The sequence below is a fragment of the Dendropsophus ebraccatus genome, chromosome 5 (assembly GCF_027789765.1).
Source record: "Dendropsophus ebraccatus isolate aDenEbr1 chromosome 5, aDenEbr1.pat, whole genome shotgun sequence".
Taxonomy (NCBI): Eukaryota; Metazoa; Chordata; class Amphibia; order Anura; family Hylidae; genus Dendropsophus; species Dendropsophus ebraccatus.
This window is the reverse complement of record NC_091458.1, coordinates 110,498,787-110,636,567: the sequence shown is the minus strand read 5'-3', so window position 1 is coordinate 110,636,567 and position 137,781 is coordinate 110,498,787. Positions and strand designations below refer to the sequence as shown.

Sequence of the window (137,781 nt, the reverse complement as noted above, 5' to 3'; positions counted from 1 at the left end):
CTCTTTATTGACTTGATGGAAAACAACCTCCCCCTGTGTATATAGTAAAATGTACCCTGGCCACTTCAAAAGGGTGTTATGGCCTTTATTTCAGAAATTAATAGAGATGGGCGAGTATATGTGTTCAAGTATACTATTTGTTTCAGTATCGGGGGGGCTTGAAAGTACTCGATACTTGAATGAGTACTGCATCGTACTCGTGTAAAATAGCAAGTCTCTTCAAATTAGCCAATGGACATGCGGGGAAGGTGCTATGCTGCAGCCATGTTGTCTGCTGGCCTAGAAGTGATTGGCCGGCAGCATCAGATGACCTAGGTGTATATAGGACCCAGGCCACCTCATGGTCGACTCACAGCTGATGGTCGATTGTTGCTGGAACAGGGAGATGGCAGGTGTAGGGCTTAGTTTTAATAATTAGGTAGACGACTAGCTATCCAACACCCAAAAGTCCTTTTCAGGACTATAATCTCACAATGTGACACAAAAAAAGATATTATATACAATATACTAGCAGTATACAATATACTGATAGTGGTACAGTATACTGGTACGGGGTATACAGTAAGTATACACAGGTGTATACTTTGCTACAGTTTGCTTTATTGGAGTACATTTTTTCCACTTTAATAGGCGCATTATTGTCAGTCTGTAAAAGTAGTGTAATACAGGGACCTGGGAGTCTTAGATGCCTCCATGCACGTTCTCCCTGTTGTTCCCTTTCCATTCCCATGGTGTTTCTATCACTTTCTGAGGTTTTCAGGTGGACCAGACACCTTCCCCTCTGCCAAGTAGTGATGAGCGAACATGTTTGTAAATGTTGGTATGTTCATATGAACATGACGCTAATTGTTCGTGTTCGCGAACAATTTTTTCGTTGATTGGAATAGTTATAACTAATTTACGCTTTGCATCTGATAATCTGTACGCATGTGCGTAACTCTAGACCGAAACGTACGCTTCTACTGTATGTTCGTTATTTGATCGTGAATGTTCTTTGAATACAAACTGATCACGTTCGTGTTTGGCATCCGGGCCACTGATGTTCACTGATCACTACTGCAAAGTAGCAGGCACCTGACTTTTATAGGGTTTGTTACTCAAATCAAGTCACTGACTCTGTGCCTTTACACAGAGAGATTTAGCTGACAGATTTTTGAAGCCAAAGGGCGCATTCAGACTATGAAATCCGTGCGGAGAAGTCCCTGCAGATTCCGCCGCATGCATATGCTGTGTATGTGTAATATGCATACCAATGTTTGTTCTGTATTGTGTGAGATAACACACACACACACACACACACACACACACATATTACAATCAAAACTTCTAAAAAAGTCCAAATTTTAGGTGTGTAGGAAATAATATAATAACAATCAGTCTATATATATCTTAGACATGAGCAAACTGACAGGAAGTTGGGCTGAACCGACTGTTAACGTTGCCTGAAAAAGATAGATTGAGCCCTAGGGCTACCTGAAAAACATGAATACAGTTCATCCATCTTTCCTGGCAGGTGGTGGTAGGAGTATAGGTAGTATAGGTGGTGGGTGGTAGGAGTATAGGTAGTATAGGCGGTGGGTGGTAGGAGTATGGGTGGTGGTAGGAGTATAGGTAGTATAGGTGGTCGGTGGTAGGAGTATAGGTTGTATAGGTGGTGGGTGGTAGGAGTATAGGTAGTATAGGTGGTGGGTGGTAGGAGTATAAGTAGTATAGGTGGTGGGTGGTAGGAGTATAGGTAGTATAGGCAGTGAGTGGTAGGAGTATAGTTAGTATATGTGGTGGGTGGTTGTGCTGCAGGTACGGCATCAGCAGCAGCTATTAGATATAAGCCACTTGTCCAGGTAAAGGATATGGTGTGCAGGAGTGTGGGTGCTGGTGTGTCATGGATTTGTGTGAGAAGTCAAATATTCATTGCACAGAACTGGCATCTCACGTCCTGCTTCCAGTGGTTCGCCTCTATGTGAAGAATCACAGCTTAATTATTGACGGGTGTAACTTAAAGAGATCTAACAGCCTAAATATGCATTCATCCATGCTGCCAGTTTCTGATCACACCAGCAGTGCATACATACAGTCAGTGTTTCTGATGTGTCTTCAGCCCACCAGTGGCCTCCTCCGACTGTCAGTCGCTCTGGAGGAGGTGGGCGGCTTAAAGAGCAACTCCGGCTTTTTTTTTAGGTCATTTAGCACACATTACAAAGTTATATAACTTTGTAATGTGTCTAAAAAACATATCTGGCTCCACCCCCCCCCTTTTCGACCTGATTGGCTGAGCTTGCTGGAAGCCATGTGATGCGCTCCAGCCAATGAAAAGGCTGCCAGTGCGCATGCGCAGCGGCAGCCTTTTCTCTCCCATTCACTTCACACAGACCCGGAAGTGAGGGAGTTCTGAAGACCGGAGCCAGAGGGGACAGAGTCGCGGGCGGTGAGGGATTCAAGTGCCGATCGTCCCCGGAGGGATGGTGAGTATGATCTGTGTGTGTGTCTGTGTTTTTTTTTTTCTCGTCCTGCCAGAGTTGTCCTTTAAAGATACAGCAGTGGCCGGAGAGCAGAACCGGAGCTGATGGGGTCCCACACCCGCCTCTCTGACATTGTAGGCCCAGAATAAAGAATGTCTTTTAGGAACACGCCAAATCAAACTACAGTGCTGTAGGTTTGTATGTACATCTGGTGTAATTGGCAACAGGAAACTGGCAGCACAGATATATGCATATTCCAGAACCCAATATATGCAGATCCGTGCTGTCAGTTTCCCTTAAGGGTGCCTTCACACACAACGTATCCACAGCGGATTTCTCGCTACGAATTCACCAATCAGTGCGTTGCTGCACAGCGCACTTATTGGCTGACTGCCAGGAGACACAGGGAGGCCCTGAAGCAAGCAGGAGCCTGGAGCAGGTGATGTGTGCTCTGGGGACATGGGGGTTAACGCCACTGAGTTTTACATACTCGCAGTGGGATGACAATGTCAGCCCATTGAAATGCATATGCAAGTATCCGTGTGGTGCCCCACGGTGAGGCTCAACTGGTCACTTGCTAGGTGGTACAGTGTGATCCCACTAATATGGTGATTGGTATAGCTCAGCCAGATGTTTACTGTCGTGACCCCAGTGCCAGGTGGGCACACAGGTATGGAGTCACACCTGCTTTAATTTTAGAGTGGCGAGCTATACCTTTTCCCCTGTGGTGGGTGACCTGCCGGGTTGTGAGAGGGTCCCTTGGGTGCCTATCATGGTGGTCCGGAGTTGAGTTGTGACCCACCCGGGCTATTGGTACCACCACCTACAGAAAGGGGAGATGACCGAAGGAAGGTGCAATGGCTGTGTAGGTGTTTAAGTAATAATCACTGAGTCCTGTTACCATAAATAAACTCTTATTTACTTTAGGAATACTTGATATAGTGATATACAATAGACTTCTTACTTGACAATAGACTTTAGACTTTAGTGACAGGACTTGTGCTGAGAGCTTGAAATCCAAAGACAATGCCACAAAAACCACTAACAAATTACTAACAAGATTCACTGAGATAGGGTATATAGAAATAAGATCTAAAATGTAACTTTTAATAATCTCAATATAAAATAAATAACCAAAAATGAAAAACAGACATAAACAAAAGTGCAAATACTAGGAAAATGTTTATCTTACCGCTCAACGGTGACTGCTGAGTCGGAATGACTTGGAGTGGCCGTGGACCATTCACATTGCCGTAGCTGTCCTTAATCCTGAATGGATTCCACGTGGGCGTCTGAGATCTCCCGGTAACATAAATAGGAGAAAACACAATGGAGTGCATACACAAATGGAGATAGGACAGCCGGTCCCTGACACTGTCCTATTAAACCCTAATAAATCTGTCCCTCCAGACAGAGCTCCCGCCCTAAAAAGGGCGACTCCGCCACACTCACTCCTAGGGTCCCTAGTTAAACCCTACTTATACACGTGGCTGTGTCCCAATGCATTTTATCTCCCGTAGGGGGAATCATCAGGGGATCAAAAGGATATTTAAATGCCACTTAGCAAACAAAAAAGAGTAAAAGAAGGGTAGAGACTGCGCGTATGGTGCCAGCCGCGCGTATGGCGTCAGGGGACAAGATATACATACTAGCGGCATCTAGTTGCAAAACTTAGGTACTACTTCATTACCACTTTTACTTACAGTACAGGCTTTTGCGAGGAGTGTATACACTAGCAACACCCGTGAAGGGACACCACATCAGCAGCGGAATTCACTGCAAATTTGCAGCGAGAAATCCACTGCGGATACGCTGTGTGTGATGGCACCCTAAAGGATGAGTGATACATCAGAAAATATGTATTTGTCTCTGATCTTGACATTATATGGCTCAAAAAGGAAGAGACCAAATAATGTGTGTGATTTCCGATTCCTAGGTTTCTGCTGCCTGTCTCGGGTGTGCGTATTTTTATTGTGTGGTTGTCACTGTATAGGAATTTTTTTGGTCTTTCATGTTGTGGTTTTTATTCAGTAACAACATGGTAACATTATTAATTCACTATGTGATGGTAGAGGTCATCATGTGTACAGTGTTCATATTTGGACATAGTCAGAAGTCAGAGTGAAGAATCATTTTTACACAAGAGTGACACTTGACTCTGAGTATTGACAACTAACTTTTGATAACTGACTTTTGACTACTGACTTTGACTACTGACTTCTGACTTTGACTAATGACTTCTGACCACTGACATTTATTACTGACTACTGACTGACTTTGACTACTGACTTTGACTACTCACTTCTGACTTTGACTACTGAGTACTGACTACTGACTTTGACTACTGACTTTGATTTCTGACTTTGACTGCTGACTTCTGATTTTGACTACTGACTTTGACTACTGACTTCTGACTTTGACTACTGACTTCAACTACAGACTTCTCACTTTGACTTCTGACTACTGACTTTGACTACTGACTTTCACTACTGATTTCTGAGTTTGACTACTGATTACTGACTACTGACTTTGATTTCTGACTTTGATTTCTGACTTTGATTTCTGACTTCAACTACAGACTACTGACTTTGACTACTGACTTCTGACTACTGACTTTGATTTCTGACTTTGACTACTGACTGCTGACTTTGACTACTGACTCTGATTTCTGACTTTGACTACTAAATACCGACTTTGACTACTTACTGACTACTGACTTTGACTATTGACTTAGATTTCAGACTTTGACTACTGATTACTGACTTTGACTACTGACTTCTGACTACTGACCATTGACACCTGACAACTGACTTTTGACTCTTTACTACTGACTACTTATACCTGACTTCTGATCAAATAATGTGTGATATCTGATCTCTAAAATGTCAGTAGTTAGGTATTACAAGTCCCCATTCAGTTTGAGTTTAACTTTCACTTCAATTGCCAGGCAGCCCCTAGCTTGCATCATTCAGGTAACAAAATGAAGGGATATCTGATCTCTGACTTGTCAGGAGTAAGAAGTCAGACATCCTGTCTCCCTTGTTGATTACATATAGAGCTGAGTTTTAAAACATTGTACAGTGGTACCTTGGTTTAAGAGTAACTTGGTTTAAGAGCGTTTAGGTTTAAGAGATTACAGTTTTTCAAAATTGTGAGAAATAGCTAAATATGTGATATAAGTTACTGTATAGTATAGCATGTTGTGTATAATGTATAGTAAGTTCATAAACCTGAAAAACAGCAGCAGTTTGTAGATACAGGGTGGAGCTGCAGATGCCCATAATGCAGAAGCGTAGTACTACAGGCTAGAATAGAGAAGCAGGACTGCTGTCAGAGGTCTGTGTGGTCACATGACAGTAGTGGGGAAGGGGTGTGTGTTTAGCATGGACCAATCAGGACTGACAGACTGCAGGGAGCATGAAGGAATGAGCAGGACAAATGTGGACACATAAATGCAGTGCTCTCTGTCCAGGGAGAGAGGGGTTAGAGCTATGAAGAGATTGCCTCCACAGTCCTGTCCCCTGATGTAAGCCCCAGCCTGAAGTGGATCTGCTATGATTTGGAAGGTGAGGGAGACTTCCTGGGTGAGAGTACATTGCTGTAGACCCTGCTATTCAGACTATGCACCTCCCCAACTCGCCCTTCCACCCAGTACAGGGAGCTCTTAAACCACAACAATGCTCTTAAACCCATAGCTCTCAACTGTCCCGGATCCCGCGGAAAAGTCCAGTTTCATTGATATAATGTGGGCCACTGTAATGGGGGATTGAATATTATGTTGGGCACTATATTAGGGTGATTGGATACTATGTAGGGCACTATAGAGGGGATTGGATACTATGTGGGGCACTATATGGGGAATTGGATACTATGTGAGGCACTATAGGGGGGATTGGATACTATATAGGGCACTATATGGGGGATTGAATACTATAGAGCACTATTGTGGGATTGGGTACTATGTAGGGCACTATACGGGGGATTGGATACTATATGGGGCACTATTGGGGGGATTGGATACTGTATAGGGCACTATAATTGGGATTAAATACTATATGGGGTACTATTCAGTAAGCAGCATGTGGTGACTGTAGGGGAGTGGCTATGGAGGGTCGCTATGGGGGCTTGTCAATGGGGACCGCAGCACACATGTCCCTCTTTGCTCTTTGCAAAAGTTGGGAGGTATGTGAACCAAGTCACAATTTTGAAAAACTGTGAGCTCTTAAACCAAGTTACTCTTAAACCAAGGTACCACTCTACAATGTTTTAAAACTCAGCTCTGTATGTAATCAACAAGGGAGACAGGATATCATTTCACTTTTGTTACCTGAATGATGCAAGCTAAGGGCTGCCTGGCAATTGAAGTGAAACTCAAATTGAATGGGGACTTGTAATACCTAACTACTGACATTTCAGATATCACACATTATTTTATCAAAAGTCAGGTATAAGTAGTCAGTAGTAAGGAGTCAAAAGTCAGTTTTCAGGTGTCAATGGTCAGTAGTCAGAAGTCAGTAGTCAAAGTCAGAAGTCAGTAAATCAAAGTTAGAAACCAGTAGTCAAAGTCAGTAGTCAAAGTCAATAATCAGTAATCAGTAATCAGTTGTCAAAGTCAGTAATCAGTAGTTAGTAATCAGTACTCAAAGTCATTAGTCAGTAGTGAAAGTTAATACTCAAAATTTGTGTTTTTTGCCAATGTACATCCTGTTCTCCTTGTGGGGATAGGTACAATGTTCAACCACACCAATTTATCATAATTTTTGCATATGTCCACCTGTAGAATATGGTCTTCCACCTTTGTGCATTCTGCTTCCTGTCTGAGGCATTGCTACTGTGTGATGGTATAATGGGGGATAATGCTCCCTGTAGCAGCTACTACAGTAACCAATGTCACCGCTACACAGAGAGCAGAGCCAAATGGTTATGGTTTTATTATCACTGTACTGCAGGCGCTGAACAGCTGATCGATAGGATGTCTTGGGGTCAACACCTCACCAATCAATTATTGATAGCCTATCCTGTGGACTGGCTATCAATTGTTTTATCCTCAACAACCCCTTTAACTATGACTATGTTGTGGTACAATAGTTGAGCACTTGGGGCCTTTTAAATTTTGCTTAGGGCCACACTTAGGGTGGTATTACACGGGCCGATGGGTACCCGACAATACCTGTAAATGAGCAGCGATCTTCTAGATCGTCGCTTGTTTACTGGGCCTATTACACGGCCCGATAATCGTTTAACAAGGGCTGCAAGGACATAATTACCGATGTCCTTGCAGCCCTTGTTTAAACTACATACATTACCTATCCACGCTCCAGGGCTGCTGCTGCGGTCCGCTTCTCCACAGGTCCCGCACACTCTAGCTTCAGAGCTGACAGGCCGCTGTGATTGCCCTGGCCGCCTGTCAGCTGACAGGCTGCTCTGAAGCTAGAGCAAGCGGGACCTGGGGAGAAGACCACAGGAGCAGCCCTGGAACGTGGATAGGTAATGTATATCGTCAGTCGCATTACACGTAGTGGTGCGTGGTCGGCGCCCGACGAAAATAGGTCAGAACCTATATCAACGATCAGCCGATGATTGTTGTCATCGGCTGATCGTTGTATGTATTACATGGAGTGATAATCGACTGAATCGGGCCAATTCGGCCGATTATCGTTCCGTGTAATAGTACCCTTAGTCTAAAACTGGCCCTGCACATTTTTCCATATAGTTTGGTTATATAAACACAGTAACAAACAATGTACAGCACATAACGCTATACAGGCTTCCAGGTACTGATGGTCACCCTCCTGTCATGTCCTTCAAGAACAGAAGGTCAATTTACTGAATTGTGTGTTATTGTTGTACGTTACTATTTTCTATATAAACCTTTTCTGTGGATATGTTTATACAGTTGTTTCAGGATTTGTGGTGCCATGATGCTTATATAGGAATCTTTTGTATAGCATTGATTTGTTAATATTTAACCTAATATTATGTTTTCATAGTGATAAGCAGCTGTATACCCTGAAAATAGTCCCTGTACTTAAGAAAAAGACTTTTTCATTATTGAGGATTACAATATATCCTTGCAGCTGTCTGTCCTTGAAGGAAGGTTATTTAATATGATTGTAAATTCCATCAGCAAGTGACCATTGAATGATAATAAAAAGGACGTTGTTGACAGTTTCTAAGCAGTACATCTCTGGTTGGCATATTTCTTTCAATCTGCAGCTTTGAAAGTTATTTTTGCCCACAGTGAGCACAGTAGTATTTAGAGAGTACACCGAGAGAGGTGGACCAGTTCAGAGAAGTCTTCACCATCACTTCAACACCAGCCTGATGTCTTTTGAAGTATGTGGTGACTATGTGCAGAGAACAGGACATGCAGAACCTCAGCAGCACCTTGTTGTCTTCAGTGTTTTGTGAATTTCAGATAGACAGACATGTTTTTTTATTACACTAATTACTTTTAAAGCTATAGACTTTTATAGGATTTTTGGAAAATATGCAGATATATTTATATGACTTTTATTATAAATACTTGGTTGCCATAGCAATGTTTGATGAAGTCACTAGTATTCCAATCACCATTAGAAACTCATGTTTAATGCCATAAAAAAGGGAAGAGCCAAAACCCTCCAAACCAGAAGGCCACACAAGGCTCAAAAATAAATGGTCCACCATCATCAAACCTGGGCAAGAGCTCCAGCATCTGCTTAGGCTGCCATCCAGGCATCCCCTAAAGCTCAGATTAGTAGGTTTGGTTCCACAGAAGAGGGGCAGAGATACTAAAAAAAAAACAAATGGAAAAAAAATAAAGTGCCATGCAGCCTAAGGGTATGTCCACACTACGGAAATCACACAGACAACTTGCCGTGGATTCCACCCCTCCCCCCCTCCGTGCTTGACGTTTCCTTGGTCCCATAGACTCTATTGTACGTTCAGGTGGATTCCGCCGCCCAACCGAATAATGGACAAGTTCATTCTTTGGGCGGAGGGCCCCATAGAATAGAGTCAGACAGGAGGAGAGTGAAGTGGGAGAGCACGTGGACGAGTGGCGGAATCCACAGCAAGCTATCCATGTTATTTCTTACTGCAGGCATACCCTAATATCTATCTGCTGTACAAAAATTCTTCATATTGAAGCTTAGCCGCAAGACCAGGCTAACATAGAGAAGATGGTGTTCTAATAGTGTGAAAAAAAAAACTATATGTGCAAGAGTACCTTACTCATCATGTAGGTTTCCATCCCCAAATTAATTTTAGATGCCTGTTAGATCATTACTTTGAACCTTGGGATTTTACACCACCCAACCTCAGGTCACAATAGCTAGCCTCCATCCACCCAGGTATTTAGCAGCTTGGGAGGAACTCATTTAACTAATTCCTAGTGCAAATTTAGAAAGTTTTCAAATGCTCTAGATTTATTAGATTGTATCAGGCTGTGTGATAAGACTTGCCCAGTGTAAGTTTAAACCAACTATTATGTGGCTTACTTTAAATCAGAATGAGTACCAAAATCTAGGCTCAGTTACGCCATGTCTTTGAAAGAGGAGCCCTCCCCTTTAGCTGAAGTCACACTATCTTAATAATAAATATGTTGTAAGTCATGTAAGGCAGTTTTTTGTGTGTAAATTGTGCCAGAATTCCGTTGAATAGTAAATCTGGGCCACTGGATGAGATTCATAAAAATGTCTATTAGGCCGGGTTCACACTACGTAAAAAACACGGCCGTATTTCATAACAAAGGTCGTGCTTGAGCAAACAACGGGCGTTATTTGTAAAATAACGGCCGTTGTTTGCGCAAATACAGCCGTTGTTATGAAATATGGCCGTGTTTTTTTTACGTAGTGTGAACATAGCCTTAGACAGTATAAACTTAAGGCCCAGTATAAACACTGGCTTGTTCCTGACAATTAGCCCGTGTTAAAGGGCCAGTGATGAGCCGACAAATGGGAAACTGCTTGATAGTCGGCTGATTGGATCTTTTGTGCAGCCAATAGAATCATTGTTATCAGCTCCATGTTCTGTGCAAGCAATAATGATGAGTTCGTTGGCCTCAAAAACTATGAAGCTGTCACTTGTTCCTTGATAAATCAAGCTGTCTAAAGGCTCTGTACACAAGTGTATATCACAGGGACCAGTGCTTCTTATTTGGAGCCTGTCAACCCATGTAAAATGGGTCCTAAGTGGCTAGATCGGCGCTCGCTTACTGAGCCTATTACACGGCTTGGTAATCACGCGGCTATGGCTCTGTCCTGTCTCAGTTGACTTTGTCAACAATGTAAACTTTTTTTCTAGTACTCAAGCTGAAAGCAGTGTCCTCGGGGTTAGAAGGATTCTAACAAGGCAACTCTCATGCTGCCACTTGTGCACCTTGTGTACAAAGAAACTGTATATTTGTTGTACATACATAATTAATTAATATAAACTGTTATCCTGTTTATGTTTTTGACTCTGTGGATTCCTTATCCTGCACACCACACCACAAGGACACAGGGACTACTACTTTAACAGGCATGTGTTTTGACCCAGGGTTGGCATATTCCACTCCAGTATCGCAACACCAACCCTTACAAGTAATGACTAGCACCCCTGGGTTACCACACCTGTCCATTGCTAATAGCCCCAGGTGACCAATGATAAGAATATAAACACTGAGTACGTTCAAGAACAAGGCTAGGCAATGATACAGGCTGTGGCTCTCAGTAGAGAAATGTATTTCCTGATTAGATATCAGACAGTGGGATTAAAAGAAAAAGGCATGGCATCATTTTGTGCCACATTATCATAAAGTTATGTTAAAGTGATGAATATGATATAAAAGGATTATCCTGAAAAGCAACCTCCAGCCTAGGCGTCCATAAATAGCCTGCATCAGGGTAGAATTTATCAGCATTTCACCACAGACGTCAATATGTCAAGAAGTGTTCACGCTATTAACACCTTTCCAAGCTAAAGTAGTTCAAGTGGTGGTAGGCTGATGCCTCATATCACAAGTGACATTTCTGGGTATGGCCACTTAAACAATAACCTTGCACTTTGTAATATTATGGCATTACTATGGGGGCAAAAGCACAAATGGCTGAAATTTTCCACCACAAATTTCTTAATATATCTACAACAAATCTGTCACATGCAATTTTGGATTGGATTAGGTTGCACTGGAGAGGTAAAGCATGCTGCATTTTAGAAAATGTCATTTAGGGTACCCCTCACACAACCACAAATCCTGATCAAAATCTACACTTGCTGAAAGCAGGTGTAGATTTAGTATGCCGGGCGCAGATTCGGGCGCCTGGCCGGCCGGATTCATTAAAAGGCGTGCGCCTGTAGTGAATCCTGCTGGGGAAAGGGGGTGGGGCGTAACATAAGACTTCATAAATCCCCCCGTGGTGTATATTTGACTATGCTTTCTGATTTGTGGCTTATCTGTGCCCAAACGGTTTAGAAGCGGACTGTGTACCTTGCTTTACCCCTGACAGGCCCTCTACCTAGTGAGAGTGGGGAATGTCAGCCAGTTGGGGGCTGCTGTTTAGGGCACATAATCCAAGTAGGCAGGAACAGTGGGCTCAGTTCAGTTCAGCACTAACTGTTCCCTTACTGATGTCACAGTCTCCATATTATCATAGATGGGATTGTGATAGAAGACACTTTTATGTAAATAGCACAGGATCCATCGTTCACATCATTCACTCCTCCTCCTTGCACAGTGACCTCTGCACAGGCTGTGAAGCATGTCTAGAAAACTCTTCTAGAAGTTCATAGGAGTCAGTTCCATACTACATAGTAGTCATTCCACACTAATGGTTCCTAAGGTTAGGGTACTGTGGCTGCTGTAATGCAGCTCTCTGAATGCCGTTAACAGCTTTGTTTAGTAAAATAAACAATTACAGTGGTACAGTGAGTAACTTGGTTTAAGAGCATTTTGGTTTAAGAGCTCACAGTTTTTCAAAATTGTGACTTGTTTAAGAGCATTGCTTTGGTTTAAGAGCTCCCTGTACTGGGTTAGAGCGCGAGTGGAGGAGGGGCATGGTCTGCATAGTGGGGTCTACAGTACTGTACTCTGACCCAGGAAGTCTTACCTCACCTTCCAAATCATGGTAGATCCACTTCAGGCTGGGGGCTTACATCAGGGGACAGGACTGTGGAGGTAATTTCTCCATAGCTGTAACCTTTCTCTTCCCGGACAGAGAGTGCTGCTATACAGTGCCCACATCTGCCCTGCTCATTCTTTCATGCTCCCTGCAGTCTCTGTCCGCCCTTGTGTTTCCCATCCTCTCCAATACTGTACAGTAATTTATAATATCACATATTCAGCTGTTTCTTAATGTTTGTTTCATCTGTTTTACATGTTATTCAGAATAATAAATCATTATTTTTGGGGTGTGGAACCAATTGTCTGCATATCAGTGATTTCTTATGGGAAAATTTGCTTTGGTTTAAGAGTGGATTTGGATTACAAGCATGGCCCCGGAACGAATTATGCTCGTAATCCAAGGCACCACTGTATTAGATAAATAGGGAGTGGTAACAGTATTAGGCATAGGATACACAACGACTTTGGCCATGGCAAGAATCCTGTGTTCACGATGTGGTCAACTTTTAGTGTAATGTACTACTTATACTAATAGCAGCTCTGTGATTGAGGTTTATCTTGTGTTGTAATTAAAAATTGCAATGTATTTGCCCCCATCCTTAGGTAGTATGTCACATTACAATTTGTCTCTATGCCCTTCACTGGAACTGGTCTGCAATACCACACACAAACTAAGACAGGAGTGATGCTGTTTCTGGAAGAAAGCAGTCATGTTTTTTTAATAGGGTAAAAACCCCTTTAGGCATTTTAATATCCTGAGTAATTTCTCTTACAAGGAACAGTTTGGGGCATATGTTGGCATACTGGCATAAAGTTATGCCAACATATATGACAGCATACTCCCAGCAACCTATTGAGTTTAATGGACTAAATGTAAACTACTATTGACTACATCTAGTTTGTATCCCAAATGTATACTCTTTTTGTGTGATAATTTAAAACAGCAGACCAAAACTAGTCACTGAGCTAATAAACTATGTGGATCTCCAATTAAATACACTGCAGTATACATCAGTATAACTTTTAGGCATAGGCGATTATAATGAAGGCAATCTAGGCTACCCCGTCCAGTGAGATTGCCCTCAATATAATAACGCCACATCTCACCTCTGCATCACCAGGGGCAGACGTGCCACAGCGTCCTCTGGTCTAGCTGATGACACTTCCTGGACGCCAGCAGTGGCGGATGAGCGAGGAGCAGAGGCCAGGAGAGAAGATGACACCAACGTCACTCGGGGAGGAGAGAGACACTGCTGGAGAGCGATGTGACAGGTGAGTTTACTTTTATTATTATATTTTTCACATGGAGGCTGCCAATTCTACATGGAGGGGATGCTACAGGGGGGGGGGGAGCTCTTCTATATAGGAGGAAGATACAGAGAAGGGGCTATTCTATACAAGAGGAAGCTATCTACAGAGAGGGGGCTATTTTATATAGGAGGAAGCTATCTACAGAGAGGGGGCTATTTTATATAGGAGGAAGCTATCTACAAAGAGGGGGCTATTCTATATAGGAGGAAGCTACAGAGAGGGGGCTAGTCTATATAGCAGATGCTACAGAGAGGGGGCTATTCTACCCTACACAGAGTGGGCTATCCTGTATAGGAGGAAGCTATAGGGACGGGGCTATTCTACCCTACACAGAGGGGGCTATTCTATATAGGGGATGCTAAACAGAGGGGCCTTTTCTATATAGGGGATGCCACGTAGAGGGGGTTACTACACAAAGAGGGCTATTCTACATAGGGGGATGTTTTACAAAGGGTGCTAGTCTATATGATACACGGGAATGCTACACAGAGCCTAATTATCATTTATAGGTCATATAACCTGAAGGATTTATATACCATGTCCTCAGACTATGTGAACTATAGATGCTGTATGGGTCTTTTCTGTAGTAATTTATATCGTTAATGGCCACACAAAATCTCTGTGCAACATTTATAGTTCACATAGCCTGAGGACATGTTATATAGCCCCCTCAGTCAGGATATTTGTTTAGCGGTCAGGGCAAGTTGGGGCATAGTTAGAGAGGTGACGGCAGGGCTAGAGGGTTTGTGGTTATCAGGGGGCCCACAATTTCTAAACAGCCCGGGGCCCATGGTACCCTTAATCCGCCCCTGCTTTTAGGACTTAAATGTATAGTCTGAATTTGATATGAATGAGGACTTAAGAGAAGAGATTTAAAGAGAATCTGTAACTAGGTTTATGCTGCTTTAAATGAGGGCAGCATAAACTAGTGATAATAATGCCGAACAGATCAGTGCATTACTAGTATAATTCCGTTCAGTTGTTCTCCTAATATGCAGGAGAATAGGATTCTTGCCACACCCCTCCCCCCGCCCTCCAGCTGCTGAGTGACAGGTGACTGCCTATACACAGCATGGACAGATAACTGCCAATCAGCAGCTGGTGGGTAGTTATTATCCATGTTATTCAGGAGGAGATCTCTGAATCAGCTGCACAGAACAACGTAAGTGATACATCATTCTGCCCAGCTTCTTTGTCACTATAAAGAAGATGCACCCAACTCACTACTTCCATTCACTTGCAGAATGAGGCTATGTTCACACACTAATTGTCATTAAATGATGGTCATCCGTGAAAAAGCTATAATTTTGACTGTGTGTGAACATAGCCTATAGCAGTAAGGACACTGTATAACATTGGCAATTATATAATACATTTTATTTGACTAGGATGTGGCACTGGTATTTGGGCACCACTCTACATGCACTGTATGGTATGGTTATTTTAGTATTTGTGTACCGTATGGATGGCACTAAGTAGAGGTATCACACAGGCACTATGTAACATACAGATGGTCTGTAACTGTACATATGTGTGATATAAAATAGGTACTCACTAATACAATTAAAAGATTTAGTAGCAACCAAAGGTTCACAGGGTGACCACCAAGATGTATCTAGAACCGCCATGCCAGGCAGTAAGAACGCCAACAATTTCTCTCTAATGTTAAGAATATTAAGTGCTTGTTGTCTTCCTATTGCCTTTTACTGTTTGTGCTTTTATGTCATTTCTGGGTCCTGGCTTGATTTGTGCTACAAATGAAGAGTTTACATTAAGTTTTCATTCATAAATACATATGAAACAGGGAATACAGAATATGTATCAGCTAGGGTATATGATATTTTATCTCATGTCTGTAAATGTAACAAATGTAACACGTTTTAACTTCATATTCTAACGCACAGTATTGTTGACAACTCAGCAATAGCAGACTATGATCTATAGATGTCAGCTGGATCACAATGCACCCAAAATAAAAATGTTGACGTCATCTAGGCTAAGACAACAATGCAGTTTCGCAATAAAATATTTAGTGATAATTTTTACAGCATGGCTGAACTTCCAAAGAATTTTTTTTATTTGCAAGTTTATTATATTTCTTACATATCACTTACACGTTACTTAACAGTTCAGTCCCCTGCCCAGATCTGAAATCATTCATACATCTTCAAATGATATCTTAACCTACAAACAACAACCAAACTGTGCATGGATGTTTGTTTTTATGTTCTGTTTCATTCCCTTTAAAGAGATGTGTTGGATTTTCACACTGTATTCCTGGTGGCCTTGTGCATCTGAATTATGTGGTTTAGATTTAGCCAAAATATGCCCACAATGCATATTAGTCATATTACAACTAGGACTTGCCATCACTTAGGGGGTTCAACTGCTAAGACCCCCACCAATCTGCAGAGGAAGGGGCCAGAATGCTGGGATAAGCTTCACTTCTTGCAAACCATTTAGTCAAGAGTAGTATTGAGCAGAGGAACATCCAAAGGAGCTACTATCTTTTGCTTACAGAACAACCCATTGCCCATTGTCAAACCACTATTTTTGATAATGACATATTATGGACACATTTGCAAATCTCGTGATCTCAGTTTTGGAGCTTCCAGCATCATAATGAGTCATGATGCCGGGAGTTCCACATTTTGGTCTGTAGCACATGTTCCGTGCATGGACCATGATCACAGAATATGTGAATGTACTCAAGATTATAGAAACAAGCCAAAAAAGTTTTTATGATAATGTTCTTTACACCAATTAAATACAATTGGAACTTATTGGGCCTAGTGATCAGCAGCATGTCTGAAAGTGGAAGAATGAAGCAAACACTGAAAAGAACACTGACTGTGAGGCTGCTTTGCTTTCTCTGGCACTGGAAACCAAGATGGCCTTAAACAAGTACCAGAAAAACCTAGTGCTTGGGCGTCACTGGACAACAATACCATGCAGACCTCATAGTCCATATTTGGTGAGATTTAAAGAATGAGGTTCTAGCACTCAAACCCAAGAATAGTAGGGAAATAAAATCAGCAAATTAAGATCTCTCAGAAATGTTGCTAGACGCTGGTGTCTAGCTATGCATCCCATTTGCAGCAGATTATAACAGTACTAAGCATTAAATACTAAAGACACTTGCCATGAAGGGGTGAAAAATTGTAAGAATGCACTAGTCAGTAAAAGAGGCATTTTGTGTGGAATTTGGAGAAACCAATTGTTATATTAGTTGTTTCCGGGTTTTTTTGTACATTGTTTATGTTTGATGTTTTTTTATTAAAAAGTCTAAAATTTGTAAATTTTGCGAATAAACCTACTTTGCACTGGGTGGGGGGTTAATGAACTATAGGGGGTTAGATCGCAACTATATGGTGTCCTTCCCATGTTTACGCTATGTTCACACAGTGCATTTTTTAAGGCAAGAACGGCTGTTAAAACAACAGATGCTCTTGACTTAAAATATGCCTATGGGGAACAACGGTTGTTGAACAATGGCCGTTGATCAAATATGGCCGTGGAAATAATTGACATATCAATTATTTTGGGCCGCTAGAGTGTGAACAACAGCTGTTGTTCACACTCTGTTCACACATGCAATGCAATATAAATAAAATAAAAGGATGTTCCTGCGGCCGATATGGCAGTTTTGGCCGCAGGAACATGTCAACACCGTTGTTGATACATAGTGTGAACATAGCGTAAGGCTATGTTCACACAATGTCAAAAATCGTGAAAAGATGGCCGATTTTGATATTTAAGAAAAGTCAGTTTTTGCCACGATTTAACAGACTGCAATGGCAATGCATTTAAGTCATTGGGAAGACAGATGTCCAATGCACACAATGCATTGAATAACGGACGTTTTTACCGCCGACGTCAAAATAATGAACATGATCATTATTTTTAAACGTCTTTTGCAAACAGCGGATGTTTTTTTATTTGTAGTTCACACAGTTTTTATTTTGTCACAGTTCTTTCTCCGTTTTATTTATTAAATTCAATGCACTTTTCAATTAAGCCACATCCAAAGGGCAATAAGTAACCAAACTAGAATAATGTACAAACACCAGTCATTGCACAAAAGGCGACGCCAGGCTGCTAAATGACGTCCATTATTTTAGACTCAAAATAATGGACGTCATTTTAAACAGAGCTGAAAAAACGTTGTGTGAAAATAGCCTAACAGTGTGTTGAATTTCTGCAAGTAGTGTATGTTTGTAGCTTCTTCAACTGTATGCAGCTAAAATTCTTCTTATCAGTGAGTCGCATCCTTTCCTTAGTCTTGCACTTGGTTGACTTTGATGCCTTAAAAGGATGCTACATCTGAGGTGTTGCAGCCGTTATCTTTAGAAAGAAGATACAGTATTATTAGCTCAATGGGTAGGAACATTTCCTATTCCTAACCAATGCCATTGTCTGGCTAATCCAAGCAATCAAAGCTCTAGCGGAGTCATCTTCTCACTTCTTACATTCTCTGGGGAACAGACCCATTACACAGTAGGTAAGTGTTCTCAGATGTTCTTTTACTATAATTTTCATATTAGTATATAAGGGGAGACTCACTATAAGCAACATGAAACAGACATATGTAGACAATAAATGCAATACCTAGCCAGTGCCAAATGTATATTGTGTTTTGGACAATTTTACACCTACTTCAACAGTTCTGTGTGGATAAGAGTGTTTCTAAAATGCACGGGCATAGAAGGTACTGGGGTATCTGGGGTAAATAATCTACGTTCTAAAATGTTTACATACATGTTTGTGCTGATATACTCTTACTTTTTAAGTACTAGGTCAGTTCTAAACTAGCTTTAGTCCATGTCTTAGGTCTGCACTCTCCGCTGTAATTTGTCTGCTCAAAAAGAAAAACAGTGGATCCTGTGACAAATAATTAGGATATTATTACATCTTCCAATTTAAAGATGCAAACAGATATTAGGAAATTAATAGTAGTACAATTTATTATTTCTAACTTAACTGCAGAGGTAGTTGGAGTTCCCCATTTACTGGACATAGAAACAAGAAGTCGAAACAAATTCTCTACAATGTAAGATATATATATACACACACACACACACACTTGGTATGCTTTGCCCTATGAGCTATGCAATGTGTCAAATATTTTCCACATATTTGCATAGTAAATTATAACTACACTGCAATAAGTGTTGTGCTCTGAAAGGCCATGTACATTGTCTAGGGTGCTGGGACGGATGCGGCATCAGGTACATGTTCATTGTTTATCATTTTGTAAAATTGTCTAATTGTTTTAATTAAATGTTATAATGGGCAATTGGTTGTTCATTAATGTAATCTGAGAGATTTCTATAAAGCCATATTATTTCTGTTGCATAGGTAACAAAATTGACTTCACAGGTTTAACCATTACCAACAGGGGCGTAGCTAGGATTCATGGGGCCCCATAGCAAAAAAACTGTATGGGGCCCCCCTCCCATATATATATACTCGGTGATGTGGCAAAAAAAAAATTCTCTTGTGGCCAGAGGCAGAATCCTGCGTGCAGCCACAATAGTGACTGGCAGAGGAGAAAGCCAATGTCTGCTTGTTCTGTCCATCCACTGTATTTAACTATAACAGCATATTAGGAGCCTCATGGTTATATACATAGGTGCAGGAGCAGACTACCTTTTGCTTAACCCTTTATTTACTGTAAGTGACCCAGTGTTCTCTTACATGCTGTAACACAAACAAAGGGTTAATGCAGAAGACAATTAGCTCTCTCCTGCTACTCTTGCACTGATAACCCCTGAGCTCTGCAGGAGCTCAGAGGTCAGAGGTTATCAGAGAGCTAATTGTCTTGAGCTTATATTAACCCTTTTTTGTGTTGCAGCATGTAAGAGAACACTGGGTCACTTACACACTGCAGTACATAAGGGGTTAGGCAAAAGGACACAGGAGGCTCTTATCTTCCCTGGGCCTCCTCCCTCCATGGGCCCCATAGCAACCGCCTTCCCTGCCTCTATGGTAGCTACGCCACTGATTACCAATATTATATGTATCTCATGCCTGCACTAGGTAAATTTGATATTTTCAGTAGTTTATTGCAATGTATTAAACTAACGAATAAAACTTGATGTATATATAAGGTATATGTGATGTATTCTCACACTTGTATATTGATAGGTTTCCCCCACAGTCTCCATACAGCTTCAGTGTCTCCGAAAGATCCTTTCACTGCCACATTAATGGCAAGTTCATCATCAGATCCTTCCTCATGCTGTGAGATACATTATTGGTTGCTAGAATCAGGGGAGCACAAATGCATAGAGAAGCACTGACCACTTCTTTTTCCAAAAATGATGATTATTAGAGATGAGCACAATGCTTGATTCCGATTGTTCAGCATTAGAGATGAGCGAACCTGGAGCATGCTCGAGTCCATCCGAACCCGATCGTTCGGCATTTGATTAGCGGTGGCTGCTGAAGTTGGATAAAGCCCTAAGGCTATGTGGAAATTATGGATATAGTCATTGGCTGTATCCATGTTTTCCACATAGCCTTAGAGCTTTATCCAACTTCAGCAGCCCCAGCTAATCAAATGCCGAACGATTGGGTTTGGATGGACTCGAGCATGTTCGAGGTTCGCTCATCTCTATTCAGCATTTAAATACTGGTGGCCAAATAGGTTAAGTGCAGCAACATGTTTTTCCAGACTCCCTAGGGCTATGTTCACACAACGTAATTTTTCAGTAAAGAACGGACGCTGATTGCAATGGAATCAGTGTGCGTTGTTTACTGCAAGGGGCGGCATTGCATTGGGTTCATATCACACAGTGTTATGCATTGGCAGCATTGCATTAGGTTCATATCACACAGTGTTATGTTAACACCCTTTCTTTAGAACGGACGTTAAAATAATGTACCTGCCTATTATTTCCGGACGCTGTTTAGTGAACAGCGCCTGGAAATAATAGCTGTTTGCACAATGTAATGTGCGGCTAATGTAATTCAAATACCACCAGTATTCAAATGCTGAACGATTGGACTCAAACATGCTGGAGTATACTGTTAAATACAGTATACTCACAAAAGTTCCACATAAAAGTGCTTTGAAGCACATATAGCCAAAAAAAGCATGTGGCACACACTCCCTACCTCCCTGTCTGACCCTGTAGGTTGCTTTCTGGAAGAGTAACCTAGGGTCAGGCAAGAAGTAGATGGTGCGCTGCAAAAAAATTGTCATGAAAATAGGCAATATGGTCTCTACATTGTGAACATTTTGCTACAAACATAACCTTTATTTGTGCTTAAATCTGCTGTAAAGGAGTTATCTGGTTTTGGGAACAATAAGCTAATAAATGTAGATCTACCGCTCAGCACCCTCTTCTATTAGCCAGAGTGGAGAGCAGCTGAAAACAGTAGGGGAGATTTATCAAACTGGTGTAAAGTGAAACTGGCTCAGTTGCCCCTAGCAACCAATCAGATTCCACCTTTCATTTTCTAAAGAATTCTGTGAGGAATGAAAGGTGGAATCTGATTGGTTGTTAGGGACAACTGACCCAGTTTCACTTTACACCAGTTTGATAAATCTCCCCTGTTGTCTCTTCCTTTGGAGAACCCAGGGAATCTATGTATTACATAGATAGCTCATTGGTTTCAATATGAACTGTGTATTTCTTCTCTAGTGGCTCTGAAAATGAAATGCTTGCTGTTGTAACAAAAGGAGGTTGTTGAACATGAACACCCCCTTTAATTTTATGATTTAACAGCAAATAACTCCAGCCAACATATATAATATTCCTCTGGCTTTGTTATACAATCCCAGGATTATTTCTATATCGTTGTGTGTTCCTGAGCTCAGTCCTGCTCTCACACAAGCTATATTCCTAATAGTCGGACCTGTAACCTTATACGTATAAGTAAAATATAACTCCACCTAAAATGTCTCTCTCACTCTCAGCCTTGACAGGGCTTTCAGCAAGAAAAGGGGGGTGGGTAATGTGTATCGTTCTGTTACTTTATTATACTAAACCACGCTAGATTTCTTTAACCAGTATTAAATAAAGCACAATCCCTGCTGCTCCTGATAGACTGCCCGGTCGCAGTGACATTAGCCGGGAATAACGTGTTTCTGAGAGTGCTATCCAGATGTTTGTTCAGGAATTACCTCTGGCTTCATTGTACCTAACAGCAATGGGGCTCATGTATCAATAGCGTCTTTGTACTGCACATTCTTTATCATTGTGGGGCCGGCAGAACCTTCTCTGTCTGCGACATACTATAACTGATGTCAGATGGGGAAGATGGTCGGACAGGTCTAGTCATTTGTGACTCCGCGTGTGTCAATAATTGTGAGAGATGAGCAGATTTGTCATCCAATATAAGTAAAATAGACTGATTCAAGTTCATTTATAATTTCATGAACAACCCCCATTGTGTTTTACTGATATATTTAGAACAATAATCATCATATACAGCTAGGGGAAAATTTTATCAAGGGCTTTGTGCATTTTTTTTGGTGTATAATTGGATTTTTTACCCATTTTTGGTCTAAGTTCTATTCATGAACCAGTATTCAATGGGCGAATATTTTTTAGATGCCTGTTCTGAGTATTCATCCAAAAGTTCGCATAATCCGGGATTAACGCCCAATTTATCATTTGCGACTTTTTAAAAAGTCACACAAACAGGTGCCGGCTTGCATCTGGTCAGTACCAGGTGAATATGCTTGCCCAATTTTAGCAATTTTGCTACTTTTTGTGCAACTTTTTACTCAAATCCATTCACTATGGCAGTGCGACATTTTAATGAATCAGTCACAAGATATTAAAACAAAATACACACCAATCTCCATTAGTCACACACATTAGACTCCATAGTAAATGTCCCCCTTAGTGTTTAACCTTTTATTACTATTGTTTAATATAATGGTGCATTTACACGTAACGATTATCGTGCCAATTTGCATGATAACGATCAAATTCCAACGATAATCGTGCGTGTAAGCGCAGCGAACGATCAAACGGTGAACGAGAAATCGTTCATTTTGATCTTACAACATGTTCTCAAATCGTCGTTCGTAAAAAAAACGCAGATTGTTCCGTGTAAACAGTTGTTCGCCGATTTAACCAATGTGTGAGATAGGCTTAAGCAAAACGATTGCAAAACGATTTTTCCGTACGATGTATCGTTCCGTCTAAACGCCGATCGTTATAAAAAAAACGCTGTTACTCCAACATCGTTAATCGTACGATCGGACCAATTATCGTTTCGTGTAAACGCAGCATAAAAGCGCTTGATTCCAGATTTAAAAAATAATAATAATAATAATAAATTTTTTCTATGGTCGAAGTAAAACAAACGTTATGCTTTTTGATTGCAGAGACCTTTGCGGCTAATGTGTTCACCGTATTCCTCTTATTATTATAGACATATGACTGACAGGTACTTGGGTCTGGCTGCTGACCTGGCGGCTAATGTTGGATCCTGGATGAATGATCTGTGCTGAGTTTGATGGGATATTTCGGAGTGAACTATTTGATGAAGTAGGTTAGAAGGGGAAGGAGTCTGTTTGATTGGAGGAAACATTCCAACAAAGACATTTATCTGTAAAATAAAAAAAAGCCACAACCTCTGGAAAAGAGAAAGTGTTGGATGCCAGCTGCAGACTAAAAGAGTGTGAGAGTGGGATGCGTTCGTCTCCTTATATGGTAAAATGATATGAAGGGGTTTTGCCGTGCTGTAAAGGGAGACTGTTTCCACACAATCTGGATGTAGTGCTGGGAGTCTGCAGTGTCACTGCTCCAGCTGTGCAGCTGCCTAGGAGCACTGCTCTCTGCCACTGGATGTGTGACTTCCTCTCCGCCTCTACCCCTGGGAGGAAGAAAGAGCACTCACTAGCTGCTGCTCTGTAAGTACATGCTGCTCTCTCTTTTGTTACAAATAGGCTGGGGGGTTAACATGCTGGCTGGAGGAGGAAATACTGTGCTAGGACTGTGAAAGTGGAAAGACTGGCATGAGAGGTGCAGGAAGCATCCATGTGTGTGCAGCCTTATCAATGAGCCTGCTGGAGCCAGCTGAAATCCTGTACACTATAACTGAACTGGTTTCTATCAGATACATTTATGATTTTTCCAGTTGGGCGTTGAAGTGTTTATTAAGGTTTTTTAATCTATTTTAACAGTCTGCGGTGTGATAGCATTGACAATGGATACACATATTACAGTAGATGATAGTCTTTATAGAAGAATAAAAGGATACACATATTACAGTAGATGATAGTCTTTATAGAAGAAACAATGGGTACACATATTACAGTAGGTGATAGTCTTTATAGAAGAATAAAAGGATACACATATTACAGTAGGTGATAGTCTTTATAGAAGAATAAAAGGATACACATATTACAGTAGGTGATAGTCTTGATAGAAGAATAAAAGGATACACATATTACAGTAGGTGATAGTCTTGATAGAAGAATAAAAGGATACACATATTACAGTAGGTGATAGTCTTTATAGAAGAAACAATGGGTACACATATTACAGTAGGTGATAGTCTTTATAGAAGAATAAAAGGATACACATATTACAGTAGGTGATAGTCTTTATAGAAGAAACAATGGGTACACATATGGCAATAGGTGATAGACTTTATAGAAGAAACAATGGTTACACGTGACAGTAGATGATAGCCTCTACTCCATGGCTGCAACGGTAACATATTTATTGTTTTGCAGAAATCACTAATGCAGCATCACTGAAACCTTAAAATAAACATTTTCAAAGAGAACTGTATAATATGATAAAAAGTACAAACATGTGACCAGTCATGTACACATTCACATTAATATCAATTGGTATAGTCATCATGTGATATCTCTGTTTTGATAGATACATTTTTGCAGGAAAAAAATGTATAACTCTCTACGTGTGATATAAATTGCAAATCAGCTAATAATAAATTGTTAGTGGATATTCTTGAATAAATAAAATGTATATTACAGTATAAAAAGTAGTGCATAGCACTGCCTTTGTGAGCTAAAACACCTTTACAAGACAACCACATTATGTTTGTATCTTGTGGATATCTCTTTGTTGTTCACTGTTTTAACACACAGCTCCTCTTCGCTTTAGAGTGTGTCATGCACAGGGTTATACCATTCACTCATGCTGTGTGCATCACCTGCTCCTACAGAGTCTTTATCCTTACCTATTACACGGAAGCCAATCTTCATATCTGTGTCTGTATTTTGGTATGCAGCAAAATTCTGATTAAACATGTAATTTTGTAATTACCATTTAACACACATTTTACATTCAAATAATGTTCTCAGCCTATGGTGCTAGTGAGTTGTGTGCTATATGTGTTATATGTAAATCTGCTTCATAGAACCTTAATAACTGGCCACACCGCAACCAGATACGTAGTCTATATAGAATGATTTATACAATGTGCAGACAATTGTGTAGAGCAATCAGTTAAATCAGAAAGCAATCAGACATTAATGGGATCCATCATAGAAAATTTACAGATCAGTGCAGAGCAGGGCCATACAGGTGTACAGGGGTTATCCAGTAAATACCCTTTATGCTAAAATGTGGCCTAAATTAATATGATCTGTAATTATTTGTCTTGATCCTTAGGTTACTTACAATGATTTCAAATTTCTTTAAAGAGTCACTTTTATGAAAAATAACTTTTAATCTGCCATCAGGCAGCTTCAAAAGCTTCTGATCACAGCAGGTCTCACTGTTGAGACCTGATGTATTCCACAGATATAGCCTCTGAGAGAGCGCAACACCACAATCCACTTCCTGGCCGTATCTGTGTAATGGCCAATTCCAACAATGTAAGTTTACAAGGCTACATTGCTGGAATTAGTGGCCAGAAGAGGAATGAATCACATTGCTGCTGTGTTTTCTCCCGGCTATATCTCACGATCAGAGATCTGTTGCGATCATTAAGGGTGGTATTACACGGGCCGATGGGGGCCCGATAATACCTGTAAACGAGCGCCAATCTGCTAGATCAGGCTATTACACGGCCCAATAATCGTTTAACAAGGGCTGCAGGGACATTGTTACCGATGTCCTTGCAGCCCTTGCTTAAGCCATATACTTTACCTATCCAGGCTCCAGGGCTGCTCCTGCAGTCTGCTTCTCCCCAGGTCTCTCCGAAGCTAGAGCCCGTGGGACCCGGGAGAAGCAGAGCACAGGAGCAGCCCTGGAGCCTGGATAGGTAATGTATATTGTCAGTCGCCAGCCGCGCACTGCTATTACACATAGCGGTGTGCGGTCAGCGCCCGACAAATATAGGTTCTAACCTATATCAGCGATCAGCCTATGATCGTCGCCATCGGCTACGGAGCTATAATCAGCCGAATCAGGCTGATTTGGCCGAATATCGTTCGGTTAATAGTACCCTAACTTTTGACATGTCAAAAGTTATTTTTCATGACAGTGACTATTTAACCTAGTCTGGCCACATTTAGGCAGAAAATGTAGTCCCTGAACAACTCCTTTAACAGTCGCAGAGTTGTCCTTATGATCAGACATAGTACTATAGGGAGATGATGGTAAATATTTCCCCTTGGTGGTGTGAGATGGTGGTGGTGAAGTTGCATGGCCAGAACATACTACAGGCATTGATAATTCACAATTTTGACAATGCTCCAAATTAAACAAATAAAATGATTGATGCATGGACTCACTGTGGTTAGTACTGTTGGGAAAGTACTATAGTTAACAATGCTGGAAGTATTATGACTGAAACTTAATGGGAGCATTGTGGTTACTATTGATCGGGCTCTGACATGGCACTGATGGGGACACTGTGACTGTTATTGTTGGTAAATATTGGGGATGGTATCAGTTGAGGTAATATGGCTGGTATTCATATGGGCAATATGTCAGGTGCTATAGCTGAGGCCAACAGGTGCACTGTGGCTTGAACGTACATTAGGCATCATGGCTAAACTCATGTAGATGTTATTGCAATGCCTTAAAGTGTCACTGTTGTAACTTTCAAAATCTAAATCAACTGTATATGTGAAATAAAGCGAGTTTGCAATATTTTTTGTTGTTGTTATCATGCTGTAAAACAAAGTTGAACTTACCAAAAATCCAGGTCCAGCCTCCAGATCTCCAGTGGTAGCTTTGTAAAAATACAATAGCTGGGGTTTTTTTGCCCCCCCCCCCCCCCAAAAAAAAAACAAACAAACCAAAAGTTAAATAGTGTCATTAAAACATCAACCCTTCTCACAGCAAAAACATTGTAAGGCTACATTAAAGAGGAATTCCCATTTCCAGATGTACCCCCTATCACTATGATGATGGTGAAACAAGCTGGCCAGTTAGTGAGTCTGTAAACTACAGTAGTTATAGGTTATGGATCTGCATCTTCTCTCTAGGGACATGTGAAGCCTGGACAGTCATTGCAGTTGTGTGTTTCCTACTGGATGCATTGCTCATAATAAGCTCTGTTGAAGCTAAATTAGTAAGAATTTATATATAACTACATTATCTCTATAATAATATAATACTATATATAGTAATGTAATCTCTATAATTATAATCATAATACAGGCTAATGATAACCTTACATGATTATTTTTAACTCAATGACTACAGAAGCTGCTTATAAAATGTTGTATTTTATGTAATTATTTGAAATTCATGAATAATATCTTGTGTCAGACAATGTTCCCATAACAGAGCTTGGGGGGCCCGGAGGTGTATGGCCATCTACTGTCTAGAAATGCTTCAATTAGAAGAAAAATAAGAATTATGAAAGTTTACTTTCCGCCAGAAGGAACAGAACTGTTTGGAAGTATAATGTAGATTTCTTCCTTCTGGAGAAGTGCTAATTTGCATAATTGTTTCTCATGTAATATTGCCTGAAAATCAGTCATTACAACACTGGATCTCTTCAATACTCTCTTCATACCTCTCCAACTACACAGTGTCTCCCATTTGCACGCCACCTCCTCACCCTGCCCCCTCACTGTTGCCCCCCAAGGCTCTGTCCTAGGGCTTCTACTCTTCTCCATCTATACATTTGGCTTGGGACAGACCATAGACTACCATTTATCAAATGTGTCTCCTTTTCTTGATATGCTGCTCTTTTCCTCTTGTTGACAGCTCATTGCCTACTGTAGGTTACTGACCACTGCTCTGCTCTAAAAGCAGTGGTCTGTTATAGCTATATTTCTCTCTATATATAAATGTTATAGCTATATACAAACCAGCTAGACAACTGTTAGAGCAGAGTGATGGTCTGTAACCTAGACAACAAGCTGTCAACAATGGAAGGGAAAGGGTTTCATTTTACCAGAGCTTGTTAAGATTTTCAACTTGAGCTGTGATTGGTCGCTGTGGAAAAAAGCAGATAGTGGAGGGTTTAGGCAGCTTCATACATCTTAGCTAGTATGCTAAAAAGGATTTCTTAGGTTACTTACAATGATTACATATTATTTGGTTAATCTTGAAAACACCTTTAAAGGGGTTATCCAGCACTACAAAGACATAGCCACTTTTCCCCCTCTCTTGTCTCCAGATTGGGTCAGATTTCAAACTCAGTTGCATTGAAGTAAAAGGAGCTGAACTGAAAACCACACCTGACCTGGAGACAAGAGAGGGGGGAAAGTGGCCATGTTTTTGTAGTGCTGGATAACCCCTTTAAGTAACTCCTGGATAACCCCTTTAAGTAGAAAGCATGCCTTCCTCTTATCACTGCTGAACAGTCAACAAAACAGTCGACTGTGTTTTATAGCACAAATACTTCTAGTTACATTGCTACATGATGCTTAGACTGCTAGTTTTTTTATATGATCTATTTAATACAAAGTTCTTACCAATCTGCCATTTTTGCAATGTAGAATTAGGTGATAGACAACTTTGCGTGAATAGGTTGTATGCACTGATCTGAGAAATGACAAAGCTTGCATTGTATAGCCATACCTTAGGCTGGGGAATGCAGTCCAGTCATGTGATAGTCCATAAAATGGCAGCCCCTGTATAGTAAGTTCCACAGCGTATGTCACTGAATAAAGCTAAATCATGTATTCAGCTTGCCAACATCCTTCTCTCATATTCTTTAATTAAGTACATTCAGTTTGACAGAAATCCACATTCAGCAAGTTTTTTTTCATTGCCTGTGTACTATTTCTAAAGCAAACAGCACAGTTACTCAGTTATGTCACAGGATTTGCTGTTATTATTACCTCTAGAGACACATTCCTCAGTCTCGTCCTTTAAGTGGTTACAGTTGTTTTGGTCTGCAGGACATACTTTTTCTTCCTTAAACTTTTAAGAATATTCCTTCCCTTTCACAGCATGCAGTGTTTACTCAGCCATGATTTTGTAGTACTATATTTCCAATGTCTTCAGTAGGTATTCCTAAAGTATTTACTGTACCTGAAATAGTAATTGCTATGTGGGCCCGTATAATATACTTATTAAAAAGTATATTATTATTACAATGTTCCCTGTTGTATCCGTGAAGACCTTGTGACAACAGTATTTACTAAAAACAACTGTGAGCCCAATGAATCTCTGACTCTATAGCAAAACAGAGTTCAGAGCAGTTTGAGAACTGAGGTACACTGTATTTTTAAATGTGTCTACTAAAAAATGCCTTTTTTAGGGTAGCTTCACACGTACCGCATCGCAGCTGATTTTCTGCTGCGGATCTGCAGCGGATCCGCAGCAGATTTGACTAAATGAATGAACACAGCATTAAATCCGCACCATCAAATCAGCTGCAGATCTGCTGCAGATCTGCAGAAGATTTGATGGTGCAGATTTGAAGCTGTGTTCATTTATTTAGTCAAATCAGCTGCGATACGGTATGTGTGAAGCTACCCTTAGGGTGCGTTCACACCTACAGGATCCGCAGCATATCTGCAGCAGATTTGATGGTGCAGATTTTATGCTGTGCTCAGTTAATTAAATGAAATCTGCAGCGGATCTGCTGCGTATCCGCAGCAGAAAATCAGCTGCGGATCCGGTAAGTGTGAAAGTACCCCCATGGTGCGTTCACACCTACAGGATCTGCAGCTGATTTTCTGCAGCAGATTTCATTTAAATAACTGAACACTGCTGCAGATCCTGTAGGTGTGAACACACCCTAACGGTACAAATCCACTTGCCGGATCCGCAGCAAGTTTCTCACTTTGAATACGCAGCAAGACTCGCTGCCAATCCCGGCCCTGTTTACTCAATAGCAGACAAACTCGCAGCAGGGATGTACACCCCTGCTGCGAGTTTGTGCGCAGCCCGCCCCGTTAACCCCCCCGGCCGCTGGAGACTATACATCACTGGGTCCCCACTCCTGCTTGCTATGGGGCTCCCAGTGTCTTCGTCCCGCTCAGCCAATTAGTGTGCTGTGGCAGGGCAGTGCACTGATTGGCTGAGCGGGATGTGCCGGGAACCATCGAAGCAAGCAGGAGCGGGGACCCGGTGATGTATAGTCTCCAGCGGCCGAGGGGTTAACGGGGCGGGCTGCAGACAAACTCGCAGCAGGGATGTACATCCCTGCTGCGAGTTTGTCTGCCATTGAGTAAACAGGGTCGGGATCTGCAGCGAGTTTCGCTGCGTATTCGAAGTGAGAAACTCGCTGCGGATCCGGCAAGTGGGTTTGTACCCTAAAGGGGATTTTATATTGTTGATGGTTGGTAAGCTCATAAAATACCCAGCATGAAGTAAGAGATCTCCCCTCTGTTTAAAGGAGAAGTCTCATGGAAGTACAAAAACTGCAGGCAGGCTGGTGGGGGCAGGAAAACAGTAAATAACTATAGCAGTAAATAACTCACCTGTCCTCAGGCCTCTGATGTGCCGCTCCTGGGTCCCGTTCACATCAGCCGGCTCTCCTCTTCAGCTGGAAACCCGGTATATCACGTACCCAGCCTCTCCAGCTGAAATGTCACATCCCCGGATGAGTGATTGCCCGCTCAGCCAAACAGTTTATTATCTTCCTGCCCCCACTATCCTGCCTGCAGTTTTTGTACTTCCATGGGACTTCTGTAAAGTGACGAATCACTGATAAACCAGGAAAGACTCATTCTCCCGCCTATGCCGGGATCACATGGTTCTATATATCATCATTTGTCAGCAGTACATCTCTCATTGTAAACAGAAAATGTGCCACCACAAATTATGTGAAGTGCCACACAAACCACTCAGCAATTGTTCATGGTGTCTTTACTCACAATAATTCGATTGGTAAAGGTTCCTTGTAATGAGCGCTGATTGACGCAATTGGGTCTAATATCTGGTTGTCCTCGCCTCAGAGGAAATAACATTTCAAGAACATTTTCCATAGAGAGTGCTTAGGAAATTTGCCCAGCATGTGCATAAGCGCTCTTTATGTCTGAGGGAACAATGTATGGAGGCTTGCTGCTGCCTACAGTATAGAATCATATGCTCAAGAGACTAGAAGGACAGCTCCACTTGCATCGGATTTGCTGCCATAAGAAGCAGATCCAACCCAAGAAAGAGAAAAAAAACAGCATGTACACACATAATCAGCTACATTACTTAGCTAGTTAGTTAAGTAAGGAGGCATACAGCCTAATAACATCTGCTACTGAGAGAGCCTATCAGCCCATACACCATAAGGCTGGGTTCACACTACGTATATTTCAGTCAGTATTGTGGTCCTCATATTGCAACCAAAACCAGGAGTGGATAAAAAACACAGAAAGGATCTGGTCACACAATGATGAAATTGAGTGGATGGCCGCCATTTAATGGCAAATATTTGCTGTTATTTTAAAACAACGGCTGTTATATTGAAATAATGGCAGTTATTTACTGTTATATGGCGGCCATCCACTCAATTTCAACATTGTGTGAACAGATCCTTTCTGTGTTTTTAATCCACTCCTGGTTTTGGTTGCAACTCAATGAGGACCACAATACTGACTGAAATATACGTAGTGTGAACCCAGCCTATAGCTGTTGTAACTATTCATAAGACTGTGCCTCTGTGTATTCAGAAGCTGTAACTACAAAGCACGTGCACCAAAAGGTCTCATGCTTTTAACCTTAAGTCCCTATTACACCAACAGATCTGACAACAGATTATCTGCCAAAGATTTGAAGCCAAACCCAGGAGTGGATTGAAAAAAAGGAGAAATCCAGTCTTTCCTTTATGACCTGTTCTCTGATTATAGTCTGTTCCTGGGTTTGGCTTCAAATCTTCGGCAGATAACCTGTTGTCAGATCTGTTGGTGTAATAGGGCCTTTAGACTCCCTGTTTCCTGTGCTTTATTCACCACCTGGAACATCCACATACACCTTCAGATGGGAACGGTATAGCCAGGTAAGCCTTATTTTACAGGGATTTTAGTCATGGTAAAGGACGGTGACATTACTAGTAGCGAGCCCTACCTACCGCCTGATTTCACTACTTTTAGCTAATTGATAATTTACTGTCCTCCCTTTTGAGGCTCCTGTCTGGAGCTACAGTTGTCAACAAGCAGCTGCTGTGGCTCTGGGGACCCAGGTCTGTCCATATAGTACAGGACAGAATATATACCGAGATTATAGTAGTCAGATCCTCTGGGAAGCACCCCTCGACAGTGAGGAACGCCGCCTCAAGGTGGCTGCTGTTTTTTCTGGGACTGCAACTAATAAAACTAATAATGATATGTGCAAAACCATCTGGACATTTGAAAAACTAAAGATGAAACAAATAAAACTATGGTGGCACATTACTACTATGAAACAATTCATAGAATGGAAGATGATTCCCCATGGCTTACGCCTAAAAAGACCTCCTAACCCCCAAGAGGGGGATGAATATGCTGCCGAATGGAACAATGCCCTTTCCACCTGCTCGTTCACATTAATGGGCATAGTAGTGGCAAAAAGTGAAAAGAAACTGGCTGAACTGGATACCCAGATCACAGAAGTTGAAGGTTCCCTGCTACAGTTTCGGGACAATGCTGACTATACTGAAATATGGAGGCTACAAACCAAGTCCTGACAGAGTTGGAGAATATTATAGTTGAGTCCAAAAAGTCCAAATTCAATCGGGACTCTAAAGACTACTCCATGGACATGGTATATACATGGTGGGAAGCCCGTCGCAGACAAAGAGCTTCTGCTTCCACCTCAAAGAACCCTCCACAAGATACACACCATCGCAAGACAGTGTCTTTTGACACAACTGACCTGGATACATCGGACACTCAAACCGACTTCTCTGAGCAAGAAGATTTTAATCCTCAGAATAAAAATAGGAGCCCTTCCTCCTCTAGGGGTTCACGTCGTAGAGGCCGTGGAAAGCGCAACAACTATGGCGAACCCCAAAGCTCCCATACAGCTTCCAGCCCTGACATTCCAAAAAATGAGCAAGGTCCCACCGGGCAGGGAGGAAGCACAAGTCGAGGAGCTCGAGGCGGTGCTCGGAGGAAGCGCTAATACCGCACAATCTGGATATGTACAACTTATCAGCTTGCGTTCTTAGTGCTGATAAACTTAAGGTACTGTTATTGGGCCTGAATTTTGTGCCTAACAAATCGTTTGACCTTTATGACACCTTGCAGGATGTAAATAAATTTGTTTGTTTGATCACAATTAAGAGACATTTTCTGTGCGCATCGTCTGATGATATTCTTGATGATAATGCGATAACTGTTCCGACCTTCTCTTTCTCCCTAATGTGATGATCTTAACAAGGGTGGCAGAGGGGTTACCCCCCTTAACATGCTCTTTAAGGATCAGATGACAGTACAAACTCTTTTGGATCTGCAATGCACAAACACTTACCTGTCTGACCCGATAGAATCCACTAAGACATGTCTCACCATCCCTAACCCTAGTTTTTACCCTCTAGAATCCAGAATACCTGCTATGGATACATTCCAGCAATTGGTAGAGGAAGCTCTTACTAACTTGGTTAATACACCACCCAGGAAGGGGTTAAAAGATAACATGTCAGTAGGGGAAAGAAAAGCTCTCAAAGAACTTAAAGATAACCCCCACATAATAATAAGGAAATCTGACAAAGGGGGATCTGTAGTAGTCCTACACAGAGATCTGTATATAAGAGAAGTTCTAAAAATGCTTGAGGACACTTCAATATATATTTCCCTCACATCTGATCCCACGGGTAGGGTTAGAGATAAGTTGATTGATGTCTTGGACACAGGAGTGGAGCTGGGAATACTTGATGACAAACAAAGACAATACTTTTGCAATGATTTTCCTGTTACCCCAGTTTTCCACGCCCTGCCCAAGATCCACAAAAATTGTTTTCCACCCCCATTACACCCTATAGTCGCAGGCATTGGTTCCTAATTGGAGTGTCTATGTGTATGGCTCAATGATCTGTTGCAACCACTGGCCACTCGTACTATAGGTTACGTGTGGGACAGTAAAAATTTATTGGCCAATTTAGAGAAATTACTACCTATCTGGAACTCGTCCTGGTTATCTTGTGACGTCACTGAACTATATCCGAGTATACCCCATGATCTAGCTTTAAAGGCCTTATCCTATCATTTGGATAAGTACAGTAACTACGGTACTAAACTACGAAAATACATATTGTTAGTTACTGATTTCCTTTTATCCAATAACTTTTTTTCAGTTTATGGATAATTTTTATTTGCAGATTCTCGGATGCCCGATAGGTGCGAGCTTCTCTCCATCGTTTGCCAACATATACATGGCATATTGGGAGAAGGTCATCATGTACAGTGTCCACAACCCGTATAGGGGGGCCATTAGATGGTATGCTAGCTACATAAATGACCTCCTCCTGATATGGGGGGGGGGTGCACCAGAGAGGAGGCCATAAATTTTGTTCACTATCTTAATGGCAATACTCTCAATCTAAAGTTCACTTTTTAGTTTGAATTGCAGTCTATCCCCTTTCTGGATGTAATGTTACACCTCAACAATGGGTTAATCACTACGAGTCTATATAGAATAATATATAGATAATTTTTCCTATAACACATGTGCTAAACAACTGGGGGATCGTCTTAGAGCCAGAGGGTACAGGAATCATATCATTAACAGAGCCAGGTCTATTACAGAACGACAGAATAGATCTTATCATCTGCTAGATAGACATAGTTCTAGCACACCAGCTACACATGATAAAACACCTAAACCCCTCACCTTTAGTACTAAATACAGCCCCCAGTTTAATGATATTAAGAAAATGATTTTAAAATATCTTCCGCTTCTGTACCAGGACCGTAGATGTGAAGAAATCCTTATGCCCGGGGTGCGGTGTGTAACTAGAAGGGGCCAGACTGTTGTCAATCTTCTTTCCCCAAGTGACATTGGCACCAATGGTTCCACACATTGTAATAAAATCTGGTTATCGGTAGAAGGCTTTTTCAAGTGCAGCGCTCCTCGCCGCACAATGTGTACTCTGGCTTACAAGCAACAGACAGTTCTCTCCTGCAACACAGGTAAAAGCTACAAAATACGTTCGTTTATAAATTGTAATTCAACACACACAGTATATGTAGCATATTGCCTCAGTTGTAACGTACAGTACATAGGCTCTACGAGTAGAAAACTTAAGGTACGCATTGGAGAGCATTTAGGAGATATTAGGGCACAATCCAGACATAGACTTACAAGACCAGTGTCTGGACTATCCAAACATTTTATTGAATGACACACTAGGGATGTTAGTAGCCTCAGAGTTAGTGCAATAGAAAAGGTATTTAAAGGGGTAGTGCGGCGCTAAGAAATTATTCACAAAATAACACACATTACAAAGTTATACAACTTTGTAATGTATGTTATGTATGTGCTCAGCCAATCGCGGCTGAGCAGCTGATGACACGGCACACGTCATCAGCTGCTCAGCCGCGATTGGCTGAGCACAGTTATGCTCAGCCAATCGTGGCTGAGCAGCCAATGACTCGGCAAAGGGGGGCCGGCATCAGGGGCGGCTGCCGCGATTTGGCCGGCCTTCCGAAGATTACGTCGTTGACAGAAGATCGGGGACGGGGACGACGCGCGTCAGGTATGTATGGTACACTACCCTTCTGGGTCCACGTGCGGGGGTGGGGGAACACGGGGAAGGGGGGGATTCACATACATAACATACATTACAAAGTTGTATAACTTTGTAATGTGTGTTATTTTGTGAATAATTTCTTAGCGCCGCACTACCCCTTTAAACCGAAACGTGGAGGTAATTGGACGCAACATTTACGCAAAAGAGAGGCATTCTGGATCCTTAATCTGAATACTAGATTTCCTAAGGGATTAAACTATAGAAGTGACCTCATGTATATTTACTAATGTATGTTTTTTTCTCATCCATGCCAGGTTTTCTGTTTGGAAACAATACATGTGATTTACCTGGCTGGAGCGTCCTCCTCCCACTTTTTGAGGGATGTGTTCCACACAGGGCGTCACATCTTGTCTGTTTTAAAAGTCTGTTACATTTATCTTATTTTGCCATGATTAAGGAGTCTATCTCCGCAACGCGTCAGCGTTTGTTTTTATCCTGTATGTTTATTTTTGTTTGATTTTGGATGCACAATAAAGATTACTACGTTTTAAAGGACCTGTGGACTTCACCTTTCCATTGGATCCTCTGGGAAGGGCTTACATTAATACACCATATAGAGAAACATCTGTATCACAGGCACAGTGGCCAAAAAGGTAAGGGTTCTAGCTATAAACTACACCAACAATAATAAAGAGCTGAACCACTCGATAAATACACAATTGAAAGGTTTAACTATTTAAAAAAAACATAAAAATTTAAATGTCCAAATGTCATGAATAATGGTCTGCATCTGCTAACACACAAAGAGGGGCTAGAGGAGGAAAAAGCAATGCTCAAGTATCAGTATTCTTTAAAGTGCAATAGTGGAGCAGCAAAAAAACATAAGTAAACATATCCATTCTCAAATGCAGGAAAAAGCATATGTGGGCCTCCCTACTGCGGAAACTAGCTACAGTAGAGACCCAGCTCCTGGTAGTACTACCTACATGGGGCCTACCTACTGCGGAAACTAGCTACAGTAGAGACCCAGCTCCTGGTAGTACTACCTACATGGGGCCTACCTACTGCGGAAACTAGCTACAGTAGAGACCCAGCTCCTGGTAGTACTACCTACATGGGGCCTAGCTACTGCGGAAACTAGCTACAGTAGAGACCCAGCTCCTGGTAGTACTACCTACATGGGGCCTACCTACTGCGGAAACTAGCTACAGTAGAGACCCAGCTCCTGGTAGTACTACCTACATGGGGCCTAGCTACTGCGGAAACTAGCTACAGTAGAGACCCAGCTCCTGGTAGTACTACCTACATGGGGCCTACCTACTGCGGAAACTAGCTACAGTAGAGACCCAGCTACTGGTAGTTCTACCTACATGGGGCCTACCTACTGCGTTTCCAGCGGTGAGTCCCGCATCGTGGCGCTCTGGTGCCCGGTTCCCGGCCGCTTCCGGGTGTCTGACGCGGGCCAGAGACGTAACGTCTCAGGTCCGCTCAGCCAGTCAGTGAAGGAGGCGGGATCCCGGAGCGCCGCTGGAACGGGGGAGGTGAGTGGATGTCATTTCTTTCAGCCACCTCCTCCCTGGCCAGATCTAAAAATAGCCCCCACGCTGGATAACCCCTTTAATAGGAATAGATCTTGACTAAAGAAGACTTCAGCCTTCAAATTAGTGTATGGCTACCAATCTTTCTCTGGCTAGGTTCACAAACAGTAAAATAAAAGCTAAAAAATTACCATTGTAATTTTGAGTGAAAATAAAACTGACATATTTCGCAAAACCAGGTTGTAAGTAATGAGCTTTTTTTGTCTTTGTAATACATTACGGCTATTATTCTATACCGTGTGTGCACTACTGGCCAATTTCCCATTGACTTCACTGAAAATACGGCCATATTTTAGCCTAAAAATTATAGCCATATTTTACCTTTCATTTAACTGTGTGTGTGAACATAACCTCTAACTGATTACCTAGTACTTAAAGGAACTCATGGGTATTTTATTGATTACAGGAGTTGTATATGATTAGAAAAGAATCCTCTGTGTTTTTTCTTTCCAGAAACATCATCACTCTTGCACATAAGTCTGGTCTAGCAGTTTAGTCTTTTTTAAAGGGCCCTTTTTTATTCTCACTTAACCCATTGTAGTCCTGCTTTCTCCATGTACTTGAAGATCTGTTTTCATTTTACTTTCCAACATTTCCCTGAGTAACCACCTATGTATATCCAGACGGCAGTAGAGAGAGCGTATTGAACATTCAAATCATTTTCAAAGCGTTTTTGAGTAATGGCAAACACTTCTGCTAATACGTTAAACATTATAAAGCTTTCATGACATTCTGTTATGAGTTTTACATTAAACATTTATATCATCATGCCGTATCTGTTAAGCTCTGCTGTGCGAACTTTCCATAGATATATTTATAGATAATGGAAACTAACTATTAACATGTCGTTTCGTGTAAAATACTCATGTACGGCGTGATGCTAGCAGATATTTTTCAGTAAATAAATGAGTTAAATGGTAAAGTCTAATGTTATAACTGAAACCAAGTAAGCGATGATACATTCACATTCACAAGTGTAATGTTTGTAAAGATGGGCCCTGTAACCTTTATCACATATAACATAGCTTCTGAGACATAACACCTTTATATGGAGATGACATTACAGCCTGACTAGCAATATCCTTTGGCGATTACAGTATGGGATTTTATGTATCATACATGAGCAATGACTTGTGATGACAGAACACATTAATAATCACAGTGTGCATTATGCAAATGTCCTCTGCACTGAGATTTTTCTGAATTAGTAAGAAATGCTGGAGTGGATTAAATGCCATACTAAAATAGGAGGACAACAGTGGACATGGACGTTTTTGTTAGCATAAGGGCCCGTTAACAGAGCGGAAAACTGGCAGAAATTCCGAGCGGAATCCCTACCACGGACTCCACTCAGAATTCCGCCTGCATCACTGTCTCAATGTTATTTATAAGGCTCCGTGGCTCTCCGCTCAAAGAATTAAAATGTCAATAGGAGAGTGGAGAGCCGCGGAGAACGGAGGTGCCCTATACATGACAGTGAGGTAGGCGGGATTCTGTGCCGAGTTTGCGTGGAATTTCCACCTGTTTTCTGCAGTGTGAATGGGCCCTAACTATTTAAGCAGGGGTGTAGCTAAAGGAGTTGCTGAGGGTGTGGTTGCTCATGGGCCCAGGAGCCTGAAGGGGCCCATAAAGTATTTTCCCATACAAAGAAGCTATAAAGTCAAGGGTCCCAGTGATGGATTTAGCCAGAAGAACTCCATGTGCAGCGTTTTATTTCCTGACTCTGTGTTTTCTGACCTGGACGGCCGCATAACGTAAGCCAATGCAGCCGACTAGGTCGGAAAATGACACAGAGGCGGGAGCGAAACTTCTCCCGGCTTGTTCTCCTGATTAAGCACTGTCTGAACACTTAGACACTGATCGATCAAAGCTTTTGACAAGTCTCTCTGACAAGTCAGAATTTTTCTTTTTCATGACAGTGCCCATTTAAGAAGCAAAGATGGACAAAGGGACTTGTAGGTCCTGTATCTTTAAATGAGAGACACTTGGGAGGTATGCTCTTCATTGTCAACTGGGTAGTCTCCACTGCACAGTTTTTAACAGTGCTCAGGATTACTCTCCATTTACAACAAAGAAGTGGTGACCTCACCATTAACAATCTATTGACTGATTGCATAAAAAGTCAAGTGGGGGTAAAACCACAGCGCTCTTTCTATTAGGGCCTGAGCAGTGGGGACTGCCCAGTTGACAATTTCCACTCAAATTAGCAAATCAGGCACAGGAACTAATCCCACGGATAGCTAGTGAATGGGGAGGCCTTAAAAAGAAAAGGTACAGTGGATCAGTAGATTCTGCCAGCTGGATTTTTTCTGAGGATATCACAGGTACACTTTAATAAATAAATGTACATTGGTCCATTAAATTAAGGCCCCTGCTTCATATTTTTGGCGGTAGCAGCACAACATGCGGGGTGATCTATCCCACTGTTATCCCAGGCATGGGGATTTCAGGTCATTTTTATATCTCTTGGATATCAGGATTCTATTGTTTATTTCAGGGGTGGGGAACCTTCAGCCCTCCGGCTGTTGCAAAACTACAATTCCCATCATGCCTGGACAGCCAAAGCTAAAGCTGGAGGGCCGAAGGTTCCCCATCCCTGGTTTATTGCTTTGCTATATAACTATATTTTGATATTGATACTCAATCCTGTACCCGGGTTCCTTGGGGAGTGAATTATACTCCATAACAGTGTGGGGCTACATCCTCCACCTTGAGAATGCTGCAGAAAAATAATGTTTCTAATGTTTTTTAATGTTTAGACATAAGAATAAAGCTTTTTTTTTTTAAAAATAAACATCAGTGTGCACATGTCCATATGTGCTCAAGCCTTTTCTCTCCTATAATATATTACTTATTGTAGAACATTTGTAGCACCCCTCTTCTTATTTTATATGTACATAGTGGTGCCCACCCTTTCATTTGCTTTTTCTTAACAAGAGCTTTATCTACAGTACATCATAATTAAACGGTACCATTGGTTGCTAAGCATTACTTATCATGCTATAGTCTTTGTATGGTTCATAATCTTAGTATGCATAGGCTCATTCTGTTAAAGAATATTATAAATATGAGTAGCTTACAGAATAGTATATGTATTAATTGAACACAGTAAACAGAAGACAAAGTGTTGGCTGATCATTGCATCTTAAAGGGGTTGTCCGGCGATAAAAAATTATTCACAGAATAACACACATTACAAAGTTATACAACTTTGTAATGTATGTTATGTCTGTGAATGGCCCCCTTCCCTGTGTTTCCCCCCACCCACGCTAGACCCGGAAGTGTGGTGCATTATACTCACCGCATCTCGTGTCGTCCACGGTCTCCGATCGTCAGCAGTGACGTCTTCTTCGGGAGGCCAGCGGATCTTCCCGAGTGCCGGCCGCCCTCTGCAGCGTCATCCGAAGCTCAGCCGCGATTGGCTGAGCATAACTGTGCTCAGCCAATCGCGGCTGAGCGGCTGATGACGCGGCCACGTCATCAGCTGCTCAGCCGCGATTGGCTGAGCACAGTTATGCTCAGCCAATCGCGGCTGAGCTTCGGATGACGCTGCAGAGGGCGGCCAGCACTCGGGAAGATCCGCTGGCCTCCCGAAGAAGACGTCACTGCTGACGATCGGAGACCGTGGTCGGCACGTGACAGGTATGTATAGCGCACCACACTTCCGGGTACACGGGTGGGGGTGGTGGGACACGGGGAAGGGGGCCATTCACAGACATAACATACATTACAAAGTTGTATAACTTTGTAATGTGTGTTATTCTGTAAATAATTTTTTATCGCCGGACAACCCCTTCAACACCCTGAGAGTGTGGTATCTGATGTATTCAGTAGAGGATTATAATAGGTCCGTTTCGGGCAGTAGCCCGGTGCCCCGAGCTCCTGGGGGGCCCATGGCCCCCCAAACAGACTTATACTTTCAGTGGAGTATTATCTCCAGACTACAGTTCAGCCCTGATTTGCATACAAATCGCTGCTTTTTACCGCAATGTTGCAAATAGGGGCAAAACTGCAGCCAGGAGACCATGCAGTAACATTAGAGAACATACTGAAGGACCTTATCATGTGTCAATGATGTCACCACAGGTCCTTTACAGACTGCATTATGGAGGAAAAAGACTAAAGCTAGTGCCGCCACAGTTACAGTGGGTTGGGGGGGCCCAAGCTTGGTGAACAGCCTGGGGTCCATGGTAAAGTTAATCCGCCCCTGGCATGTATCAAACTATTTATATATCATATATATATATCATATATTATATATCATATAAACAAAGGCCATCCAGAGGGCTAACTTGTAGCTTCTGGGCCCCAATGGAAAATTTGTAACAGCGCCCCCATCTGACATATGCGATTTATAATACTGGTATCCTTTTATGTGTAAGAGGCACTAAGGCCCGGATGTGACTACCACCTCTCCACCTTTATAATTATGAATCCATCAATGAGTAGTAATGTCCTATTTGGCGGAAATCTCAGCCTCTGAACCATTCTTGAAGCAAGCTGATGATCTTTGTATTCCTGCCATGAGAATTTTTTCCACTCTTCCAGGCAGAACACTTTTAGTTTAGCAATATTTTTGGCCATCTTGCATATACAGATTCCAGGTTGAGTTGAAAGTATGTTTTGGATCATTGTCTTGCTGTAACATCCAACTGCTTCAGTTTCCTCACCGACTGTGGGAAATTGGCCTAAGGGACTTGTTTGTAGTTAGTAGAATCTATTCTTCCCTCTATCTGCACAATATTCAAGTGCCACTCGCTGCTGCACATCCCGAAACACTTAAGAGTTGGCAAGTTGTAATTGTGTCTCTTTTTCTTTAATTTAAATACATCTGAGTGACTGAACCCAAAGACATGAAACTAAAATCCATGCTACCTCTAACTTATCTAAAGTGAACAGATTTTAAGACTTCTTTCTGAAGACTCATTTTAGCCAAATGTCTGCACCATTTCATGGATGGTGGTTTTACCTGAACACCGCCAAGTTGTTATATCTTCCATTTTCCAGATTTTGTCTAGATTAGTTACGTCTAATTTTCATTTCAGTTCCATTTTGAAAATTGCAAGCACAACTAAGGGCCCTATTACACGGGACGATTATCAGGCACAAAATCATGATATTATTCAAATTTAAACAATAATCATTCTATTTGTATGCACGATCGTTTGTGTCTTTGATCTCATCTTTTCAGCTCACCAGAAATTTATAGCTAGTTGTTTGCTAATCGATTGCTAAATGTACATCGTTCGTTCTTTTGCTGAAATCAAAAAGGTGTAAACGGTCGTAGTAATGATCATAGTAACAATCATAACTAAGGACTATTGTTCTGTGTGTTATGTTGAATGATTTAGCGATTGTTAATTGTTTATCTTTAAAAATCGTTTTGTCTAATAGGACTCTGGTTCATAGCCGTCTATGTAGCCTTCTTCTGTTTTGATAGAATCTGTCATTTTCGGCTATCTTATGAAAACACAATTTAACTCAAAGGGAAGCTAAAGATCATTACAGGTATAAGCACATTACCTATTGTTTCTCTTCCACTACACTCACTTTCATCAAATAGCTCATATTTTCAGACAGGAGAAAGAAGGATGTAGGCAGGCTTTCAGATATGTTGGTATGGGGCACTGTGACCTAGATACGAAGCCTACACAGTCAGTAGAAATGATGTGACAGATCATGAAATATGTAATGAAACTTTAGACAAAAGTATGTGCGGACCAGGTGGTTTAATGCACTTACAAACCGATTCACAATGCCAAGAGATACAATCACGGCCACCATTATCAGATATACAGCATTCCCAGTAGTCTGTATTCAATGCAAATCAGTTTTTTTTTACAATACAGTAGATTTGTTCTTTCTTTTTTGGCTTTGCAGTTTGTTCAGCATTAAAGGGATATTCCCCCCAAAATTATTTTTGCATTAATATGTTGTGCACCCATAGCTTTCCATCTTTCCAATATCAATTTATTATGGATTCTGCACAGTTTTGCTGTTTTCTTCGTGCATTCACCCCCACTAAACGCATAGAATCATCAAATCTCAGTCCACTTTGACACCGCTCCCTGCTCACCCTCCATGTCGGGATCACGTACCCTGTGCCCCCCCCCCACCCCGTGTTCCCCTGTGCTCACCCGCAGTCCCCCCCCGCTGTGGCTGACCCGCGCCCCCCTTGCTCATCCTTTGCACCCCCTCAGCCGAGGCACCCACCTGGCTCACCTGCAGAACAAACACCCTCCAGCCCCGTGGCTCACCTGCGGCCCCCCTCACCCACGGCAACCCCCCCAGTGCCCTCCCACGGCAACCCCTCAGTGCCCTCCCGCGGCAATCCCCTGTGCCCTCCCGCGGCAAACCCCCCATGCTCACCCACAGCAACACCCCCCGGTGCTCGCCCGCAGCAACAAACCCCCTCCCCATGCTGACAAGTGACATCCCCCTGTGCTCAACTGTGGCAATCTCCCCCCCTCCCGTGGTTACCTGTGGCAATCCGCCCCCCCCTCCCCCGGTGCTCAACCGCGGAAATCCGTCCCCCTGCTTACCCGCGGCAATCAACTCTGCTATGTCACTACCTCAACTCAATTCAACTCTACTATGCCATTGCCTCAAATCTGCTATGTCGCTGCATCATACTCTGCTATGTCGCTGCCTCAACTCTGCTATGTCGCTGCCTCAACTCTATTATGTTGCTGCCTCAACTCTGCTATGTCACTACCTTAACTCTATATCAGCTCTGCTACATCATGGACCAATGAGGCATAAGCATTGCATGATGGGAGATGTAGTTTTCTGCCCAGCGCCATGTTGGATATAGATTGGCTTTTTTAAAAAACTTGTAACTATGGAATGGCAGCAGCTAGAGAGATGGGAGATGGCTCAAAATACTCAGGGGGACTTGGTGAGTAAGATTAGCTAGGTTTTTTGGGAGCAATTTTTTTTTTAGTAGCTCTTGGGGGGAATACCCAACTTTAAAGGGGTTATCCAGGATTAGAAAAAAGCACAGCTACTTTTTTGTAAAAACAGCACCACCCCTGCTGTGTGTCGTATTGCAATTAAGCTTCATTCTCTTCAATGAAAATCAGTTGCAAAATCTTACCCAAACTGAGGACAAGAGTGCTGCTGTTTCTGGAAGAAAGCAGCCATGTTTTTTAAGGCTGGATAATCACTTTAATATTTATGGGGCATTAAATGCTTTGGTAATAGAATAAACCAGTAAGGCTGGGTTCACACTGCGTTTTTGCAATCCGTTTTAAAAATCCGGATTAAAAAAACTAATGTATTTGTGTGCATCCGTCTTGATCCGTTTTTCCATTGACTTCCATTGTAAAAAAAACGGATCAAAACGGATCCATTTTTTTTTACGGACACAAAAGTAGTGTCAGATAAGTTTTTGTGTCCGTAAAAAAAAACAGATCCGTTTTTTTTTTACAATGGAAGTCAGTGGAAAAACGGATCAAAACGGATGCACACAAATGCATCCGTTTTTTTCATCCGTTTTTTGCAAAAAGCGGATGAAAAAAAATAATTGCAAAAACGCAGTGTGAACCCAGCCTAAGGCACAATGAGCAAATAATTGACATGATCATTACTTTGACATCCGTGCAGACAACGTTGTTATTTTATACATTGTGTGCATTCGACGTCCCTCATCCCATTGACTTCAAAAAGTGGAAAACTTGTAAGGAATTAGATATTTTTTATTTATTCCCGCCATTATATATTAGGCAATTGTTGATAAGGTACTTACACATGCCTTAGTGTGGCTCTAAGGTGCCGCATCACTTTAACTGCCATTATTGAGGTAACTGACCCTTGCATAATGTGAAATATATAATCAAAGAAGATAGGTCATACTAAGGATATATGCACACGGAGTAAGTCTCGCTGAAAACTCCATTTGGAATCTGCCACTCATCCCCAGGCGCTCTCGCTTCCCTTTCCGCCGGCTCCATTATAAGCTCGGGCGGATTCCGTTGTCTGCCCAAAGAATTGTCACATCAATTCCGTGTGCATATACCCTTATAGTCAAGTGTTAAAATAAATGAATCAGAAACACCAAGCCCCATCTATCCAGCAATGAAAGTTTTAGTCTACATCTGTATGTGTCTGTTCTAAATATTTATTAAGTCTATGGCTTACACTCACATACGGTTGTTTATATTTCATTAATATGTGTGTATAATGACAAAATCTAGACTGGACATTTGGATACTTGGTGTTAATTTCTAAAATAATAAATAGATTCCTTGTAAATGTAATGGTTATAAGTGTAATGTTATTAGTGCTAGGAAGAGCGTTTGATTTCACTATATCCCCCAAATACCTGAATGCAAACAGAAGGTAACGAATTGTGGTCAATTCACCTAGCAATTTTATGAACTAAGGAATTGGATCTCTTCTTCCTGTAACAGCATGTCTTAGGTATTTTCTTTTCAGATTACACTTTCATCTCCTCTCTGGGAAAAAATGTGAAATATTCCAAATCGTTGATGGTCTTAACAAAAAAAGAGAGAGGTGCAGTGTAATCATGTGGAACAATTGGCTCAGTGTTACATGCGAGAGAATTAGTTTGATTAAATATACAAGCAAGCACAAAAAATATACAAGTTCAAGATGTAAGTCATTTATTTGCCCTTGAGGCCAGCGCAGCCGAGAGGCGAGATGGCATCATCTGGACGTAGCTGCGAAAATACTGAAAGGGGGAAAAAATTTAAAGATTAATCGTTTGATTCAGGAATTCAGTTCTGGTGACAGGAAGGTCTTGTTTAGACCAATTCCAGATGCAAAGACAGAGTAAAAGCAAACTGAATATAGCATGACCATACATATGGGACTAAAGTCTTAAATTAGAAACTAGGGATCTGTGTCTCTGTCACCCCCCAAAGAAATACCATAGTTGTTTTTATGTATTTGTGTATAGCAGGTTCAGTGGCACTATGTTGCTGGCTGCTTTTCTGAGTTTTTCAAGTTTCTTTTTTTTACTATGATGTTTTTTTTTCTAAGACTTGACATGGGGTACAGGGTGCTACAATCCTTTTGGTCAGTTATTGGTTCCTGTGTAAACCTCTCTCTACCTTTCCCTTCTCTCCATGATGCTGCCACTTGTGCATCTGTGCTTCTCTCATTGATATATACCATTTTGGGTAATATTTACCAAACATGGTGTAAAGTGAAACTGGCTCAGTTGCCCCTAGCAACCAATCAGATCCCACCTTTAATTTTTCAAAGAGTCTGTGAGGAATGAAAGGTGGAATCTGACTGGTTGCTAGGGGCGACTGAGCCAGTTTCACTTTACACCAAGTTTGATAAATCCCCCCCTTTGTGTTTATTGGTGTGGATAAGAGCTTTATACACTGAACAATAGGTTATTTTTTTTAGAGCATATTGGGGAACATTAATAAAAATCATCTGTGTAAACTAAATGTTGTCATACAATGTCAAATCTTAAAGGGGATGTCCAGTTAGCAGAAGATGACTTAAGCCTCCTGTTTCACAGCGCTGAAGGTGTTACCCCACCCCCTACCAAGACATGGAGGGGTCCTATTACACAAATCAATTATCGTCCGTATTTGGCCGATTATTGGCCATTACAGCCAATAATCGGTTTGTGTAATTAAAAGCAATGATCAACTGACATGCACGATGTCAGCTGATCGTTGACTTTCTTTGTCTTTCAACATATTGAAAGACAAATGACCTTGATAGACTGCCGCTATCTCCTATGGGCTCCATGGACCATCTAAAGATCGTCCAGGGAGGCCCCTGCAGCTCCCATGCACTTACCCACGGGGAACGAGAAGCAAGCGAGTGCTGACCTGACAGGTCGGCACTCACTTGCTCCCGCTGATCACCCCGTGTAGTAGGGGCTTTAGTCGCAACATCACAGACACTGTGCAGCTATTGTACTTAGGACCCACCCTCCATGTCTTGCTAGGGAGAAGGGAGACTTCCAAGATATGGAATGACAGGTAGAAAGCGCCAGGGAGCAGAAGGTCGCTTTCTCCACCATTAGATATGGGGGAAAAAATGTCTATAAGGCTTAAAAATGTAGTGGAAGGCATGTAAACCAATTGTGAAGTGAAGGTCTGACTCCTGGCCCTCCGCCAAATATAAGCAAAAGTTACAGGTTCAGATATCACCCAGGGCTTGTTTCCTGTGGACCGGCAGCTTTATAATTCTAGGGAAAAGGTGTATATATGAGCTTTTGTACCAAATGAAACAAAATTTTTAATTAGGACTAGTAATGTTAAAGGGAATCTGTCAGCCAACAATTCACTTTCCAAACTAAAGAAGACACATTACATCCAGAACATAGAACATGCTTTTATTCTATAGTACAAAGAGTCATAGAGGCTTTCCCGAGCTCCAGAAGTACAGCAAGTTGTAACACCCCCTTACTCCCCCACATACCTAAACCTGCTGGGAACCCAGCAGCTTCCAGGTGTCAAGCAGGGAGGGGGAGAGAGGAGACATTCTAGCTTGCTGCACATCAGGAGATTGGAAAAGCCTCTTTAATTCCTTGTACCAGAAAATAAAAGCATTTCTCTACATTCTGGAAGCACAGACAGATATAAGAAATGTACTATTGGTCTCCTTGACCTAACAGCATCTAACAGTGTCAGCAGTTTGGAACATGAATAACAGCTGGCAGCTTCACTTTAAGTAATGTCTACATAATAATGTAACAATGTAATGTAAATTAAGATGTAGCTCCATTATAGTCCTCAGCAGATCTGGCTTCTAGTACCATCTCTGATGACTCTCAGATATATACCTCGTTCCCCAAATATATACCTCTCAACTCATACAAAACACCAGTGTCTGTTCTTTATCTCAAACATCATGTCCACTATACTGTATATCTTAAAATGAATCTTTTTAAGGGCCCTATTACATGGGACAATTATCATGCAAAAAATTGTTATATTGTTTGAATTTAAATGATAATCTTTCCATGTGTATGCAGGCAATGATCAAAAAATTGTTTAGGTGTCAAAAAACGCATCTTTTAAGCTAACCATAATCGTTTGCTACTCTTTTGCTGATATTTTGGTGTATGTACACATTGTTTGTTCGTTATTATGATAGATATGATTTGTAGAGTAGTGCATACAAACTATCGTCAATATGGTCATAATTGCGATCGTAATTATAGTGCTTCAAAAAGCACTATATTGTAATCCGTATTCTTCTTCTTCCGCTTCTTCTTCCAGCTATTTTTCTGTGATTACTACAGTCCAAACCGCTTTGCACACAGACTCTGTTTTGAAGACCCCAAATTTCCCACAGGAAATAATGGCCCATAGGAAATAATGGTCACACAGTAAAGCATTAACAGCCAATCACAGCACATATGCAAATAGCTGAAATACAGCAGCCAATAGGAATTTTAAGGTCTTGTCAGTCAATGCCGGACAACATCCACGCAGTCACATGTCCACTATAGGCCAATAGAAAATGTAGAAGATGGAAGGTCCTTAACAATTTTTTCTCACTGACATGAATAAGATTGTCATGGTAACTGAGCAATGTTCTTTACCCTTATAAGTTGCAGAAGTCAGTCAGTGATGAAGCAGAGCTTAATCAGTGAAGTAGCAGAGGTCAATCAGTGAAGTAGCAGAGCTGATACCCACATGACACAGCAGAGCTGAGTCGATGTTGTAGCAGAGCTGATAGCTGCGTGACACAGCAGAGCTAAGTCGGTGTTGTAGCAGAGCTGATACCCCCATGACAGAGCATAGGTAAGTCAGTGAAGTAACAGAGGTGAGTCAGTGAAGTAGCAGAGGTGAGTCAGTGATGTAGCAGAGCTGAGTCAAATTAGCTTTTAAAGTCATGGTACCAAAGTCCCTTTTAAAGGGGCGGTACAAAACTTACTCTTAAAGGGCCAGGGCCACATTCACTACTAACAGAGCTGAGTCAAATTAGCTCTTAAAGGGATGTTAACAAAGTCGCTCTTAAAGGGAAGGTACTAAAGTAGCTTTTAAAAAGACACTACCAAAGTCACTCTTAAAGGGACGGTACATAAGTCACTCTTAAAGGGACAGTACTAAAGTCACTTTTAAAGGGACAGTATTAAAGATGTTCTTAATGTGCCGGGGGCCAAAGTCACTCTTAAAGGGACAGCACTAAAGTTGCTCTTCAAAGGGTGGTACCTAAGTCGCTTTTGAAGAGACAGTACATAAGCTGGTCTTAAAGGGACAATATATAGGTCATTTTTAAAGGGTTGGCACCAAATTTGCTCCTTAAGAGACTGTACCAAAGTTGCTCTTAAATAGACAGTACCAAAGTCACTCTTAAAGGAAGGGCAATCAAGGGTTAAAGTTTTTCTTAAAGGGAAGTCACTGTTAAAGGGGCCCTCTTTTCAAGCACTATGTATTTCCCTGGAAATGCAAATCTAGTTAACAACTATTGTCCTTTGTGTTATGGTGAATGATTTCAGATTGTTTCCAAAAGCTCTTGTCTACAATAATTTATCGTTAATCGCCAAAAATCGCTTAGTCTAATGGTAACCTAAAGATGAACTTCTTGCATATACCTTTGTCTTCGAACTGACCTAAATCTGAGTCTTTGGGTGTGGTACTACCATATCTTCTAGACAGCATGCGTCCATGGAGCCCATCTTTAGTGAGTGTGTGACAGTGGGAAGAAACACTGCCGAGCCGTGCACTCCTCCCTGCTGTTTCTAATATATCTGACTACAACTAAAAGTTATTTAACTAAATGCCACCAGACGTTCTGATTTGTTTGCATTACTTTGCATTACACTAACTATGAAGCCTTTGCTGTAGTTCCGTGCCCTGGACCAAGGAGAAGCTTTAATAGTATTATTTTCTGTCTTACAGGATAGGAGTAAACACTCTTGAGAATGACTGAGAGATTTGATTGCCATTACTGCAAGGAATCTCTGTTTGGAAAAAAGTATCTTCTGAGAGAAGAAAACCCATATTGTGTGAAATGTTATGAGAATCTGTACTCCAACACCTGTGAGGAATGCAAGAAGCCCATTGGTTGTGATGGCAAGGTAAGGATGAATTTCTAGTGAAATAATATTTCCTATTACAAACCCTCATTAACATACCATAACCATCTGAGAGATGCAGGTCCCAACTCGGTGACCCTTAGGCTGTGTTCACATCTCGTTTTCGGCTGCACGTCAGCATCCTTTTTTCACTAATTCTCGACGTGGGTCCGAAAACAAGATGTTAACATAGCTATACATGTACATCTTGCAGAGCATATACAGTATGTGCAGCTCAAACCATTCTGCTGTTACTATTTCTGTAAACCTAGATTCATACCATGTTTCTGCATCATGTTAAAAGTTCTTTTATCATTATTTTATAAAAAATATACAAAACAAGTCAATTCAGTTCAGTTTTTCATCTGTGTAATAAACCTCCGCTACACCCCTTCGGTCATTTTTCCCCTTTCTGTGGGTGGTGGTGCCAATAGTCCGGGTGGGTTGGTTGCCACTCAGGACTACCGTGTCAGGAGCCCAAGGGACCCATTACAGCCCGGCAGGTCACCGACTATTTTGGGGAGTACAGCCAGCCTCCACAACAAGCAGGTAGTACCATCACACCTGTGCGTTGGACTAGCACTGGCATCTCAACACTACCACCTTTGGCTGAGCTGTACCACTACAACGACCAACCACCATAGAAGTGGCATCACTAGCAAGATCATAACACGTCACCGGTCAAGTAGTAGTGCTTCAGCACAATGGGATTAAAGGGAATCTGTCAGGTTCGTAACAGGTACAGAGCTGCAGAAAAAGGCAGATAGGTGATAGGAAGATAAAGCAAGTGATTGCTTTGTCTATGTTGATGGCCATTTGGAAAGTTATAAAATTGAATTTTTTTCTTGGAAGCGCCTCTGCTATTTGCCTGTAGCAGTTTCCTTGGAAGCTAAAGTGCCACAGAAGTGATATTGAGCCACAGCATGCAAGCCTCTTCCCTACTACACCTTCCCTGCCTTGACTGAGTTACGTACAGGGCTCAGTCTCCAGCCCTGTACATTAATTATTTTATACACAAGGTTTGAATAGACAGGTTTGGGTTATGTTCACACGCAGTACAAACAGCCATCCCGCCATCTACTGTTGATCTAGATTTATAACGACAGGTACACTTTACCACAGAAAAGAAAATGAGCATACTTTTTCAAATAATGATACTTATTTATTCATAATTACATAAAAACATGATTCCAATTAAAAAATGTTTAAAAAAACTAGCATAAAAACAAAAGTATTCAATAGACAATCAAAAAAGTATTGTAAGATTGTTTGCATACCAAAATTCTGGGTGTTTTTACTTAACAACAAGGTGCTATATAGTATGGGGTTCAAAGCATTTCTCTTAAAGCGACTCTGTACCCACAATCTGCCCCCTCCAAACAGACCTCATCAAGGTACTCTCTTAAAGGGGTATTCTCCCCAAAATTATTTTTGCATTAATGTGTTGCCCACCCGTAGCTTTCCATCTTTCCAATATAAAGTTATAATGAATTCTGCACAGTTTTGCTGTTATCTAGGCGCACTCACCCCAGCGAACGCATAGAATCATTAAATCTCAGTCCAACCCAACACGCTCCCTGCTCCTGGCCCCGACTCTCTGAGACGGCATCATATGTCCTCCTTCTCTTCAATGGGCTGGGTTAGCGCTTCTAACCCAGTCCACTGAAGTAAGGGAGGACAGTGAGATGCTGACAGCTGCAGCTGATCTCTGTCTGCCTCTCTGACAGCAGCCCCCCCCACTGTGTAACCCCATTTACCCAACCCCCCTGATCTCACCCCACTATGTGCCCCCCCTCGCCCTGGAGCTCACCAGCACTATGTATCCCCCCCGCCCGGAGCGTACCTACAGTCTGTGCCCCACCCCCCAGCTTTCCCACGGGCCCGCGGCACCCCTTCCAGTGCAGCCCCCCCCCCCGGTCTCCCAGTGGCCGCCCGCAGCGCTCCAGGCGGCATACCCACAGTCTGTGTCCCGTCCCCCCCCCGCAGCTCACCCGGGGGCCGCGAGTCCTTTCAGTGCAGCCTTCCCCAGGTCTCCCGGTGGCCGCCTGTTCCCACGGGTCCCCCACAGCTCACCCGGCATCCGCCCCTGGCGCTCCTTTTAGTGCAGTCCCCCCAGCTCACCCGGTGGCTGCCCGTGCCCACGGTTTGTGCCATCCCCCTGCAGCTCACCCGGGGGCCACTCGCGCCGCTCCTCTCAGTGCAGCCCCCCCCCGTCTCCCAGTGGCTGCCCGTACCGTGCCCACAGTCTCCCCCCCCCCCGCAACTCACCCGACGGCCGCACCATCTATCTCCCCCTACACTCTTTGCACAACCCTTTCTGTGATAGCCCCCCCCCCAGCTGACCCAGTGGCCGCCCGCAGCCCACGACGCTCCTGTGCATGCGGCCCCCCAGTCCCACCCCCCCTGCGAACTCACCTGCAGCCGCCTCACCCCTGGACGCCCACAGTGCTCCTCTGCTGCATCATGCCCATCACCATCTCTGCTCTGCTACATCGCCATTTCCACTCTGCTACATCACCATCATCACTCTGCTACATCGCCATCTCCACTCTGCTACATCGCCATCGCCATCTCAGCTCTGCTACATCATCATCATCAGGCATAAGCATTGCATGATGGGAAATGTAGTTTCCTATCTTGGATATAGACCATCTTTTAGAAAAACGTATAACTTGGGAACGGCAGCAGCTAGAAAGATGGGAGACGGCTCAAAATACTCATGGGGACTTGGTGAGTAAGACCAGCTAGGTTTGGGGGCATTTAATTTTTTTAGCTCTTTGAGGGAATACCCCTTTAGGTAGTATTTTTCACTCACAAATAAGCAGTCCAAACTATAATTGTATGTAAACATCAGACCAGTCCTCATCCCCCTCAGCACTTACCCATTTGTATAGGTCATCACACACAGACAGTCCCAACGCATGTTTCGTTGCTTCGTTAAGGAACCATTATAGTTCTTTGATAAGGTCTGGTCTGATGTTTACATGCAATTGTCGTCTAAACTGTTTACATATGAGTGGGGACTAGTTCAGAGAAATGCTTTAAATCCTAGAGAAATCCTAGAGAAATACTGATAAACATAGGGAGGGGTTTTAAACCATTGGCTGTCAGAGTGATTTATTTAGAGACACATACCTCTTTATACACTGGGGGCATCTTGGGGCTGTTCTAATGGCATATTGAAATTGATGCCAGCTATGGGCAGGTTTAGCTTTGTGCTATAATTTCTATCTGCTTTCAGTGTAGAATCAGAACTTTTCCTCTTCTGTATTAACTAGATAGATAACTGTGCTCCTATCTTTTAAACCTGTTTGTTTAAATTGCATGGCAAGAAAGAACATTGTGCTCTCTTTTCTTTGACATGACCCAGTCAAGCAATGTCAGAGAGCCAGAATTAATCCTCAGAACTGTATCTGGTTTTTTTTCCCCTCCAAAATCATGGTTATAGAGAAAATAAAGCTTTTTGTAACCTATTTTGGGAATATTCTCGATTATTTTATTTTATCTGATATCACCCGTTTGAAAAAGCAAGAAAACAGTGAAGGTTTCACATTTCTCCCTCTCCCAGTGAAAGCAAGCAATAAATTATTCTCTGGAGCTGTGTCCCATTTTCTTCTGCAAGGCACATCAGGAATTTCACAAGTTGGAAGGAAGTCAGAACTTTACAGTCCGAAAAATCTTAAGGAATTAATCAGCGTGAACTTTTAAACTTAAATTTATGACTTGTTATTTAAAACGATTAAATATCATTTCCCAAAAACTCTTTAAGGGGAAAAATAAGTCCTTGTTGGCAGACGAAATTTCTAATGAGTCTATACAGAGAAAATATAGTTATACTAAAAAGAAAAATACTACTAGAGAGTTGGTGAGTTCCTCCTTCATCTTGTTATTCGATCCCAGAGGGCTTATGTGTATCTTTAAAGAGCATTAAAGTCTTTTTCCTTTGATTTGTACTCTATGCTTTACAGACTACCTCATAGTAACATGCTATATGTACAGTATGTATTTTATATTTGTATGCAGTATATTTTTATAGTTACTTTCTCAATGGTTCTATAGAACAGCTACCTCTATTAAAGTGGTGTAAAATCTAGGAGGACCTGTTCGCATCCATGCCAGGCGTATGAGCTGACCTTGGTGTAGGAGTTCCTTTCCCTTTAGTACTAATTTTTAAAAAGGTGGGAGTTCAGATACCAAGACCCATAAAGCAGGAACAGACATTACTCCAAGTGAATTCAGAGTTTCTAATACACACCAGTGCAATGTTTCAGCATAAATGAACCCTTTCTCAAGCAGTGATGAGGACTCTAACAATTGCTAAAATAAAAGAGAAGAAGCACTTGGCTGTACAAACTGTGTCCCTTTATCTCTACACTCCTGTAAAGTGCTATGGGGATTTACACTACAAGTCTATGAGACATTTTGCATGTCCAATTTACCTGTGATCATGCTTCTCTGTATCATCATCATCCAATGTCAGGGTACATTCACTTTTGTGGGATCCACAAAGAGACTTCAAGTGGATTCTGTCCGGCGGCCTCCACTTGAAGTCCCGCCCGTTCCATAGACTCAATGATATTTGACAACGGATTATGCCGTCAGCCCAAAGTATTGACATGTCAATTCTCCGAGCAGACTGCGGAATCCGCTGGCAAATGCCATTGAGTCTATGGAATAGGTGGGACTCCAAGCGGAGGCTGCCCGGCGAAATCAGAGTGAAGTCTCTACGCAGACTTCGCAATGTGAACATACCCTCAAAATGTAGATTTTAGGTAATGACATAGCTGAGATTCAAGTGTAATAAATAACTAGTTTCAGACACATATTTAAAGGGTACCTCTCATTTCACTTAGGTTTCCAGCTCCAAGAGCTGAATCCATCCTCAACTTTGTTCTCTGCTGATAAAGGGATTTGTATATAAATTACTGGAAGGCCTATAGACTTTCATAATAAGTACAATACAATATGGGTGCTCTGACAACTCCTTATACCACTTGCTTTAGCAGCGGAAAGCGTAGTTGCCAGGATTCACTGCTTGGAGCTGCGTGAAATGAGAGCTACTCTAACCTTATAAACTGATTAACTTTCAATTGTAAATTGTAACTAGCTCCTTGACCCAAGTGCAAAATCTAGGACATGCACCTTACCTACCATGTGCCAATTTTAATACTGATGTCTTCTTAGGTGGCAAAGGAGCCTTTGGGCACCCTTTAAGTGCCATGGTTAAGGTGTAACTACTACCTCTGCACCCCCTATAGCTACTTTTTCCATAATGATGTGGTGATGTATCCCAGTATTGTTACCTTGCTGGATTTAATTCATATCACATTTCATGGCTTCATTGCTGGGATAAGTCAAGATACCTTCAAAAAAGGATTTTAGTGTATACTGTGGTGTACCATGACCCTAGGCTGCTGTAACTTTTTGAAGGTAAACGGATGTATACTATGCAATGAAGCCCAAAATGCGATATGAATGGGACCTTAATAGAAAATGGACTAAATGTTATTATCTTTCTGTCCAGCGACTAACAACGACATGTGGTATTAATAAGACAGTTGGAATAAATCCATCACATTACATGTAATCATTGCAAGTTATTGTTTGTAAAACCAGTGAGTAGATTACAAACTCTTGCATATTTTGTGGTAAAATGATCTGGTAAAAATTAGTGAAAAATGCAGTCAGTCTTGGAATGTATATACGATGCACGATCTTAAGATTTGTACAATGAGCAGCACATTCCGAAGGTAAATAGAAGAAAGGGTTGCTATTTGGACAGGAATCTCTTTTCAAAAGCTATGGCCTATAACCTTCCCCCATGGAGCCGTGTCCTGTATATACAACAGTTTGTCCTGGGGATTCTTAGAAACACAAATCATTATGACCAGAGTGGCTCTAGTTAAGAATGTGAAAAACTTTATCACTGCCTTACTGACATCACATGATATAGATGACGTGTTTAGAGATATATTAAAGGGGAATTCTGGGAAAAAAACGTAATGTTAGAAATTTAAAGAAAATGTCCATTGACAGCAGTAAAGAACATGTCTCCTCTGCTGCCACCACTGGCTGTCTGGGGGGCTTCAGGGCTGCAAAAGGCTGCATATTAGGATGAGAATAGGCTTTTAACTCGGGAAGCTGTCTGTGTCAAAAGTGCTGCAGCCATAGTAGCAAAGTAAGAGCCCTATTACACGGGACGATTATCGTGCCAAAATACGTTATATTGTTCGAATTTAAACGATAATCGTTCTGTGTAATTGCAGGCAACGTTCGAAAAATCGTTCGTATGTCGTTGATCGTTGATTTAGATCTGAACCTAAAATTACCGTTAATCAATCACTGATCGTTCGCTAATCGTTCGCTGTAATTCCACGTTCGTTCGCTCAAGTTCCGCATTTTTTCACTTGTCGTTCAGTGTAATAGCACATTGCCCATTGTTTTCCTGAGATCAGAAGGAATAAACGATCGCAATAACAATTGCAATAACGATCGTATCTAACAACCATCGTTCTGTGTAATATGGTGAACGATTTCAGGTTAACGATAAACACTCACGTTTGCGATCGTTCATTTTCATCTTTTATCTTGTTCTTAAATCATCGTTCGCAAAAAAATCGCCGATCGTTCCGTGTAAAAGTCCCGCCGCCTGCAGCCCGGCCCCCCGCTTGCAGCCCGGCCCCCCGCTCATCCACAGCCCCTGCGGCGGCTCGATCGCCACCCCCACCGCCCCGATCGCCCCCCCCGCCGCCCCGATCGCCACCCCTTCCGCCGCTCCGATCGCCCCGCCGCCCCGGCCACGAGCATACATCGCCTGCTCCGCGTAGCAGGTCTTCGAAATCCCCGGCTCCCCTCTTCAGTGCATTGATTGGCTGAAGAAGTGAGCCGGGAATTTCAAACGGCTCCTCTTCATCCAATCAGTGCTCCTCTTCAGCACTGATTGGCTAAAGAGGAGCCGTTTGAAATTCCCAGCTCCCCTCTTCAGCCAATCAATGCACAGCAGCACTGATTGGCTGAAGAGAAGCCGTTTGAAATTCCTGGCTCCCCTCTTCAGCCAATCAATGCACGGCAGCACTGATTGGCTGAAGAGGAGCCGTTTGAAATTCCCGGCTCACCTCTTCAGCCAATCAATGCACAGAAGAGGGGAGCCGGGGATTTTGAAGAGCTGCTACGCAGAGCAGGTAACGTATGCTCGTGGGCGGGGCGGCGGGGCGATCAGAGCGGTGGTGGCGATCGGAGCGGCAGCGGGGGGATCGGAGCAGCAGCGGCGATCTGAGCGGCGGCGGCGATCGGGGCGGCGCAGGGGGCTGCGGTTAACCGTGGGGCCGGGCTGCGGATGAGCGGGGGCACGGGCTGCGGGCGGGCCGGGCTGCGGGCGTGCGATCGCAAAACGATTTTTCCGTGCGATATATCATACCGTCTAAACGCTGATCGTTATGAAAAAAAAAATTGTTACTCCGACATCGTTAATCGTACGATAGGGACAATTATCGTTTCGTGTAAACGTAGCATAAAGCAGATTTATCAGGCATAACTGTCCCTTACTGCTTGAAAAAGATTCATTGTGGGACTGAAACTTTGCCTGCTGTGCCTTATGGGGGAAATACATTTGCATAATATTTTTTCACTTTATTGGAGTGCTGCAGTTATTTGTTGTAAATATTTGGCTACACCAGAAGACCCAGGTGTGACTGCTTTCTGATCTATCCATCTCCTATCTATCTATCTATCTATCTATCTATCTATCTATCTATCTATCTATCTATCTATCTCTCTCTCTTACTGGAATCACTGCAACATTCCAGAGTAGTGTGAAACCAATTTTGAATGGTAATCATTTCATTAAAAACCTTAGTAGTTACAGGTCAGGAAAAAACTATTTCAATAGGTAGACACAATGATTTATCATCCCCACGCTCAGTGTACATGTGCAAGGCAAATATTTTAGGCTCCTTGTTTACAGCATCATCCTCATCTCTATACAAATCCCCATGTTTATGACTTCACACAGTAACAGTGCCCCCTATGTGTCCCCATATAGTTAGTTAAGCCCAATTTGTGCCTCCAAATAGTAGTCAGGCCCCTTTGTGCCCCATATAGAAGTTAGGCCCACCTTTGTGCTCCCCTAAAGTATTTTGGCTCCGTATGTGCCCCCAAATAAGATTGGCCTCCCCTCCTATGTAGTATAGCCCATCTGTGCCTCTGTACAGTATAGTTCCCCCTCTGTGCAACCCCTATATAGCATAGGCTCTCTCTGTGTCTCCATAAAGTATAGGCCCTCTTTGTGCCCCTGTATAATACAGGTCCCTTCATTGCAGCCCCCATATAGTATAGGCCTACTCTGTGCAGCACCCATATACTATATAGGGCCCCTTTTGTGCCCCTGTATAATATAGGTCCCTATATTTCAGTCCCCATATAGTATAGATGTCCTCTGTGCAGCACCCATATATTTTAGGCTTCCTTTGTGCCCCTGTATAGTATAGGCCGCCCAGAGCTCTGGTTCTGAGCAATTGCTCTGAGAGTTTCGGGTGCAACAAGCCTTATACACAGAGGCTGCCTGCACTGGAATTTGTGTGTGGAAAAAAAGTAGAATTTGTTTATGTACTGTATTTAACTTTTCCTTGAGTTCCCTTGATCCCCTATTAGGACCACCTACCTAGATCTAAATTAAAATAGATTAATTATAATACACCATTTACACCTGCCTCCCCTTTAAGAAGGATCCACCAACAACCAGCATTGCGTAATGAATAGACAAAAGTATTATCCAAGTAAAAAATTCTATAGGGTGGGTAAGTGTGCCGCCTATCGACTCGAGAAACATTAAATTACGATACGTAAACAATTTCTACTTTCCACTTCGTCTCTAGGGCAGCACAAAGGGGGTGGGGGGGTCGGGGGTAGTCTGATAACTGGACTGCAGACAACATTCCAATGCCTTTAGACTGGGTTTTTAGCCTGTCTGTAGAGCTTATAATGCTTATAAAAGGTAGAGAATGATGTCTTGTGAAGGAGGTGGGCGATCAGCAGAGGCACCTGCAGAGGATTGAGGACTGAAAAAAAACAGTGTTGGTTGTAGGTAGATCCTTCTGTAAGGGGAGACAGGTGTAGCCCAGCCTCCCTTGGGCGTATTCTTATTAATCTATTATAATTTAGATCTATGTGGGACCGGTCCTAGTAGGGGATCAAGGGGATCTGAAAACCCATCTGTGCAAAGAGGAAAGAATGCTATGTTGTGAAACCACCCTCACACTGTTCCACTGTAAGGCTATGTTCCCAAACAGTATTTTTGGTCAGTTTTTGCAACCAAAACCAGGAGTGGATTAAAAACACAGAATGGCTCTGCTCACACAATGTTGAAATTGAGTGGATGGCCACCATTTAATGGCAAATAATTGCCGTTATTTTAAAACAAAGGCCTTTATTTGCCAGCCATTTAATTTCAACAGTGTATGAACATAGCCTTTCTGTGTTTCCAATCCACTCCTTGTTTTGGATGCAAAATACTGAGCAAAAATACTGTGTGGGAACATAGCCTAAAACTGGTAATGGTGAGGAAAACCATGAAGAATTCTTCCTTACAACTTTACTGCTGTCTACCGTCTAGCTCTCACATTTTCTATCCCACAAAGTTGCTGGATGAAAGTAAGCCCAAAACTGAATTAATGGTTTTAGTTGGAGAGTCTCTTTAGCTAAATTCCTTGTTGAGCCATTTTAGCTTCAAGCATAAAACCCGCAAACAATGAAGCATTCAGCCAACGTGGTCATTATGCAATTTGTGTGAGGTCCATAGTAAAATTTACAGCTGTATGCATTTTGTACTATTTTGACATTTTTGGCAGCAGGATTACAAGTCTAATCCTATTAGTTGTTGTTTGTTCGTATTCATATGGTAGCCATATAAACTATGACTTGGGTTAGATTATGAGTGGTAAAAGTGGATGTAAAAAATTCAGGTCAAAACAACTTTCAGCAGAAGTAGTCTTACATTCTGCTTTATTTATTTGAGTTGAAGGATAAATATTATTCTGGACAGCGATTTCAATAAAAACAGAAGTTGAATCCTGTGCGTATGAGCATATTTTTCTTGAAATGTTCTTGGCTAAGCATATCCCTCCTCAGGATCTAATAAATTGCAGGACAATATGTCTTCACCTAAAATAAAAGAATCTGTTAAGAATATGTAGTTGACCATTGTTCTGTAATGGACAAATCAAGGCATAAAAGAAAAGATGTGTAAATAATATTTACAAAGGAGACTAGACAGCTATACAGTATAAAAGCTCAACGTAATATCGTATTAATAGGGTAGGATCAAGTGATGTGAAATATTTAGATGTAGATGCAGTTGTAATTAATTTTTCAGAGCAATTACATTTTCTATATAGTCGATATGTACAAAGCAACCTGTACAAGTGCTGTATTCTTTCCAGTCTGACACAGTGCTCTCTGCTGCCACCTCTGTCCACGACAGGAACTGCCCAGAGCAATAGCAAATCCCCATAAAAAAACTCTCCTTAGTAGAAAGGATAAATAACAAATTTTGTAAATTCTACTAAGGATTTTCATATAGTTATTTTATCTCCCCCCCCCCCCCCCCCCCCCCCCCCCCCCCCTTGTGCAACACTGTTTTCTCTGTATGAAAATATTGTGTGATGTGACATGTTATATTCCTTTTACTATGTCATCACTTTTCTCCTTATGTTACAATCTCCATGTAATTTTTCTTGATAAATGTACACCATTCTTAATGTACCTAATTAATGCTTGTACAGTTATAACTTATACAGTTATACAGCTATATACAGCTATATACAGTTATAATTTTTATGAAATGGGCCAAGTAGGGATTGTTTTTAAGTTCACAACCAATTTAATATCCCACACATCACCTCATGACTGGATAAACAGGTTCATATGATCCATGTGTACTGTACACTTTATGCTTGACTCAATAGCAGTTGCTTGACAGCTATCAGCTAAGTTTGTACTTTTCCTTTAATATATTATAAAAAAAATTGCCTGGTCTCTAGCTTTCCTGGAAATTTTAATCCAAATATCCTCTGAGAAATTGCTCTGGTAATGCAACCTTCTGGAACGTACGACTTTTACATATCACATTTTATTCATGCTAAATATCTACTGGAATTAGCAAATATTTTTTACTGAGCTGTTAGTGATTACTCCAAATTGAGAAATATCCTGTGTGAAGTCACAGTATTATTTATGGAGAGAATTATCGTTCCTGATAGCCTTCCAAGTTTTCTACAGAATCTGCACTATGTAATGTGACAGATTTATTTTTATCATGTGACCTGGCAGAAAAGATATTTGCTAATTCATTTGATGATTTGACAAATAAACTTTACCAACTTTTTTAAGTGCATGAAAGATATAATGTAGGAATTCAGGGCAGGTTAAAATGATAGGAGACGATTGGGGAAGATTTGTCAAACCTTGTGTAAAGAAACAGTAGTTGCCTACAGATCTATAGAGTCTAAAGAGGGATAATGTCCCTTTTGGTGTTCCATACTGTAATAACACCCGTAATAATGTAAAATAAAAATAGTGCCTTATTCAGACTCCACAGTGTAATAGCATTGGTTTTTTGCATCCTTACCCAATAGTAATGGCTTTCTTTATGTCCCCACACAGTAGTTAGTACCTCCTTAGTTAGCCCCCCTTTTTTTCTCTACACAGCAGTTCTTTAGTCTCCACACAGCTGTTCTTTAGTCTTCTTTAGTTCCCCACACTTGAATTCAACCCTCCTGGTGCTTCCATACAGCAGCTAGGTTACCTTTGAGTCTTCACACCCTCTCTACCCTGACACACACGTTAGGGACTTCTTAGTGTTCCTAGTAATTGGCTCCCTCCATTAATAATGCTGCCTTCGCACCAACAGGAAAAAAGAAAACAAATCTCGCCTTTTCCCATTCCCACACTGAGGGACCGGGTCTTCCTTCGGCTGTACACGGCCAGGGATACAGACATCCATGACGATAAATGATCCCTTGTAGGCTGCAGGTTTCATTTAGCCCGTGGCTTGCAAGAGTAAGCGATCAGACAGGTAACCAACAGCTCTCTGCTCTGTCATAGCTTAAACTGAATCTGCATCCTGAGCATGTATCTGCAGCTGAAAGCAGGGCTGGACGGGGTAGGCCCCCCCATCTTTTCAAGGAGTGGTTTTAAGTCACAATGTCTACAATGTCTACAATGGACACGTGAAGAGCAGAATTTAACCATAGAGCAATAAAGCAAAGTTACCTTGTGTGATGGATCACATTTTCTTTAATATCATGTGGACAGTCAGGTGCATGTGCTTCACTCACTAAATTTCAGATGGAATTCCAATAATTTGGTCTCTGTTCATCACCACAATGTATAGAAACGTAGGAAAAAAGACCACCTGCCCCATCCAGTCCATCCTTATATTTTTTTCCTTTATTATGATCTTAGGATACATATATGTTTATCCAATGCATAATTTCAATCAGTTACTGTTCCAAGCATCTACTTTTGGTAAAAGAGTAAAGTAATATTGTTGTAGCCCAAGTGACAGAATTTCCATAATTTGGTCAAAATATTGCAATAATCATTTATACATTATAGCCAGTTTTGCACACTCCATCAAATCCATCAGAAAGACTGCAGAAACTTCAGGAGTGTCTAAATTAACAATTTTGGTGTCATCCTTTTCTCCTTCCTGACATTGAAAATGTGTGCTCAACCAATCACTAGCTAAAGTGGAGTCTAAAGGGGTCATTTTTCAAGCAAAAAAGTATGCAAAATTGTTCCCTCTAGAATGAAGAAAACTCATACTAGTTAAATCCAACCACTACTTTGTTCTGTTATGACACTCTTCTATTTGGAGGGGAAACGTATGATTTTTTTTTTTTTCATTCTTGGGGATTGTTTGTTTGTTTGCACATTTGCTGAATACAAATATGAGTTTGTATGTTTTCCTTGTATGCATAGGTTTCCTCTGGGTACCTTGCTTTCCTCCCACACATTTTAAAAAAACTTACAAATAGATGAATCTGTGGTTTAGATTGTTAGCCCTAATGGGGCAGGGACAGATATGAGCTGTGTAAAGCACTGTGGAATAAGTTGGCGCTATATAAAGAAGGGAATTATTTTTTAAAAAATAGCGATACATTGCTATGTAATTATAATCAGTGAATGGCAGAAAATAGCTAAACATTTCCCTGTCGAACCCTCCCTACCTAGTTATTAATATGACAATTTCAATTGTGGTCAGTGCAAAATTAAATGAAATGCACAAATGTGCGTCCCTCCAAAGAAAGACGCCCTCTATTAACTTAGAATAATCTAATAGGTGTTCGAATTGGTAATAGTGGCAAATTTCTCTTTCAGGATCTTTCATACAAGGATCGTCACTGGCATGAGGCCTGCTTTCACTGCTTCCAGTGCAAGCGCTCATTGGTGGACAAGCCATTTGCTGCAAAGGATGAACATCTTATCTGTACTGAATGTTACTCAAATGAATATTCCTCCAAGTGCAATGAATGCAAGAAAACAATAATGCCAGGTTAGTGCCAGTTGGGAAGCAAGGAGCAGAAAAATAAAGGAAATTTGTTTTGTATCTTTAAAAGAGAAGTCCCATGAAATAAAAAAAAATGCAGGATAGCAGGGGGGTGCGGGAACATAATAAACAAAGTATCCTTGCCTGTCCCCATGCCTCTGTTGCGCCACTCACTGACATTCTCTGTTGGCGTCTGAGTATGTCATGGATTGCCCTGTCAGCCAGTCTGTGACTGGGTCAGTGTGCAGCCTCAGTCACTCATTGGCTGGACTGGTAATCAAACAACAGGAGGTCAGTGTCTGTCAGCGAGACCCAGGAGCGGCGATACGGGGCATGGCAATGGGTAAGTATACTTTGTTTATTATTTTCCTGCACCCCCACCCCTCCACCTTCCTGTCATTTTTGATGTTTCATGGGACTTCTTCTTTAAATCATTTTCCAACTAAACTTGGAAAAAAAGTGCTTCAAAAATTCATTTATGTCCAACATATATGGTATCTAGACCAGGGGTGTCAAACTCACTGCCATCCAGCGGCTGCAGAACTATATTTCCCATCATGCCTAAAACCAGAGTTTTATCTGTCCAGGTATAATGGAAATTGTAGTTTTACAACAGCTGGAGGACCACAGTTTGACATCTGTGATCTAGACAATTAAATTATTTGAATAATACCACCTTGTCTTTCAACATTATGGGGGGGGGGGGTGATTTATTATTATGCGCCCCTGGTGTACACCAAGAAAAATAGCCAGATTAGCCCTTTTTCCATGGCAAATGCCAGCCATATCCCCTAATTGTCTGAGGGGCGAGGGGGGGGTCAAGGTGGGGAGGAGGCAGAGGCCTAAGGGCAGCTCTTCTACTCTTGTATAAGACAGGAAATAATTCATACAGTCTTCAAGCACTATCAGAACAGAATTATATTCTGGCAGTGACAATCTGTTACAAACTCCTTTTATTGTCATGCAGGAACACGCAAGATGGAATATAAGGGAAACAGTTGGCACGAGACGTGCTTCATCTGTGCACGATGCCAGCAGCCAATTGGAACAAAGAGTTTCATTCCCAAAGAGAACCAAAACTTTTGTGTGCCATGTTATGAAAAGCAATTTGCAATGCACTGCATCCAATGTAAAAAAGTAGGTGATAAATACAGTAGCACAGTGAGTTCTGAGTTTACACATCTGCTTATTAGCCGTAAGGTAGAAACACACATACCGGATCCACAGTGGATTTCATGCTGCGAATTCGCAGCTAAATCCGCTGCGGATCCCTTGCCTGTGATTTTCAATGAGAATACATATTTGCAGCGAGATGTCAAGTGACAGCCTCCTTAATCCCCCCCGATGGCTGGAGCATACATTACCTGCTCCACGCTCCAGCTTGCTTCGGGGGCTCCCGGCGTCTGAACATCCCGCTCAGCTAATCAGTGGCTGTGGCTGGGCAGCGCACTGATTGGCTGAGCGGGAAGTCCAGCCGGGAACCCCCGAAGCAAGACGGAGCGTGGAGCTGGTAATGTATGCTCCAGCCATCTGGGGATGTCACTTACATACTCTCAGTGTGATTAACCTCTTCAGTACTATGTATTTATGGTGCTGTTGAGCAATTTTATCAATTTAACAATTGAGTACAATGCATGTGAAAATTTTACATGGATCTAGGGACAGATTGCAGATTTTAAAACCATAATACACAAGTATCTATGAATCGTTTTTTTGGTTTTACTAGGGGCAAAATGTACACAAAATGCATAAAGTCTGTTATATCACAGACTTTTATTAGCAAAAAATCTACACAAACATGTTACATCTGCAAGAAGTTTTAGGACATCCCATGCTAAATTCTGAACCCCATCCAGTTATAACAGCTTCCACTGTTCAGGAAAGACTTTCTACACGGTTTACCGTGTGTATGCAGGAATGTTGGCCCAATTATCCAGAGGAGTATCTGAGAGGTCAGACACTGATGTTGGATGGGAAGGCATTGCTCACTATCTGTTTGGTGGTGTTGAGGTCATCACTCTGTGCAGGCAAGTCAGGTTTCAAGTGATGTTCTCCCTTGGTGCCCCAACACAGTTGTTTTATATAATAGGTCCCCGATTAGGTATCTGGGAAGACAAGTAAGCCCCATGGTACTGTAGAAAGGTACATTACCCCTCCCCCTCATACCAATATCCCCTTATTTTTTTTTTTCAATTGTAATTTTTATTAATTTTCCAAAAAAGAAAGACATAAAATTGTACAAACTGGGTAAGGTACATATGAAGGCAGCAGAACATTGTTATAATGCATAACACAAATGTCAAAGATGCAACTTAACCCCTAAACCGGAGTAGACAGGAGATCCAGAGTAACAAATCGCAATAAAAACAGCTACCAGATCCCGGTCAGGGTTTGGAAAAAACAAAGTCTGTTTGGGTAGGGTCCATAGACCATACTGGGCTAGTAACGAAACAACACAGAACAAAACACAGACTTAGGACGAGAAGGGGGCAGGAAATGTAGGGGGGGGGGGGAGGGAAAAGGGGGAGACAAGGACAGGGAAAGACGAGGACGGGGACAGACGACAAAGGATAGGAATCTAGGATGTACCAGAGGCAGGTGCCGACGGGGAGGAATACAAGTCCCATGGAGCCCAAATAGAGTCAAAGGCCTCTAACCTGTTATTTAGGGATGCCGTAAGGCGCTCAAGAGAGCGTAACTCCCTAACTCTAGCTTTGAAATGCGGTATGGAAGGTGGGGTCGATTGCCTCCAGCATTTGGCAATTAGGGACTTGGCTGCAGTTAGGAGGACCAATAGCAATTTGGCTTGTTTTTTCCGGATAGTTTTAGGGAAAAGGTTGAGGAGGCAAAGGCCGGGGTCCCTAGGGACTCTAACACTGAGGATAGCGGAGGATATCTCACACACCTCCCGCCAGAAGGGTCGGACAAGCTCGCATTCCCAGAATATATGGAACTGGGAGCCCAATATCCCCTTATTAGGTAGGTAGACCCCTCATATAACATAGGTAGGCCCCCCAAATTATATAGCTAGTAGCTAGACCATATATATAGTAGCTAGACCAGCCTATTTTAACTAGAAACTGCATATTAGATAGGTAGGCAAGCTATATTAGGTAAGTAGGTAGATAGTAGTAGATATTTAGGCAAACCTCTTCACATAAGATAGGTAGATAACCTCCAATATTACTTAATTTAGATAGGCTATCCCATATTTAGTAGCCAGGCCCTCCTATATACATAGATGGACCCCTATATTAGGTAAGTAGGCAGGTCCCCCAATATTAGGTAGGTACCCCCCCCCCATATTAGTTAAGAAAGTAGGTAGCCCCCCCTTATAATCTAGGTAACTAGGCTGGCTCCCCATTTAGCTAGGTAGGTAGACAGGTTGCCCCATCCCCGTATTAGCTATGCAGATAGACCAACAAATATCAATGGAAGTAGGTAGGCCCCATATTAGCTGAGTATGTAGGGCTTAATATTAGCTAGGCAGGTATGTTCATTTACCATCTTAGCCAGGTAAGTAGGCAGGTTGCCCCAACTCCCATATTAGCTAGGTAGACTCCCCCTCTCATATTATCTAGAAAGGTCTGTTAGCCCCCTTATTTTAGTTAGGTAGGTTCTTTATAGAATAGGAGACTTAATGTCTTATATTTACAGCAGGTGATATTATTAGGATGAATATACAGTAACACTTGTTAAACAAAGCTAATGTCTGACTCTGTGTTCTGTTCTATTTAAGGCTATTACCACAGGAGGTGTTACCTATCGGGATCAGCCATGGCATAAGGAGTGCTTTATTTGTACTGGCTGCAAAAAACCATTGTCTGGGCAAAGATTTACATCCCGGGACGAGTTTGCCTATTGCTTAAACTGCTTCTGCAACTTGTATGCCAAGAAATGTGCTGGATGCACCAGTCCAATAAGTGGTATATATGCTGTTTGTTGTTAGTTTGACCTGACGTAGTATATCACATCTGATTTGACATTATAACTTTTCAGCTTATATGTTAGGTATGCTATAAATGTGGGATTGGTAGGGGCTGACTGTTGATTGTGAACATTGACAATACTTTTCAGCCACCTCTGCACTGAGATCTATAATAACGCCAAAATGTACTTTAAATATATTAGATTAAATAGGTTATCAGATATAGAGTCACTCAATGACCTAATACTTTTGGGTAAGACTGCACTGGGCAGGCCTGTTAAAACTGAACAATGTAGTGCACAAAAATTATGACAATACAACATTGGCTGCATGAACAGATTTAGGTGGTACTATAATAGATTTAGGGTCTTTGTTACAAGTTTATGCTATCCTCACTTAATGGCAAATTCTCTTTAAGTAAAACATACCACATTACTGCTACTGTCAAAATAAATCTAAAATTGCTCTGCTAAAATATGTCTGGATGTACCAGTGTCCTCTTGTGCAACAACAGCTGTACCGCATATGTTGTTCAAGAAGAAGCATTTCTAAGAATTGATGAAAACCTCTCCTTACACTATTCAAGTAAACCTATTTATAGTTTGAGTAATTTATAGGAGGATGGAGGAGGGAAAAGGGTTGTATACTTTGGCTCAGCATCACTTTTGTGGCACTTCAGTTTCCAGGGAAATGCCCATTGGCAAAGACAAAGGAATCATTTTTATTTCCTTATCACCTATCTGCCTGTGTCTGCAGCTCTGTACCTGGTGCAGGCCTGACAGGCGGGTGCCTGGAAAAGCTGGATTCAATCCTGGGAAACTATGAGAAGTTTCCCAGGACTGTATCCAGCTAAGTGGCACAGAGTTCAAAGGCAGCCAGCTAACAAGCGACTGTTGACTTAAATGTAATGTCATCCTTAGTAGCCATCAATCTACAGCCATACTATCCACATTTCTAATAAATAATGGTATTCAAAAGATTTCTGGTCCTCTATACGAATGATAATATATTCCTTTAGTTACATAGATTATTCATTTTTCTAATAATTGTTTATTTGTGATTTCTTTAATTTCCCAGGGCTTGGAGGAACAAAATACATTTCCTTCGAGGAGCGACAATGGCACAGCGATTGCTTTAACTGTAAGAAGTGTGCGATTTCCTTGGTGGGTCGTGGCTTTCTTACAGAAAGAGATGACATCCTGTGTCCTGAATGTGGAAAGGATATATAAAGGAAACGTGGATGAAGATAGATAAAAAAAAAAGCATAAGACAATATAACATGTACGATTCAATAAATATGTGCAGATTGTGTGTTCCCTATCAAACCAAAACAGGCAGTTTTGACCTTAATATCTCTGAGCAGATTGTATATGATAGGTGATGCTGATGACAAATGCTAGCGCTTTATAGAACTTGTTAGCATCATATTTTAAAAGTATATTTTATTACAAATGGTATGAAGCTAAAGGTAAACTATTTCTTTTTAGTTAATCCCGTCTCTTTCATCCATTGTGATGTTTATAAACAACTAATGATATCTTTTGGAGCTATAATTTTCACCTCTACATACAGCTATGGCACAATAGGACTAACTTCATTGTGTGACAAAAAAACTGCTACTTTAATGGCATTTACGTACATATATTAATAAAAAAGCACAGCTCCCTCTATAGGGTTTTTTCTAAAACAAAGCTCCATTACACCTGCCATATATACATTTTACCATCAATTTATCTAAGGGTACGTTCGCAGGTTCGCTTGAAGTTCCGCTGGTGCCAAGGACTCAATAGTATCTGCCGGCGGATTCCACTGGCCACCCAAAGAATTGACATGTTCATTCTTTGGGTGAACAGCGGAATCCGCCAGCAGATACCATTGAGTCTATGGGATCGGCGGAACTTCAAATGGAGGCCGCCTGGCGGAATCCGCTTAAGGTCTCTGAGCGAATTCCGCAGTGTGAACGTACCTTTAAATACTAGAATCATCTGACAAACCACATTACAGGTCAATGGGGCTTGTCAGGTTTTATTATCCACCCGAAAACAGGTTCACCATAGCTGTTATGGCTCTTAAGCCACAAAATGTGAACAGATGCTTACACACAATAGCCTTTACATTTTAGATTGTCATACACATTTTAGGTTGTCATACACATTAGATGGTCTTCCAGTACTAGAACAAAAGGTTGGTTCTGTTTATCCTGTCAGCCAAGGTAGGAAATGGCCATGGAGAGTATAAATATTTGTTACCAGAATTTTCATTTAGAGGGTTTGTCTCTCTCTTATTTCAACCATTTTAGAAAACAAAGCATTATATGACAGCGATTTGGATCTCAGACAGGCCGGGTCAGCTTTTTGTGTGTGGTTCTCTGATCTGGCTCATATAGGGGGATCTCAAGTGGAGGTGGCCCTTTTTGATCTCAATATGCCCTACCTGGTTACGTCAAAAGTGGAAACAATCCTTTTAACACTGTTTTTCCACTTACCTGATGTTACCTTTAAATAAGACCATTCCACACGGAAGAGAAATAGAGATGAGCGAACCGGGTTCAGGTTTGAGTTGATCCGAACCCGAACGATCGGTATTTGATTAGCAGGGGCTGCTGAACTTGGATAAAGCTCTAGGGTTGTCTGGAAAACATGGATACAGCCAATGACTATATCCATGTTTTCCACATTGCCTTAGGGCTTTATCCAACTTCAGCAGCCACAGCTAATCAAATGCCGAACGATCGGGTTCGGATGGACTCGAGCATGCTTCAGGTTCGCTCATCTCTAGAGAGAATCCCTCTATAAGCTTCAGTTGAGATTCGGTTAGCATTGCAATGTAATTGTATTATATGGGGCTTCATGCAATTAAAGAGCTGCTACCCTGTATGGTATGTTTAGCTGCCTGGTTATGGGAACCTGGACCTTGGTGCAACCCCTCAAAAATGTAATTTCCCACCCCCCTATATTTTCAGTGTGGACAGGTTGTATAAAGGGTATATGTAAATGTAAAATATAAATGTAAAATCTATTATGAGGCAGCATCTAATGGCTGTTTTCTTGATGACAATTTCACACAAAGGCAAAGAGAATATTTGTCGGACGTCACCCATTTACTTGCTTACTGTGAGCACTACAATAAAACCACTACAAGCGAAGTGAAAAACAACAATAACAACTTTCAAGGGATGGTATATATTAGCCAGCAAGTAAACAATCAGTCCTTGAAGTTGATATGATGCAACTTACAAGACTTCAAGGATCTGTTGCTAGAATCTTGGTGCCAGACACGACACAACACCTTCAAAAGTCTTGTGAAGTCTATACCTCAATTGGTCATTGCGTTTTTTAGTTGCAGATAAAGATTTGTATATGTCTGGTTTTATTAATATACCAATAGCAGGGAGGATGCGTTGGTGGCTGCGGTAAATGCTGTATGCAGTAACTCTAAAAATGCCATATGGTTAGTCACTAATGGTTAGTATACTGTCTATAGCTGAAATGCCTCTGTAAGCCAGCATCACATGCCGTTACATGACCATAATGCTGATGTTTATCTCCTTCTTGCGTAACATCCTATACACATGTTTTTCTCCCCTCTCCCCCTGAGGTTGATATCACATGCCTCTGTATCACGTGCCTCTGTTTTTCCTTGGATCAACCCTGCTTTTCTTAGGAGGGGGGCATGTTTAATGCTAGACAGCAGATTGTGCCACGTCAGTATAGGCCCTACTACATGGAGAGATTATCTAGCAAATCAGGTTATCTCCCTGTGTAATAGAGCCAGTGATAAGAAGACAAGCGAGCAAATGCTAACTCGTCTTTTAAGATGTCAAATATTCCACCCTTGGCCACACATCTGTCTGTGTAATAAGAGATGCACGGTCAATGGCTGATTAAAGGAAAGGGCTGCACGATTATTGAGCCTCTGTATACAAGAGCCTATCTAGCAGATTAGGTCATCTGGCAGGTCAGGCCATCGAATACGACCTTGCAGGGGTACAGCACACGCAAAGTTCTAAATGCTGTACATGGCTCTCTCTGGTGGCTCCATAGAGAATTAATTGAGCCATAGGTCACATGCCGTTCCCACGGTTGTATTAATAACAAACGAGCCACGAGCTGATACGGAGATACAGGATAGGGTATACGTAAGAGATTGTGGGGGGACAAGTTACTTTTTTTTGGAATACGGGCCCTATTCCACAGGACGATTATCGTTTGAAAAATCGCTAGATCATTCGTAATTGAACAATAATAGTTTTGTGTAATAGCAGACAACAATGAAGCAACCAACGAGAAATCGTTGGTCGTTTATTGTTGATCAATGGCCAATCGGTCACGCATTGTTTAATTTAATAAGACGCTGTTCGGCCGTTCGCAGTAGCGATGACAGAACGACCGCAAGAACGATCATAAGTAAAGATCATCGTTCCATGTAATTGGGTTAAAGATTTCAGGTTGTTCGCCGTAGCAGTCGTTTGAGATACTTTATTGTTAATCGTTGAGAAATTGCTTAGCGGAATAGAACCGTAACCCTTTAATGGTCTTTTAGGACACCCTCCCTGTCGATAATAACCCATGCAAAAGGGCCATTAATCAGCTGACAAATGAGAAAATTTCATTCGCAATCTCTTGTGCTGGTGTTAAAATTATCAGTGGTTGCCCGCACATCTTCCTGTGTAAACAGACATGCACAGATGATATAGCGATTGTTTGTGTGGCCTGGCGACATGACTGATCGAGCCTTGTAAAGGCTCTGCAAATGAGTGCTGATCTCACTGATTGGTGCTGGTTTGTGGCAGACATCGGACTATGTGAAAGTGCTGAAAGTAGCAGGGCATTGGAACAGTCTCCCTGTCTTTTGTTCCCTATAAAGACAGGGAGCTATTACAGCTCTATCTTACTATTGGTAATAGAGGAAGGGGAAAGCTGGCAGCTATAAACAGAGGCAATAGCTATAACAGAAACCATAGGAACTGAGGTCATTTACATTCAGAATTCCACTTGCACAGGCCCTGTCCCAAAATATCTGTGCAGGACGTAAAGCCTGTCTATGTAGGTTTTATACACAAATGGTTTTAGTATAAAAATTTTGGGCACTTTTCATGAAAGCATCACCATAGCCTTGCTGCCCATGAATGAACAAGGTTTATAGGGACATTCCAAGTATGATATCCACTGTCTATGCATGGCATTTAGACATAATATTATTGTGTGCAATGATCAGTACTATACAACTAGCATGCCCATTAAATGGGTTATCCAGTGCTACAAAAGCATGGCTACTTTCTTTCAAAGACAACACGCCTCTTGTCTCCAGGTCAGGTGCGGTTTGCAAGTAAGCTCCATTCACTTTAATGGAACTGAGCAGCAAAACACCGGCCAAACTGGAGACAACAGTGGGGCTGTTTCTGGAAGAAAGTAGCCATGTTTTTGTAGCGCTGGAAAACCCCTTTAACTCTAAGGCAATGAGCATAGGAAGCTCATTGCCAGACAGTTTAATCTACAAGACCTATTTTCAAGTTGCATATGAGATAAAACTAACATAGGGGTGATCTACATAGCAAAAGTATCACCGGATTCAGAGTGATATCTGTTCTGCCACGTTCTTGGTTAAGGCTAAAATCATGCTGGTAGGTCCACTTTAAGGATGTTAATGTATAAGAACACTCTATGGAAACAAGGAAAACTTGGAGTATTCTAAAGAAATTTTATTGCTAACATTCTACACATAAGGGAATTTCTTATTTAGAAAAAGTGTTTTTTTTTCTAGTGAAATATAGATGTCAATAAAGCTATATGTTGTTATATTGTAGTTGTAGCAGAAAAAGAGTTTATATAGACATATTTGAAACAGAAGTTATTAGAATTATTTAGATCAGTGCTGCATTTCACAACAAGGAGGGTTTTGTTGCATGATTTAATGCGTGAACTGCAACAACAATAAAAATGACACAATGTCAGTATTATATCTATTGGAAGTAAATTGCACTACAGTATATATTTCTGTAAAAAAATAAAAAAACATACTTTAAAGAAAATGGTGTATTTTCTTTGTTTTATATCTAGAGCAATACATGTGCATGGTACAAGGCTTAACGATCACCATAGAGGGAACATCTGCATCATGTACATCACCCCTCAGACGCTACATGAGGTATAAAACTGGATAATCTAAGTGTCAACCAACTTTTCGATGGTGGAAATGAGCGAACTTGCCTGCAGACCGGGGACTATCTGGAAATAATGGATAAAGCCATGGACTAGGTTCACACTATGTAAAAATGATGGCCATCTTTCATAATAAGGGCCGTCATTGCGCAAATAACTTATTTTTTAAATAACAGACGTTATTTGTGCAATGATGACCATCGCTAAGAAAGACTGCCATCAATTTTATGTAGGGTGAACCTTGCCATAGGCTGTTTTCAGACACAATGTAAAGGTGTCCACAAACATCTAAAACAGATAAATATTGCATAACTGAGACAACAATTTTTTTGGTGAAAATGCCAGAATTCTGCCGCTTTTGCAAAAGGTGTGAACCTAGCCTCAAGGTGCCATACAACATTGCAGCTAATTAAGAAAAAAAGACATTTAAAAGAGAAGTCCAATGAAAGTAAAAACGGAAAGACAGGGTGGTGCAGGAAACAAAGTATACTGACCAGTCCTCGGGCCTTCGTAGTGTCACTCCCGGGTTTCATTGACAGCCACCAGCCGTCATTTTCGTCTGGAATCCGGGTACATCATGTACCTGGCTTTTCCAGCTGCAATGTCGTGACCCGGCTGAACGATAAGCCACTTAGCCAGTCAGTAAAGGACTGGGGTGTCCCAGTCACTGATTGGCTAAACGGGAAATCACTCAGCTGGGTACGCAATGTTGCAAGCTGGAAGGGCTGAAGGAGGCCAAGGGCTGTCAGCTGGACACAGTACAGGGTACGAGGATAGATAAGTATACTTTATTATGTTCCTGCACTCCCTGCCTTTCTTTCTTTTTCTTTATTTCATGGGACTTCTCATTTAACGATAAACAATCTCAAACGACCGCTATGACGAACGATCTTAATCGCTCACCCTATTACACAGGATCATGATCGTTACTTGCAGTTGTTCTTGCACTCGTCCTTTTTTGGCTGAAGATGTTCAAATGATTTGTGAAGATTAACGATAAAAATAGGTCCTGATTTTATCAAACGTTGGTCGTTTAATCGCTGCCTGCTATTACACGTAACGATTATTGTTCAAATCTGAACGATCTAACGATTTTTTGCACAATATTCATCCCATCTAATAAGACCCTAAGGGAATGTTAGGCTTACAATATCTAGTGAAGTGCCCACAAATTACTTGATCAAATAGGCCCTTGTTGGTTAAGAGTTTCCTCTCAATGATCTAGACCAGGGGTGGGGAACCTTTTCCATGTCGAGGGCCGGTCGGGCATTAATAAAATCATTCGAGGGCCGCATACCATGCGCGGCAGTTAGTAGCGGGGGTTTGCAGCACCCGGGGCAAGGCAAAGTATTGTTCCCCTAGTTCCCCTGCTATTGTAGTTAACCCCCCCAGTGATGCCTCTGGTAGGCCTAGTTAACCCCTATCAGTCATGTCCCAGGTGGCCTAGTTAACCCCCATCAGGCATGTCCCTGGTGGCCTAGTTAACCCCCATCAGGCATGTCCCTGGTGGCCTAGTAAACCCCCATCAGGCATGTCCCTGGTGGCCTAGTAAACCCCCATCAGGCATATCCCTGGTGGCCTAGTAAACCCCCATCAGGCATATCCCTGGTGGCCTAGTTATCCCCCCCATCAGGCATGTCCCTGGTGGCCTAGTTAACCCCCATCAGGCATGTCCCTGGTGGCCTAGTTAACCCCCATCAGGCATGTCCCTGGTGGCCTAGTTAACCCCCATCAGGCATGTCCCTGGTGGCCTAGTTAACCCCCATCAGGCATATCCCTGGTGGCCTAGTTAACCCCCATCAGGCATGTCCCTGGTGGCCTAGTTAACCCCCATCAGGCATATCCCTGGTGGCCTAGTTAACCCTCCATCAGGCATATCCCTGGTGGCCTAGTTAACCTCCATCAGGCATGTCCCTGGTGGCCTAGTTAACCTCCATCAGGCATGTCCCTGGTGGCCTAGTTAACCCCCAAATAAAAAAAATAAACATCCCACTCACCTTACCTCCGTTCCCACGCTGCCCATGTCCTCTTCTGTCCCAGGTCCTCTGTGCCGGTCTTTCTCCTGCAGGCGGCGCGCGATGAAATGAATCGCGCGCGGCCCGCAGGAGACTGAAGACACGCGCCGCTCTGCTGGGGAAGAAGCCGGCACAGACAGCATCCTCCTGTGTCCGGCAGCTGTCACAGACACCGGAGGATGCTGTGTATGCCGGCTCCTTCCTCCTCCAGAGTGGCTCGCATCACAGGGGAGCTGCGGGCCGCATCGGGAGGTCTCAGGGGCCGGATGCGGCCCGCGGGCCGGAGGTTCCCCACCCCTGATCTAGACCCTGAGAAAATATCCACGTTTTCTGTATGGACCTGTATCAGGATCTCTTTTTCTTGTAATAGACCCTTTCAAGCACTCGTCTTAGAAATGAATTCACCCTGATGGGATTGCACAAAGCTTGGACTTTCGTTTAAATTTAAATGATAATTGTTCCGTGTAATTGCAGGCAACGGTCGAAAAATTGTTCGTATGTCCTTGATTGTTGATTTAGGGCCCTATTCCACCGGACGATTATCGTTCAGATTATCGTTAAATCGTTCAAATCTAAACGATAATCGTTCGGTTGAAATGCAGTTAACGATTAACGACCGAACGAGAAATCGCTGATCGCTTTATAAGACCTGGACCTATTTCTATCGTTGCTCGTTCGCAAAACGTTCGCATTGAATAAGACATCGTTTGGTCGATTGCAATAGATACGAACGCAATAGCGAATAAATAGCGAAGAAAAACGATCGCAATTATGATCATAAGTAACGGTTATCGTTCCATGGAAATGAGTGAACATTTTAAGGTCTTTCGCAATAGCGGTCGTTTGAGATCGTTAATCGGTAACGATTATGCAAACGATAATCGTCCGGTGGAATAGGGCCCTTAGATCTGAACCTAAAATTATCGTTAATCGTTCGCTGTAATTCCACATTCCTTAGCTCAAGTTCCGCATTTTTTCACTAATTGTTCAGTGTAATAGAACATTGTTCATTGTTTTTCTGGGTTCAGAAGGAATAAACGATTATAGTAACGATCGCAATAGGATCATAGTAACAAATGTAACTAACAATTATCGTTCTGTGTAGTATGGTGAACGATTTCAGGTTAGCGATAAACAATCTAGTTTGCGATCGTTAAAAATCGCTCAGTGTGATAGGACCCTTAGAGGAAACATGTCCCTCCCACTATCATATGGGCAGATAAGGCTGTTGCTAGAATTGAAAGGTGAAGTACATTTCTGAAAGCATCAGAAACAAAGTCTACAGCTCCTGACCATCAGTAAATGACCGTGAAGCCGCCCACTCCTCTCCCCATTCATCGTCTTCGAGACCTGGACAGCTCCATAGACTTGCACTGGAAGTCCATCCAGGTCACATAACACAGAGCTGGAAGAGAACGCATTGTGCATCGACATCTCCCGGCTCATTCTCATGGTTACGACCTGAACACTCAGACTTGACTGATTAAAACTTTTTTAATATGTCTCTCTGACATAGCAAAAGTTTATTTTTACTGAAGTCGGTTGAATTTAAAGGCAGGCACATGTGGGCTTCCCAACTCTCTATCTACATAAGAGAAGGGTCAGGTGTAATGGATTTACACTGCCCAACCATTTTTTCTCAAAGCGGTGAGTTGGTGCCAGAGTTCCGACTGCGGCCTACCCCTCTCCATAGAGAGTACCTGAACATTTGGTTGGCATGGGACATATCCATGGCAACCCGATCTCCAGGTGGCAGCTGCATTTGCACACCGACTAGGAGGAAGAAGCTTTGTAACAGGTTCTCTTAAACCAGATTATCCACAGACTGGTCTATCTAAAAGTTACTCAAAGTGGTTGTCCAAGTCTACCTCTCCTTCGTCATCTAGAGCTGAAAGCACTCCCTCCTTGTCAGTAGAAGATGTAACCCTTAAGGTGCTTGGCCCAATGTCAGATGGAACAGAAATAACCATCTGTTGCTTATTTAGAGACAATAAATGTAATTTCTATTTATATCTAATTCTTCACAAATAAAGGAGATTCCTCTTCCAAGACCTTATTTGTACATGGACTATAATGGACCTTAGAATAATAACCACTCAGCTTCTTCCTACACGACACACTCTTTACTTTGATATTTAGCCTTAGTAGGCATTCACACATCTGTAAAATTCTGTCCATGGATGGACAACATTCTGTGGACCAGACCTTGGAGCCCCCGGCATCATGCTTTATTATCATGCCGGGAGTTCTGAAACTGTTTAAATGTTCGTTGTACTATACTGACACAGTGAGTACAGTGGCACTAACATTTACACAGTTTCGGAGTTCCCAGCATCATAACGGCATTGAAATATCTGTACTTATGTATTTACATTTTGTAGCACATTTATGGTACATTTTAGAATGTCCCTGATAACCTCTTAAGTCATATAAAAAGTTGTTTCATTCCAAAGAAGATTTAAAGGTGAAGTCCGGTATTTTATCCAGGAAGTGAAGCCTTGATGCAGTGGTAAGTGCAGGGAAAAAAGCACTTTATGTGCATTTTCCATAATAAGTGTATATTGGTGATTTCTAGAAGTTTTGGGAGGGCAATACAATACTTTAACATTTTCACCGGACTTCTCAGTATACACAGCCTATAAAATTCTACTGTTCTAGATTTTGTATCAAATTTCTTTTCCCATTGCTCCCTCTGGTGGAAGGAAGTGTATGGGACATCCTAAAATTAAAGAAGAAGATGAGGTTATCATTATAATGCATGATACCAGAACAATTTTTTTTAAATAGCTCCACATGGAACCAATCCCCACAATCCATTATGCTTCTCTAACACGGTGGTCTGAGGTTGCCATGTGCATTTAATCTTTGCAGAACCAAGTGCAATTGTCAGGGAATCTTGAGCGCTGGTGGCTGCTTTTTAGACCAGGAATGGGCAACCTTCAGCCCTCCAGCTGTTGCAAAACTACAATTCCCATCATGCTTTGGCTGTCCAGGCAAGATAGGAATTGTAGTTTTGCAACAGCTGGAGGGCTGAAGGTTCCCCATTCCTGTTTTAGACACTAGTGTTTGAGATTGGAAAGAAGGTAGTTCCAGCAGCTAGTGTTTGAGATTCCTCAATAACTTACTACATCATCATAAGGGCAGCCATCATGCTTCACCTGTTTTTAACAGCATTTAGCAAATTGCTTTACAGCAAGTATAATGGACATAGATACAATGAACATATCCAGATCCTATTCTATGTATGGGGTGAGTTTGTAAGCAAGCTCTTTGACCTCTATGACCCATGCTGAGGTCATTCTTAGGCCTTATTCCTAAGGAACATGGACACGGAAGGCCTGTAACTGTATATGCGCAGCACAGCTGCACAGCTCTGTCATTACAGCAGAGCGTATATTCCTACAGTTCCCCCACTTCCAGCAACGTCAGAGATTCTGCCCATGCTAACTCAGTTATTGGCCTGCCACGTCCGTGTTCCGTGTGAAACATGTAACGTAGGTATAAGGCCTAAAGGGAATGCGAGGCTGAGCTGCTATTGTCTCCTCTATATCCTCGCTGAAAATTAGCAGATCGCTTTGTCTAAACAGTCTTTCAATAATTCACCCTATGTGTAAGATGGGCTTAAACGATCTTAAAACAATCGTAATAACAAATTTTTCAAATGATTTATCGTTCCATCTAAACACCGATCGTTATTAAAAACACGTTGTTACTTCTAAATCGTTCAACTGCACAAATTAATCGCTTAGTGTAAAGGGAACATTAGTCCACTAGGAGATCTGTGAAATCACTGCCACACCTTAGTGCAGTGTATTCTACAAGGGATCAAATGATTGCTTGAAATTCTGTGGAGTGCTGCACATTTTGATCAGAATCGACTAAACACATATGTGCAGAAAAACTCTTGAACTAGCTATGTTCCGACGATCAAAGCCAATGGAGGCCACACACGTGTACATCATCATCTTATTTTGTTGACATATTCATGCCTTGGATGACACAAACATGATGTAAATGAGCCCCAAGATCACCCTCAACACTACTATAGTCACAATCCCTTCAATTTCTATTCAGTATACATTGCCAAAATGTCTCATTACGCTCAATACATAAAGAGGTTATCCAGGCTTACAAAAACATGTTCGCTTTCTTCCAGAAACACCACCACTCTTGTCCTCAGTTTGGCTGTGGTTTTAGTTCCTTTGAAGTTAATAGAGCTGAATTGTAATAGCACACACAAGTACTGTAGCTGTGCTTTGTCTGTTTAAGCCAAAAAATTGTGCAGGATTTATCAAGGCACCTGTCCCTGATAATAATTTTGGCGCAACAACCGTAAAATAATGCAGCCCATAAAAAGTGACTGATGGTGGAATCAGATTCCAACAAATTGAGTTTGCAGACTCTAAAAAGGGGTTGCAGGGCTTTCATCTAAACTCCAGTATTTTTGACAAGTAAAATAAGAATAGCCTTACAGACTGTTCCATTGTTGCTGAAAGGAAAAGGGAAAAAAAGAACAAAAAAAACAAGCCCTGACCTAATAGAAAAAAAGTCAGTATTAATACAGCCTTACTTGTGTCTTTACTATACTTTTGTTGTCCAACATATAGATAGTTGAGGTATGATACAAGGTCACCCTTTGTGTAGGAGAGCTGAATGATGCTATGAATCACCACAGACATCACCTTTGTTAGTAGATTTTCTGTCTATTGTTTCACTATACTTACTGACACTGGAAAAACAGGAACAAAAACACTTTTTAGTTCTACAAACAGACTTTTTATGATGGGATTAGAAAAAAAACATTCAAACCCTGTTTCTACAGCACCAGTTTTCCAATACATTTTTAATAATTTCTTTAAAAAATGTGCTCCCCACAGAAGCTCCACTTTTGCCATTAAATCCCTTCATGTGGTCAAACTCCAGAAAGGTGTCCTCACATGGGCGTCATGAGGAATACAAATGCCACTGCAATCCAAACAGTTTAATATTATAAAAATAATAGTTATGTCTATTATGTTAGGTCTAAGAAAACACTACTAGCACTTGTAGGACAGTGTTAGGCTTCCTCCTAAACCATCAGCGTGATAGTCCTCAGCACTAACTTAGTAATTGAATGGATGAACATGAGATCTGTATGGAGGTGAGGGATTTTTGTTCTTGCAGAACTTTCTAGGATAAGAAACAATGAACAGATTCATGCACCAATAATACGTCCTTAACTGGTTTAGAAAAAAAAAGTGTTGGCAATGTCTGTATATCTTTCCATCTAAATTCCAATAGCAACCATTAGGTTGTAACATCCTAAAATCAGTCGGATACGCTTCTTCATATAAACTTATGGCCACGTAACATGCTGGATCTTCTTCTTTGCTTCTGTAGGCTTCCCATCATTCTGAAAGAGAGCAGGTACAATTCTTAGTGTGCATACCATTTGATCTCAGGAATTTATAGCTAAATATGCTTGATAATCAGACCCCTTAGATCAGTGATGGCTAACCTTGACACTCCAGCTGTTTCCAAACTACAACTCCCATCATGCTTGGGCAGCAAAAGCCATATCTTTGCTTGTTCAGGCATTATGGGAATTGTAGTTTTGCAGTAGCTGGAGTGTGAAGGTTAGCCATCACTGCCTAATGTGCATGGCACATTGCTAAATGGCTGTATCACATAACTGGCTACTATGGGCACCATTACAATGAAACACCGTAATAAAGTCTATGGGGGAGATTTATCAAACTGGTGTAAAATAAGTGTCTTAGTTGCCCCTAGCAACCAATCAGATTCCACTTTTCACTCCTCACAGATTCTTTGAAAAATGAAAGGTGGAATCTGATTGGTTGCTAGGGGCAACTAAGACAATTCTACTTTAAACCAGTTTGATAAATGTGCCTCTATGAGTTTTTGTTTAAGGGTATTCTCATCGACAACATTTACAGAACATCCACAGGATAATTCCATAAATATCAGACAGATCTGGGTCCTACCTCCACCCTGTCCAGCCTACTAGTGGCAATTGTATGTGGTTGGAAAGCCGAAAAAAATGTCTGTGGTTGCGGATCTGCGATCACGGACAATTTCACAGGACGTGTGAATAAAGCCTAAGAAGTTCTTTCCTAAAAAAAATGCAAATGTTTCCATTCCTGATTTTGGCTAAAACCACTGATCAAAATACTAATCAAAACAGTATGTTTGAATCCAGCCATATCATGTTATTAGCCTCACCAACTAACATCTACAGCTCTGTAATGCTTGTGTCAGCACCCTAATGATCAGTGATTGGTGACCTATGCTACGGACAGGCCAAGGACGCCCAGGAAAACCCCATTTAACTATACTGATTCAACAACCAGGAGAAACAAAGAGATGTTGTCTTATAGCCAGATGCTGGTGTGTCCAGTTTCATTTGCCAAGCTATCTGATGTATAGGGTGGCTACTAGACTCCTGCATGACACCTACCGTCACATCTGGGTCCTCCTTTGGTGCAGCTCTTTTTATCTTAACAACACTTCCACTGACTGGTGACTGTGTTTTTACTTTATCTGTTGCTGTATTGGACCCAGGTCCAGACGTTGAATGTTCATGATTGCCAGTAGGGACCTTGGTTTCTCTGCTTGCTGTTATGCTATTATGGTGGGGCACTGGGCTGGTGGGTACTGTTCCTGATCCTACTGGTGTGCTGCTTTTTTCTGTGCATGACAGATGAAGCCGCTGAGCAGCATCTCCATTTTCTGTCTTCTTGACCTTTATACTTGTGCTGGTGGAGGTCCCGTCAAAAACTATAAGAGGACGTTTTCTGATATTTTCAACACTGTAAAAGTAGGTAAATAGTGATTATACTGAGTCAATAATCTGGTATACCTACATCAACCTCATTTAAACTAGGCTGCACTACACTGATATGTTAACAAGTCTGCATGGAAACTAAAAAGTTACCCAGGACACATATGTGAAGAAGAATACATAAAAGCTTGAGCCTAGGCCTAATGGAGCGACACTGATGCATGCAGCCATAAGTATAAGAAGGTGGTGAAGATATTACAATAGTAGGGCTGCTCACCACTGCTTCAAGCTGACCCACCCGCAATGTACTGTAAATAGTAGCAGCACATTATTAACAAATCACAACGACATTTTTTTTTACTTTGCACCCAATATAGGGGATGCCTTCAGAGTTTAAGCTGCAGGGCTGTCTCTTTCACTTGAATAGAGAAACACTGAAGAGTACGAGCCAATGTAAATGTTAACGTGTACCCGTTGGCACGTCCGCAGACCTGATCTGCAATGAATTCCAACCTGTGGCTGGAAGTTTAGGTATTCATGACCACAAAAAACTGAGACCTTAATGCGTGTGAACACCAATCGATCATCTGATCTTCAGTGGTGCTGGAACCAATCAACTAAATATTAATAGCCTATGTTGAAAATAGGATATTTACTTTAAGGTTGGGTAAACAAGTAGTTATTTTGCAGGTATGGAACCAAAAAAAAAATAAAATAATTCTGTGTTTTGGACCCAATACTAGTTTGGCTAAAACTAGCCAAAATACTGTGTGATAACCCAGCCTCTGGGTGATCTTACACATCTTGACATCACATCTTGAGTTGCCCTGTACTAAATTTGCAAATGCTATCTGTGCTCACTAGTGCTGCACGTAAGAGCACCCTGAAAGGCAAGAAGCATGTGAAGTGAATAGCAGTAATAATCTTGTCACAAGACCCCTGCCAAGGAATGGGGTATACTGAGCAGTCAGTACCTAAAGATTATGAGCTGTTAAAGACCTCTGGAACTTTCAACTGAAATCTGTGCAGGATGATACTGCCTTCAAGGGGTTATCCAGGATTGGAAAAACATAGCTGCAATTGAAATGAGCTTCAATATCACACACACACAAAAAAAAAAAAAAAAAAAAAAAAAAAAAAAGAGATGTCTGCTGCTGTTTACGGAAGAAAGGAGGACTGTTTTTCTAATCCTGGATAACCCCTTTCATTAGTCCTCATGTATCATCATTGCTCAATTGCTGGACAGCTTTTTACTTGTATACAGCTCATTAGGGATATATTCTGTTCTCTAATGTGGAGTAGCATGTAAATTGTCCATGGCCCAGTCTGCCATAGGTGCTCTTCTCTCTCTCTCTCTCTCTGTACATACACAGACTATGTTATCTCTCCTCATGTGTTTGTATATTCCTCCATAATGTGATCTGTCTTCCTTGAAAACTTTGATGGTTTTTCACCTCTCCACATCTGATCTGCTGTATAACCCCCCCCCCCCCTTTTTTTTAATCCATGTCCATAGCCTTTAATATTTCAAGTTTGGGAACACAATGCTGTTATCTGACTGGCACCAAGACTTCATTTGCACTGGTCTTTATATAGTACATTTCGCCTACAACAATTGGAGTACCAGAACTCTTACCTCTTCTTGTGTGGTTCTTCAAGTTTCTTTACTCCCCTCTTACTTTCCATCAGTTTACCCCATCGACTCTTGGGTAACTGTCTTTGGGGAAGAGGCATTGCATGCTGGACAAAGATCTCTGTTAATTTCTCTTTGTCATTAACAGCATCATTGACCACAATGTTTTTCTGAAACAAAATAGAAGACATCAGCTAAAGAGTTATTTAAAAAAATTCTAAAGAACATAACAGTGAAGCCCCAGCTACTTACACGTATGTACTGTATACAATAAATGTGCTGTTTCCAGCCAGAAATAACAGGAAGCTGCTGCTGACACATACGATTTGCGTTAATATATTTTTATTTTATCAAATTTTTTTTGATGTCAGTGAGATCTAAGTCTAAGAACTTGTCTACGCCTGTTCTGAAGCCCTCTACTGTTTTTGCTGTGACCAGATCCTGGGGTAGACTGTTCCACAGATCACTGTTCTCATGGTAAAAAAGGCTTGTCGCCTTCGGAGATCGAACCTTCTTATCTCCAGGCGGAGGCAGTGCCCCCTTGTCTTTTGAGGGGGTTTTACCTGGGACATCTTTTCCCCATATTTCTTGCAGTTTGCAATTAACACTGATTTATATTTTGTTGTAATCATATTTTGTTGTAATCATGCTGTATAACAAAGCTATACTTACCAGATATCCAGGTCCAGTCTCCAGAGGGCAGCTTGTGCTGGTTTACAAAAGAAAAAGTCTAAACACAGTGGGGGGGGGGGGGGGGGATTTAAGAAGACCGGCGTACTTGTATATTAGGCTCCACCCCCTTTCCCACGGCAGGATAAACTAAGAGGTGCACGCCTCTTAGTGAATCCGGCCGGCTGGCCAGGTGCCCGAATCTGCGCCCCACGTACGAAATGTACACCTGCTGAAATTTTGATCATGATTTACGCCTGTGAGCAGGCGTAAATCATGATAAATGAGGTGCAGGAGGCGAGCAGTGCGTACGGGAGGCGTACGCCAGGGAGAAGGGGCGAATCTGCACCTTCTCCCTTGCGTACGCTTCATAAATCCCCCCCCCCCCCCAGTAAGTCCCGTGTTTCCCAGGTCATTTGAGCGCTCACAGAGAAGGCAGTCATGTAATTGATGGACACATTGAGCCGTGTCTCTCTGTACTGGCCAGGACTTCATGTGTTCAATCTCTTTGTTTTTCAACCTGCACAAGACTAAAAAGCTACCTTTAGGAGACTGGACCTAGATATAAGTAAGAATAACTTTGTTTTACAGCATGATAACTAAACAAAAAAATGGAATGTAAAGCTTTATATCACATCTACTGTTGATTTAGATTTTGAAACTTATAACAACAGTGACACTTTAAATAAATTAATCATATCTCCCCTTATAAGTCTCTTCCCCTTATTAGTTTAGTTCCCCGCCTTACTACCTTTTTTTTTTATAGCTCTAGGACATCCTTTCTATAAAGCAGGTTCCAAAACTGAACAGCATACTCCAGATGACAGCACTTGAGGACCCTAAGTGCCCACCATACATATACACCTCACTAGTAGTAGGGTTATCCCTGTGTGCTGTGCAGCCCACAATACATGTATACACGTCTCTAGTAGTGGGGGCTGCTCTCACAATGTATCCTGTGTTCTGTGCAGCCCACCATACATATATTCACTCCATTAGTAGTAGGGGCTCCCTGTGTATCCTGTGTGCTGTGCAGCCCACCACACATATAACATATATACACCTCACTAGTAGTAGTGTTATCCCTGTGTGCTGTGCAGCCCACCATACACGTGACATTGTGCAGCCCACCATACACGTGACATTGTGCAGCCCACCATACACGTGACATTGTGCAGCCCACCATACACGTGACATTGTGCAGCCCACCATACACGTGACATTGTGCAGCCCACCATACACGTGACATTGTGCAGCCCACCATACACGTGACATTGTGCAGCCCACCATACACGCGACATTGTGCAGCCCACCATACACGCGACATTGTGCAGCCCACCATACACGTCACATTGTGCAGCCCACCATACACGTCACATTGTGCAGCCCACCATACACGTCACATTGTGCAGCCCACCATACACGTCACATTGTGCAGCCCACCATACACGTCACATTGTGCAGCCCACCATACACGTCACATTGTGCAGCCCACCATACACGTCACATTGTGCAGCCCACCATACACGTAACATTGTGCAGCCCACCATACACGTAACATTGTGCAGCCCACCATACACGTAACATTGTGCAGCCCACCATACACATCACATTGTGCAGCCCACCATACACATCACATTGTGCAGCCCACCATACACGTAACATTGTGCAGCCCACCATACATGTAACATTGTGCAGCCCACCATACACGTAACATTGTGCAGCCCACCATACACATGACATTGTGCAGCCCACCATACACGTGACATTGTGCAGCCCACCATACACATCCCATTGTGCAGCCCACCATACACATCCCATTGTGCAGCCCACCATACACATCACATTGTGCAGCCCACCATACATGTAACATTGTGCAGCCCACCATACACGTAACATTGTGCAGCCCACCATACACATGACATTGTGCAGCCCACCATACACGTGACATTGTGCAGCCCACCATACACATCCCATTGTGCAGCCCACCATACACATCCCATTGTGCAGCCCACCATACACATCACATTGTGCAGCCCACCATACACATCACCCGCCCCAGGCCTCACCTGCCCCAGAGACAGCAGCAGGAAGTCCCTGGAGAGCAGCTCCGGGTGCAGGAGGAGATCACAGTCCTGCCCCAGTGGCCCTGCTCTAGCACCAGCAGCAGCCATCATTCACCCTTCCCACAGACCCTTGCGGCTCCCCGGAAGTGATATCAAGGGAGACCCGACAGCTCTGCCAGCCGTAGCTAGGCGATATGGGCGCACTATGTGTCCCAGCAGAGCGCCATGTCCCTATAGCCATAGTACGAGGCGGTATACACGATCAGACGTCAGTATAACGCCGTGCGATACCACACACAACCATCGCTAAGTGTCACTGTAACCCAATGCCCACAGTAAAGGTGGACGCCGTGGTTCTGCGTAGGTTATCGCGTGAGCGCTTCCAATGGTAGGATAGGTCACGTGTCACTGAAGTGACGCCCCCCTTTCTGTAACACGTGACATTGACAGAGAGGAGGCCCGGGGCAGCCAGAGCACAGCCAGGTACTCACCTCCCCGCACATTCCCGTCCCCCAGCGCCCGGTGTCCCCCCATACACGGGGGTGATGTGTGGAGCGGCGGCCCTGACACCTATAGCTGTAACCCATTGCTCCTTCCTTGTGTCACACGCATAGATCTGTGACAGTGTGAATCACCATAGAGAATGGAGGACTACTGGCATAGAGAAGACCCCTGTATATACTCCTATGCAGCACAGTGTATGACAGCAGGGACGGTCATGGGATCTGCTACATATGGTGACACCGATCACCTGTAGTAACACCCTATAGGCTGCACCTGTTCCTGGAGGATGTGGTGCAATGGGAGGATGGGCTCTCCTGGGGTGGTGGGCAGCAGGGGCACAGTACTGGGTGGTCCTCCCCTGTAAGAGGGTGACTACTATTACTACAGCTCCTGCACAGTCACCCAGCTTTTCCGGGCTCCCCAGGGGTGGTGGGCAGCAGGGGCACAGTACTGGGTGGTCCTCCCCTGTCAGTGGGTGACTACTATTACTACAGCTCCTGCACTGTCACCCAGCTTTTCCGGGCTCCCCAGGGGTGGTGGGCAGCAGGGGCACAGTACTAGGTGGTCCTCCCCTGTCAGTGGGTGACTACTATTACTACAGCTCCTGCACAGTCACCCAGCTTTTCCTGGCTCCCCAGGGGTGGTGGGCAGCAGGGGCACAGTACTGGGTGGTCCTCCCCTGTCAGTGGGTGACTACTATTACTACAGCTCCTGCACTGTCACCCAGCTTTTCCTGGCTCCCCAGGGGTGGTGGGCAGCAGGGGCACTGTTCTGGGTGGTCCTCCCCTGTCAGTGGGTGACTACTATTAGTACTACAGCTCCTGCACTGTCACCCAGCTTTTCCTGGCTCCCCAGGGGTGGTGGGCAGCAGGGACACAGTACTAGGTGGTCCTCCCCTGTCAGTGGGTGACTACTATTAGTACTACAGCTCCTGCACAGTCACCCAGCTTTTCCGGGCTCCCCAGGGGTGGTGGGCAGCAGGGGCACTGTACTAGGTGGTCCTCCCCTGTAAGAGGGTGACTACTATAACTACAGCTCCTGCACTGTCACCCAGCTTTTCCTGGCTCCCCAGGGGTGGTGGACAGCAGGGACACAGTACTAGGTGGTCCTCCCCTGTCAGTGGGTGACTACTATTGGTACTACAGCTCCTGCACAGTCACCCAGCTTTTCCGGGCTCCCCAGGGGTGTTGGGCAGCAGGGACACAGTACTAGGTGGTCCTCCCCTGTAAGAGGGTGACTACTATTACTACAGCTCCTGCACAGTCACCCAGCTTTTCCAGGCTCCCCAGGGGTGGTGGGCAGCAGGGGCACAATACTGGTTGGTCCTCCCCTGTAAGAGGGTGACTACTATTAGTACCCTTACAGTTCCTGCACTGTCACCCAGCTTTTCCGGGATTAGATAAAACTAGGAAGTTACCTAATTGTAATTGCTGAGTAAGCGTAGCTTGTATTCCACCGGTGAGATGCTGTGACTATGAAGTTGTACATTGGGGGTAGGAATGAGTACATGCCTCATTGTCTCAGTGACGCTGTTCTGTGGTCTTAGGCTGCTGGGTTCTCATACATGAATTGATCATTATTTTTAACCAAACCGAAGAGTGGAACTAAAAAATAGCAAATCTGTAATGGGAAGAGTTGCATCTTTTCTGTATTTTTAACCAACTTCTGCTTTTGGCAAAAAATACTGTGTATTAACCCAGCCTACCCAGAATGGGACAATCCCTGTCCGTATTACAGTATGTGGACGTTAGATAATGTATGTGTGTGTGTGGGGGTGTTGTATGAGTATGTTGGATTTTAGAATTACTTTTTGTTACCACTGGAGATCAGCTTATTGCCCTCGACCATTGAAAAAACATGTGTACATAGTGGAACTGATCTAAAGCAATGGCAAAAGGCTTTCCTGATAAATGGTTGTATGTATAGAGTGTGGTAGAGTGCTTGTTATCCCTATAGATACATACAGTCTTGCAGCAGTCTGTTCGGCAGGGATTGCAATGCCTTGCTGGGTTCCTACGGTTTAGAAGTGATTCTTATCACCGGATTCCGTCTCTATCTATAGCAATTATTCTACAAAGGTTTTATGTTTTGGCTTTTGTCCTGAATAGTCAGATATGTCCCGAATGATGCTGACTGCAGTGTTCTGCACAGGGAAGGATGCTAAACAGGAAGACGGCTAGGAACAGGAAAAACTCCCCAGGATGATAGCTCCTCTCAGATCGCTCTGAAACCTTCACACACATGATTCTGTTATTAGTACCTCTTACTCTGAACAGGCTTATGTGCTGGCCTTAAAGGGATATTGGTAGGATATGTTATTAGATCAGAGGCAGCCAAATCATTTTTGGGGGGATTGGCTGACCCTGTATATGGTCAGTATGGTGGCCACCCAAATGTCCCCCCATGTAGACACTTGGGGTGGGAGGTGAGGATGTATCGTTATGCGCCCTGGCCTACTCCACGAAAAAAGGGCGGATTTGTCCCTTTTCCGTGGTGTACACCTGCGGTATCCCCCGTTTGTCTGATGGGGGAGGCGCAATAAGGCGAGGAGGAGGCGTGGCCTCCTCCCGCACCTGATTTATGAAGGTTTATGCCTGAAAACAGGTGTAAACCAGGCAAAAATCTACACTAGCTTCTGAGCGGTAAACTTTAACATGATGCCTGTGCTTGGCCGGCCGGCTGTACTAAGAGGCGAGCACCTCTTAGTAAATCTTACTGGGGGAAAGTGTATACGAGTGTATACGAGCATACGAGTGATGTCCCTTTAGGAATTCAGTTGCTTGATCCTTTTGTTCTCTGTGACATAAGCCACCACCTAAAGGAGTGGGCATGGTCTACTAATTATAGTTTTTTTTTTACTAATACTAAAGCCAGAAGTTGGCACACTTTTGACACAAATTTATGTTACAAAACTATAGAGGGTCAACAACTAATAATAAAAAAATGTGTATATATATATATATATATATATATATATATATATATATATATATATTTGGGGATTATGCAGGGGGCCCAATATAACAGCTTCTGTCTTTTGACCATTTTCCTAGATTACATGTCCTATTTCATGCGGGAATATTGGTCATTGTGAAGCAGATGAAGGGCTCTGAATACATTTCTGTAGAAGAAGAGTCCTGTGTTAATATTCTCTCATTAACTCTTTTCTAACAATAACTTTGTAGGACGCCCTGGGGCTCCCTCTCTATTCTGCCATGAGTGTGCAGGCATTTCGATTGGTGTGCGCTTCAGAGAAGGAACACCTTCCCCCAGGGATACAGATTGAATGCTTGGAGTGTTGCGGACATGACCTGTACATTGGCACAAGTGACAGCTGCATTCACCATTTCCTGCTGGTAGAAGAAAACAACACTGAAGGGTCTGGCCTGCCCTTGGTTCAGCCTTCTGATCACCTTAACACTAGCTTCACCACCACCCGACAGCAACAGAGGCAACTGGGTTTGAAAAAGCCAATATGTGAACTGAGAGCAGCCTCTGCCCTGGCACGATTACTGGTTCTGTGCGATAACACCATTACTCTGCTGTGCAGTGACTCTCTGGAGCCAGTTGCAGGAACTAAGATCCGGGGGGTGCTCAGCTTCACACTCAATGAGAATCCGGTGAGTGGGGATCCCTTCAGTGTGGAGGTTTGTCTGATATCTTCTAAGAGACGCACTGTACAGATCTTCAGCGTGAGTCAAGAGCGGGCCCAGCTAGTACGGGAGGTCAGCACACCAGAGCAGCCATGTGCGCTAGCAGCAGACGGACATTTCCTGTGCCTGGCCCTCAGCAGCCGCTATGTTACCCTGAACTATAATACCGGACATTGCCAGGATCTATTCCCATATCCTAGTGAGCAGAAGAGGCCAATCATAAAAAGGATCAGCAGACAAGAGTTTCTTCTGGCTGGACCTGGAGGTTTAGGTAATGAGAAAATCAGAATACTTTTCTTTTTGCCATTTGTTACAATAATTGGAAGGAAGGAGGAAGATTTTATATAGTATAATGCAGAGATCTACAATTTATAGCTTACATGAACGGCACCGGTCTTTTCCCATGCACTGGCCCAGCATGTAGCACTTCGGGCTGGCCCGCCAGCCCCCACTGTGACAAAACCCCCTCTCATCTGTGATACAGCTCCATTAGTATCAATGGAGCCACGTCACAGAGGGGTGGGCAGATGGTCACACTGTTGGGACTGTGGGCTCACCCCCAGTGCTGCATGCCCGGCCGGTGCTAGGGAATAGACCAGCACCGTGCACAGGAATCGGGTGGCAGTTCAAAAAAAAAAATGACTGTGGCAGGACTGTTCATGTAAAAAAAAAAATAGTCGTACATTCTCTTTAACAAGCGGTGTGGTGGCAATCTGACCGCTGGGATCCCTACCACTCCCGAAAACAGGACATAACTGTCCCTGGAATGAATGGCGTGCACCTTGCTCTGTGAGGCCACTGAATTCAATCTGATTTTTATTGAGTCTAAGTAGACGTGCATGGTGCGAAGGGGACCTATGCTACAGAACCTGGTACAGTTGTGCTGGCAATGGTTCTACTGCAAGTTTGTGTTCTTTTTACATAACTTTATATGTTCATTTATAGGGATGTTTGCCACAGTAGCTGGAATCTCTCAGCGTGCACCAGTCCATTGGTCAGAGAATGTTATCGGGGCTGCAGTGTCTTTTCCCTATGTATTAGCTTTGGATGAAGAATTTATTACGGTGCACAGCATGCTGGATCAGCAGCAGAAGCAAAGCCTGCCGTTCAAGGAAGGTATCATTCTGCAGGATTTTGAAGGTAATGCTTATAAAAGGGTGTGTTCTATGTAACATTACATTGTCTCCTATCCAAAAAAAAACACATTCCCAATCAAAATTTACCTTGTCAGGTCTAAAATGCAATTGTGCATTTTCAGGGATGATTCCTGGTGATGGTATGTGTATATTTATGTGTACAATAAATTGGAGTATCCAATAATGTGGCATAATGGCAGCATTGTCCTCCATGCCACCAATTTCTGTTCTGCTCGTTCAGACTTTGTCACAGTTACATTATGTAGATACAAGTCACCAATTACCTCATTTGCAGACACAACTAGTAATAGGACGTGTAGACATCATAGGGAAGGTGATTGGGATCCGAGTAACGTCTCTGGTACCAGTGGAAGTGTTGTCATGATAGAGAAGCTTCAGGCAGCCAGTACTATGTTCTTGCATGCTTCTTTTTGGCACTCTACCTTGTATCACTGCAGCGGACATCAACCTTCAGCTTAGTGGGACCCTCCCCAGCTGTCATTTCTGTATAGTAGGTGGCAGGAAGGCATCTCTTAATTTGACCTATAGATAATTTATGTCTGTTACTGAAAGAGGAAGCGTCTTCTTCCCGTGTCTTATTACAGTGTCACTCTGTCAGTAGTATGTTCTTGCTACCTTTCTTTTGTATTGAAATTTGAAATGATCTGTTGCGGAGAATGGAACCATTATCTGCCAAAGAGCCACACAGATGCCAGAATGTTTTTTAAATGTTTAGTGGAAGATTTTAAGTACAATATGAAAAAAAAGGTTTTCTACATATCACACAAACATGTCAAACATTTAAATTTCACCCCCCATAGATCACTAACTGCACCCGAGAGAAGTGCACAGCTGTGCAATTCACTTACTGGCTCTCCAGGCAGTCAAACTTGTTTCAGGAGACAGGGTCCATAGACTTAAAGGGGTTATCCAGCGCTACAAAAACTTTTCACCCTACTGTTGTCTCCGGTTCAGGTGCAGTTTGCAGTTAAGCTCCATTTACTTTAATGGAACTGAGTTTCAAAACCCCACCCAAACTGGAGACAACAGTAGGGGGAAAGTGGCCATGTTTTTGTAGCGCTGGATAACCCCTTTAAGCCCCTATTACACGGGGCGATGCAGAGATCAGGTCAGCGCTTGCTTGCTTGCTTCTTGTTCCCCGCTCGCTGCCGATGCTATTACATGCGTCAGCAGCGAGCGGGTAACAGCCGGGGGGGCTGCTAGATCATCCGGGCAGCCCAGAAAAGATAGAGGAGGGCTGCTGCCGCCACTACTGTTCTGCGGGGTGACGGCAACATATCGCTGCTATCCTGATCGTTGACATTTCAACATGTTGAAGGAAAACGATCGCTGTCTTCAAATATAATAAATAAAAGTGGCCGATAATCGCTTTGCGTAATAGGGCCTTTACAATGGAACCCATCTTCTTTAATGAGGCTGAGCAGCGGAAGCCAGGAAGCAAAGTGCACAGCAAGACTATTCTCCTGGCTACATCTAGCAGTCGTTGGAGGTGTCAGCATTGATAAATTCAGACTTTTGACATGTCTGTGCAGCATGTCAAAACTTTTTCTAAATGACAGTAGTGCCTTTAAAAAAAATCTGTCCTGTAGCCCAAAGAATACTAGGACTCATCAGAATCCACAAGGTCTTTCATATCAATTGAGAGAATATTCTCCCTTCCATTCCAGTGAATTGTCTAATGTCACACTAGATGTAGAACAGTAGGAATCATTGGCAATATTGGCATTATGTAATAGCTCGGTTACACTTATTCTTATTTATTACAACACTCCTCCATGAACCTGTCTTCACTAGTATAGCCATTGATCAATGTGCAGTACTTTCATTATTGAGTGTATTTTTTCCTGGCTTTCACAGGTAGGGTAATAGTAGCAACCAGTAATGGGGTGTATGTCTTAATCCCCTCGCCTTTGGAGAAGCAGATACAGGATCTATTATCAAACCAGAGAGTAGAAGAAGCTCTTGTACTTGCCAAGGGTGCACGACATAATATTCCAAAGGAGAAATTTCAGGTATGCAAAATGTAGTTGTAATGGTTTTATTGTAAAAGAAGAAAAAGATACCACTACTAACAATATTTTAGACTTTTTACCATTAAAGTGGATCTGTGGCCAGGCCCTTATTTGTATACCACTTGTGTATTGCATTATTCAGTAAGCAGATGGTAGAGAAGTACATTCTCCTGAGCTATGTGTAGTTTATGTATTATTGCCCTTATGCTCTTTAATGGATGACTACCATGGCTGACGTCATACAGTGAAACCAGTTTCACAACACTGGAGGTTTACAGCCATCTGTCGCTGGTTCCTCAGTAGAGAAGTCCACACAGTAGGGGGATGTCAGTCCAGCTTTTACTTTAATTTTTTATTTTTTTACTTTTAATTTTATTTTTTGTTTTTAAAAGTCAGGCTCCCCAATCTAAATTCTGTTATCTGTAGGTTACCCTTCTTGGTGAACTAGGTTTACCAGTTCCTGTGGGAGAACCAATTTGAACATCTGTTGTGAAGTCTAACATGTAGTCCAGATTTTGGGTAACTTCACACGTATTGGATTTGCAGTGGATTTCACGCTGTGAGTTTGCAGCGAAATTTGCTGCAAATCATGCTACTGTGATCTTCAATGGTGTTACATACCCGCAGCAGAATTTTCATTCTGCTGTGAGTATGTAACTCTGCCCTCTTTAATTTCCCACCACCTGCAGCATACGATACCTGCTCTACGCCGCGGCTGCATCTAAGGCTCCCAGCTCCCGTCGGTCCCACTCAGCCAATCATTGACTGCGGCGGGGCCGTGCACTGATTGGTTGAGCGGGACCATCTGGAGCAAGAGCTCCAAATGCAGGGGCCGGCGTTACATATTGCTGGAAAATGAAGATTCCGCTGTGGGTATGTAACCCCATTGAAGATCACAGTACCAGGTTTCGCAGCGGATTTTATTGCAGACTCGCAGCATGAAATCCGCTGCGAATCCGGTACGTGTGAAGCTACCCTTAAAGGGAAACTCCTACCCAAGACTGCCCATCCTTTTTGTAGCCCGTCTTTGGGCCAGTTCTATTTTTAATGAATTGGTTGTTGATTTGTTTAGTATTATAAACTGCTCCAATTCCACTGAGAAGTCTCTGTCCGAGACAGAAACTGTCCAGAGCAGGAGAGATTTTCTATGGGAATTTGCTGCTGCCCTGGACAGTTCCTGTCTGGGACAGAGGTGGCAGAAGAGAGCATTGTGTCAGACTGAAAAGAAAACATTTCCTGCAGGACATGCATCAGCTGATAAGTATGGGAAGACTTGAGATTTTAAAATAGAAGTAAATTATAAATCTATGTAACTTCCTGCAACCAGTTGATCTAAAAGAAAAAGGTTTTCACTGTACAAACCCTTTAATAGTATTGTTATACCTGTGTGCTGTTCACCCAGCATCCCAAAACATGTTCTATGTTTGGATTTATTATTATTGAGATGCCTGCAAATAAGTATAACATAAAAGCTGAATGTACCTCTGTATATTGTATTGTTACAAAAGGGTTCTTGGTTGTCTTGGTTTACAGTAAACTGTGTCTGTTTTCCCTCAGGTTATGTATAGAAGAATCCTGCAACAGGCTGGGTTTATACAGTTTGCTCAGCTTCAGTTTTTAGAAGCAAAAGAATTATTTAGGTAAAAATGACATGTATTAATATGTCTCTATAGACAAAGCCCGCAAAACTGCAAATAAAAAGTATACGAGAAATTCAATGAAAATGATACTCTGATAAGTCACATAGAACATCACATTGATACTCCAAAAAACAAGACACAGCACCGGCACAGCAGAGGTTACTTTCTAAGGCGACCCATTCTTTGCCAGCATGCAAAGGATAACTATTTTCAGGTAGATGAAATCGGTAAAGGTATATATGGGGGTGCTCAGCTAATGAAACAAAGTCTTAAACTTCACCACATCTTGAAATAGAAAAATATAGCGGCACTCACCACTTTTGTAGTAATTCTAAAGTTCCTTTATTTGTAAAAACAAAACATCGTTATAGCAGATGAGACGTCAGTGAAAAAACAATGTGTGTTGCAGGTTACAGCGGTTTCCCACTCTCCCATCGCTTCTACACTGGCGTCTCACCTGCGGCAACAATGTTTTGTTTTTACAAATAAAGGAACTTTATTAAAGGAATTATACAAAAGTGGTGAGAACATCACATTGATGTCTGTGATCTCAGCCAGCTGGTGACTAAACAAAATGGCCATATAGAGCACCTCATCCCATAGTTTCCAGTATCTACTGGCTAACCCCAATAACAAATATGGGGTAAATAGGTGGTACCAGTGTGCTCCTGTTAATAATGCCCATCACAGAGTTCATATACTGCATGTCAAGTAAGAAAATTTGCATGGGGCCTTCTAAATGTCAAAAATATTACCTTAGTCTTGAGGTTACCTTTCTACTCTATAGTTATTTATTTAGACTACATTGCGACCCAAATAATACCTCTATGCTGGGGTTGGTAAAAATAAGCATGATGTCTTTATTATGTCTGGCATAGTAGTAGTAAAATGCTTGCTTGCAGTGGAATTAAAATCCGCTGTGAGAATGCAGGGATATAGACTCTAATGGTAACGGATTTGCTGCGATATGCACTGCGTGAAATCTGCTGCAAACTCCTTACATGTGAATCCATGCTAAATAAAGTTTTCATGTTTTTTAGCGTTTTTTCTTCTAGTTTTCCATTCTACAATCTTAATCATAAAATAATCCTAAAAACCTTTCAGTTTGCTGTCCACTAAGCCTAATACTTCCTCTTCTGTAGAAATCACTTTCCCCCACTGTCCTCCATATCATCACAGGCAGGATTATGGTGAAAAGTGACAGCAGTATATAGATGTCAGGTCTTACACAATAGGTGATGCTCACAGCTCCCTTCCATTCCCACCTTGCACAGGTCACAAAGCTTACCTAGAAATCTCTTTTATACATGTAAATAGGGTCTGCTCCAGTCTGTCCTTGCCTGTGTCTATGGGGCTTGTTGTAAATCATATCTCAGCTCAGGCAAGATGGCTTTCCCTTTAGTAATGTACCAAAGACTAAAAAATTACAAACACAAGTAGGAAAAGATAGGAAAAAAAACCCTAGGTGATACATTAAACCTTTGACTGACACAACCTTCCCAGTCCTTTTTGTCGTCATTTAGAAATTAGTAATTTGTGTTGTCTTATTTGTCATACTCATGTATTATATTTGTTCTTATTGCAGAACTAGTCACCTCGATATCCGGGAACTCATCTCTCTTTACCCCCTTCTCCTTCCATCTTCCTCGGCATTTATCCGTACCCACCCTCCCCTGCATGAATACGCCGATCTCAATCAGCTAACACGAGGCGACCAGGAAAAAGTGGCAAAATGCAAACGTTTTCTCATGTCCTATTTAAGTGAAATCCGCAGCACAGAAGTGGCAAATGGCTACCAGGAAGATGTAGATACTGCCCTGCTAAAACTTTATGCTGAAGCAGATCACGAGAGCCTGCTGGATCTGTTGGTCTCAGATAATTCCTGTGAAGTGTCAGACAGTGCAGCCTGGTTGGAGAAGCACAAAAAGTAAGTAGTATAGTGACCATAGGGAGTCCATAATTTAGGAGCACTGTTTTATTGCACTGCACCAATTTTAATAAAGGCCCTGCTAGTATATCATGTAAAAGAGGTTATCCAGAGAATAAACACGATAATGTCTGATTTGTAAAGGGCAAGGAACCATAATGTCGTGATTTTGGGCATTCCTGCATTTAGACCCCTACTTACTAGATACTTACTAGCCTGACTGGCATGGCGGAACCCGTGAACAAACTGGAGACCCCTATTCCCATTACTACCTGAAAGACTCTTAGTGTAGGGACATGCTACACTCTCACTGGCTGAGACATGTGGACTGTTTTGCCCAACCATTCATGAGCAGGCAGTCTGCCATCCATAGTGTAAAAGTGACCTGTACTGATCGGGTTCTAGGAAACCCAGACCTGTGTATGGATAGCTGCTGTACATTAGGTATCTGCTTCCGTAATAAAATTAAGCAAATTTTCCTAGAATCTGAGAATTCTTTAAAGCAACTCTGTACCCACAATCTGCCCTCCCCAAACCACTTGTACCTTCGGATAGCTGCTTTTAATCCAAGATCTGTCCTGGGGTCCGTTTGGCAGGTGATGCAGTTATTGTCCTAAAAAACAACTTTTAAACTTGCAGCCCTGTGCCAAATTGCTGTGGCCTAGAGCAGTGCTTCTCAAACTTTTTGTTCTCGGGCCTCACCCGGTGATCCATGTTGATGCTGGGGCCTCACCAACAAACATACAACTATCAAGCGTCAGATACCACCATGTAGTGCACATAATATCCCAGAGCAGCGTCAAAACAACACCAAGTGCAGAAATAAATGTGGTTTCACCTTTAGTAAACCACCAGCACAGTGCAGAAAATACATACTGCCCCACCTGCAGTGACCCATCACCACATACTGCTCCACCTGTATAACAGCCCCACAGTGCAGCATTTCTTTCTCCATACCCTAGCTGGCAGCTTACACACATGCACGCTAGCATGATTCTACTCTTAACCTCCTCTTCCTGTGGTAGCTCCCACTACCCTCCTTACCCCATTTCTGTACATTTGGCATTCCTGTCACTGTCAGAATGATGTGCAGTGTTCCTGGCACTGTCAAAGTAGTAGGCATTCCCATAATAGCTCCCATATAGTAGTTAATACCTTCAATAGTGCCTTAAAAATATAAAATTCCCCCACTAGAACTCCACAAACGCCCCCTGTGCGTAAGATCCCCTGCTTTTCCCCATATAGTAATAATACCCCGACTGGGACACTCATACAATAATGATGCCCACTGCTTTGCCCCCATATAGTAATAATACCCCGACTGGGACACTCATACAATAATAATGCCCACTGCTATGCCCCCATATAGTAATAATACCCCGACTGGGACACTCATACAATAATAATGCCCGCTGCTATGCCCCCATATAGTAATAATGCCACCTGGCTGTGCCCCCACTTATAGTAATAATGCCGCCTGCTGTGCCCCCATATAATAATAATGTCCAGTGCTGTGCCCCCATTGAGTAATAATGCACCTGCTGTATCCACCAGTTAAAGGGGTATTCCCCACCAAGAGCTGACATGATGGTGATATAGCAGAGCTGAGATGATGATGTAGCCGAGCTGAGCTGGTACTCATGATGTAGCCGAGCTGAGCTGGTACTCATGATGTAGCCGAGCTGAGCTGGTGCTCATGATTTAGCAGAGCTGAGCTGGTGGCATGATGTAGCAGAGCTGAGCTGGTGGCATGATGTAGCAGAGCTGAGCTGGTGGCATTATGATGTTGTAGCAGAGCTGAGCTGGTGGCATGATGATGTTGTAGCAGAGCTGAGCTGGTGGCATGATAATGTAGCAGAGCTGAGCTGGTGGAATAATGTAGCAGAGCTGAGCTGGTGGAGCACTGCCGGCATCCAGGGGTCTGTGTGGCTGTGAAGGGGCTTAGGGCAGCCGCAGGTGCCGCAGGGGATGTGGGACTTCGGGGCTGCACTCAGGAACGCCGTGAGCTGGTGGCTTGATGTAGCAGAGCTGAGCTGGTGGCATGATGTAGCAGAGCTGAGCTGGTGGCATGATGTAGCAGAGCTGAGCTGGTGGCATGATGTAGCTGAGCTGAGCTGGTGGTCATGATGTCGCAGAGCTGAGCTGGTGGCATGATGTAGCTGAGCTGGTGGCATGATGTAGCAGAGCTGAGCTGGTGGAATTATGTAGCAGAGCTGAGCTGGTGGCATGATGTAGCAGAGCTGAGCTGGTGGCATTATGTAGCAGTGCTGAGCTGGTGGCATTATGTAGCAGAGCTGAGCTGGTGGCATTATGTAGCAGAGCTGAGCTGGTGGCATTATGTAGCAGAGCTGAGCTGGTGGAATAATGTAGCAGAGCTGAGCTGGTGGAATAATGTAGCAGAGCTGAGCTGGTGGAATAATGTAGCAGAGCTGAGCTGGTGGAACAATGTAGCAGAGCTGAGCTGGTGGAATAATGTAGCAGAGCTGAGCTGGTGGAATAATGTAGCAGAGCTGAGCTGGTGGAACAATGTAGCAGAGCTGAGCTGGTGGAATAATGTAGCAGAGCTGAGCTGGTGGAATAATGTAGCAGAGCTGAGCTGGTGGCATGATGATGTAGCTGAGCTGGTGGCATGAAAATGTAGCAGACCTGAGCTGGTGGCATGATAATGTAGCAGAGCTGAGCTGGTGGCATGATGATGTAGCAGAGCTGAGCTGGTGGCATGATGATGTAGCAGAGCTGAGCTGGTGGCATGATAATGTAGCTGAGCTGAGCTGGTGGCATGATAATGTAGCTGAGCTGAGCTGGTGGCATGATGATGTAGCAGAGCTGAGCTGGTGGCATGATAATGTAGCAGAGCTGAGCTGGTGGCATGATAATGTAGCAGAGCTGAGCTGGTGGCATGATAATGTAGCAGAGCTGAGCTGGTGGCATGATAATGTAGCAGAGCTGAGCTGGTGGCATGATGATGTAGCTGAGCTGGTGGCATGATGATGTAGCTGAGCTGGTGGCATGATGATGTAGCTGAGCTGGTGGCATGATAATGTAGCAGAGCTGAGCCGGTGGCATGATAATGTAGCAGAGCTGAGCTGGTGGCATGATAATGTAGCAGAGCTGAGCTGGTGGCATGATAATGTAGCAGAGCTGAGCTGGTGGCATGATAATGTAGCTGAGCTGGTGGCATGATAATGTAGCTGAGCTGGTGGCATGATAATGTAGCAGAGCTGAGCTGGTGGCATGATAATGTAGCAGAGCTGAGCTGGTGGCATGATAATGTAGCTGAGCTGGTGGCATGATGATGTAGCAGAGTTGAGCTGGTGGCATTATGATGTAGCAGAGCTGAGCTGGTGGCATGATAATGTAGCAGAGCTGAGCTGGTGGCATGATAATGTAGCAGAGCTGAGCTGGTGGCATGATAATGTAGCTGAGCTGGTGGCATGATAATGTAGCAGAGCTGAGCTGGTGGCATGATAATGTAGCAGAGCTGAGCTGGTGGCATGATAATGTAGCTGAGCTGGTGGCATGATGATGTAGCAGAGTTGAGCTGGTGGCATTATGATGTAGCAGAGCTGAGCTGGTGGCATGATAATGTAGCAGAGCTGAGCTGGTGGCATGATAATGTAGCAGAGCTGAGCTGGTGGCATGATAATGTAGCAGAGCTGAGCTGGTGGCATGATAATGTAGCAGAGCTGAGCTGGTGGCATGATAATGTAGCAAAGCTGAGCTGGTGGCATGATAATGTAGCAGAGCTGAGCTGGTGGCATGATAATGTAGCAGAGCTGAGCTGGTGGAGCACTGCCGGCATCCAGGGGTCTGTGTGGCTGTGAAGGGGTTTAGGGCAGCTGCAGGTGCCGCAGGGGAGGTGGGACGACACCGGGTGAGATGGGGGAAGGGGGGCCGGGAGATTGTGCGGGGGTGGGGGCCGATGTCCGGGCGCTCTACTAAGGGGGGATGGGGGGGCTTGTGGCCACCGGGATATTGCGGGCGGGTGATTGCGGGGCCTGCACTCACCTGGTTACCTCCGGTCCGGTTCTACTGAGGGGGTGGATGGGGGGGCTATATGTCCCCCTCTCCCCCTGTTTTCCACATGTAATGTCCCCCGGCCCCCTGTTTACTACAAGACTTTGAGATGGAGCGTTCCCTCGCGCGGCCGCTCAGCTGACAGGGAGGCCCTTCCTCCAGCCGCCCGCTCAGCCTCCCTCGTGGCGCAGCCATTTATTTATTTTTTTTAATCTGGTGCACTAAGGCTCCGTACGGCCTCAGCGCACCGCTGTTCAATAATTGACCAGCCCACCTGTCCATCACCGCCTGCGCCGCGCTCTCGAGCTGCGAGAGAGGCTGAGCGCGCGGCTGGAGAAAGAAAGCGGGGCCTCCCTGTCAGCCTCGCAGCCTCGCATAGGGAACGCTGGTCACTAATTCTGGAGTCCCTGCTGTGTGCCGATGTCGGGCACAGACAGGGACCCTGTGTCTCACCAGACTGCGAGCTGCGCCTCACCAGTGAGGCGCGCCTCACAGTTTGAGAAGCACTGGCCTAGAGTACCCGTGCCCTAACCTTGCACCACCCCTCCGTTCCTCCTCCCCACCCTCTTCATCATTAGGAATGCCACTGGCAGAATTTTTCCTATTTCTCTGCAGTGAACACTGCACAGGTGCCTTAACGATCCAGCCCATGTGCTGAATAGGAGAATACCTGCCTGGAGCATTCCTTATGATGAAGAGGGTGGGGAGGAGGGACCGAGAAGGTGTGCAAGCCTAATGCATAGTCACTCTAGGCCACGGCCATTGGGCACAGGGCTGCAAGTTTAAAAAATTCTTTTTTAGGACAATAACTGCATCACCTGCCGAACGGACCCCAGGACAGATCTTGGATTAAAAGCAGCTATCCAATGGTACAAGCGGTTTGGGGGGGTCAGATTGTGGGTACAGTTGCTTTGGAGCTCCTGGCATCATAGTGAATGTGTGATGCCAGGAGCTCTGAGGTCCGGTCTGAAGAATACTGTCCCCGCATGGACAGTATTTTGCAGACATTTGAATGGCCCCTAACACATGTCACAGTGACCTTGGTTATAGTTAAATAGCTATGGACACCTTTTCATGGAATTATGTGTTAGTTCATTTAGCAGGTAGGAAACAAAAGAACAACATTCTATGTAGTCCTCAATAAGTCTACAGTTGCTATACCAGTGCTACGTCCCCCTCTTTTCCCAACCAGCCATCACAGCATTGTCTGCAACTCCTTCGTCACAGCACTCATGTGCCATGTTTTCCCATAACTTTCTCTATGAAAAAGCCATAAACACAGATCATGTGTCCCCTGCCACCCAATCTCAAAATTGTAAAGATCATTAAACTGTAAAAAAAAAAAAAAGAAAAGAAAAATGATGAGAGCGCACATTTCTCCCAGTCACATACATTAGTATTGGACATCCTGTATGCAAAGTAGTCCCTATGACGTCCTATGTGACATCAACATCAGGTGTTCATGCTTATGCCATTCATATCATGCAGAACACATTTTACTTGAGGTTACTTTGAAATGGTTAAAGTCAGGAAGCTTTTGGTTTATCAAGACATCTTAATAGGTGGTGTACTAGACCTTTGAGGGTTGACTTGTGGACCAAAATTATAAAGTGTTTTCCACACTATGGCATCTTTAACTTTACCAGACATTAAAGTGTGTAGGAGCTTGTATAGGAGCACAGTGTTTATTACAATAGAAATTTACCAGTGGTTACACTCATGGTTGTCCTGCCAGACATCTAATGTGTAGCTATGCTGTCGGGGGGCTTAGCCTGCTGCCCCACTATAAGGCCACATTAGCTGTTACAATCCTATGTGAGCTGCAGTTCACACCAGCATGCAATTTGGATGTGAAACAGCAGCTAGGTGTATTCTTGCCCCAGAAGAGTAACCAACGTTTCTTAAAGTTAGTAAGGGGCTGAATATGTGTGCATTAACAATTTAGATGACAGTATGCTTTGAAATCTTCTAGTGGGAAAAAAAAACTTAGTAAAACTAATCCTACCTTTACCTCTAACAGAATATGTCCATGTTTTTGTTTGCTCCAGATATTTTGCACTTGGTTTATTGTATCACTACAACAAGCAAGATGCTGCTGCTGTCCAGGTAATAGAATCTACCAGCCACTTAATAACTGCTGTTTAGGATTTTGTATTTTGCATTTAAATTGACATTTAAACCTATCGCTAACCAAATCGTACTGTAAAAAGATTATTTACAGTAAATATGTTATTAGAAGTTAAAAAGTTCCTTACCTTTAAAAAAATCTCCACACTACCAATAGGATAAAATCCCCTTTTAGCACATTCCCACCATAGAAACTTATAAGATCGTAGTTTCAATTTTTAATATTTTTTTTTTCTATCATGCAAGTTTATACATTAGGTGTTCAGGGAAAAGGGCAAAAAATTATTTCAGGCTGGGGTGGGGGAACATACTCACCTGCTCCTGGACCCCTGCCTTCTTAGCTTCCGTCCGGTTACATCACAACCCGGCTGACTGATGCCACATTCAGCCAGTCGGTGACTGGGGTGGGACACCGCTGCAGTTGGTGACTGGGTTGACACACCGCTGCAGTCAGTGATTGGCTGAGCTGGCTAATTCCCACACACTGGGTCGAGAGAAGATGACACTCTGCGGGGTATGGGAGCCCGGTCATGGGGGATGGGGACAGGTAAGCTAAGTGTCTTTTTTATTTTCCTCCCACACCCTGCCCATAATGATTTTAGTACCTAACCATTGATTTGGATAGCAGTTTTGGGAATTTTAAAGGAAGTGAGAGTATGTAAACTATCCAAGGTTCCATAGTGATAAAGAGCAACCAAATTTTCTGACCATACTGAATATTGAATATATCCATCATCTCCCTGTGACTTTGTATGATTGGAAAGGGCTTCTGGAAGAGTTTTTGATAAAGAAATATCTTCTTACAGATTTGGGTAAGAATAGTGAATGGTGAGCTTGAAGACAACACTCGTCCGGACCTGTTTGATTATATTGTGGACTTCCTGACTTTCTCCAAAGACCAGCATCTGGTGTGGCAATATGCAGACTGGGTTTTGCAGAAAAGTGAGCAGGTTTGTGGTTCTTGGCTTGGGTTAAGGCAGTACACTTTATATGCATGGTCAAGATGTGATATATATGTTTCTAGACTTTTTCACCCTTGTTTTCCATTGTTATTTAATTTTGCCACAAACAGCAGTTAACTTGCAGCTATGAAGGTCGGCAAAACTTGGAGAACATAAGCTGTCACTAAAGTTTATATTGTAAAATCATGACCCAAAAGGAACTATAAAATCCATTATACTATAGTAGTAACATATCTTTTTCCTCTTGGTTTACCTTGTCTCTGCATATATATAAAAAAAAAATCTGACAGGTTTTAATAAAAGGGTTTTTCAGGAAAAATGTACTGATGAGCTACCCACAGCATAGGTGAGGTGCTGACAACCGGTACCTGCAGCAATCCCTAAAGAGTGAATGGGGCCACAAGCAATTGTCTCTAGTCACTGTGTAGCGGAGGTGACCTGTAACTGCAGCTCGGCTCCAGTTTAAGAGAAAAGCAGCAGAGCTGCAGTAACCAAGTCTGGCCACTACACTAAACAGAAACAATTGCTTCTTAATTTTTCCTTTTTTTTTTCTTTTTTTAAGCATGTTTTATTTGTGGCAAAAGTATATATTTTGAACATACAGAATATTCCTTAGTACAAGTAAGATAGCAATAGCTATATCGCACACAGGCAAACAAGAAGCATGCTCTTGTTAAAGTAAAGGATTTCTAACAATGACATTTTAAAAATAAATAAAGGAGGTCATACTACATTGTATCATATAGTATTATTAAATGAAAGGAAACTAGTAAATAGTAGGGAACTAGGAAAATAGTAGAAGACCAGAGCCCAACAGTGCAATAATTACGTAGAAAACAAACAAACAATTTTTCTTATCAATCAATTTTCTATGGCAAAAATGTGTCCATTTACATGCATTTCATTTTCTTAAAAGATGGAATTCCAAACATGCAGATATCCTTGGCTTTTCCTTTGTTAACTTATCCCCATTTTACCTCTGACTCCACTTTACATTTTTTTTTTTTTATAAAAATTTTTTTTTTATTTTTCTTTTGCTTCCATAAAAAATAGAACAACAATATACATTTCAGTAACATCATGTATATAAATATTAGACTTCAACCCCCCCCCCCCCACCACCCATTCCCACCCCCTGCCATGGAGTGAGAAGGAAAAAAAAAAAAATTTATTAAGTGATTAGCCATCATGAGTATACATCACATATGCCCTACTCACATTATTCTCTCACTAATAAAAGGGCTCAAACCGTTTAATACACCTCTCCCACATCTCTTTACTAAGGGGAACAGCACAAATCCAGTTACGAGAAATAACCAACCGGGCGAGGAATAGTAATCTCAAGATCTTTCTACGTACCTTTTTACCTGTTTTCAATCCTGTATCATCCCCTAATATAGCCAAAGCAGGACTATAGGGGATATCTATCTTTACTATTTTCTTAATCTCTTCATATACCTCCCTCCAGAACTTCTGGATTTCCCTACACGACCATATCATGTGAATAAAATCTGCCTCCGGAAACTCACATCTAGGACAATTACTATCCGACCATTTCTTTATTTTCTTTAATAATACTGGTGTAAAATAAATCCTATGTATTATGTTAAATTGTACCAGTCTGTGATTACCGGATTTAGATACTAAATTGACCCCAGAGAATATTCTGAGCCATTGATTATCTGTTAGCTTCCCAACCTCTTCCTCCCATTTCCCCTTGCTTCTTATTTCTATCCTCTCTCTACCCTTCAGTTGACCATATATATACGCTATCACCTTTTTCTCAATATTTTGTCTCATAATGCGATCAACTAAAAAATCACAATCAAAGAGCCCGTTCTTCAATATATTTAGCTTTTTTAACGCCGTCCCTAAACGGAAATAATCAAACCACAAACTCTCAGGCAGATCACATTCACCTTTTATAACCTCCCATTCTTTTACCTTTCCTCTATAGAAGACCTCCCCCATTTTCCTAATACCTCTGTTATCCAAACTTCTTATCACTCCCAACTTCCTCAGTTCCTCAAACCTAGTATTCCCCCAAATTGGAGTGAACTCAAACACAGACTTCAATCCCAGCACCTTTTTCATGGTCTCCCATGTTTTCCCTAGGGCTTGAATCATAGGCCAATCCTTTTTTCCCCCTACTTTCCAATATCCCCCCTCTAGATACTCAAACACCATATCCGACCTCTGTCCCATCTCTTCCCCAACTATCTTATAAAAATTAGTTTGTGTTCTATTTACCAACCAATACAACTGTGAAGCTAAAAAATATAACTTTAGATCTGGGAAAGCAAGACCCCCCATATTTTTGGGTTGACATAATACCTCTAATTTTAATCGGGCCCTCTTTCTACCCCATATCAAAGAATTGATCATAATTCTAATCCTTCTAAGGTGCTTTTCTGGTATCCAAATCGGTGCCGAGCCAAACACATACAAAAATTTGGGAAGACATATTGTTCTAAACAGTGTCATACGATCCATTCTAGAGATACACAACCTCTGCCATATCTTACATTTCCTCTCCACCTCCTCCATTACCACCTCTGAGTTCAATCGATTATATTCTCTAATATTCCTAGAAATTGCTATTCCCAAATAGTTGAATTTTGCTCCTTCCTCTAACACTTTCAACTGGGGAAAAGAGAGGTGCTGATTAACTCCCAAGGGCATAAGTATAGTCTTTGCCCAGTTTATTTTTAGGCCTGAGAATTTCCCTATCTTCCCAACCAACTCTATAATTTTTGGAACAGCAATAATTGGGTCCTTCAAAAAAAATAAAACATCATCTGCATAAAGGGACACCCTGTCCCCTCCCCCGCCCGCCCCAAACCCCTCAATATCACTATCCACTCTCACTAGATGAGCTAAGGGTTCAATACTAAGGGCGAAGAGGAGAGGGGAGAGGGGGCACCCCTGTCTAGTACCACGTGACAAAGAAAAAAAAACTGATACCATCTCATTAACTACCACCGCCGCCCTGGGATTACTATACAATAACTTAACCCATGAAACAAAACGTGGACCGAACCCGTATCTATCCAGTACTCCCCACATATAGTCCCACTCCACCCTGTCAAACGCCTTAGTGGCGTCTAACGACAGGATGGAGTGGGACCCAGGCTCTCCCACCAATTGAACATTTTCAAACAACCTTCTAATATTGAACTTGGCCATACGGCCCGGTATAAATCCACATTGATCCCCATGAACCAAGTCACCCACCACTCTTTGCAGCCTACTTGCCAGGACTTTCGCCAATATTTTGGCATCCACATTCATCAGTGAAATAGGCCTGTACGCCTCTATATCTAACTCCTCTTTGCCTGGTTTCAATATCAGAGTGATGAGTGCTTCTTCCATGGATCTAGGCAAAGACCCCTCTGCCATTGAAACCTTTATAACCTCCAAAAGAATAGGGAGAAGACACTCACGATGTTTTATGTAGAGCTCATATGGGAGGCCATCCAAACCAGGCGCTGAGCTCTTCGGGGACTGATCCAACGCCCTTGAGAGCTCATCCAGCGTAACCTCTGCTTCTAGCTCCTCTCTCTGATCATCTGTCAATCTGGGAAGATCCAAACTATTCAAGAAACTTGCTAGATCCCATGAAGATTGTTCATATTCAGACGTATAAATTCCCTCATAGTAACCCATAAACTGATTCAAAATCTCACTCTTTTGATTAATTATAATTCCTTGCGGAGATCTTATCGCCTGTATATCCCTCTTATCTTTCTGCATTTTAACTATAGCCATTAACCCTTTATTTGGTGACCCAGACCCCAAATATTTCTTTTTATCCACGAATGCTATCTGATTTTCGTCCTTTTCCACCAAAAATTGGTTAAGTTCTTGCTGAGCCACATCCAACTTCTCTCTATTACTACCAGAGCTGTCCAATACATATTCCTCCTCCTTTTCGCGCACACTACCCCTCAACACCCCCTCTCTCTCCCTAATTTTTTTCTTTAAATTACAAATTGCCCCATATTTCCCCCTTATAACTGCCTTCAGTGTATCCCATACTACTTGATGTGATGCCGTGCTTACATTAATGTCCCAAATATCTCTTCTTGTGCCGTTCACTATGTAGTGATTGCTGCGGGTACATTTTTCTCAGAAAACCCCTTTAGCAGGAGTAATGTTATCAGTAATATACTTATGGGAAACATTTAAGTTATTTTTCAGAATTTTGATATTAATGGCCTCATAGGTAATCATTCAAATAAGAGTGGTGGGGGTTGAACTTCTGTCCCCCAGCCTATCAGCTGATTGATGGGGAGTGCTGCGGACTCTACACTTATTACCAGGCACAGCTAAGTACATTGGTTAGCACCTGTACCTCCCATTAAAGTGTATGGGTAACAGCTGCTATTAAAGTGTACAGAGCTGCGCTGGGTAGGAAAATTATCACTGGGACAACTGGTGCCAAAGCCCCAGCAACTGAATATATTGATTGTCTATACTAAGGAGAGGCTAAAAAGGGTTATCCAGCGCTACAAAAACATGGCCACTTTTCCCCCTACTGTTGTCTCCAGTTCAGGTGTGGTTTGCAATTAGCTCCATTTACTTCAATGGAACTGAACTGAACTGTTTCAAAACCCCACCCAATCTGGAGACAACAGTAGGGGGAAAGTGGCCATGTTTTTGTAGCGCTGGATAACCCCTTTAAAGTCCTAGAAAACCTAGGAACAAAGTATCATGAATAATTTCTGCTGTTTTTACGTCTGTGCAGTTTAATATCTTTTTACATGTTGTAAAATCTTCTTCTTTTTTTTTTCTTTTCCTTAGGTTGGGGTTCAGATTTTTACCAAACGTTCATCAGAAGAACAGTTGCAGAATGGCTTCTGTCCAGATAAGATTGTCAGTCATCTCTGCAAGTTTCGCAAGGCTTTACTTATCTATCTGGAACATTTAGTTATAGAAAAGAATATTCAGGTAAAGAACTTATGAAGTACAAGCCCCAAACACTGTAAAACAAGTTTTACCTATGATCCTTGTATGTGTCTATTTCCATTCTGAAATCTGTTGCTTTTTAGTACTATGGTAATTGCAGTTAATGTAACTGCCTCCTTAAAGGGGTTGTGTGTCCCCCCCGCCTCTATTCTGAAGGTGCTTGAAAAAGTTCCATATTTCTATCTTGTCAGAAACAGCAGCTGTTTCAGCATTACAGTCGTTCTATTTATTGTACCACTTTCTTTGTGTCTGTGCACAGAAAGAAAAATACCACACAAACCTAGCTGTGCTGTATCTGGAAGAAATCTTACGACTGAAGTCAGTGGAGTCTTCAGACGAGGCAACTGAGCTGGATGATCTGTGCCAGAGGTTTCAGAATCTCTTACAGCAGTCAGATCTGTATCGGGTTCTCTTCCTTATTGGTGAGTGTGTGTGATACAGGAGGCATTGTAGGCATGTCCGAGTCACCAGCCCTGAGCTGCTCTCTATGTCTACTCCACCAAAGTTCATTAACTACATCTCAAGTCTACTGTATAACAGCAGACTCCCATTATTTAAATGGTTCAAGGCGTTTTTATTTAGTACAAATATTTTTTACAGAATAGATGTGCATAGATGCTGTTTAAGGCTATGTTCACACAACGTATCAGACCGGCCGTTCCGTGACCCCGGCCGGGTCACGGAACGGCCGGTCCGTGCCCGGATCATCGCGCCCGCATCAGAGCTTCCCATAGCGCACAGTGAAGCGAGCAGCCAGAGCCGCTTGCTTCACTGTGTGAACTGACAGGGCTTTCTGCGGTTGGAATTCACTGAATTCCGGCCGCCGAAAACTGACATGTCAGTTATTTGCGGCTCCGTATGGGATCCCGGCCGGAGCGTGTACGATGTGTATACCCTCCGGCCGGGATCCCATATCAGATAAGGTTATGTTGCGCTCCGCAAAAAGTACGGCCGTTGTTGCCGATGGCAACAACGGCCATACTTTTATGTAGTGTGAACATGGCCTTAATCTGTGCATTTAGAGGGAAAGTCTGCTGCTAGCCTGGTCACCCTGAATGTTTATGCTAATGCACATTGCATGGCCTGGTGTGATGCTGTTTCTGTAAGAAAGCAGCCATGTTTTTATAATCCATTACAGACCTTTAAAAGGGGTTGGTTAGGATCATAAAAGCTGGCTGCTTTAACAAACCTATGTTTCTAATATAGCATCATTAAAATAAATGTGTTACATATATATATATAACCATATAGGACCATGTTGAGGGGCAACATGATTCTTTCTGCTGCCAACAACCTTCCTGTCGGGAACTGCAGGCTCTAAGCTCTGCAGTTCCGGGTCCTCTGCTCTGATCAAACACTGCCACAATTTACTACCCAAACGTGGCAGTAACACTCTTGTTCATATCATTATTTATCCATTTGTAGAGAATGAAGGGTAGTGGCACTCACCAGCTGAATTTACTATATGCAGTCAGTATTATCCATGTAATCCTCGGTACTTTGAAACTGTTCTTCCGTACTAGAACAAAAGATAAGGCACGTCACAATACCAATTGAGGTATTGTGGGAGAGGATCAAGGCTTCACATAATAGGGTGATTTTATGCACTTAAGGTAAAAAAGTACTATGCTGGTCTTTATGGGTACAGGGGATATTTTATTCTTGCAGTTTATTTTTTCTTCTTAACATGTAAGATACTGTATGGTGGGATTTCCTTTGACTTTTTTTACTTGTACTTATGATTGTTTTAGCTGAAAATTTTATATGCCCAATCCTTTCTTCAAAATAAGTGGTGCTAGAGGTGTGTGGCAGTGGTTTATATCCCTATTGGTGGAAAAATACATACGTTCAGGCAACATCTAAAGTACAACATCTAACCTAGAGCTCTACATAATACATTGTTTTCTTTCAGATAAAATTAAAGGCACAGATATGCACATGGAGCGGGCAATATTACATGGGAAGCTGCAGGAACACGATCAGGCTTTAAATATCTTAGTTCATCAATTGAAAGACTTTGCTGCAGCTGAGAACTATTGTATGTGGAACTCTCGGGGCCGGGATAGTGGTTATCGTAAAGGACTTTTCCAGCTCCTTCTTTCTTCCTACCTCACACCGTCCACAGCTGACAATTCACTGACTGTGGCTGCTGTAGACTTGTTGAATAACCACCCCACAGAGTTTGATGCTTCCAGTGTATTGCGGCTATTACCAGAAAACTGGTCGGTGCAGCTTCTTTCCCCATTCCTAGCTGGGGCCATGAGGGAGCATGTTCATGCACGGAGGATGTCTCAGATGGCACTAGGACTTGCTAAGGCAGAGAATATGATCTATAAGAAAGAGAAGGTATGCAGTATATTTGGATTACTTCTAATCCAGTTTAGATGCCTTTATTGTTAAAGTGTCACTGTCTTTTTACCTTTTTTTCAGAAATCAGTAGTCCAGGCAATTTTAAGAAACGTTGTAATTGGGTTTATTAGGCAAATCTGCCATTATCTGCATTCAAAAATACTTTCCCCGGGCCCCCCCCCTCCCTCCTCTCTCTCATTCACTGTCTAATATTAGGAAATCTCGACTTGTTTACATCAGTCATGCCCTGTCTAATCTATGGAGGGTGGAGGAGGGAGATTAGTCACCAGCAGAGAACAAAGAATTACACAGTGGGAGCTGTGTGAAAGCCGGTATTCAGAGGTCAGTGCTTACTTCAGAGGAGATAAATTAACTCTTTGTTGTCCTGTTTTGGTGCCTCATCTCCCTCCACCCCTCCCCTCTCCATAGAGAACCATAAAGACAGGGGGGAGAGCTTCAAACTGCTTTTTCATGATAAAGATTGGGCTAATAAACCCAATTAAAACGTTTCTTCGAATCGCCTGTACTATTGATTTTTGCAAAAATAATGAAGTGACAGTGACACTTTAAATAAATATTTCATGCAAATTTGTGGATTACCACTAACAACATTTTATTACCTTTTCAGCTAAATACCAGAGAGAAGCCAGTAATTCTTTCAGAGAAAAAATTCTGCCAAGTGTGCCGGAAGCCATTCCAAGAAGCGGTGTTTGTCAGAACCCCCAATGGGCATATTGTCCACACCCAGTGTGCTGCCAGCCAGCATGTTAACAGCAGTATTGACGGCCACATGTCCAACCCTAGTAAACGAACTTGAGATAAAATCATTGAGCTGGAAGTGGTTGCTCTAAACACTCATGATAAGAGAACTGTGAAGCGTCCATATGATGTAATGAAAACAGCTTTTCAACTTGAATGAAGCTAGAAGTCAGACAGTCTTTGGCTTGGATTGCTGTGGGGTGCAGAGGGAATGTGAGGCATTCGTAACACAGTCCATTGAACAATGCCGAACGTCACCGGAATCATTACATTAATCTTAATCAAATGAAACTTTTTGCATTTTTAAAGGTATTTGCACTGAAGATATTTTGCATATGCTGTGATGGGGGTATAGAGAACGTTCAGCTCCACCATAGGTGTATTCATGTTTGTAAAAAAAACTCTTAGCAACTATGGTGGAGGTGATTTATTAGCATAGTCCATTCTGGATGTCATTTTGTTCTTTCTGCCAGATGAAACCATTATTGCTCAGAACATTCCACAGGGGGCGGTCCGCTATACCATGGGTTCTTTTATGTGTATGTCTTATATCACCTTTTTCCTTATCAATTTAAATCTACTCATATAATGAAAGATTATTTCAGTGTAACAAGACAAAATAATTTCTAATGACTGTAAATGTCATGATGCATCTTACACTTTTCTTTATTGGTTTCCTTCTAAATTTTAAATGCATTATCTGGCTGGGCGCCATGCCTTATTTCCTTCAGAATTACACATACTCAGTCATGTAATAATGATAATAATACAGCATGGGTGATTATAAAAAGAAAATTGCATATCATTGAAGCAGCAATGGATGTAGGCACAGTGGGGAAATATTGTGGTTTTAGGCATATTTCTCAACCAATGTATGCATGTTGTAACGATAGCTACTTCTGACACCATATGTTTCTTCAACAGTTATAATGTTACCCTCTTTTCATTCAGTATTTGAGGGTACGATTAATTTGCCTCGGTCTAGTCTATAATCTGAATCTGCTAAATTTTTGCCCTTAAAATTAATTTTATTTTGAAATACTCTTTGTCCAGCATATATATGTTCCATATGAAACAGAAGTATATTAGCAAGCAGTTGTGCTGGAAGGATAAAGCATTGGTCCATACGGTTTTGTTCTTAAAATGATTGCAGAAATATGACATCGGTTTAATGCACTTATGAACTATGCCATTTCCAGAACAGGGATATGTAATAAAAATTATTAAAATTAAATAAATTCTTATTTCTATGCCCAACTGCTGCAATGATTGATGATAATGGGTGGGAGAATGTTTTTCTTACTTTATACAGTATATTCCTCTGTCTCACAGATAAGTCTCGATAACACTGTTTTTGCAATCCGTTTTGTTTTTCTCTCTCTCTCTCAAAAACGGACGAAAAAATGGATGCGTTTGTGTGCATCCGTTTTCCATTGACTTCTATTATAAAAAAAAAAATGGATCAAAACGGACCTGTTTTTTTTTTTTTTTTTTAGCGTACAGAGAAATGTAGTCGACCTCATTTTGTGTCCGTTTTGTTTATAAAGGAAGTCAATGGGAAACGGATCAAAATAGATACACACAAATGCATCCATTTTTTGTATGTTTTGTTTTTTTTTAAGAAAAAAACTGATAGCAAAAACACAGTGCAAACCCATCCTTATACACCACACTCTCATACTTAACCCCCTAACAAATTGACATTTTTGGGATGGCATGTTTATACGAGGAATGGCATTATTTTTAGCCATTATATAACATGTTTATGGCACTTATCACCAGTTTCCCCCTCTGCAGGTTTCATCTCTCATTTTTAATAGTCTTTGAGCTAGTGGATGGAGATTAGCTGCTATGAAGTTTCCCATATGTTGCATACATACAGAAGAAGAGGATTTGCTCCTTGCAGCAGTAAATAAACTCTTAACTTATTTGTGCCCTAGTTATAATGATATGTGTATCTGCATTTTACATGAAAACTTGATGAAGTGCTGTAGAGCAACAAACCACACGTAGTTCTGTCTGTTTAAATAAACACATTATGGACGTTTAATTCCGACAGTCCATGAGTCTTCCTAATGCTCTATATACCAATGATCTGTCAGAGACCAGAAACATCCTTAAGGGCCCTATTACATGGAGTGATAATCTGCGGAATAAAGCCAATCCGTCAGATTATCACTCCGTGTGACTGTGTGAAAAAAATAATAAGGTTCATACATGCCTGAAAAGGCTCACCGGTGCCTGTGCCCACTCCCCTGTATCTTCTTGGGTACTGCCTGGTCCTGCAGCCACCTTGAGAACTGCAGAGCCGGCCTCTGAACTGGCTGGCCAAGACAGCCATGGTGCACAATCCTGGATATTTACTTTAAGGCCACAATTTTGGGGTTAAAGCGTAACTACTATCTTTAGCGGGCAGCAGGATACACTGTCAAAATCCTGATGCAGGCATGTGCTGGATATGGGTTTCTTCTGGCAATGCAATTGTTTACAATGCAGTCAAATGCACGCGCCTGCATCGGGAGTGTGGCGGCAGGATTTTGACAGCATATAAACCCTTCAGATATTAACAGATTTTAACATACCCATACGAGTAATGGTTGTGGGGTAAATGGGTAAATCACCCAAATGGTATAACAGATTTTGTTCTTCTAATAAAGCATTGCCTCAAAAAGCATATTTATTTCAGAGTATAAAACACAATGGTCAAGATCTACTAAAACACTCTTTGTACAGACAGTCCTTAAAGGGGTAGTCCACCCAAAAAAAAATTCTTTCAAATCAACTGCTGCCATGAAGTGACAGAGATTTGTAATTTACTTCTATTAAAAAATCTCAAGCCTTCCAGTACTTATCAGCTGCTGTATGCCCAACAGGAAGTTGTATTATTTCCAGTCTGGAGAGCAGGAGGGGTTTTCTATGGGGATTTGCTCCTGCTTTGGACAGTTCCTGACATGGACAGAGGAGGCAACAGAGAGCACTGGGTCAGACAGGAAAGAAAACACTACTTCCTGCTGGACATACAGCAGCTAATAAGTACTGGAAGACTTAAGATTTTTTAATAGAAGTGAATTACAAATCTCTGGCACTTTATGGCACCAGTTGATTTGAAAGAAAAATTTTTTGGGTGGACTACCCCTTTAACCCTTTAAGGACATGGCCCATTTTCGTTTTTACGTTTTCGGTTTTTCCTCCTTGTGTTTAAAAGGTCATAGCACTTGCATTTTTCCACCTAGAAACCCACATGACCCCTTATTTTTTGCTTCACTAATTGTACTTTGCAATTACAGGCTGAATTTTTGCATAAAGTACTCTGCGAAACCAGAAAAAAATTTAAAGTGTGGTGAAATTGAAAAAAAAAAACGCATTTCTTTTATTTGGGGGAAATGTGTTTTTGCGCCATTCGCCCTGTGGTAAAACTGACTTGTTATGCATGTTCCTCAAGTCGTTACGATTAAAACGATATATAACATGTATAACTTATATTGTATCTGATGGCCTGTAAAAAATTCAAACCGTTGTTAACCAATATACGTGCCTTAAAATCGCTCTATTCCCAGGCTTATAGCACTTTTATCCTTTGGTCTATGGGGCTGTGCGAGGTGTCATTTTTTGCGCCATGATGTGATCTTTCTATCGGTACCTTGATTGCGCATATACGACTTTTTGATCGCTTTATATTACATTTTTTCTGGATTTGATGCGACCAAAAATGCGCAATTTTGCACTTTGGGATTTTTTTGCGCTGACGCCGTTTACCGTACGAGATCAGGAATGTGATTAATTAATAGTTCGGGCGATTACGCACGCGGCGATAGCAAACATGTTTATTTATTTATTTGTTTACTTTTATTTAAAACCTGGGAAAAGGGGGGTGATTCAGACTTTTATTAGGGGAGGGGGCTTTTTACTATTAACAACACTTTATTTTATTTTTTTACACATATACTAGAAGCCCCCCTGGGGGACTTCTAGTATATACACTGTGATCTCTCATTGAGATCTCTGCAGCATAGATATGCTGCAGAGATCCATGAGATCGGCACTCGTTTGCTTTCGGCTGCTGCAGCCGAAAACGATCGAGTGCCGAGCCGAGGACGGCGCCATCTTGGACGCGTCCCCGGCCGGCATTAGTAACGGAGATCGCTCCTCCGGGACAAGGTCCCGGAGGAGCGATCTCCCCCACTAGACACCAGGGAAACGTTGCCTCCGGTAATCGGAGGCAGCTGTCAACTTTGACAGCTGCCTCCGATTAGCTAATTAGCGGGCACGGCGATCAGACCGTGCCCGCTAATAGCAGCGGTCCCGGGCTACTCGCGGCACCCGGGATCGCGGCACCTCAAAGCGGGGCCGCCGCGCGGCCCCGCTTTGAAGTGCTAGTGCGGACATATGACGTACCGGTACGTCATATGTCCTTAAGAGGTTAAGTGCGCTTGATTTGGAGATGTGGAGAAGGCTGTTTAATAAATCTGAAAACTTACAGACTGCCCACCTTAAGTTTAGACCAATTAGTTTGCTTAAAGTTTGCCCGATCTTCGCATTTTTTTGGTGCACAATTATCACTCCTTAGGTTGTGCCCTCTTTTATACAGAGGCCACAACCCCTTTTCAGAGCCAGTTAAAAAGTTTCTCTTAAGTGTCTAAAATGCATAAAAAATGAGAAAAAAGACCCATGCGCCACTTTTTGGACTGAATTCTGGCACAGCTGATCAGCCGATGACACCATAGGCTTCCCCTTCAGCCGATGACATCAGAGCTGATAGAATACTAAAGCGCAGTGATGTGTGTTTATTAGAAGAGCGAACCTTGAGCATGCTTGAGTCCATCCGAACCTGAACTTTCAGCATTTGATTAGCGGTGGCTGCTGAAGTTGGATAAAGCCCTAAGGCTATGTGGAAAACATGGATATAGTCATTGGCTGTATCCATGTTTTCCAGACAACCTTAGAGCTTTATCCAAGTTCAGCAGCCCCCGCTAATCAAATGCCGAACAATCGGGTTCGAATGGACTCAAACCCGGTTCGCTCATCTCTAGAGTTTATACATGTGCACCTTGTACATCGGCTCATGTGTGCAGAACAGTCTTTACACGTTCAGTCACTTGTTCTCAGGCAAGAGGAGCATTTTCTCAGTGCCCACCGGCTCCATCACAGAATCATTGTCCATATGGAGACAGAGAAGCCAGGGGGAACAGCTGTAGTCTATTGTGTCTGCCACAGTCCCAGCTCATAAACCCCTTTGTTTTGCATTACAATTAGGGCATTTATAAGAATTATTGTGCCAATGAAATGTAGATCCTACTGTCAGCAAACTGCAGTCACACAATATTGTAATACTGGCAATTTTATGTATTTGGAAAACTTGTATACCTTGTGTATTGACAATTGATTGTCTGGACTGTTTTCAATCTGCACATAAAAGAAAAATACAATACATTATACACTGCTAAAAAAATAAAAATATAATGGGAATACATAAAGTGCACCTGTCACTAAAAAACCTACATGGTTTTTTTAGATTGACTTTCAGAGAGGTGACAAGGTGGTTTTAGTGTACTCGCTGTTATTGAGTTCCTACTGGGCTGTTTGCCAGTAGTGCACACACTTCTTTCCCTTACTTGTCTGGCTAACCACAGCTCCGCACCTGCTGCATACTACTTCGCCATGACAGCACTAGTGAAAGTGCACTGTACTGGGGGTGATTCACAGTATATTACTATAGAAGATGGGGGGAAGGTAACAGATGCACTGACTGATGCACAGTCTTCTGGCGAACATCTCCTCTGTCTATCACCTTCAGTCCAACTGTGAAAAGTGAACAAGTAAATCAGAAACTCCTTGAGGTAGGACATCCCGGCAGATCTACTCTATAGACACTTTTAAAAAAATGTTTTCCATTCATCTTGTTTACAGAGAGTTTTCTTTCTGTTTCTTCTGATGTCCCCACAACTATTTCCTGCTATACAGATTTCCTTAATATTTGGCCACAATCAGGGACTTTTGAACAAACTCTACTTGCCTTGACCTGTGCTCTATTTACCAACTATTGCTGCCTTCTGTCTTAGCACCGCTTAGGTTCCTTTTACATTGGAAGATCTTTGGCCGTCTGCGGCCACATATGAATGCCAATCAGCAATTTAGATGGCACAACTAATTGAGTAGCTGGGCTACACGAACAATTGCTGTATTGTTAGTGCGGCCATTTAAATATATTATGAGCAGGTGGAGGGTAAAGGACCTTCCCCAGAGCACTGAGTGGGGTAATCAGCATATCTATAAATCTCCTCTCACATGCAAACAGCAAATCAGAACACCATAGTCCCCTTTTTCAGTCTAAGGGTATGTGCACACTACAGAATTTGTGCAAAAATTTCATAAGGAGTCCACGCGTCTGACGTGTCAATTCTTTGGGCCATGACCAATGGCGGATTAAGCTTCAGAATACCATTGAGTCAATGTGACAAGCGGAATTGCAAGCAGAGTCAGTCGCATGGACTGCTTGAAAATTTCAGGCAAATTTGGCAGTGTGAACATACCCTAACAGCAGGTTAGTATGCCCTAACCTGCTCATAGATTTACTTTAACCCCTTAATGATGGAGCCAATTTTAATTTTTGCACTTTTGCTTTTTCCTCTTTGGGTTTAAAAGGCCATACTGTATCATTGCCTGGCCAGAAGCGGGGTTCGCCCCTCTGTAATCGCATCCTGCCACTACACCACCAGGTATGGGGATTTTAGGCCATTTAAATGCCGCTGTCAGTTTTAACAGCAGCATTTAAATGGTTAATTAGCCTGCACATGACCGATCAGGTCTGCCGGCTAATAGTCGCCGTCCCCAGCTGCTGATAGCCGCACAGTTCAGATGGCTCTGAAGGCAGGGACTGGCGCCATGATGTATATTTATGCCATATGTCATTAAGGTTAAAGGGGTACTCTGTTGAAAAAAAAAATCTTGTCACATCAACTGTTGCCCGAAAGTGATACATATTTGTAAGTTACTTCTATTTAAAAATCTCAAATCCTCCAGTACTTATCAGCTGCTGTATGCCCTGCATGAAGTGGAGTTGTTTTTTCAGTCTGACTTGCTCTCTGCTGCCACCTCTGTCTTTGACAGGTGGCAGCAGAGAGCCCTGTATCAGACTTGAGAGAGTACATCACTTCCGACAGGGCACACAGCAGCTGATAAGTACTGGAAGACTTGAGATTTTTTTTTTTTAACTTACACACCTATAATTTTTAGCACCAGTTGATTTGAATTTCTTTTTTCTTACCATAGTACCCCTGTAAGGAGCAAGGAGACACAGTGAAGTGAGTGTTAGAGGACATATATTATACAAGTTTTATAGGAAACCTGTCAGCCCCTATGCCGTAGTGACGCCCGCCCGACCCCCCGGTGGAGCAGCATATACTTACCCCTTTCCTGAAGTCCTGGTCCCACCGCAGCGATATCGCCATCGGAAGCTGTGCGTGCTCACCAGAGATGAGACCGACGCCCATAGAGAATGGCTGGAGCAGTCATTCTCTATGAGCGTCGGACTCATCTCTGATGAGCGCGCACACAGCATACGACGGCGGTATCGCGGCGGCGGGACCAGGACTTCGGGGAAGGGGTAAGTATATGGTGCTCCACCTGGGGGTCGGGTGGGCGTCACTCCGGCACGGGGGCTGACAGGTTCCCTTTAAGTTTTAAAGGCTACAAAAACAGCAAGATCCAGTAAGGTCACCTGAAATTTGACAAATTTCTACCAAACTGCTTAGTCAGGCTGCCTTTTAGAGGTCATGGGCTTGAATATCATCAGGATGACAATTACAAATGCTGTGGTGGATTTACAATGGCACCTAACAGGCCCCACTAACTTTAATAGTATTGTGTTCTGTTGTGGTGTCCGCTGCTGTCTGACAGAATTGCAGATGTGATCAAAGTCTAAACCTGTAAGTTTCTGTTTAGATAGATAACAAAGGTACACACTAAGGCTATGTTTAGACACTGTAAAAGACCGGAAAGGATCATCCCAGCCTGTACTGCAGTACCGGTCGGATGATCTCCGTGTGCCCCCACATCAGAAATCCCCACTGCACATTGTGTGCACTGACAGGGTTTTCTGTGGCCACTATTCATTAAATAGCGGCCGCAGAAAACTGACATGTCGGCGCTGCTAGGGATCCCGGCCGGAGTGTATACTATGTGTATACACTCCGACTGGGATTCCCTCAGCCTTCAGCACAACATAAGTTCCGTGCAACAACGGCTGTGATTACTGCGGAACTTACGTTGTGTGAACATAGCCTAAAACAGGGAGCAAAACAATGTCACAAATATATGAAAATGCTACTTTTATTACTTAGTTATTGCAATTGGTTTGGCAATCTTTTCTCTATTGCTTAGTTATCATCTTCCCCATGGAAATATATACAATAATTCAGTGCAATCCTATTATTTTTCCTTTCACTCTGCCAAAAAAAAGATTAGTAACACGTTTAACCTTATGCCTATATAATTGGCACTGGAGAAGAACATCCATGTAAACACCAGCTTATTATTCTGAAAGTCAAGAATCAATGGGACACACTAAGCTGAATAGCTGCAGGAAAAAAATAAAAATACAACAAAAGATATGTGCAATACATCAGGCAAAAAGTGTTCTGTGCTTGTGGAACAAGAATCCCTGAAGAGGTTTCCTATACGGCCGACTGATGTTCACTACACACATAGATGGTACTGGGACGTATTCTTCTCCTCGTCCTCCCTGGAAGTTTGGGAAGGATCTTAAATGTTTTGGGCATAAATTCCAGACAAGCTTCTCGAAACTTCTTTATCCTCCAGCAGTAGATGACGGGGTTGAATACAGATTTGAGGTAACTCAGCCACAAAATGCAAGTACTGATGACGTAGAAGGAGGAACTGTAGTAGAAAGTCCTGCTGAAGACGGACAGCAGGCTGAAGACGGAATGTGGGAGCCAGCAAAGGGAGAATCCAATGAAGAGAATCAGGATGGTAGTGAAGGCCCTGGTCTTGAAACTCATGTCCACGTTCAATTGATGTGGTCTTTGAAGCCCCATCAACCCGAGCTTGCTTACTTGGCTGAGGCATAAGCTCTCGGCATGATTATGAATCCTTACAGCGTTACGTCTCACCGTGTTTAGGATGCATAGATAAGAGTATAGCATTACGCTGAAAGGGATGAAGAACACTGCTACCACTAGCATCACTGCGTATGCCCGATCAGCTGAAAATTCCGTATATCCTAAAACACATTGCGGCGCTCTTGTAGGAACTTCAACCAAGGTCCAACCTACCACAGATGGAAACGAAATGCAAAAGGAAAAGATCCAGGAGGTGACGATCATTATTTTGGCACGATGTGGATTTAATTTGTCTTGTCTCTGAACAATGATCAAAAAACGATCAACACTGATGATAAGTAGGATGGCCACCCCTTCTAAGACAAAGAACCAGTAGAGCATGGCGGATATCTGGCAAAACTGAGATCCAAAGTGCCAACTCCCAGTAATAATGGTAACGGCAGTAAAAGGCATGCAGAAGAGCGACAACATGATGTCAGAGAACGCAAGCGTTGCAAGGAGCAGGTTGATTGCAGAACGCATGGCTGGCTTTTGATAGACAATAAGGCAAACAATGGCATTGCCCAAAAAAGCAATGGCAATCATTATTACCATTATCATTGCCAATAATATCCTGAGTGGGGTAGGGAACGCATTAAAACCGGAGTCCTGGCTCGCTGCTGTCACATTCATACTGGAAAAAGTGCAGCTGCCGAGCGCTGTGCCATTGCAGCCCATTGTTACAACTATTAGATTGAGAGTCTATTTGCATTTTCCATTGATTTGTAGATTGCAGAAATCAGACAATGTATCCACTATTGTTTTCATGTGCCGTTCCTTATATTTCCACATTTTCCACATTCAATGTCTGATAAAAAGAAAAAACATTGTAATAAAACACATAATATTGAAAGTTTTAAGTTACAAAATAGTAAGTATTGTATACAGAAACAATATTTATTATATCATGCATGAACTGAACAGTGTTTATCATCATTTTTTTTACTGCCATTTTATTAAGGTCAACTGAAAACTACTAAATTAATTGTACCTGTCACCATATCTGCAGACGCAATGGGCGCGCTGTTAGTTGGGTTAAACTCTGCTCCGGAGCACTGCCACATCATCCAGAGTGCTCCTAATGGTGCTCCGGAGTGGAGTTTACCCCGACTAACAGCACAGGACCGGTGCCAAGGAGGAAGGTAAGACACATACCTTGGTCTACAGATAGATTTGTCTAACCTGCTGATAGTTCCCCTTTAAGGTCTCGACATGTTCATAGCCATGAATACCCAAATTTCTGGCCACAGAGAAGAATTCACGGCCTATCGGGCCAGCAGGTGTGCTGAAAGGTACACCTTAAGGCTATGTTCACACAACGTATAAACAAAGGCCGTTATTTGCCACTCAAAACAACAGCTAAAGGAGTTATCCAGTAAGGTAAAATATATGATGAATGATCCCCCCCCCCCCTTCTGGAGACTAACAATTTATTCCATACATGTCATTACCTTATCTGTCTCCTTCCCTCAGTTTTGTGCTGCTGCTTTCTGCTGTAGACACAAAAAACTGTCTCTGTCTCTGCTTTCAACCCCCTACTCACCACTCCCTTTCAGACTGCTTATGTAAAAAAGTCCCTGGCAGGCTTTATCTGCAACACTGTATCTCCTTTGTAATGCTGATGGGTTAATTTGAGGTCAAGTGGCTCACTGTGATTATCTCTCCCTTTATTACAAAGTTGCTACAATGTTGCAGTAATCATGGCAGTATTCCTCCCTCCTATACTCAGCTACTAAATGCCCCATGTGATGCCCTCTCACCTGGGCAGCATCTTGGGGCAAAGAACAAGATTTACTAAATAAAGACTAATGTTTTACATGCAGGTCTTAAAGCACAACTATAAAAAACAATTTTTTTTAATTTTTAGTTAGCCTAGGTCATGATAATAATTTTTGCAATTTATTGTAATGACAAAAAGTGAACCGTTTTTTAAATACATGCAGATGAATGTTCCCTCAGTGTTTGGCTCTGAGCTACTTGTTCAAAACTGTCCCACATTCCTGAGAATCCGTACTCTGCCCCAGCAGCAGCTTTGTACGGATTCTCAAACAGGTCCCCGCCCAAGTCCCGCCCCCTCACTTCATACCTTCCCTGCAGCCCTGGCACTGTGGCTGCTGTGTTCATGGCTGCCCTGCTAGTGTGGCCGGACCCCCTTCAGTCTTATCACTGCTCATTCATGACGACCGGTGTCTGGCAGGGGTGTGCCTGAGCCAGCTGTGCCCCGGGCACCCCTCCGGCGCCGGCCGCCATGTTACTGGGCCCTCTGCAATGCCGCCGTTGCTGCTGCTCCCCCCCTCCCTCTCATGACACCCAGTGTATAGTTGCCAATAGTCCCGAGTATGATGCGATAAGCCCCACCCCCACCGCGGTAAGCCCCGCCCCGCAGTGGGTGCCGCGGCTTATCGCGGCATACTCGGGACTATTGCCAACTATGCCAGTGCCGCTCCCATGCCCAGTGACAGGTCCTGGAGCCCTGCCACAGCGGGCAGGGGTGTGCCAGAGCCGGCGGGGCTGCTGCCATATACCTTGGTCTGAAAAAATGGCACTCTCTGCCCTGCCCCAGTGAGCCCGGCTCCGTCCTCCTTCTCATCATCCACCCTCACTCTCATCCCCTCGGACTGTCATCATCCCCCCTCACTGTCATCATTCTATCTCACTCTCATCATCCACCCTCACTCTCATCATCCACCCTCACTCTCATCCCCTCGGACTGTCATCATCCACCCTCACTGTCATTATCCACCCTCACTCTCATCCCATATCACTCTCATCTCCTCGGACTGTCATCACCCCCCCTCACTGTCATCATTCCATCTCACTCTCATCATCCACCCTCACTCTCATCCCCTCGGACTGTCATCATCCACCCTCACTGTCATTATCCACCCTCACTCTCATCCCATATCACTCTCATCCCCTCGGACTGTCATCATCCACCCTCACTGTCATTATCAACCCTCACTCTCATCCCATATCACTCTCATCTCCTCGGACTGTCATCACCCCCCCTCACTGTCATCTTCCCATCTCACTCTTATCATCCACCCTCACTCTCATCCCCTCGGACTGTCATCATCCCCCCTCACTGTCATCATCCCATCTCACTCTCATCCCCTCGGACTATCATCCTCCCCCCTCACTGTCATCATTCCATCTCACTCATCATCCACCCTCACTCTCATCATCCACCCTCACTCTCATCCCCTCGGACTGTCATCATCCACCCTCACTCTCATCCCATATCACTCTCATCCCCTCGGACTGTCATCACCCCCCCTCACTGTCATCTTCCCATCTCACTCTCATCATCCACCCTCACTCTCATCCCCTCGGACTGTCATCATCCCCCCTCACTGTCATCTTCCCATCTCACTCTCATCATCCACCCTCACTCTCATCCCCTCGGACTGTCATCATCCCCCCTCACTGTCATCATCCCATCTCACTCTCATCATCCACCCTCACTCTCATCCCCTCGGACTGTCATCATTCCATCTCACTCATCATCCACCCTCACTCTCATCATCCACCCTCACTCTCATCATCCACCCTCACTGTCATCATTCACTCTCACTCTCATCATCCACTCTCATTGTCATCATTCACTCTCACTCTCATCATCCCTCTTATCCCACTCCCCCCTCCACCTTGCCCCCTCATCATCTCTTACACCCCCGACCTTTCTTCTCCACCTCGCCAACCCTCTCCATCCCCCTTCCCCCTCCTCATTCTCAAAAATTTGCACACAAAAAAAAAAAAGTTGAGGGGAGATTTATCAAACATGGTGTAAAGTGAAACTGGCCCAGTTGCCCCTAGCAACCAATCAGATTCCACCTTTCATTTTCCAAAGAGTCTGTGAGGAATGAAAGGTGGAATCTGATAGGTTGCTAGGGGCAACTGAGCCAGTCTCACTTTACACCATGTTTGATAAATCTCCCCTGAAAAGTTTATACAGTTCTCCTCCACTTGTTTTCATTTCAGTTGACCACCTAAAAGGGTTAAAGGACAACTCCGGCAGGACCCCCCCAAAAAAAAACAAAACACAGACACACACAGACACCATACTCACCATCCCTCCGGTGACGATCGCCACTCCATTTGCCCGCCGTCCGCCTCACCGTCACCTGCGTCCGCCGTCCAGCGATGTCTCTTGCTTCCGGGTCCATGAGAGAGAAAAGGCTGCCAGTGCGCTTGCGCACCGGCAGCCTTTTCATTGGCTGGAGTGCATCACATGGCTTCCAGCAAGCTCAGCCAATCAGGGCTGAGCAAGCTGGAAGCCATGTGATGCGCTCCAGCCAATGAAAAGGCTGCTGGTGTGCATGTGCACCAGCAGCCTTTTCTCTCCCATTCACTCTCAATGAAGACGCCGAAGAGGAAGAAGACCCGGACCGCCCCCCAGCTCTGACGTCACCCGACACCAGAGAAGAGGACCGTGACGACCGTAATAGGTAATGTATACATTCTTTAACTTCCGGGGTGGGGGGTCGGAAAGTGGGGGAAGGGGGCCAGACCGGGTATTTAACCACATTACAAAGTTATATAACTTTGTAATGTGTGTTAAATAAGCCCAAAAAATTTTTCGCCGGAGTTGTCCTTTAATAAAGGTCCCATGGCTTGTTTTGAATTCTTTGAGGGGTAAAGCTTCAAAATGATGTGCTTTAGGGTACAAACACACACAACATATTCGCAGCGAGTTTCTCGCTACGTATACGCAGTGTTAACCCGCCGGCCGCCGGAGACTAAACATTACCTGATCCCGGCTCCGGCTTGCTTCGGTGGTTCCCGGTGTCTTCACAGCCCGCTCAGCCAATCAGTGCGCTGCGGCGGGGTTAACGGGACAAACTCGCAGCATGGATGATCATCCCTGCTGGGTGTTTGTCTGCCATTGACTAAACAGGGACGGGATCCGCAGCGAGTTTCGCTGCGGATACGTCGTGTGTGTTTGTACCCTTAGGGTGCATTCACACACACCGGATCCGCAGCAGATTTGATGGTGCAGATTTGATGCTGTGTTCAGTTATTTAGATCTAATCTGCTGCGGATCCGCTGCAATACAGTGTGTATGAAGCTACCCTTATGGGGTTTCTATCACACTTCAGAAATAAACTAGTGCAGAGGGCGGGGCAGGGGAGGAGATAAGGTGGAAGGGGGAGGAGAGGGAAGACCACGCCCACTTTCAGTCAGCCAGAATAAAAATTCATTTATTCTTCTGAGCCAAACAACTAGTGATATCTCAGCGAGCGCACAAGCTATCAACACAGTTTATGGCTCTTTTTAAAGGGTAACACATGGGCTTTTTATCTGAGAAATTTCATTTTTTGCCTATCTAAACTATAGTTACGCTTTAAGCTAAACTGTAATGGAGGAAATTGTCCCTATTTTATTTAAGAGATGCAGGCCTCTAGAGTCAGATCATTCGGTTTTTGATTACCAAATGACTGAAGAAGTTGGATGTAGCCCTAAGGCTGCCTGGAAAAGAGGGATACTGCCATAGGCTAAGTTCAGCCACCAGTAATCAAATGCCGAACAATCGAACTTGAGCATGCTGGAGTTGTGCTCATCTCTAATATTAAAGTGTACCTCCGACTGTAGTGGCAGTGTTTTGAAAAATGCAGCACTGTGTACAATAGTCATTTTTCTAATAACTGGACTAAAACCTGAAAGCACTCCAAATGACCAAAACTTTTCCTTTGCAATGTATAGTCTTGTCTCCCCCTAGTGTCCACACACAGTATAAACAGCTTTTTTTTACTACACCTATACAATTTAGGTTATTTATGGATATAGGAACTCAGCACTAAAGATTTTACAACTGAGCAGACACGTGAGCCACCTCATCTGCACCGATATTCTCAGAAGAGGTGCCATGGAGTGTGCAGCAACTCTATTTAAAAAAAAATGTATCAAATGCCTTCCTTAAAGGGGTTATCCAGCGCTACAAAAATATGGCCACTTTTCACCCTACTGTTGTCTCAAGTTCAGGTGCGGCTTGCAATTAAGCTCCATTTACTTCAATGGAACTGAGTTTCAAAACCCCACCCAATCTGGAGACAACAGTAGGGGGAAAGTGGCCATGTTTTTGTAGCGCTGGATAACCCACACAATATACAGGGGACAGAAAAAAAAGCTATTCTGTTTTTCAGCCCAGGATGACCTAGACAGGGGTTTAGCTTTAATTCAGATTAATATCAATACTGGGTTGTAGTGACAATGGTTTCTACCGGAGAGATCCAAATACTTGAACAGGTTCTTTTTTTCTAATCTGTTTCTATTTTCATTGGAGATGTGTTCTATGACAAGACACACACAGACACTATTCACATTTGCTTTCTAGGCATGCAGTGCACTACCGCGCTCCCCAAGTCCAGTACAGTGCATGAAGATCATAGGAGAAAGAGCGGCTCTTAAAAATGTCCCACTCATCTATGTCTATTAAACTCCAGAACTGTGGATGCAGATGTGTTGTTATCACCTGTGGGGTAGGGGATTTCTAAATATGGATCCTCCTCCCCGCCTTGCCACCCCCCCCTTCCCGCCTGCCCATTGGGGCGAGCGGGGGATACGGCTGGCGTATACTAGGGGGAAGGGGCGAATCCGCACCTTTCCTCGTGTACGCCAGTAGTGCAGATTACATAACCACGTCTCTGTGGTTAGCTAAGAGTCAAAATAAAAGGCAATTCCCACATGACACTCTTTGCTATGGCGTTTTTTGGTGTTGGGTGCCTTTGCAGTTTTGTGAGGTGGCAGGAGGGCCTGTGTCGTGCATTTCTGCTCCCATAGACTTCTCTATGGGGGTTAAAATGCCAAAAAAAGTGTCATGTCTTTATGCATATTGGCGTTTTTTACCAGTGTTTTCCCCCCAATTCTTCAATAAAAAACCTGGAATCACATGGCAAGAAATCACATGATGGAAAAAAAACCTGCAGGGGATAAAACTCCAGAGACAATAACCACTATAATAATTTACACTGCGCAAAATAAACACTGTGTAAAACTTGTGTCCGAGGGAAGCCATAAAGTGTCACTGTGGTTATAACTTTTAAAATCTAAACCAACACTGGGTGTGATATAAAGCAAGTTTGCAATTTGCATTCATTATTTTTTGTTATCATGCTGTAAAACAAAGCTGTACTTACTTGTATCCAGGTCCAGTCTCCTGAAGGCAGATTTTCAGTTTTGTGCTGGTTGAAAAATGAGACTAAATGACCGGGACTTCCTGTGTTTAGTCTCTTTTTTTTTTTCAACCAGCAGAAGAGCAAAAATCTGCCTTCAGGAGACTGGACCTGGATACAAGTAAGTATAGCTTTGTTTTACAGCATGGTTTTTATGTCCGTCAAAACAGCACAGTCCGCTACAATATTCTTCCCCAAAGAATAAGGTTACCTGCCATGTGATGACACTGCTGCATTGGATGACACCTAGCACCTTCTGGGAGGCATGGGTATGCGTCCCATATATAACCACCAGTGTGAACAACGCCTAATGCTGCTATAATAACCATTTCATTGCTAGAGACTACAAAGACTGGTCTGTGCCCCTGCAGTGCCCTATGGATCCCCCTGTAACAGTGGGGCAGCATGCAGGTGCTGTAGGAGAACACACAGAGATGGAGGAGACACACACACAGTGCAGGGCAGCCCCGGCCACCATGGCAGCGCACAGTGGAGTATACCTTCCTGACAGGACGCAGCACACACCCCGGCCCGGCTACTAACCCTTCTATGGCCGCCGGCACATCCCCGCCTGCACAGCCGCCTCTAGCTGTGCCGAGTACCCGGCCAACAGCTGGAGCCCCCGCCGCCTGCCATGGATCCACAGCGACTGGCGCCCGGGAGGGGAGGGCCCAGCACCGTACGCGCTGCGCCTGCTCCATGTCTGCGGCTCGTGCGGCCATCTCCGGTGCATACGGGCCCGGCTGCCGGTGTCACCTCTATACCGGGACGTGTCGCCTAGCCTGACTATATGGCTGCGCCCTGACCAGAGACTCCACCATCATTGCTATGAGGCCCCTAACATCCACAGCACAGCCTGCCCTGTCACTATAGGAGACACTAGGTTCACTATCCCAATGTAAGGGGCTCTGCTGGGTTCCTTCATGGTGCTTGTCCTCTACCCCCCTGTGCACCCGAATAAAGACTGGGCTGCCCCCCTGCAGCACCGGTCACTGGTGGGGGGCACATTGGGTAGACGACCTTTACATAGGCTTTCTGTGCCAGGGCAAGGACAAAGAGGTGTCATATATATCTCTATCTATCTATCTATCTACACTACGTTATAAAGTATCCATTAGGCCGTGTTCACAACAGGGTCTTATACACATGTCCTGTAAAATTATCTTTTAGGGCCCATTAAATCCTAGGTGTGCATTCACACCATCTGTGCCATTATCAGTGCCGTGTTCCTTGTTGCAAAAAAATAGGACAGGTCATAGTGCGGATGGGGGCATGGATGCCTCTCCCCACCCCTGTCACCAGCTCCTGGGTCCTTCTTTCCCCCGCTCCTGTCACCGGCTCCCATCACCCCACTACTGTCACCCGCTCCCCGGTCACTTGCTCCCATCCTCCCCCCTCCCTTCACTCTCTCCCGGCTCCCATCTCCCCACTCCTGTCACCTGCTCCCCACACCCTCTCTCCCCTGCTCCTGTCACCGCTTCCCATCTCCCTCACTCCTGTCACCGGCTCCCCGGTCCTTCTCTCCCCCGCTCCTGTCACCGCCTCCCATCTCCCCCACTCCTGTCACTCACTCCCGACTCCCATCTTCCCTGCTCTGGTCACTGGCTTCCAACTCCCCCGCTCCTGTCACTCGCTCCCATCTTCCCCCCTCCTGTCACTCACTCCCGACTCCCTCTCTCCCCCCGCTCCTGTCACTGGCTCCCATCTCCCCTGCTCCTGTCACTGGCTCCCATCTCCCCTGCTCTGGTCACTGGCTCCCATCTCCCCCGCTCCTGTCACCCGCCTCCCCCGCTCCTGTCACCCGCCTACCATCTCCCTCACTCCCGTCACCCGCTCCCGGCTCCCATCTCCCCTGCTCCTGTCACCCGCCTACCATCTCCCTCACTCCCGTCACCCGCTCCCATCTGCCCTGCTCTGGTCACTGGCTCCCATCTCCCCCGCTCCTGTCACCCGCTCCCATCTCCCCTGCTCTGGTCACTGTCTCCCATGTCCCCAGCTCCCGCCTCCCATCTCCCCTGCTCTGGTCACTGGCTCCCATGTCCCCCGCTCCCGTCATCCGCTCCCGCCTCTCATCTCCCCTGCTCTGGTCACTGGCTCCCATCTCCCCCGCTCCCGCCTCCCATCTCCCCCGCTCCCGCCTCCCATCTCCCCTGCTCTGGTCACTGGCTCCCATCTCCCCCGCTCCTATCACCCGCTCCCGCCTCCCATCTCCCCTGCTCTGGTCACTGGCTCCCATCTCCCCCGCTCCTGTCACCCGCTCCCGCCTCCCATCTCCCCTGCTCTGGTCACTGGCTCCCATCTCCCCCGCTCCTGTCACCCGCTCCCGCCTCCCATCTCCCCTGCTCTGGTCACTGGCTCCCATCTCCCCCGCTCCCGCCTCCCATCTCCCCTGCTCTGGTCACTGGCTCCCATCTCCCCCGCTCCCGCCTCCTATCTCCCCTGCTCTGGTCACTGGCTCCCATCTCCCCCGCTCCTGTCACCCGCTCCCGCCTCCCATCTCCCCTGCTCTGGTCACTGGCTCCCATCTCCCCTGCTCTGGTCACTGGCTCCCATGTCCCCCTCTCCTGTCATCTGCTCCCGCCTCTCATCTCCCCTGCTCTGGTCACTGGCTCCCATCTCCCCCGCTCCCACCTCCCCTGCTCTGGTCACTGGCTCCCATCTCCCCCGCTCCCGCCTCCCATCTCCCCTGCTCTGGTCACTGGCTCCCATCTCCCCCGCTCCTGTCACCCGCTCCCGCCTCCCATCTCCCCTGCTCTGGTCACTGGCTCCCATCTCCCCCGCTCCCGCCTCCCATCTCCCCTGCTCTGGTCACTGGCTCCCATCTCCCCCGCTCCTGTCACCCGCTCCCGCCTCCCATTTCCCCTGCTCTGGTCACTGGCTCCCATCTCCCCTGCTCTGGTCACTGGCTCCCATGTCCCTCTCTCCTGTCATCTGCTCCCGCCTCTCCTCTCCCCTGCTCTGGTCACTGGCTCCCATCTCCCCCGCTCCCACCTCCCCTGCTCTGGTCACTGGCTCCCATCTCCCCCGCTCCCGCCTCCCATCTCCCCTGCTCTGGTCACTGGCTCCCATCTCCCCCGCTCCCGCCTCCCATCTCCCCTGCTCTGGTCACTGGCTCCCATGTCCCCCTCTCCTGTCATCTGCTCCCGCCTCTCATCTCCCCTGCTCTGGTCACTGGCTCCCATCTCCCCCGCTCCCACCTCCCCTGCTCTGGTCACTGGCTCCCATCTCCCCCGCTCCTGTCACCCGCTCCCGCCTCCCATCTCCCCTGCTCTGGTCACTGGCTCCCATCTCCCCCCTCCCATCTCCCCTGCTCTGGTCACTGGCTCCCATCTCCCCCGCTCCCGCCTCCCATCTCCCCCGCTCTCGCCTCCCATCTCCCCCGCTCTCGCCTCCCATCTCCCCCGCTCCCGCCTCCCATCTCCCCCGCTCTCGCCTCCCATCTCCCCCGCTCCCGCCTCCCATCTCCCCCGCTCTCGCCTCCCATCTCCCCCGCTCTCGCCTCCCATCTCCCCCGCTCTCGCCTCCCATCTCCCCCGCTCCCGCCTCCCATCTCCCCCGCTCCCGCCTCCCATCTCCCCTGCTCTGGTCACTGGCTCCCATCTCCCCCGCTCCCGCCTCCCATCTCCCCCGCCTCCCATCTCCCCTGCTCTGGTCACTGGCTCCCATCTCCCCCGCTCCCGCCTCCCATCTCCCCCGCTCCCGCCTCCCATCTCCCCTGCTCTGGTCACTGGCTCCCATCTCCCCCGCTCCTGTCACCCGCTCCCGCCTCCCATCTCCCCTGCTCTGGTCACTGGCTCCCATCTCCCCCGCTCCTGTCACCTGCTCCCGCCTCCCATCTCCCCCACTCCTGTCAGCCCCCCCAGGGAAGGTGTAGCAGCTTTGTAAGCGCTGCAGAATCTGTTGGCGCTATAGAAATAAATATTATTATTATCATCCACATCCAGAACTTGAATACACAACCTGTGGCAGCAGCAATGGCTTCCAGAGATTTTTTTTGTAGGGACCAGCTTTTTGGAGACTGCTGGCAGTGTTACACGGTCTGGTAACCCTAGGGAAGATAGTGCAGGCGCGCCTCTCCCTCGCTGTCTATGCTATTACACGCACAGGCAGGTAGCAGCTGGACAATCTGTAGATTGAAGTCAGTGGCGGTCTGCTCCTATTGCACGAAGTGACGCACAACAGACTGTCAGTGCGCAAATCATGCTTTTTAAACATGTTGAACGACCACGATCGTCGGCTGATCAAGGTATTTTAACACGTGCTGTCTCACCAAATGATTATCGGCCTGAACGGCCAGTAAGGCCGTTAATCATTCAGTGTAATAGGACCTTACACTACAATTCTCTCAAGGTCTTAAATGTTTGCCTGGTTTCGCTCAGGAATAAGAGAGTTAGGCTCTCCCCAATGAGTTTCAATTAGATTGAGATCAGGATTGCTAACTACTTAAAGGGGTACTCCGGAGAAAAAAAATAATAATACTGTTTTAAAATAAACTGGTGTCAAAGTTGTTACACAGGTTTGTAAATTTTTTCTATAAACAAAGTCTTACAGTACAGCTGCTGTATATCCTGCAGGAAGTGGTGTATTCTCTCCAGCCTGACACAGTGCTCTCTGCTGCCACCTCTGTCCATTACAGGAACTGTCCAGAGCAGCAGCAAATCCCCATAGAAAATCTATTCTGTTATTGCACCACCTGTCACATCACATTTGGAAACATCCAGGCTTTATATGCTTGCAATGCATATGTATAGGATGTATTTTGTATCCTATATTGGATGGCATTTGTTATATACTCTTTGAGAATCAATAAAATATGTTTGAAAAGAAAACCTATTCTGCTTTGGACAGTTCCTGGAAAGAAAATTCCACAAGTATGAAAGCCATTTTTTTTTTTTTTTTTACAAACCGGTATACCTTTCTCACACTGGTTAATTTGAAGGAGTACCCCTTTAATGAGCGCTTTTACACCCAGTTTTGCTCAGGTTTTGTGATGCAGCTCTGAAGCCAGACTAGGTATGAATTATAATAAATGTGATAACATAATGAACAGATTCTATTTCTACACACCAGGAGTGGATAAAAAATGAAGGCTGTGTTTACCTATATGCAGTTTTGTTCATTTCTTTGTACAGTTAGTAAAACTGTAGGGGTATATCTTGTGTTTTCTATTTTAGAGTAATAAGAAGTACTCCTTCCTCCTTGCAAGCAGGGCCCTCACTCCTCATACTTGACTGTAACATGTATTTCTGTAATGTCTGATTTTGTCAATGTATGTGCCCCCAGAGTTGTAAAGTTCTGCGGAATATATTACTATTGCAATTGTGTACAGTACAAAGAGTTGACATTTTTGTGTGTTCCAGATAATAGGTAAATGTCTCCATCTAGTGGCCTTTGTTGAAAACTGCAGTATGAAAAATCTAACTAAAAATTATCCAGCAAACATGGGACCAACAAGTGGCAATTTATTGTATGTCTATGGTTATCAGGCTTCCATTCATATCAGTTTACCAATAAAAATAAAATAGGGAAGAAAATGTGTGTTTTTGGGCTTGGTGATGTTGGGGGGGATATTAGTGATCTTCCAGGAATGTATTTTCAAATAGTCTTTTCTTCCACTATAATTATGATGACTTGAGAATTGTATGTTAGAGTGGTTGGCTGGTACCCAAGTACAGGAACCAGCCAAATATTTATTTACTTTTTATATTATTTATTATCATTACTTATTTTAATATTTATTTATTTATGTTTTCTTCCTTAGTGCAATATAACACCTGAGGTGTGGATGGATGATTTAAAATAGAAGCTGATGAGGGGATCATAATTTATCATAATAAATGGTGAATGAGGCCCTACCGGAAGCTTAGTAGATTGATGGAGCATAGGGGGTCTGTCTGAGTGGGCTTGCCGGTGTTCCAGGATGGAATGGCTGGTTGTGAAGAGTTCTGCTCATAAGGTAGAGCTGCTCCAGAGAAGAGGCAGTTCGGCCAAAGAGGGAACCATGAATGGATGGAATTACCAGGTGGTCAAAGAACAGTATATCTCTGTTATTTCTAATTTAGTTATTTAGCCTTTTTTTTCAGTTATCATGGAAAACACGCCACTTCCTGTTTTCTGACTTTTTTTTAAACAGGAAACAGTCAGAAAACAGGAAGTCCTATGTATCCCAGACCATCTGACCGCTCACAAAGAGAAGGTAGTCATGTGACTGATGGACACATTGAACCTTGACACTCTGTACTGGCCGGAAATCCTGTGTTCAGTCTGTTTTTTTCAACCAACACAAGTCAGAAAATCTGCCTTCAGGAGACTGGACCTGGATTTCTGGTAAGTATAGCTTTGTTTTAACAGCATCAAAAAAAATAAAATAATGAATGTATATTGCAAACTTGTTGTTGATTTAGATTTTGAAAAAGTTATAACGACAGGTGAACATGTGATAACTTTTTTTTTTATCCAGCCTGATTGGTGCCATTTTTTTCATTTTTAAATCCGATTCTTTTTATTAAAGGTTTTTTTCATATAAAAAACCCACCACTTTCTGCAATACATACAACAGCTGAAAAGTACTTAAAAAAAAACTGAACATGTGAATGCAGCTTAAATCTATTAGCCTGTCTAAACTGAGTGACCATTGAGATACCTTGAGGCACCAAGGGGCTCACAATGTACCTGGCTGAGCTCACAGTCAAAGTAGGGGGCAGATATCCATGTCTACCATTACTTGACGCATTAGACTGTTGCCCACACTGAGGTCCATACCTGACAACATATCGTGCAATGCTGAGTAGCATGAGACTCCGTACCCACAATATGACCCCCCAAACCACTTGTACCTTTGAATAGCTGCTTTTAATCAAAGATCTGTCCTGGGGTCCGTTCGGCAGGGGATGCAGTTATTGTTTTAGAAATGACTTTTAATCCGACAGCGCTGTGTCTAACGGCCGGGGCTTACATTAGTATATGCATTAGGCTGGCACCACCTCTCTGTCCTTCCTCCCCACCCTCCTGATTAGGAATACTCCAGGCAGATTGCTTTCTATTCCTCTTCTGTGTGCATAATGAACATGGGCTGGATTGTTAAGACACCTGTGCAAAGCTCAAACAGCAGTTAAAGGGGTAGTGCGGCGCTAAAAAATTATTCATAGAATAACACACATTACAAAGTTATACAACTTTGTTATGTCTGTGAATCGCCCCCTTCTTAGTGTCCCACCACCCCCGCCCGTGTACCCGGAAGTGTGTGGTGCATTATACACTACCTGATCCGTGTCGAGCCCGTCCGCCATCTTGCGCAAAACGTCATCTTCGGACGGACGGCCGAAACGCTGCCGCCGTCCCCCCTCCGCCGCATCATAATTGTGCTCAGCCGCGATTGGCTGAGCACAGTTATGCTCAGCCAATCGTGGCTAAGCGGCTGATCCTGCATACGTGTAGATTGCCAAAGCTAGTGTCCCGGCTGATGCCATAACTGCTCTATTGGTCATAAATAGGGCCAATGGGCAGGCCAAGGTAGTACAGCTGTTCAAGGTACACAATTTATTGGTTCCAGGGCAACTATTGTATGTTGAAACTATCTTGGCATATGATTAAATAACTTGATGAAAAACTAGTAATACAGGAATTCTATCAATAATGCCCAGGATTGGTTGGCTCTTCCAGTCACACACTAAATTGCAAACCGAACATTATGCTGCTAAAATTTGCCAATTGTAAGCCCTGCCATGAGAGGAAACACATGTGGCGTCAGGATATCTTTAACATATCCCCGAGCTGTCCCCTTCATATTACTACTAGAGGTAACTGTCGTGTGCTATGGCTCTCTGAATCATCACATCAGATGCTCACCTCATTGGTACTGAGCTGCAAAACCCACAACCAAACTGAGGACAAGGGCACTGGAAGCAATCGGCAATGTTTTAGTAAGGACACTTACCTTCATCCTCAGCACCCCCGTGCACGAATAGCACATATCAGCTGGGCAGATTTGTCTAACCTGCTAATTATAGTGCTTGAAAAAGCACTATATTGTAGTCTGTATTCTTCTTCCGTTTCTTCTTCTTCCAGCCATTCTTCTCTGCGTAATAACGCTTTGCAAACAGACTCCGTTCAAACTGCGTTTCGAAGCCCTCGGCAGTGACAGGTGTGCCATCTATTTTTCGTTTCGATCGGATTTAAAGTTTTTTTTAAAC

The 137,781-nt window shown here is 43.3% G+C and overlaps 4 protein-coding genes across 5 annotated transcripts; 2 read left to right on the top strand and 2 right to left on the bottom strand.

The window, feature by feature from the left end:
- Window positions 1-23,478: 23,478 nt before the first annotated feature.
- FHL2 (four and a half LIM domains 2) lies at window positions 23,479-69,705 on the top strand. The gene is made up of 6 exons (XM_069970984.1): window positions 23,479-23,728; window positions 50,252-50,430; window positions 63,805-63,979; window positions 64,941-65,110; window positions 67,713-67,899; window positions 68,979-69,705. The coding sequence occupies exons 2-6, from the start codon at window positions 50,275-50,277 to the stop codon at window positions 69,128-69,130; spliced, it is 840 nt and encodes a 279-aa protein (XP_069827085.1). The 5' UTR covers window positions 23,479-23,728; window positions 50,252-50,274; the 3' UTR covers window positions 69,131-69,705.
- A 10,084-nt stretch (window positions 69,706-79,789) lies between these two features.
- C5H2orf49 (chromosome 5 C2orf49 homolog) lies at window positions 79,790-87,352 on the bottom strand. Its single transcript, XM_069970983.1, has 4 exons — window positions 87,230-87,352; window positions 84,495-84,661; window positions 82,535-82,886; window positions 79,790-81,469 (listed from the first exon to the last, which is right to left on the bottom strand). The coding sequence occupies exons 1-4, from the start codon at window positions 87,335-87,337 to the stop codon at window positions 81,413-81,415; spliced, it is 684 nt and encodes a 227-aa protein (XP_069827084.1). The 5' UTR covers window positions 87,338-87,352; the 3' UTR covers window positions 79,790-81,412.
- A 310-nt stretch (window positions 87,353-87,662) lies between these two features.
- TGFBRAP1 (transforming growth factor beta receptor associated protein 1) lies at window positions 87,663-116,025 on the top strand. Its single transcript, XM_069970982.1, has 12 exons — window positions 87,663-87,709; window positions 90,916-91,654; window positions 92,329-92,523; window positions 94,398-94,552; window positions 96,110-96,192; window positions 97,778-98,119; window positions 104,185-104,242; window positions 105,070-105,213; window positions 110,029-110,175; window positions 110,453-110,615; window positions 112,106-112,539; window positions 113,171-116,025. Exons 2-12 carry the CDS (start codon window positions 90,946-90,948, stop codon window positions 113,357-113,359), a joined length of 2,619 nt encoding a protein of 872 aa, XP_069827083.1. The 5' UTR covers window positions 87,663-87,709; window positions 90,916-90,945; the 3' UTR covers window positions 113,360-116,025.
- A 5,603-nt stretch (window positions 116,026-121,628) lies between these two features.
- Window positions 121,629-130,446, bottom strand: GPR45 (G protein-coupled receptor 45). Of its 2 annotated transcripts, none has more exons than XM_069972427.1 (2): window positions 130,133-130,446; window positions 121,629-123,225 (listed from the first exon to the last, which is right to left on the bottom strand). In XM_069972427.1, exon 2 carries the CDS (start codon window positions 123,093-123,095, stop codon window positions 121,974-121,976), a length of 1,122 nt encoding a protein of 373 aa, XP_069828528.1. In that variant the 5' UTR covers window positions 123,096-123,225; window positions 130,133-130,446; the 3' UTR covers window positions 121,629-121,973. The 2 variants fall into 2 exon arrangements, with proteins under 2 accessions (XP_069828528.1, XP_069828529.1); XM_069972428.1 differs by lacking the exon at window positions 130,133-130,446 and adding an exon at window positions 126,487-126,576.
- Window positions 130,447-137,781: the final 7,335 nt, after the last annotated feature.

Excerpts from the sequence above, each read along its gene's own strand:
- FHL2 (XM_069970984.1), top strand. The coding sequence starts at position 50,275 with ATGACTGAGAGATTTGATTGCCATTACTGCAAGGAATCTCTGTTTGGA. Across the intron at positions 50,431-63,804 it reads CCATTGGTTGTGATGGCAAG|GATCTTTCATACAAGGATCG; the intron begins GTAAGGATGAAT and ends TTTCTCTTTCAG. Across the intron at positions 65,111-67,712 it reads ACTGCATCCAATGTAAAAAA|GCTATTACCACAGGAGGTGT; the intron begins GTAGGTGATAAA and ends GTTCTATTTAAG.
- C5H2orf49 (XM_069970983.1), bottom strand. The coding sequence starts at position 87,337 with ATGATGGCTGCTGCTGGTGCTAGAGCAGGGCCACTGGGGCAGGACTGT. Across the intron at positions 82,887-84,494 it reads GAAGAACCACACAAGAAGAG|TGTTGAAAATATCAGAAAAC; the intron begins GTAAGAGTTCTG and ends CTACTTTTACAG. Across the intron at positions 81,470-82,534 it reads AGGAGGACCCAGATGTGACG|AATGATGGGAAGCCTACAGA; the intron begins GTAGGTGTCATG and ends GCTCTCTTTCAG.
- TGFBRAP1 (XM_069970982.1), top strand. The coding sequence starts at position 90,946 with ATGAGTGTGCAGGCATTTCGATTGGTGTGCGCTTCAGAGAAGGAACAC. Across the intron at positions 91,655-92,328 it reads GGCTGGACCTGGAGGTTTAG|GGATGTTTGCCACAGTAGCT; the intron begins GTAATGAGAAAA and ends GTTCATTTATAG. Across the intron at positions 110,176-110,452 it reads TTATAGAAAAGAATATTCAG|AAAGAAAAATACCACACAAA; the intron begins GTAAAGAACTTA and ends GTCTGTGCACAG.
- GPR45 (XM_069972427.1), bottom strand. The coding sequence starts at position 123,095 with ATGGGCTGCAATGGCACAGCGCTCGGCAGCTGCACTTTTTCCAGTATG.